This window comes from Cavia porcellus, unplaced genomic scaffold (genome assembly GCF_034190915.1).
Source record: "Cavia porcellus strain 051 isolate PalLab524CR breed Dunkin Hartley unplaced genomic scaffold, mCavPor4.1 scaffold_4, whole genome shotgun sequence".
NCBI lineage: Eukaryota > Metazoa > Chordata > Mammalia > Rodentia > Caviidae > Cavia > Cavia porcellus.
In genome coordinates this window covers 7,330,964-7,475,142 of record NW_026947487.1, presented here as the reverse complement: position 1 = coordinate 7,475,142, position 144,179 = coordinate 7,330,964, and the positions used below count along the sequence as shown (strand labels likewise).

General features: G+C 40.4%; 1 protein-coding gene and 1 pseudogene across 1 annotated transcript in view; one reads left to right on the top strand and one right to left on the bottom strand.

Moving 5' to 3' along the window:
- The window catches only part of LOC106028694 (neuroblastoma breakpoint family member 6-like), a 17,964-nt gene extending 3,591 nt beyond the window's left edge, over positions 1 to 14,373 (bottom strand). The window contains exons 1-9 of the mRNA XM_063246761.1: positions 13,788 to 14,373; positions 11,824 to 11,923; positions 10,880 to 11,094; positions 8,000 to 8,051; positions 7,109 to 7,284; positions 6,052 to 6,103; positions 5,227 to 5,426; positions 4,552 to 4,600; positions 3,580 to 3,737 (exon numbers count right to left, since the gene is read on the bottom strand). Of these exons, the coding sequence (XP_063102831.1) occupies positions 3,580 to 3,737; positions 4,552 to 4,600; positions 5,227 to 5,426; positions 6,052 to 6,103; positions 7,109 to 7,284; positions 8,000 to 8,051; positions 10,880 to 11,094; positions 11,824 to 11,923; positions 13,788 to 13,920 (1,135 nt within the window). The 5' untranslated portion in view covers positions 13,921 to 14,373. The remainder of the gene's footprint in view (positions 1 to 3,579; positions 3,738 to 4,551; positions 4,601 to 5,226; positions 5,427 to 6,051; positions 6,104 to 7,108; positions 7,285 to 7,999; positions 8,052 to 10,879; positions 11,095 to 11,823; positions 11,924 to 13,787) is intronic.
- A 26,111-nt stretch (positions 14,374 to 40,484) lies between these two features.
- LOC134475645 (F-box/LRR-repeat protein 17-like) lies at positions 40,485 to 120,637 on the top strand (annotated as a pseudogene).
- The last annotated feature ends 23,542 nt before the right edge of the window (positions 120,638 to 144,179 follow it).

The window sequence follows — 144,179 nt, the reverse complement described above, 5'->3', positions numbered from 1 at the left end:
CACCACACCATCAAGGACTATAGCACACAGTCTCCAGCCAGGGGACAGTGCATACCACGTCTTCTGTGTGGACTACACAGAACAGTGTTGGGTAACAGACAGTGCCTACACACACAAGGTCACCGTGTGGGGGTGGTCATCACAGCGCACCAGGAGGGTGACTTGGCCAGGTTCACAGATCTTGGTCAGCTGAGCCTGAACACTCTTCCCTCCTGTCATCCAGCCACACTGCAGAGCCAGTGCCTCCCATCTCACCACAGCTCTTGCTTCCACAGTTCTGTCACTAAAGTAAACATGAACAACACCAGACACCTTGCAGTCCTTAATCTTATTCTTCTCACCTTACTTCTCAAACTTCTGTCCTGTAATCTGCTGAGAATGCTACTGTCTGTACCATCCCAGAGCCATGTTCTAGTACATCAAGTCCCAAAACTACGTCTGGGTGTCACATCGTCCCACTGAAAGCACTTAGGGAGATTCCCTACTGGAATAGCACATAACCACACACCAGGCTTCCTGGCTATTTAAAAGGTGAGGAGGCAGAAATCCAAGAAAGCTGGGTATGGTGGCACAGGTCTGTAATCTCACAACTAGGGAGGCTGAGGCAAGAGGGATGACATGATTTCCAGTGCAGCCTGGGATGGAAAGTGACATCAAGGCATAAGGAACACAATGACACCTTGTCTCAAAAAATAACAAAACAATGCATTCCTGATCAATCCATGACCCTGCATCACAGCAAGTCAGCACACTAATCCAGGCTGGGAGGAGTCAGACCTGCCTGTCCTGCTGTGCCTCTGAACTGTCAGATTGCTGGTTGACTCTGCTGCTCATCAGGAGCCCCACTCCACCAGGAAGCAAGGCAAGAGGGGATCATGTGTCTTCCACCCCTCTCCTTATGCTGGCTCCTCCACTGAGGCATCCCCATGTGTGCAGAGTGATGGAAATGCAGATCATAAAGGAAGCACTGAAACAGCGCTTATCTGCTGGGCTCTCCCATCAGCTAGGCCCTTAGGAGAGGTCAGGGACTGACCAGGGCTAGCGGTCAACTCACCAGGGCTGAGCTGGAGGGTGATGCACTCAGCCATTTCACGCCACACAGCACGGACCTGGTGGCTCTGCCCTTCACTGTCTAGGAGAGACTTTAACAAGTCTCTCCTGGGACAACAGGCCCTTGATGTGGCACCGGACAAGGAGGATGATGTCTCTCCACTTGACTAATGTGTTGACTATGTGGGTCCTCATTTGGACCTGCAGCTCCACTGCTGATCTGAAATTCGTAAGGCAGGAGGGAAGGCAACACTCACATGTGGAACTCAGCTCTGGGGATGGCCATGAAAGGTGACACAGCGCTTCCGAAGGGAGACAGGGAATGCACAGAGTACGAGAGGAGTGACAAAATGGGAATCCTGACTGTGCCAGGGTGATCTCTGAGTACATCCCAGGGAGCCCTTGCAATGGGACGCTGCCACATGTTTGGCAATGACATCATAAGCCACGGGATGGGGAAACGTGCATAAGCAAGCATTTTCCTGCACCGCTCCACACCTACCACTGATGGCTGCTGTAATGCATTTCCAGAGGACAGTTTTCTGTTGTGATAAACTGACCATGATATAAGGTGCCCTATGCAGAGGTGAGATCTGCTGCACTGGTTGTATTTCTACTGGGGACATGTGGCCCTGTGGGTGCGCTTTTGTAAAGCTGTGATCATTGGCTATTCTGCTGAACTCAGTGTGGATCACTGAAGAGAATGATAACAGCAATAATGACACAACACAGGCAGCCAAGTAAGCACCATGCTTTGGGCATTTCCTGGGTGGCTGCCTGTGTGGGAGTATAGGGCAGGACTGGAGACTGAGGCAGTGCTGAATGAAAGAGACCATGGGCCTCCAGAGCTGACCTTTCAGTAGTGTGACTGCACACAAGCTTTTTTCTTGTTCAGTTTTGTTTCTAGCTATAGAACTGCAGTCAATCAAACAAGGTGAACCTGACAGAAGGAGGGGGAGGATCTCCCATCACCTCCACAACAGACAGGAGGGCTCCTCCAAGCACAGGGAAACTTCACTTTACTGCACATCAGGGCAGAGTGACGCTGGGGTAGCAAACATGAGAAATAACGCAGCTGGGAAGCAACAGGAGCAGCTGTAAGAACACAGTGTCATCCCCGGCTGGCTCAGGGAAGAGGGAGAAACACATAGCCCTTCCTGCCCTGCCTGCACCTGCACCTTTCCGAGATGATGTCCGAGTCTGCAAACAACACACAAATGTCACAACACCAATGTACCAAACCCCAAGCCCTAACCCTACCCCATGTCAGGCCTGTCCCTGACCACTGAGGCATCAGAACAGTGGACAGAGACTCAGCTTGGATTTGGGCAGACCTCCTGGCCCGGAGATGAGCACACTGGTCGGGGACACCTGGGCATGCATGTGACCCTGCTGGATCTCAGTGTGCTCACCTCTGACATGGAGGCCCCAACCCTGCCTGAGAGGGCTCTGGAGGATGTCATGGCTGAGACTGGAAACAGAGCTATGTGGCAGCAGGTTCAGCACCCACCACAGGCCTGGGCATGTGGAGCTCACTCCTGCTTTGCCAAAGGTTGGGACCTGAGAACACCCTCTGCCCTCAGCAGACAGGGACAGGAACAAGATGCTTGAACTGTGAAAAGGTGCTGGCTCCCCCATGGGCCCATGGAACGTCATGTGTCATGGCAACTCTCACTCTACAGCACGCAGATTCACAGGAGGATACCACAGCTCACCATTTCCCAATAGTTTATGCAATGAGTAAATGCACACAAAATCTCACATTTCCCTCTGACCAAATGATTAAAACACCATGAGTGACAGGAACAGGGACCTGAAATTTATCTCCACATTGGTCAGCACAATGCTGGGCCACGGGGTTCCTGCACAACAACACAGGGCTTTGAGGAGATGGCACACAGGGGCTCTGTTCTCTCCCTCTCAGGTAGGTCGGCCAGATAGGGAATAAAACTCAGAGATGAGACACGTGATGCTAACTAAAGGCTGACAGGAAGGAAACCCTGATGCTGGGAAGAGGATAGAAACTTGGCGGTGGCAGGGAAGGGATGCTGGAAAGCTGTCCTGGAGGAAGGCAGCACAGAGGGCACAGCAACTGGGAGCTGGGAGCCCCGGATCCACAAATTCACCTCCAAAGAACTGAAGAGTCTGCCAGGCATGTGGATGTGCAGAGAAGAGGAGAGGACTGTGCAGGGGAAGCCACACCCAGCCATTAGACCAGAGCACCCCAAAAACCCTTCATGAAGTGGTCTGACCCCACGAACACCAGCTTCAGGGATCCTCGAGGCTTTTCTGATCCCCTCTGCTCCATCTGGCCCAAGTGCTGATCTGAGGTCTGCACTGTGAGACCAGGCTCAGAGTCCTCCCTGGCACAAGAACTCAGCAAAGTTGCAGAGTCCCCAGACCTTTGCCCCACTTTCCAAGCAAAGGGGAGACCTGGTTGAGGTTTGGCTGCCTCTCTGAGCTGAGACCCTGAAATCTGAGAACCCTGAACCCTGGAGCTGCACTTCTAGCTGGATGCTGGGAACTCACTGGTTTCATCAGGCAGAGATCTTGCTTGAGGCTCAATCGCAGGGACAGAGGAATTCAGCTGATCTTCTTCTGGTGATGGTGGAAATGGTTGCTGAGAACCCAGGAAAGACAGCTCCTCCATTGATGCTGACAGGTCATCTTCTTCACAAAGCTCAATGCTGAGACATGCATGGGTGGGAATGGGGTGGAAAAGACAAGGTTAAATGGAACACAACACACAGGTTCCAAGTCAGCCTCTAGCAAAGCTCTAGGGAGAATTCCAACTCCTCAGGCCTTTCACAAAGAGGAAGAGAACTGTGCTCTGACTTGGACACTGCCTGAGTACTATGGGAATGAGAGTGAGAGCCAGAGTAAAAGACAGACACAGAAGAGGACAGACAACAGAAGCACACAGGAAAGAGAGATCAGCCCTGCTCAGGGTGCTTTCCACATCACCAGCTGAGGAGGAGAAAGCATCTTCCCTCTGAGATGCAGCAGGACAGGGAGCTCGCAGTGAGAACCACAGCAGGACCGACCTAGTGCGGGAATAATGGGGAATTTCCCAGGTTCTGCAGACCACAGGTTCTGCAGTGACTGCAGGAGAACTTGGGCCCTCTCAACCCGTTCTCATCAATACTGAGACCTGACATGGCTCTCTGCAGTTGTCCTGCCTGTGCCTCAGCTGTCCACAAACTCTGGCCCTCAGTTCAGAAAGACAATGTGCATGGAGCCCTTTCAGAGGATAAAGTTCTCTTTTATAGTGATAAGTACTTAGATGTCCTGAGCAGACACTTTCTCCAAAACCACCAGAGGAAACACAGCACCTTGCTAAAATGCCATGGTGTCTGTGGTTGGGTGAATGATGCCACAACCATCAGCAGGCACTTCTCAACCTTGAGAGTGAAGTGGGTGGCCACTGATGACCTTGGGCCCTAACTGTAACACGTCCCCATCCCCCACACTTGCTCTTGCTTCCTGACCATGGATTGATACCTGGAGACCAGGGGCTGAGTCTTCTCCTCTTCTCCATCAGAGTGGTGCTCTGCAAGCAAATTCAGAAAAGTCCAGAATATCACTGCATGGGGCCACTGCACCTTTGGCTACCTTAGAATGTGCACATAGATGAACGTACAACATTGTCAGGTGAACATAGAAGCCTGTGTGACCTCTGTGTCAGCCCCACAGAAACAGTGACACACTACTCCCAGGGACACAATGTCTTTATTTGGGGGTGATGATCCTGGCCCACTCTGAGTTGTACTGGGCCAAGTCCACTTGGATCTTGGGCCACAGAGTCCTGGATACCCCTCCCTCCTATCACGCACCTGGACTGCAGGGTCTGTGGATTCACATCACCCCATAGCTCCCATCCCATCTGCTTCCTTTCATCAAGGACAGGAAAAACAAGTCTGCCACAGGTGTCCACACCAGGCCCCTCCCAGCACCCTCCACCTGCCTTCTATCACTAATGTATGAGAGTTCTCTCCCTGGTACCCAAGTCCCATGGCCATTTCATCCCTAGGGTAACTCTGGGAGTGACAAGAGTTCTCTGAAAGGACACTCACAGAGATTCCCTACCCAGTGCCACAACTGCAGTGAAACACTCACGGAGAGCCTCTGAGATGAGTAAAGAGAAATCAAGGCAGGAGCAGCCTGCAGCCCCTTCACCTGGGCTGAGCTGCAGGGCCAGGCTCCTGGCCAGCCTGTGCCACTCTGAGTACTTTTCCTGGTGGCTTTGTGCCTCATATCTCATAGCTCCATCCTCAGTCAACAGTTCTCTAAGACTCTTTCTCATGTAGTACAGGATGGACCTCCATTTCGGGAATATCTCTATTGGCTTGAAACATGCGATATTTTCAGTGATCAACCTGAAGTGCACAAGGGAGAAGGAAATACATAATTAGAGCTCTCCTTTCAGGCACAGTCATAAATGACAACAGCATGTTCCAAGGGCAGAGGGAAATCAGCTCAGGGTGAATGGGGTGCTGCTCAGTGATCAGGACATTGCTGGTGATTTTTGTGTGCACTCAGGGAGCCCTTCCAACGGAAAGTTGCCACATGTTTGAGACCCACATATAAATGACTTGGTGCAGTCCCAGGCAAAGCAAGTGCATTCCTGAGCACAGCTGCACCTAGAACTCGTATCCAACAAAAGTGTTTCCTGTGGTACAAAGTTTTCTGCCAATGAAAACCTGCCAGTGAGCTAAGTCCCCATGTGTAGAGCACAGTTCCACATTCCTGCAGGGACAAAGTAGCCACATGTGCATGAATATCAAAACCCATTGTCATTATAACTCCTCTGCAGACTATGTAGATATTTCAGAAATTAGTAAAAGCCATATCCCACAAAGGAAAGAACACACATGTGGCAGAATACTTTCAACATATACTTTGTGTCTGCTTGCTGGGAGAAGGAAGTGTGTCAGAGATCTGACATTAAAGTCTAAACTCCAGGTCTCTATGTCACCATGGTTCCATCACAGGTACAGTTACCTGGTGCTCTTGGGTTCTAGGGAATCCTCATCTGCTAGGTGATTCTCATTTTCTGAAAGTAAAATCAGATAAGCATGGACAGTTACACCATTCCTGCCTCACCCCTTCAAGCCCACAACTGCCAATGCCCGAGAAAAACAGAATAATCTGAGACAATGCTGAGCACTTTTGTGAGAAGTCAAGGGGCATGCTTTTCTGAGCTTGTGGACAGACAGATGGACTCATCCCTGACAGGTCAGCATCACAGGGTGTCAGTCTCCACACTGGCACACAGCTCAGCGAGCATCTTCCCACAGACATCCCAGGAACTGGCCTCACTGCCTCTGCTGATCTCAGAAACACCAGACTGCAACTCTTTGATCTCAGTGGACTTAAGAGACCCAGGGATGAGGCTGATGTGAAATAACAAATTCCTCAAGGAAGAGAATCCCTGGTGTTCCCGAGGACAGGGTCTTTTAGGTGACAGAAGATGCTGTGGGTGTCAGGTCTTAGCTTTAGGGTATGTGGTTACTGTGCATACTGTTCATTGAGTCTATGTAGACAACTCAACAGAGCCTCAAAAGATCTGGGGGTCACTGAGAGAAGACAGTGCTGGCCTCCAAGGAGGGGAGACTGCTGAGGCTAAGATGCATCTCCATGATACTGGCAGGCACAGTCATGAATGTTTATGTCCTGGCAGGGAACTGACATCATCATGGGAGAGAAAACTAGAAGAAATGGAGATGCTGCCTGGCAGCAGAGGAACCAAAACAACATCTCCAGTGAGCGCATCACCTACAGCAAAATTTGCACAGCAACTAAAGGCCAAAGCACAGCTCTCAGGAGCAGCATTTGGCAAGAATAGTGCAATGGACAGCAGCTGTTCCAGTTTGAAAAAGCAAAATTGTACAGATGAACAGATGCCTGCCAGGAGTGGGTTACAGTGATGGCTGTGAGCTGTTACAGTCTCCTCAACCTGTCCCCTCTGGATGTCCTGTGTCTGTCACCCTGAGTTTGCACTGGATGCACAGAAATGGGGGGTGGATGCATGTGGTTCTCTTAGTAATGCAGGACTCACCCAGGGCCTGTGGAGAAGGGGCCTCAGCCTCATCCACCAGGGCTGCAGTGGCACAGGGAGACTGCTGGGTGTCACCAGCCTCACAGTCACCAGGGAAAGTCTTGTGCTCCTCACCCTGGGAGGCCTGGAGTTCCTCTGCCTGCTCCTCATCTCGCTGGCTGTCTGTGCTCTCACTGCTGGGATGAAGAACAGGGTTAAACCCAGCAAGATGGGACACAGGATTCTGAGGTTACTGAGAGAGGTGTAAGGAGTGGTCACAGAGTCACAGGACACAGAATTCAAAGATGAGTTTTTTCTCACAGGAGGGCAGAGTGCAGCTGCCTAGATGGCAGGGACAGGAGATGCACAGTACAGGCCGGATGACAACCTGATGATGACAGAGCTTCCGCCCCACTTGACAGGACAGCTCCCAGCACACCCAGAGACCCCAGCAGGGCTCTGCTCTCTCTCTCTCTCAACTTGGTGGCCTTTGTATATTGCCCAGTCACTGCCATACAGATAGCAGAGCCTAAGGCCTCGTGCAGTGCAGCATCTTTCCATGGATGGATGGATTGACTCACAGTTTTCTTCTTAGATCTCTTGGTGTGAAATCCATGCTAATGACATAAGACCACCCCTATAGAAGCAGATCCAATCTCAGCCACAATTTCCCCACACAACAGAGGCTGATGAGGTCCACTGGGTACAAATGAGACCCATGGGGACATCACACACTGACAGAAAGGTGCTCCTCTTGGCTTGAGCAAATGGACTCAGAGCACCAGATCACTTTGCCTTTCTGTGTGTGCAGGCTGGGCACTGTGGACCTGCTGACCTGTCCTTTGGGGACCAGCCTCTTACTGGGGCTTACGTGTTGTCCCATGTCAGCCCTGGTCCTGACTACCTAGGTACCTGTGGGCCACAGATGAGTCCTCTTTAACATCCTCCTCCTTTCCTGGAATATCTGCAAGTAAATTAACAAATAGCCAGTCAGGCAGGGAGGAGCTCCCTGTCCCCATCACAGACACCAGGGCCTCTGTGGCACAGAAATGGAAATATCTATGTGAGATTAGGGGTGGGTACGAGGTCTCCTCATCTCCTGATGAAGCACACGAGCTCTCAATTTCTTAAAGATTGTGTACTTGCTGATATTTCTGGGGGCCCAGAGGTAATTCACAGTGCTGTGCACACAGGGCACAGGTGGTGGGGTCAGACAGATGCTGCTGGGAATGTGACAACCTTGGGCTCAGGCTCAGCAGGACCAGAGAGGGCACCCCAGGACTGTGTCCTGCTTCCTCTCCTTCCACACCTACCACCATCAGCAGGGCTCTCAGGTCAGAGCAGAGGAGCAACACTGAGGAAGTACAGGCACAGAATTTCAGCACCACAGTGCTCCAGTGGCTGTGCGTAGTGACCCAAGCCTGTTATCCCAGCACTTGGGAAGCTGAGGAATGAGCAGTGCTGTGATGTCAACACCATCCTGAACTATTCAGTAAAACACTGCATCAAAAGAAATACACACAGATACACACAGAGAGAAACAGAGAGAGAGAAATAGAGTGAGAGAGAGAGAGAGAGAGACTGACAGACAGAGAGAGACAGGAGAACTTTGTCTGTGGCAACAATAGCTATAGCACACAAACCCTAGAATAGAAACACAAAACACCATGAACACTGGATCAACCTATGCTCACATCACCCAGCTCCTCACAACTGGCTTCTGAGGAACAATTTGAAGATGACTGACAGACAGAGGACAGTGTGTGCAGGGAGAGTAGACAGGCAGGCATTTAGAGTTCTCAGCAGTGCAAGTCAAATTCCAGTGTGAAGAACATGCCTGCAGGTCTAACAGGAAGAGGGGAAAGAGCACAAAGAACCAAGCGATACAAACTGAAGACCACAATGGAAGTGGAGAAGGCCTTTGCCTGCATCAAAGTACATGAGATATGACCTGGACAACATTTGTCACCTCAAGAAACATCCACGGAAATCTCCAAATACCACATGCAAAGAAAAAAGGGAACAACACTGTTTAAATAAAAACAAATAATGAGACAAACAAAGGAACCACTGAGTTGGGGAGGGGGGACTCCAAGGTAGAGTATTCTCTAACACCAGAAGAACACAAGTATCTACTTTTAAAAAGCACAATATAGCACCAATAAAAACTTCCTGGGAACTAAAAAATTACATTAAAAATTCAGGCTACATAGAAAATACACAAATTGATTGCACTCTCAGGCATGTCAGGAATGAACACAAGGGGTTTGAAGTAAAAGCCTACCATCACTCACATTGACGAGGAAACACATTTAAGTTCTAATGCACGAACTTAGCAAAACATTTATAAGTAAAAACACAATGACCACCTACATCAATGCACATAATCCCCACATGTGAATCAGGTTCTTCAGGAATCTATTTACCAATTCCCAGCAATGACAATTTAAAAGCAGCAGAGGATGTTTAAAAGGACAAGTAGATTCTCCAGTTTATTTGGAGTCAAAAGACCCTGAGGAACAAAGCAAACACCAGTAGAGATGAAAGCGAAAGCTGTAAAAGAGCAGTGGTCAGGAGGACAGGAACAGGTTGGCTCCTGAGAATGGAGCCCAGAATCAGACCTCACAGACAGAGCTCAAGAAGGGGCCAGGGCCACTCCTGGAGAAAGCACAGTCTCTCATGAGAGGTGCTGGGACAGGTGGACAGGCAAAGCCCTTACAGGTTTGGCAACATTAAATGAGAATGGATTATAAATGTGGAGTGAAAACAAAAACTTTTCCCAAGAGAAAATCCAACACAGAAGCAAATCCATGTGAACAGTGTTGGGGCATCTGTCATCCAGAACAAAGACCAGAGCCCACAAGAGAAAGAACAAGTGAGCTACACTGTGAGAACCTCTGCTCTCTTGAGATCACTCAAATGGGAGGCACACACTGGAAGGAAACCTTTGCAAACCACGGCAGGGATGATACACAGAGACTTGGTTGCTGTGATCTTGTGGAGAGGATAGATGGATTTGGGTAGGGACATGGTGGACTTCAGGCCAGGGAACTATCGTGTCTGACACTGGAACAGGACCTGTGTCAACAGACATCTTCCCAAAACCACAGGATGCACGCCACTGAAAGGGAACCTAATGGATACTATGGTCTTCAGTGATCAGTAACCATCACTGTGGCTCCTCTCTCATACTGAAGGAAATGCAGCAGCCTCTCCTGTGTCATGAGTGGGGAACTGTCTCTAAGTAAGGTGCTGAAGGTTCTCGGGGGTATGGGATGGAGGGCCTACGCCAACCCAATGGGGGAAGGTCCTTATCTTTCCTAAGTGCATCCGTGCCTATTCTCTTCCTGCACAGCACAGTGACAAAGACCATATCATCTACTTTTCTGCACACCAGGAGACAGGAATTCAGGAAGGATGGAGTGGTCAGTCATACACAATTGGTACAGTCAGCCATAAGGGTGGGGTATGGGAACGTTTCATACTTAGAGCAGTATGATTTTAATTCTAACCAGCTGACTCCTAACACATCCTCTTTTCAGCTTTAAAACTAGAAGGATGCAGCCCCTCAAGTCAGGTTCCCTCAGGGACAAAGGACCCTGGGATGCTGTGAGGCCCATGGTGTGGATGAATCCTCTGCATTCTGCTGCAGTAGTCCTAAACCTGCCACAGCTCTACATGGGACACAAGCACCAGAAGAGCTTGTCAAACACATTGCTTTGTGAGTGTAGTGTCCTGTGAGCTGGGAACTTTAAAGCCACTCAGTGTAATCAGGGCCTGAGGCCTCCTCACCTGGGTTGAGGTTGTGGCCCAGTGGCTCAGCCAGCCTGCAGCCCTTGGGCTGACCCTGGTGGTGGCAATGGCCTTGGATGGTCTCAGGGTGATCTCTTCTGAGGAGGACCTCCAGACGGTCCTTAAGGAGCAGGGACACTTTTTTCCTTTCATTCAGCTTTTGAGCTAATTCCAAGAGATCTTGTTTTTGCTTCTGAATGAGGAGCATGGACAACCTAGGGTGGAGGGAAGCAGCGATGTGAGCCTTCAAAGAGGCAGGAGGCATTCAAAGGGCCCAGATAGAGGTTTTATCAGAAGACCTTGGGGGTCCCACAAGCAGAACTCAGGCCCCTATTTGGACAGACCCTGCATGAGAGGAAGGAAGGACAGCTCATTACAGGTGTCTCCTGTATCACTGAGTGCCCCTGTAGGATGCCTGAGCATCACCTTCACCATGTCTTCTGTAATCCAAATGGGCATTTCCCTTCCTCTCCACAGAGACACAGCACCCTGTGCAGAGTGGGGGCATACACCCAGCCCAGACACATATCCACATACAGCTCAGGTCCCTGGAGAAAATGCAACCAGAGCTCCAAGGCTCAGGAAGACTTGCTTTTTCTAAATGAAGGCAGGAAGTGCCATCACCATGCAGGAGGTGACTGGGAGGAAGAGGGACAAGAGGGGACAGCAACACTCCAAAGCTTGCCACCTCAATAATGCACATACACACTCACTGCCTTTGTGTATTTCTATATTATGTGATACCGACCTCAGTGCATTTCTAAGAGGAGAGGCTTCAGAGCACCCTGAGTGCAGGAGCTGACACCTCTTTCTCCCCTGAACATTTTCGGTAACAAGGATCTGGGCCTTGAGGTTTCTGCCCTCCCTGGCCCATGCCAGCTCATGCTTCTCACAGCCCAGCTGCTCCCTGCAGAGACTCACATGCCCTCCCCACATCTCCTTACCTCAGCTGCTCAGCCAGAGGCAACTTGGCAGCCGTGTCCTGCTCCTCTGTGTGAAGCCTCTCCAGGAGCACAGAATCATCATCATGTTTCCTCCCAATGCCTGAGAAGAGACACATGCACCTGCCTCAATGGGCAGCTGGACATGCACTGTGGGCATCGCCTGCAGAGGAGCCCACACCCACAACAAGGACAAGGACAGCTCAGCACCGGGCTATGGGCTTGTGCTTCCACATTTTGATTTTCTAGTTCCTTACACAGGTAATATGGAATAACCCCCATTTTACAGGTGAGGGGAGAGAAGCAAGCAGGCAAGGAAAAAAGACAAATGACTCAGGTGGAGGGATGTACAGTGAGAACTCACATCCCCACACTCTCAGTGAGCATCTGAGACCAAGGCAATGGCCAAGCCTGCAGGTCCCACTGCACACCCTTAGCCGGGCAGGAAGCAGCACCAGCTTTGTTCTTGGAAGAGAGCTCCAAGGGCCCTGGGCTGGGATTGCTGGGAGAAACAAGCTTCTCAAGATGAAAATCTCAGCCGGCCATGTGCAGACAATGGAAGGCAGAACAGCACAAGGAGCTGACATTTACTGTAATGCAGGGGTTTAGGTAGACTAGAAAACCTCAGCTTCAGTGTGGGCCGGTACCAGGCCATGCTGCAAGGGTGTCACTGCAAGGAACTCATGAGCTCACTGCAACCCTGTGCAGGAGGGACTGGTACAGATCACAGCATGGGAGGCATCTGAGGGCCCAGAGCACCAGACCCCTGTGCTGCACTCGGGAACAGCACAGCACCCAGCTCCACACAGTTCCTCCACAGGGCCCGGGGTGGCTTTCTCCTTTCTCACCTTAGTATCCTTCAAAACACAATCAACTCTTATTGTAAAGATGACATTCATGAAGTACACAGTTGGTCTCCACCTGAACCTAAGCTGGTGACTTTCTTCAGATGGTTCACTTTTGATTATTATCTGAGACCCTTTCAACTAGAAAAAAAAAATACTCTACCATTGAATATTTGGAGAGATCACTGTGATTCAATATGGCAACTTCAGGGTCAGAGAAGGTGACATTCCCTCAGGTGACAGTACTGGAGCACAGTTCCCTGACACCCCAGTTACCTCAGCTTCTGCACAGGACAATGGCCCATTGCTCTGGACTGACTGCAGGAGGTGGCACCCTCACTGTGACCTTGGTGTGGACAGCAGCTGGCACTCTCCTCTTCATGCCTTCTCTCACTGTGGTCTCACAGTTCAGAGCTCAGACCCTTGAGGTCAACTTGGACCTGCTGCCCAGTCCCCTTCCCAAGAGCTGTGGGCTCCTGGGGAGACAGATGGTTGCTACAGTCTGTTACCACAGACGCGCCTTCCACTGAAAGCTCTCCTGGGCTCATAAGAGCCTGTGCCCCACCAAGCACGTTGTCCTCCTTGCCACAGAACTCTCTGGTCTCCATGGTGACAATGATGGCTGCCACAACTTCAGTTAGGAGCAGAATCTAAGTTCCTCTGAAACCTGTCGTTAGCACTGTTCCCTGCTTTTCCAGGTAAAACCAAAAACTGGGAATCCACAGAAGCTTCAGTGCAAGGTGGGGCCACTGGTCCCAGAACTGTAGGTCAGTAGGGAGGCTATGTGTCTTGAGGATCTGACAGGGGACATGGAGGGCCCTCATCAAAATGGCCTAAACTGTGCTGAGAAAAGCACATCATTCCATGCCCTCAACAGATCTGGCAACTGGGTTGTTACACTGGTCCGACTCTAGTCCTCACTATAAACCGGGAGAAGCTGGTTCATGCTTGAGTCTCACTATTCAGATAGGACACAAAATCCCACACTTTGTTTCTAGCAATGTGGGAAGGTAAATTTATTTTCATAAAGCAAAGAAAAAACCACTTTTTAAAGACTATTTCAATTGTGCAGGAAAACAGAATCATTTATCATTTTGGTCAATGTGAACCTATAGAACTCACCATGTTTCTGCCCCTCGTTGGTCATGGAGCTGAGAGCTGCTCTGGGTCTCACAAAACCTGACTCACAGAGCTCAACCTGTGCCTCAGGATCTCCCATCCCAGAGCAAGTATCCTTTCTGAAATGGGCCCACATTCACCTCAGCCCCGGGATTGGGGCTGAGCGGTACCACCATTGGCACCGTGGAGAGTGTGGACTTCTGTACAAGGACTGTGGAGAAAACCAAACACAATGTGGGTTAAAATCCAAGACAAAGAAACTGAGCATGGCGGTGCAGGCCTGTAATCCCCACACAGCCATCTGGGAGTTCGAGGCCAGCCTGCGCCACATTTGGTATTCACAGAAAGCCTGAACTACATGCTGAGACCCTGACTGAAAAACTGAACTGAGAAGGAGAAAAAAGTAAAGTGACACAAGGGAAATCAACCAGGTTGGCTCAGGCCAGTGGAAGGACAGGAGAACACCGAGTAACTCACTGTTGAGATAGAGTTGATCAACACACCCCACAAGATTTGTGACTTTTCTTGACCAAACAGGTCCTGAAGTGAAGTTCAGAACTGAACAAGTCCTGTCTGTGGCTCAGACAGACTCGAGGGAGCCAGTTGTGCCTGGCACACCAGGCAACAGTGGCAGTTACAGCAGAGAACTGGAAGGTGGGGGTCACGGAATGTCAGGAGCCCCCGCCTTCCAGCTGCTGATACACAAGGCCTCAGTCTCCTCAGAAAGTCACCACTGATGAGGACCTCCTGTTCACTCACCAGGCCCAAAGGCTGTGTAGCCTTGGGCTGATCCCAACCACCTCTTTCCCCCAAACCCTACACCTGATTCTCAGTGTGCACTCTCTCTCCTGCATGTGTAACAATGTTGAAACACATCATTTTCCACAGTGTACAGTTTCTTCTGCATGCTCTGCAAGTTACCTCTCTGTCCAGATCTCTATCTTTAAAGTAGTTCTAGGGATTTTGCCCAAATCCAAAGAGAAAACTACAGAAAGGAATGCAGACAAAACTATTAGAACATTATTCTCTGAATAATCCCTTATCATCATCATCAGTTTGCTTTTTTTTTTCTGAAACCAGGTTGCATTACACAGTTCAGGCTGTCCTTGAAATTGCTATGTAACTCAAACCAGTCTGAAACTCACAGAGCTCCCCCTGTCTCAGCCTCTGAAGTGCTAGGATTAGAATCACAAGTCACCATTCCCAGTTCCAAAACCACGAAAATTTGTAGAACATAAAGCACCACAAAACACAAAGACAGTACTAAATTAGAAGGGCTTTACTTTTTTGTTTACCTTAGTAATATAATCTTGGCTACTACATCCGCTTTGTGCTGGCTTCTTTCTAGTTGTGAAAGTTGTACACATTTCCTACAGGGAACTTTGATAACACAACCACTTGGCCTCCATAACCAGGTTGGGTTATGTTTGGTGGTTTTCTTTTTTAATGCCAGGACACTGTAATTTCTGGATTTCTTTTTTAAAATTTTGTTTAAAGAAAGTCTAAACAAAACAAAATGGGTAGAAATAATACATACATTCAGAGAAAAAATAAACAGTAAGAAATCACTAGTTAATGTTTACATACTGTCCTTTTACATTTAATAGTTGTTCAAGATACAAAAGTGGAACATATAAAGTGGGAATTCAAACAGTGAGACTGCAAACTGTTCTGTTCAACTATCCAACAAAATTTAGTAACATGGTTGTCAACCCTATACACTTAAACATACATGCAGTTATCCATATCTTCATTTATGTTGACATTAAACAAACTAAAGCAGGCTAAAGTCATTCTGAACAAAGAATAGTATTGCTGGATTTCACATCATGACACTCTGGGATCAGCACTGGGTACTGTAGTGTCTTTTTAAAAAATTTTTATTTAAAGAAAGACTAAACAAAACACAAAATGGGTAGAAATAATACATACTTTTAAAGAAAAAACAAACTAAGAAATCACTACTTGATTATTACAGATTGTCCTCTTACAAATAGTTATTCAAGATACTAAAGTGGAGCATCTAAAGTGGGAATTCAAACAGTGAGACTGCATGCAGTTCTGTTCAACTATCCAAGAAAAACTTAGAAATATGGTTATCAATCCTATACACTTAAACATACATGCAGTTATCCATATCTTCAATTAAGTTGAGATTGAACAAACCCAAGCAGGCTAATATCACTCTGAATAAAGAATAATACTATTGCTGGGTTTCACATTATGACACTTCAGCATCAGCACTGGGTTCTTTAGTATCCCTTTTTCTTCAGAGTATCTGTTCATTTCATCATGTATCATAAGGTCCGTTCTCATAAACTGTTTATAGATTCTACACATACAAGAGTCTCTAAATGTATTTCTATCCTTTCTGTATTAGAGGGAGAAACAAAACAAAGCAAGACAAAACAAAACATTCCTATAATCACATGAAACAAAAAAGACATATAAGACCATGTACAAGGAGTTCTACCATAGTTCCTGTGTTGTCTCTTGTTATCTGCAATAGAATTGGCTATATCATCAGATATAGTATAATTCAATATATCAGTACATAACAGTATTAATAAAAACACAACTTTGTATATATTATAAAACTTCAAAAACAGGCAGTTATCAAGCCAGAATGTGTATCGTAGAGTCTTTTCCTTTTCAGTGTTGGTGCCTATATTCTCACACTTGGTACTATCAATCGTATCAGTTTTGAATAAAATCTGCTGATACCAAACAGCAATCAAACAAACCAGATTTAACTAAGATCAGTCATGATAAAACAGTATAAGTCATACAGGGTTCTACATTAAGATAATAGGAAATTTAAAATGATTACTGTGCTAGATACTGATGTTTTGGCGATAGCTGTCTGTGCCCTCAAATCTACTGCAAGTAGACAAACTGGGACAGAATAAAATCTATCAAAATGAAACAAAACTAAACTAAAAAATGAATAAAATCTATCTAAGCAGAGTGGTGCGTGTAATGTGGGTTTTAAATACTAATATACTATTAACAATGTCTTATGCCTTTTTAAGACTCTCCCTCCCCTTTCACTTCCCCAGGGTACACTGTGCATTTTGGGTCTGACCAAGACCCTTGGTTTTAAATTGGCAGGGGTCAACCTGCTTACCTACCTAAGTGGTTCTGAACCTTCTCTCTCCTGGACTTGATCTCTAATTGTATTCCTTTACCTATTAAATCTTTTCTTTCCAACCTATCCACAAATACTGGTCTAGTTGCCCCTATTACTCACTGGTTCTCTGTCACATAGAGCATTGCTTTCTCATATTTGATTTTCAGTCCATGTATTCTTTTTCATGTTAATTATACTTCCTATAAATAGCATCTTGGTGGACCCTGCCTCCTGATCTTCTCCAGGTGTGGTTCTTTTTTTTTTTTTTAATATAGTGTATCAAGGCCATCTATATTAGAGATTATAACCAACCTTCTCTGCCTCATTTCTGTTATGCTCTTTTTTGTTTACCATCAGTTGTCTGCTTATCTTCTTCATTCTGTTTCTGCTCCATTCATTGAAGCCTGTCTGCCACTGTTCCTGGAAGCCTAGTACATTTCTCTCTCTCTAGAATGCCCTGCAGTATTCTCTGTAGAGTTGGACTGATGGTTGCAAATTTCCCAAGTTCCTTTTTGTCTTGGAAGCATCTTGTTTCTTCATTAATTTCTTTTTTTTTCAGAGATTGAAATTTGATTTTTAAAAAAATTTTATTTAAAGAAACAAAACAAAACAAAACAGTAAAAGGGTACAAGTAATACAGAATTTTAAAAAAATAAACAGTAAGAAATCACTAGTTAATACATTACATATTGTCATCTTAGAAATAGTTGTTCAAATTTCAAAATTAAGCATACAAAGTGGACATTCAAACAGCGAGACTGCAAACAGTTGTTTTCAATGACCCAACAAAAACTTAGTAATATGGTCATCTATCTTACACACCTAAACACACTTGAAGTTATGCCCTTTAGAGCACTTTCTTTTCCTATATTTTTTACAATAACAATTATACCTTTTGGGTTTTATTACTCCCACAGTTCTTATTACTTTTATTTTTTGTGGAAGAGAATAAAACCAAATGTGACAAAACAAAGCAGTCAGTCAAAACAAAGGATGGACATAGTACACAATGTAAAAACAGAATACAGGGTAATCAACAATGGTTAACATACTGCCTCTTGCTACCTTAAAAAAGAATTGCCTATATCATCTGGTATAATAAAATTTAATAAAACAGTACAGAACAAAACCAATAAAATCAAAACATTGGAGACATTACTGAACTTCAAGAGAAGATAATAGTCAAACCAGAATGGCATCATAGTGAATCTTATTGCCTTCAAAGTAGTTGCCTATACGCTTAAAATTGATACTATCACACAGAACAGAATAGAGTAAAATCAGTCAAAACAAGATGGTGAGAGCAATAGAGGGCTTCAAATTGAGTTAATAGGAAATCAAAAAAGTTACTATAATATATCCCACTAATTTTTTAAAAAAATTTCCTTTAATTGAAAAAATAATAATAATAAAAAAATACATTTTTTAAAAAGGGAGAGATTGAGGTAAATAACAACGTAACAATCCAGGTCAGAACAGAACAATTTAAGCAACATAGCATTTCACCACAAAATAACCCAACTTAATAGTAGTTACCAAAGTGTCTCTTTCCTTGAAATATTTGAGTATAACTTCATATACTATAGCATCAAACATATCAAGAAAATGTGAAACCATTCAAGAGGATGAAAGTATTACAGGGTATTTGGAACCAGCTATCAGAAAATGAATGATGGTTTCTATATTATCTCTTTGCCTATAAAAATTTTTGTTTATACTATCACATATAATAAAATCCAATAAGATACCACATGATAAAAGCAATGGAGACAGAAGAATAACAGTTTGATGGGACTTCAAAACAAGATGATAATAAATCAGCACTAGCTATTATGATGTCTTGTTTTCTTCAAACAGCTGTTCATATCATCACAGACAATAATATCAAACAGCCCAGAATAAAACCATTCCAGTTAATGAGTGAAAACTTTATAAGGCTTCAAAGCCATATAATGGGGAATCATTTCTCGGTCTAGCCTGAGACCACAACATAGAATTTAAATACACGTCATTAATGAAAGTGAATTATCATTTTCATTGTCATCCTTAAAAAAACAATCAGCTGCTCCATTCTGTGAAATCTTCACAAAACATTTGTTTCCTTCAATAGCTCTAACTTGATCTTTTTTCTGTCTTTCCAAAATACTTGTCTTACTCCTTTCCTCAGTACTCCCTTTTTCTGCTTCCTCTTTGTTTCCCTCTCATTAACCCATTACCCAGGATTATTATCAAGTGAACGAGCCTTGTTATATTCAGCCTCAAGATTTCTACTAGATTTGCAGAAAAAGAAAACTGGTATTTTTTCATTTTTCTAAGCTATAACTGATTTCCTGTAAGATTTTAGGAATATTTAGATAGAAATTTCAAGGGAGGCAGTACCTTCTTGACACAACCAAAGTGGGTCATCAATTTCTGTCTGAGGAAAATAATTGTGAGATGCTTAAAAATGTGTGTTATGCTTTGATACACAGTACCTCTGATACTTCCTCACAAAAACGGCACAGAGAAGGGAAATTGAGAGCAGGAAATGAATTCTATTGTTTGAACATAGTAAATAATAAGAATAATGATTAGGAAGATTAATACACACTAGCCCCAAAATATGGAAATGTGGCATTTGAGAAAGCAGCAGAAAAATTAAAATCACTCCCAATTTCCCCATATTCTTGTCCACTGAAGCAGGATAGATTTATCTGGCCTTTACCTGATGTCATAAGACCATTATGAAACAAGGACTTATAGGCTGTTTTGTCATCTTAGAAATAGTTGTTCAAATTTCAAGGACTTGCACCTAGGCCTGCAAATGCCCAACAGGTAACTAAAAGCAGGATAAAAACCTTAGTAGTTCTACCTTTATTCTTTCTTGTCCTTTTTCCAAATCATTCTCCACTGCAGTTACCTTGGATTCCAGGAGCAGATATGATAGGACAAACATCTTGTGAGGAGAGTTAAAATTACCCATTAGGCAACACAACTTTCTTATTACTGATGGTCCTGAGACAGTGATTAAGTAGACTACACTTTGACCAAGACTGTTTAATTATGCATACTTCTCCCCCACCCTTTACTCATGTTACCCCCCCCCCCCCCGCCGCCAACGTAAGGACACCTGTCTCCTTGTCTTCCCAGTATGTATAGCTATACTTATTTTAGTTTAGGTTCTTTTTGTGAGGGCGGGGTGGCCAGAACTGATTTTTTTGAATCCTTGAAATCAAGCTTCTAGCCTAGGACTCTGGTAGATATGTAAGCGGTTCCCTCCTCATGTGGAAATAAAATGAAAAATTGCGATGAAGATAACACTAAAAGAGCTCTTCAAAATAGATCACACGGCCATTAGGCAGCAGAGCTTAGGCATGACTTCAGCTGCTGCCCATGAATATTAACTTTGGTTACATTCTTACTACAAACATGTAGAACAGATTATATGATGCCAGAGACTTGAGATGTGTATCAACAGGGTGTCAGACTTGGGGAATTTTTGCTGAGTATATATACATTCTTTTGAAGGCCTTGACTCATAGCAACGATTTTCAATGATTTCCAACAGAAAGCAAAATAATTATTACTGCATTATAATTAATGTGCTGGGAACTGTGGTACAAGCCTATAATTACAGTGCTCTGGGAGACTGGGGTAGAAGAATCACAAGTTCAAGCCCAGCCTAGGCAACTTAGTGACATATAGAGACTGTCAAAAAATATCAGTGGAGCTGGGAATTTAGCTCAACAGGGTAAGTGCCTGCCTGGCCAACATTAGGTCGTGAGTTTTATCCCCATAACAACAACCAAAAAACCATATATATATATATATAATCAGCGGAGATAGGGGTGAGGTAGGGATTGTAGCTCAGTGCAAAGACCAGGAATTCAATCCTTGGTACCACATTAAACAAATGAATGTTATTTGTTCAATATAAGCTTCCATTTTCCCTGCCTTCTTTGGAACAATGATTTAAAGCAATTTGAATTTGTGTTTCCTGAGCTTTAATCCCTAACAGCCTCTAAATAAAGTCCCTTTTACATTTGGAGTTTCTGAGTTTGGACTGAGTAACAGTAGAAAAAGAGAATATCTGCTCTAGGAAGAAGAACACAAGAAAGGGGTCTGAACAAACAGCTCCAATGTTTCTCCTAACTTGTTATCATTAGAACATACCCCTTTGTTCACCTGCCATGTTTCTTCATAACTGCTCATTCTCTATCAAACCTACTATGAGAAACAGATTTACTTGTTCGTTTGGGTGTCCCTTTTTGGTGGGGGGGGTACCAGGATTGAACTCACAACCTTATGTTTGCCAGGCAGGTGCTTATGCCACTGATCTACATGCCCAGCCCTGGGTCTCTATTTCTTGTGTGATTTTGTTTTGTAAATCTATCTTCTCATATATAGGCTTCAGTCATAAATCTAGAATGGATATAGAAATATCTACTTTTCCTCCTCTATAAGATTTAAGACTGTTTAAAACAAAGCTATCCTGATACTTGTGAACATGGTAAGAAAGACTTTGGTCAAGACTATGGTAGTAGGGGCAATGCAGTACTGCAAAGACATCTGAGGATTTATAAGCAAAAGACAGCGTGAGGGGTTATTAGGTGGAAATTTCTAAAAGGAGAGATAAAACATAGAGAAATTCTTGCTAAGCTGACTTAATTGGTAAAGATAGGCCAAAAACTTGTACTACAAAGGTGAGGGATGAGAAATTTGATCAAATGTCAAGAGTGAGAGGGATACTTGCTAAACTGACTTAGCAGAATTCTTCCTAAAACTGGGCGAGGCAGGTCAAGGATAGGACAAGGCCAAGATCCTAGAGTCTACCTTGAGACTAGCACCCAGCTCATAGCAGTGTGGGTCTTGGTCCCTCTCTGGTGTTGTGCTGGCCTTGGTGGACTGTAAGTTCAGGGTGTGACACAGCCTTCAGTATTGGTGACCACAGGCATGGCCCTGGAGCCTGGGGCTAGTCTCTCCATGCTGATTCTGACCTGAGCTGAGCAAAATCCCAGGACTTGACTCTAGGCCAGTAACTGTGTGAGGCATTTGGGCATACCCCAGCCCCAGAGAAAGGCTTGCAGGAAAGCACTACCCTTATTAGGCCCTCCCCTAGTTCATGTGGAAACAACACACTAGTTGCAGACTTGGAACAAACTTTGGGCTAGGATTGCCCCTAGTGCTAAAGGAGTGACAACCTATTAACAATGGATTCAAGGCAAACCTAGATTTAGGGTGCCATCAAGTGCTGAAATAGTGAAAGTTATTACAGGTTCAGAGAACTAAGCAGGAAACTATCTTGTGAAGGTCAAGTGCAAGCTTGCTGCTTTGGGAAGCAAACACCCTTAAATTTTCCTTTCCCATGGTAATCACAGCAATATTGCTGCACTCTTATGGCTAGCCACTACCTTGTGGCTTAGTGTGGTTCCAGTGAATTGGTACTAAAGCAGGCCCACTAAGGAATATATATCTTTATCTATATATCTATATATAGTATAGATTGGGGTCAGAATAATAAATGGAAGTGGAGCTTTCTAGCCCTTTAAGACTGATAAGCAGCAGCTGAAAAGGACCTGGAAGCTAACCAAATGTGACTGCATGCAAAGACTGGGCCATGGAAAGTCCTAGCTTAGGTGATAGACTGCATGGGACCTGCTGTGCTCCTCTAGCTAGAGCAATTGGTTGTCTTGCCCTCTGAGTTGGCTTCTCAAAGGGAACTAGAAGCCCAAACATATAACATAGCTTGGCATCAGCCTGTCCTTTGTTGTTCACTGAACTAATCTGTTCAAAGCAAACTCCTGCCCATAGAATGTCCTGTTCTGTGGAACCTGAATTTGGTGAACAATGAAGCCAAGAGTCTCTCCAGGCAGCTCCAGCCCCAAACACCTCCAGTACAAAAGTGAACAGTACAAAAGGAAGGTGTAAATAACCTTCAGCCTTGCTTTCCTTGAGGCATGCACAGTCTAAGGTGTGAAAAGCAGTAGAGACTGGCAGAGGTAGTGAATATCCACTCTTGTATATGTTTGACCACCTCAGAGGAGATGATTATTTCATTTTCATTAATTTGCTGATTAGTTCACATACATATTAAATTTTCTTTTTATACTTTCATGCCTTTAGTACTTTTACTGTTTTCTTCTAATAGTTAAGTCAACATTCTTTTACTTTCATTGTATTTATTTGTTATTTAAAATTTTTGATTTTTGTTGTTTTTTTTTGGGGGGGGGAGATAGAGATAGAGAGAGAAAGAGAGATTGATTGATTGGTTGATTGACTGATTGATCCTAGGCCACAACTGAGTTAGCAAGCTGATGCTTATTGTTTTATTTTGTTTTGAGGCAGGGTCTCTTAGGATTGTCCATAATGACCTTGAACTCATGGTCTTCTTGCCTTGACCTCCTGGGTGGCCTTCACTTTCCACCATTCTTCTGATTTCTTGTTTAGTTTTTTGAATATTCTTAATTCTAAATTTCATTAGCTGGGTGTGGTAGTGCATTCCTATAGTCCTAGCAGGAGGATTGCCACAAGTTTGAGGCCAGCCTTGGCAATGTAGTGAATTCAAGGCCAGTCTGAAGTACATAACAAGACACTGACTCAACAAAAAATGGCTTTATTTCTTTTTCTTTGCTTTCCTTCTGCCATTTTCTTCTCTTAATTAAAAACAATTTCATCGCTATTTAAAATATATTATTTCTGCCCTTACCATTTATCATGGATTAAGAACTGGTGGTCAACTTAATGCCAGCTGGATTACATCAGCATGGTGCTGAGTGTAGATGTTCTACCTGAGGAAAGTTGCCAGCATAAATAGAGACGTGGAGAAGGAGAAGCTAGGCCTGGAGGTGTGGAGGCATTGTGGGTTCTCCTACATGTTGCTGTTTGAGCTATTGACTTTCCTGGAGAAGCTCTGGTCCTCACATCAAGCACTGCTTCCTGGCTCTGGAGGGGAAGACATGTGCTGCTTGGTGTCCAGGATAAACTTGTCATGCTGGCTTCCTTGCATGTACTCAACTGTGCTTATCGTCCGAGGAGCTCGGAGCCTCCATGTCACTGAGGATGGCTGTGATGCTTTTTAGGTCAGCCCTGATCTTTGTTATGAGTGTGACTTCTCGGGTCCAGAGTAGAACACTTGTCCCACCAGCACAGCTCCTTCACTCCATTGGCATGGACATTCTGGCTTCCACTGCTGACCTTTGGGCCTTCCCAGCATGGATCCGTAAGATACTGGCATGAGTTCTTCTTGTGAGCTCTGGACCTCCAATAGGACTCGTGGAAGGCATTGTCATGATCTTTGGGTCTTCATCTGGACTCATGTGGGACATTGCTGTGGGATTCAGGCTCTTGGCTAAATATTCTTTGTCTTTGGTGTTGTGGATAGATTTCCTGCATTTTCTTGTGTTAATTCCTGGTGACCATTATAAAAAATAATATTATAAACTCCATGTCCTGATTCTTATTGATCTCTGTACAACCCTGACTATAACACCATTCCTATAGATGCTGTTAGGATGTCACAACTGGAACTTGGATTTTTTCCTTGCTGTATCTGGTTCACTGCTATTTGTTGTTGTTACTGCTAATCATTTCACTCTTTCTACATGGTGCTAGAGATCACGCATAACAGTTTTAAGTACTTTGAATAAACATGCTGCTCAGGAGCTACTCTCTAAGCACAGGTCAAAAGCAGCACATCTTGGCTCTATGTGCAACCCAGTCCTATTCAAACTTCAGCAAACACTTAACTCAGAGAATAGAGAAATAAAACCCCCAAACCAATGGCCAGATTCAAAGTGGATATGAAGTTGGGGAGAAGGTGTCTGAAGAGCCGATCATGGACCTCAACACCTATGGTGACAGAGAAAACAAGGTTGTAGAAACAGCACATATGAGAGGAGTCAGCAAATATCAGTCCTACATCCTTTTGGAATGCACATTATTGACAAGATTAGAGTAGTAATTGCAGAGGGCATGGCATATATACTCTAGTAACTATAATTTCCAGGTCCAAGAGAAAGACCTCACTCACACTTATACAGTAGAAAGCAGGATCCTCAGGTTCCAACAAAGTGTGTACTGCATCAAAATATACTTATCACCACCAAAGAAGCAACAAGGGAAACTATTCTATGAAACACACTTGGAAATGCACTCAACAATTCACAATAACTGAATATCTAAGAACACATCATCAAAAACAATCTGTTTCCTAAAAACAGCCTCACATAAAGATAGAAGATATCTCCAAACAACACTATGCTAATTACAACACATAAACACAAGAAAATAAAAAGGCAAATTACGACTCCAAAAGTTCATAATTCCATAGCAAATGACTCCAGAGTATTAAGTCATATGAAATATCAGATAAAGAATTCAGAAGAATGGTTTCTAAAAATACCAATGATAACTGGGGCTGGTGGAACATGCCTATAATTCCAGCAATTGGGAGGCTGAAGCAGGATTGTCATGAGTTCAATCTGATGTACATAGCTCAAGGACAATCTGGATTACATAAGAAGACCCTGCACAAACAAACAAACAAAAATATCAATGAATTCCAAGAGGCTATAGAAAAACAAATCAATAGTTTAAGGAAAACAATACATTATAAATGAGAAATTCCATACAAGGATAGAGGTTTTGAGAAAGAACCAAACAGAAGTTTATTTTATGATGCTACCACTTAGTGCTCAAGTTTGAAAAACAAAGCCAAGGAAGCATATATGGTTTTTTTTATATCTCTCTTCCTAAACTTTTCTGAAAGAAGCTAATATTTTAAGCTTTGCAACAAGGCCAGGACCAAAGTGAAGCACACGAGATACAGTTGTTCCATGCCAAGCCAACTATGAGCCTTAGACTGTAGAGGAGGAAAAATATCTTTCCTTTTACTCTTTCTAAGTTCATGGCTGAGGCCCTATAAAGAATGACAGATTAACAAGAGAAAAACATTAAATTTATTTAATGTATGTTTTTTTGATTAACAAGAGAAAAGCAGTAAATGTATTCACAGGGAAGGCATCATAATAAAGGCTCAAAGACAGTAATTCTTGAGCTGTTTTATGATAACAGGTTTGATGAATAGTGGACATTCATAGAGACAGGGCAGGGCAAAGACGATGACCGACCTCTTGACAATAAATTAGAGGAAGTCTAGCAAAGTGTTTTTGTTCAGATTCTTGGTGTGTGCCTTTCAAGTTGAGGGTGCCTGTTTCTTCTACATACAAAGGCACTTCTTGTACAAAGTCTTATGATCTAATTTTGGGACGAAGGCTCTAGAGAAGATTGGAGTGGCCTGCTGTTTCTGCCTTCTTCTCAAATTCCTTCAGATTAAAATATACAGTATTCCAAGGGGCTACATTTTAGGTTAGCATGTTCTGAGCTCTGTCTCTGTCAAGGAAAATAATCAGTAATACTGATCTTGTCTGTTTAACTGATTTTGTTCTTATCTTCTTATGGTTTTAAAATATACACATGGTCCCGTGTGTGATGATTCACTTACGATTCTTTTCCACTTTATTATGTTGTGAATACAACACACATTTAGTAAAATCTGTGTTTTCAATTTTGATCAATAGGTTATATGAGCCATCTAAGACTTTATTATAAAATAGGCATTGTGTTAAATTATTTTGTCCCATTGTAGGTTGTGCATGTGCTCTACGCATGTTTAAGGAAGACAGATTGGGTAAGCTATGATATTCAGTAGGTTAGGTGTATTAAATGCACTTTTGACTTATAATTTTTTAAATTTATGATAGGTTTATAAGAGTTTCACTCTAGTCGTGGCCTTGTTTTGTAAACCATACTATCTCTGTGACTTTTCCATTGCAGAAAGGAAGCAGCCACAAACTACGTAAATAAATAAATGTGGCAGTGCCTAATAAACATTCAATAAGACTGAAGTGTGAACTTCATATTATTTTCATGTGTTGAAAATTATTCAACTTGGGGCTGGGGATTTAGCTCAGCGGCATAAGCACCTGCCTTGCAAGCAGGCGATCGTGAGTTCAATCCCGGATATCGATAAAAAAAAAAAAAGAAAGAAAATTATTCACCTTTTCATGTTTTTAACTATTAAAATGCAAAGCCTATTCTTAGCTTTGAGGAGATAAAAAAATCAGACTTTGAGTAAACAGGCTGCAATTTGATTCATGCCCTTGCTTCACTAATGTAAATAATCAGAAAGAAAGTTATATAGCTAGCCTTTTTGTGCTTAAAGAAGCACAACCTTTGAAGTTATCATCACAAGGACAGGAAATTAGGAAAAATTATAAAAAACTTTGAGATTACAAAAAAAGTATTGTTTTTCCATGAAATGCTAGGTGTTGTTTAAATCACTGTTCCTTATTATTAGTTCCTTTTGTTGCTTTTGAGCTATTTTACTACTTTATTTAGTTGAAGTAAACATCTAGTAATGCCAATTATTTTTTGCTGGTGAAGACACAATTGATTATTTCCCTATGGAATTCAACCATTTTGCATCTATTAAGTTCATGTCACACTCCTGAGTGACTCTGTTTCTACCTTGTCTTTGGAATTTCCTTGGATTAGCTACCTATCCTTTCTCCTATCAGTAACTGAATAAAAATATTCTTTATACATCTTTTACTTTACAAAATAATTGTATCTTTTTGAAAAGGTTGTGCTTTCATAGTGGGTTAAAACATGCATAAATTATTGTAGAAGTCTATTTCCATACCCAATGAGGATAGCTCTTTAATAATTCACTCAACCTTTACCGAGAACTAGCCATTTGGCAGGGTGTTGGGGATACAACCATGAATAAGATAAGTTCTCTCCTCCCAGAGTACACAATCCAGTGAACTTTCTGTCCCTTTCTATTGATGTATCCATTTACTCAATCTTACTCAATATTTATATTTAACAAATATACTATTAGTACTATAGCTTAGTTACACTTAAGTTGAACAAACTTTTCCAGTTTGGTTTCAGAATTTACAGACTTGTTTAACAGTGTTGCTATGGGAAAACATGTTGTATGTTTCAAGCAAATTCAGAGATTATAGAAAAAAGTTAGTAATATTTCCTCAGATTTTTCAAATAGAAGCAAATTGCTCTCCTATTTCCTAATCACCACCAAGTTTAGTAGCAACTTGCAAATGACTTTTTAATCACTTGGTATATTAATGTTCAGGAACAGATTTGATATAAAACATATGTATGATCATATAAGATATTTAAGAGGTAGGCTTACAGCATCAGAATCAGAAGAATCCTAATGGCTCTGCCAGATCAAAGACCAAAGAATTCACACTGGCTATCTGCAGAGTGGAGAGTCAGAGTGCCAGTAGCAGTCAAGGTCAAATGCCTCAAAACTTGCGGCAGTCACCAGTGCGAGTCTGTTAGAAAACTTGAATCCGTGTTAGAAGCCAGCAGTAACTGGAAACCAGTATCCAAAGGCAGTGGTAAAGAACAACACTTCCCCAAAGAAAATGATTTCCTTCTTTTTCTTTTTATTCTGTTCAGGTTATAAGCTTCAGTTCATGGCCTGCCTGTCAACCACCCACAGACATACCCAGAGCTTTACTAATCCACTAGGAGGTTCTTACTTAAGTCAAGATGACGTATCCCAATTAATAATCACATGCTGTTTCTGTACTGGAAACTGCCTATATGGGTACATGGATTACTCATACTTTTCCAATGATGCCATTTGCCTTGAAATGTAGAAGAAGTTCACTGTTGTGAAAATGTAGTAGGTTTTCATTTACTTAAGGAGGATTTAATTATAAAAAGAGTCAAACGTCTTTTGGAAAGAATTTTAGTTTCATTGTATAGATATGAGACTAAGGCTCCAAAAATAATAGGCTTTTGATGACCTTCTTAACACCTACATTCAGTCTTCTGCCAAAGTAAAGATCATTCAAAAGCCTCGTAGCATTTTGAAGTAATATAAAGTATTACATACAACATACTAAATGAATTTTTCACTGAGAATGAATTTCTCCCGGTTTCTGTTCCTCTGCCTCATTTATCAGTGTAAATTGCTGTTAAGGATATAAAGTATATCAACATCCTATTTTCCAGAGTTTATACATAATTACGTATGTATTACACATTTAAAAACCTAGTAGCATATTTGCCTACAATTTTCTTTCATGCATAACTATTTTCTAGAAGTATCTGTAGTCAGAATGTAAGATTGACTTCTTTTATTTTAAAGGTTGTTCAGTTTTTGTGGTTCATGATTTATTCAATCATTCTCCAACTAATATTCATTTATTGTTTCAATCTATTGCTATAGCAAAAGCAAAACAAGAAAAATGTTTCAGTGGTATCATTGCATTTATATAATTTGTATCTTTTGCTACTATCTCTGGATAGATTCTGGAGAAAAAGATAACATTTTTAACTTTAATAGTTAATTATTAAATATTAATTATTGGGGCTGGGGATTTAGCTTAGTGGCATAAGCACCTGCCTTGCAAGCAAGTGGTCGCGAGTTCAATCCCTGGTACCGATAAAAAAAAAAAAAGAAAAAGTTAAGTAAATATTAATTATTTAATAGGAAATTATTACTTATCAAGGTGTATCAGTTTCCACATGCTCAGGAACATTTAATTATATGAATCTTTTAAATTTGGCAATGTATTGGGTGAAAACAGAATTCCATTATTGTGGTAATGTGCATTTTCCTCAATGCTATTGATTATGGTTTTTCTGTGTTCCCCAGAGATTCATATGCAAAGTAATTAGGTCATGTACCTGCTGTCTTTGAAGGGATTACTGCTCCTCTCACAAAATGAGTTAGCTCTTGGGAGACAAGGCTGTTATCACATCACGTGCCTAGTTTTTTTCTTTGTTCTTTTTTTTAATGTGCTCATTTCTTTTTCTGATTTTCTCCTATGCTGTGAGGAAGCCAAAGGAGACCTTGTTGCAGGCTAAATAATGCACACCACATCATGGTCTTTCAGCTTCCAAACCTGTGAGCTAAAATCTCCTTTATTTTATGTACTTCCTAGTCTCAGATTTGTTTTTTCCTGGTATCAGAAAACCAACTAATATACTCACAAACAGTAAAGGTTAACAACTTTTCATGTTTTTGCTAATGATTTTATGTCTTGCTTTAAATTCATATTTCTATTAGATTTTATTAATTTCTAGAAATCTTTTAAATATGAATGCTATTAACTCATTATATTTATGTCCTCTACTTTTTGTCAGTCTTTAAAATGTGTTCATGTGCCACTAGCTATATGAAAATATACATTTCACTGGGCATAGTGGCACATGCCTGCAATCCCAATACTCGGGAGGCTGAGGTAGGAGGTTTGTTGTGAGTTCAAGGCCAGCCTGGGCTACAAGGTGAGTTCAAGTCCAGCCTGAACCATATAGTGAAACCCCTGCCTCAAAAAAGACAAAATAAATAAATTATGACTTTCCTCAGGAGAGATTTAGTTTACTTGGATTGCTTAGAAGGCTGTTTTTTTGTTTTTCTTTTAACAATGATTAATGTTTGAAAAAGGATAAAAACTCCTCCAGCCTATAAATCAAAATGAGAAATCTTATTTTTAAGTGGAAACTACTTGAAAATACAAACCAATTTAAGTAACAAATACGAATATAAAAACCTAAATAATTAAAAAAGATTGGAGTTTCATATTAAAGTAATACAATACGGTAAGTGCCAATCTCACCATAACATTGTATCCAATTCCCACAGTTGGTTTTCAAAATAAAGAAAACAGAAATATAAGATAAAGATATCTCAAACATCCAAAATCATATTCAATTTAGGAAGCACCAGAGTTATTATTATTGTTGGCTGGGATTGAACCCAGGACCTTGCTAGGCAAGCACTCCACCATTGAGCTATCATCTCAATCCAGAACTACTAACTTTTAAAAATTTCAGGTACGTTCTAATTTTGGTGCTTCATTGCTATTACTTGATATTGTTTTGGTAATTTTATACAAATAAGATACATACATAAAGAAAATTTACTTATATTGGAAAAGAATTAAATTAGATAACCATTTAACTGAAGGCTAGATGATTTGCTGCCTAAGTAAAGTTTCATTCAAACTAAGAGCCAAGCTCAGCATGGTGGTGCATGCCTATCCCAGTACTCCAGAGACTGAGGCAAGAGGCAGGAGGATCGCTGCAAGTTCAAGTCTAGCTACAAAGTAAGTTCAAGGCCAGCCTGAAATGCATAGTGAAACCCTGCCTCAAAAAGACAAAAACAAAACAAAACACTCAAAAAACAAATTCATTAAACTGGCTTGTAATAAAATAATTATACAATAAACATTACATTTCTACATACATACTTGGAATTACTAACTCAAAGACATAATAGAAAAAAGTCAATTACAGTAACAAACACTCAATTAACTAGATATAAAGAATGAAAAATGTCTTGGAAAGTATATTACTAAGGGACATACAAAAGTGAATTTGAATAAATGTAGAAACATATCACATTCCTCAAAGAAATAGTCCTATTCAAATTATGCTTATTTCTACAAATTAATTTATCAATTCAATTTAGCACTAATCCAAGTCCGAATAAGACACTGACAAAATAATTCTAATCATTTTGAGACTTTAATGAACTGAATTCTGAATACTTGAAAAAAGCAAATAATGCAGATAATTACAATTAATAAAATAGTATAGCATTAACATAGAGCAAAATAGACATTTCCATAAATTTGATATATAATAAAGGTTTAATGCTTTGATTTGAAAAAAATATTTTTCCCTCAGTATAACTCTTGCCTTAGAGTTTGGCTTAGGTGTCCAGAGAGCTTTATCAGAACAGTAATAACTACATAAAAATATTTAGGCAATCTATAAAACCGCTAGAAGGTAATACAGGAGTATATTTTCATGATCTGGAAGTCAGGAAGGACTTTTAATCAAGATACAAAATAACACTAATTAAAATATCAACCGACTAATGTAGCATAGTAATCTAATTACAATTAAGAACATTCATTCATCAGAAGACACCATGAAATGAGAGAAAAAGCAATTTCCAAATACGTAGATCATTCAGGTCCTGCTTGGGCCCCATACAGTGACATCCAGATAACTGGGAGCCGCCATGTGTTGAGTACTGTGAACTGAAGGCCTGCTTAGTAAAACACACCAAGTTGTGCATCTTTAGTATTTTTTGCAGAACATGGTGGGGTCCCACCCAGGGACACCAAGAATCCAGGAAGCTTTGGTGTGCCACAAGGCATGAGCTGAATGCCTTCCCAGTGTACTCTTCCCCTGGTGCTGACCCCTGTCCTGCTGACCCTCCACCTGGTACTAACCCCCCCTTTTGCTGACCCCCTTCCTGTTGACCCACCTCCAGGTGACCACCCTCCTGCTTCTCAAATTCATGATGCTGATTCCCCTCTTCCCCAGCCCCGTGCTGAACCACCCCACTCCCCACCTGTTGCTGATTCCCTCATGGTGATGACCACCTCCTGCTTCTCACCTTCACGGGGCTGACTCACCCCCCACCCCCGACTCACCCCCCTCCGCCCCCCACCACCCCGTGCTGACCCCCACCTGGTGCTGACGCCCCCCTGGTGGTGACGCCCCTCCTGCTGACCCCACTGGTGCTGACCCCAACTCTGGTACTGACAATTGGTGATTTAAAATGTTTTTAAAAAGAATCAGGAGTAAGTTCAAGAGATCTTTGGTGCACCATGCTGAGTACAGTGAATGATGGTATATTATATACATGAAAATTGATGTGAGCAGATTTTCAGTGTTCTCGCCTTTAAAGCAATGTGAGAAAACATATTTATTGAAAACAATATTTTTTCCATAATATATTTTTCTTTTTCCTTTTTTGAAATTATTATGCCAAAAGATTATACACATGCACATTTCCTTCCTGTATGTTTGGATTTTTCTTAAATAAATAATGTAATGCTTATTTTTAATCAATTGATTTGTAACATATTATATTAAATGTTTTAGATTACTTATTATTCTATAATTTGTAATATATGCATATTTTGCAATATTTAAATAATCTAAATTGTATTCATTCTAGTAAATGAGCATAATAGTGGGGATTTTCCCATTATTAATCAGAAGCAATTACATAATGAAATCATGTAATAAACCTAGGTATGTCATATATTATTTATCCCATAAATGTGTTCCTTTTCTTATAGTCTTAGTATATTGCAGTGGAGACAATTCATAAGCATGAAGTGGCGCGTGCCGGCCACAGGCGGCTGGCCACAGGAGTGAGTGCCGGCAACAGGAACACGACACAGGCTTGCTCTGCCGACAGACCTGCGGCCTGGCTGCTGTCTCTGCCCGCCCCACCGCCCGAGGCCTGTTGCCTACACGTGCCGGAAGCCTTCGCGACTCGATGCAGCGGCCCGGCGGCCCTCATTCTGTCGGTGCCTCGCTCGGCCGCCCTGCCACTGTCGCCAAGGCAAGCCAGTGAACCAGGAGGCATGCTGTCTGTCGCCAGCACCCACCGGCCGTCTGCGGCCCGTCACCGCACATGCCGTCGGCCTGCGGACTATCGCTGGCACGAGCTGGCATCCAGCCGGGCTGTCGCCAGCGTGCACCCGCAGCATGCGGCCTGTCGCCAGCGCGTGCCGTCAGCCTACTTTGTTGTCGTCGGTGCGCGCCAGCTGCCTGCCGCCTGTCACCAGTGCAGGCTGGAAGACTGCCCCCTGTCGCCCACGTGCGCTGGGGCCCAGCCGCCTGTAGCCAGCACACACCGCGACCTGTAGCCTGTCGCTGGCGTGCGCCTTGGACCTGCCGCCTGATTTTTTTTCAAATCAAAGCATTAAACTAAATTTTAAAAAATTGTCCAGAGAATGTAATGTGTGCTTACAAATTCTTCAACTACTTCAGAAATGATCATGTTTCTTCTGCAAGTTTGTTTTTCTCCTTTTGAGACAAGAGTCTTGCTATGCAGTTCAGCTTTGCCTTGAGCTCACTTTGTAGCCCAGGTTGTAGCCCTTGAACTTGCAAGGATCCTCTGCCTCAATCTCCCTAGAGCTGAGATTACAGGCATGGGCCACCATGGCAGACCTGTAAATTGTTTCAAATATCATTTGAAATTAAGCTCTAAAAATTTTTTTGTTTTAAATACTTCAGTATGTATCTCCTAATAAGATATTGTTCTGCGTAAGCATATCATCCATTTAATGTTCCAAAATTCACCCTAATTATGTAACATTAGTCCATATTCAACCATTTAGTTCACACAGAAATATTCCCAATGGTACAAACACTGTTTTATTAGTTGTTTTCTTGAAGTATTTCAGACCACAGTACATTTCAAGCTCATTCATTTCCTCTGGCTGTGTAATTTCTGCAGTTTCCTTAGATGTAGTTCAGACACCCTACTTTACTTTTCCCATGACATTGAGAGTTTGAAAAGTCTAGGTTAGATAAAAACTATTGTCATATGTTATATATCTTTCAGGTCAGGATTATTAAGGTATAATTTATATAATTCAAAATCCATGAGTTTTTATACATACACTCAATGAAGATAAAAACAAAATGGTTTTTTGGACTGAGGCTTGGTCCTGGAGTCTTCTGCACACTAGGAAAGTATTGTCACTGAGCTAGCTAGCTAGAAATAAAAAAAAAATCTCTTATACACTCAGAAAGTTATATTATGCCGTGTCTTAGTTACTTTTCACTAGTTGTTCGCATAAATTACTTGACAATGTTAAAGAAGGAAGTTTTATTTAGCGCAGTTTGTGGAAATTTCAGCCCATAACTGGCTGGCTCCAAGGTGGGGTGGCTCCACAGAGGAGCAATGCAGAGGAGAACCAGTTCATGGCAAGCAGAAGACATTAACAAGAGACCTTAGCAGTGTATTTCTGCCCTTTTATCTTACCCAGGCTACTTAGGGCAGGTAGCACTGACATCTTAAATCCTAGTGCCATTGAGATAACACTGCACTGTGAATCAATTCCAATGTCACACACTAGATCAAGCCACCTCTGAAAAATCCTCAACTATTACCAAATGCCAGAAATATAAACACAAGAAAAGAGACATTTCAGGGGTGACAGAAGGCTGATTGTCTAAAAAAAAATAGACGAAAAAGGATCGAATAGGCAATACAACTTAAAGCAGCTTTTAGGGTTAATGTCCCTAGAATTCAATTCTTTTAGAAACAACAAATTTTCTTTTGCATTCTTTATGGATCCTTGTTCCTTTTCAATGATTTAAGTACCCCACAAAATTTTTCAGTGGTTCCCAACATACTTTAGTCCCTTAATAACGTCAAAGTAAGTTTTTTTCCCTCTTTTTTTATTTATAAGAACCTGCAGTATAGGTGATAGGAAGAATATTATAGATCTTTTTATAGCTGACATGGGATACAATGATGTTATTTTAGAAATAATGTTCCTTTAGACCCATAGACCATGAAAACAGGAGTTGCCACTATCTACAGTCTTGTTACCAATTAGTAAGCCAACAGTGGACACCTTTGATTTGCAGTGCAGTAAGATGTATTAGAATTCAATAATGGAGGAAGGAAGCTAAGCCCCACTCTGTGAGCCCATTGGAAGAGCAGATCAGGGAGAACAAGGAAGTTAAGCCCCACCTGCAGCTAGCCACTGCAGGGGCTGGGGAGAGAACAGACCCCTCCCTCCTCCTTCCACTATGAGCAACCAGCTGATTTGCAGGAACTGTGTTGTTTGACTTTGCAAGCCTAAAGCTGAGCAACTATTTAGAGAACAATAATAGGTAATATATTAAGTATTATAGATTTCCTGCTGTGTTATCACTGTTTTGATTTGTTTAGCTGCTGTTTTATTCCCTTTAAAATTAAATTTAAAAAATAAAATTCTTTAATGTTAGTCAGGTGTTTACAAGGTGGTTCACTCTTGTAACCTCAGCACTTGGGAGGCTGAGACAGGAGGATCCTTGTCAGTTCAAGGCCAATTTGGGGGTAAGTTCAAGGCCAGCCTGATGAACTGCATGGCAAGATCCTGTCTCAAACAGAAACAAACAAACAAAAAACCAAACCAAAAGAAAAACAACAAAAATTCATTAATGTTAATGCCAATTTTTAAAAGTGTTGGCTCATTGGCACAGTGGCTACCTGCAAACAGAAGGTTGTGAGTTGGATCCCTGGTACCAAAAAAAAAAAAAAAAGGTGGGGGGGGGCACAATCCACTGGGGACCCCTTCTGTCTCTGAGACAGAAGCTTTTTCTCAATAAATGTATTCTGCTTTTTAAAAAATGTTGAAGATGATAGCAGGAAATATATATTGACTAAAGAGAAAATTATTGGCAAAAGAACTGGAAGAAATCCTGATTCCCCATACTCTTCTTTAATACACACACTTCCAAACATGATTGAAATGAAGATATAAGGCAGCTGTGAAAGGAAAAGAAGTTATAAAAAGCCAATATATTAGCCACAACAATGATTTTTACCCTTTCAAAATAAGTTCCCCAGAAGGGAGGAAAAGACCTTCCCATTCCTATCTTTCTCATTCTCAATTTTCAACTGGGGATACAGGACGCAGTTCAGTAACAGATATTGCTGAACAAATTTAAGGGGATGGCATATCCATCTACTTTAACAATTGAATTATCCATAGTTATGCTTTAAAACCCCAGGTCTTAATGTATAACTAGTGAGTAACAATGGATCCCAAGTGAGCTTGATCTATTGTATGTAACATACTGTTAAGGGTGGCTGAGTAACACAGAACAAACTGAATTAAAAATGAGAAACATCCAATGTTAGGGGCCATGAGCCGCTCCCCAAAGATGGCGCCCGCTTCCTGCTTCCTGGTTCTTGTTGGCCCGTGTTGCCGCGTAATTAACCCGCCAAGAGTGATCATCTGCCTAGCAACAGTCAGTTGTGACCAATTGCTATCCGAGTTCCTGCTATGCTGTGATTGGCTGCTTCTCGCCATATAAACTCATGTATCTCCTCCCAGAGGAGGAGGAAGAAGAAGGCTTGAGGGCGGCGGACCTTGTTAGGTCCGGCTGAGCTGTACGCAATAAAACTTTGAGAACCGACCCCATTATTGTCTCGCCTCTATCACTCACGGCTCCGGTCAATCCAATAATGTATCAGTGAAAAGAAGACAGAACAGAACTGAAAACCAAGGCTACTCAACACTGGTGATATCACAATAAAGTGTCTTTCCAGACAGCTAGGGGAATTTATAGTTTACAGAGAACGGATTCTGAGGTCACTTCTTCCATTGCTGTCACACGTGGGTGTGACTCTAGTTTTCTATTTTTGTGAGGAAAAACAACTAAGGAATAAACAGTTCTCTTTTTCCTTTGTATACCTAATGTAACAACCATTCTCTAAGTACTAATAAAGATGAAAGACTCATCACTTGGTAAATGAGGAAAAAGTTCTGTAATCCAGGAGTAACTCCAGCACTATTAACATACAGGATCAGGGCTGAGTCACAGGCAGAGACCAGATGACCTTCACATTACCAACCCTGCCACCCATCTTTTGTTCCCCATTTGCTCCCCGAGTGAGTATACATACACTGTAACTTAAATGGGTTGTTCAGTACTTCCTGGTTAGAATTATTTTCAGACATAGGAATGAATTAGGAAGCAGCGATTTATCATGCATCAGACTTGGGCAGAGTAAGCAAGACAGAGGAGCATAGACATCTCTTAATTATAACCACAAGTTGTCAAAGTGCTTGGCCACTTTGTAATCACTAATAAAAAGTTTTAATATCTGGTCCTGGGTTATTACGTATGTAGCCATTTTAAAATTATGTTAGAAACCCAGAAGTTATTAAACTTAGGAGGAAAAACTATGAAATTGGTTATCCCTATATATAGCAATTTTGCTTTTCTCTAGACACTATTGAAAATGAGAATAAAATTATAAGATATAGCTGGGCATAGAATTGAGGAAATAGAGACTGCAGAACATTTTTATGCTGCATCAATTTCATTTAAAGAAGAAAAACGTAAAGGAAGAAAGTTAAATGAGTCAAGTAATAAACAATACCTCTTTAATTATCCCATTAATTTATATAAACGTGGGGAAACCATCTGTATTAAGTTCTGATTAGCTGTTTCCTTTTCTAAGCTTGAGTTAATCTTTGGAGTTATGGATAACTGTTTGCTCCTATTAGAATTATATCAAATCTTGGTTTTCATAGGGCTGTTTGAATATTTTCTATTCCTGCAAAAATAAATTATAGAAAAATAAAAACCTCTATGTTTATTCTCTCATAGTTCTGTAAGTCTGAAGCCCTATTATGTACTCAGCTAGCTTCTCAATTCAAGTTTCACGAGACTGAAATCATGGCATCCTTTCTGTAGCGCTAGCTTTCTCCTAAGCTCATGGGTTTGTTGGTAGAATTAAGAATTATAGTATGTACAACAGAGGGCCTGTTCTCTTGCTATCAGATCGGGGTTATTCTTGGTTCCTACAGCTACTTGCAGTTTCCTGTCTCCCAGGAGCATAGAAATAGCCATTCAGATTCCTTACTTCCTTTGTACATCACTCTCTTCTCTATCCATTTATAAATAATTCACTAAATCCTGAAAAGCCCACATTCCAAAAATGTTATTTAATCCCATCCCTGCTCATTATCCTCAGTATGCCACAATTTATGCTTCTAAAACCTCTTCATTGCTTCTTTTTTAGTCTTTCTGCTATGAACCTTTTCCTAATCCATTTCATCTTTATGGCTGCCATATTATTTTCCTGAAAACTGAAAAAAGTCCCTATCCTTATGGAGTTCAGTCTAGTACAAACAATCAAACACATACACCATGTAATAATAAACTACAGAGAAAATAAAAACAGTTAAGAGGGATCAGTGAATTCAGGTATGTCCTAAACCTCAAGGAATTTGTAATTTTTCTGAGGAGTGCTAGGGAGATGGTGATAACATATATCAGAATAGTTCAGGAACTGGGAGTAAGAAAAATCACATCAAAAGTGTCAGTCATTTACCTCACTTGACTCTGACAACTAGTTCCAGAGTAATTGCAAGTATGTATAGTTCTGATGAGTCTGCATGGAAAGGCAGCCTGTACAAGAATCATATACAAACCTTGTAAAAATCAAGTAGATTCCAGGATTCCAACTTTAAGGCTAAGGATTCAGCACACATTTCTGAGATTCATTCATGGTATTTTTTTCTTTAAGTAGTATTTCACAGAATGAATACACTAATTTTTTTTAACCTACTTTCCCACTGATGGACACCTAGGATGTGGGCAGCTTTTTGGTGACTATATAAAGTTTCTATGAGCATTTCTGTATAAGTATTTTTGAGGATATATGCTTTTGTTTCTCTTGGATATATACCAGAGGTGGGATTGCTAGGTCACAGTGTAGAGATACATGATTGACTTATGTGAAGCTGAGAAGCACATAATTTTGGCATCAAGTAATAAACTGTTTAGAATTGATCAAAATGGAGCCTAGAAGAGATGACAACAGATCTGTTATAAGGTCTTAAGCAAACTCTGCCACTCACCAATGGAAATCTGGGGCTTTGTAAGAGCTTTTTACACAGTCGGAAGGAGGAAAGTTGTGGAGATACCTGTAAGTAAATGTAGTTTGGCAGCACATTTGATAGTGAATGTGTGTGAAATGCTTCGACAAATTTTTTGCCTCTAAATTTCTTGGAATTCTATTTCATTATGATTAAGCTCAGAAAGGGGGATTTCCTGAATAGGACATACTTAAGATCAGATAAAGGCCAAAAAAAAGGTGGGGGGCTGGGGGTTTAGCTCAGCGGCATAAGCGCCTGCTTGCAAGCAGGCAGTCCTGAGTTCAATCCCTGGTACCGATAAAAACCACAAAAAGACAAAAAAAAAAAAAAATCAGATAAAGGCCATTATAGGAAAGGTTTCTCGGCATCTTTGGGTGAAGGCTGTATGAGGCTGGCTATGGTGACAGGGAAATTGTCTTGCTGATAAAGCAGTCTCTCAGCTGAATCTAACCTTGAATATTTCACAACATCAGCTCTCTCAGGTTATCCTTAGCATTTAAAAACACCTGCCATCCTTCTGCATGTAACTAGACTCCACCTGATGGCAGGTAGAAAATATGAGAAAGGAACAGGAACTCTTTCACTTCCCCACCAGAAACATCCAGATAACTGTCTCCATCCTTTATTCTTTCCTGTTCCCCTCCAGGGACAATGAAGAGTTCCTACCCTATCTCTATAGCTTCATCGAAGCTCAAACCATCAAGACTACCTCTTCCTCTTTTGGGCCATCAAGGCTTGTGTCACACAGGCACTGAGCCAAGTCTGGGGGAAAGGACAGACACAATTCCCAGGTGCAGAAGGTAGTCTTTGAAAGCTTGTAGCCTGTGTCTCACTGGGTTGGGAAACCGTCTCCGTGCCGCATATAGATTTTTTCTTACGTGTTCATCTTCCAATAAAGTTGTGCAAACGCGACAGCACGCAACAAGTGTGGGTACACAGCAGCACCGCACCACCAACTGGCTTCCCGTGACGACGGATGGACAGGCACTGTCACCCAAAGGCAGAGCATCTGCCGCTCCCCTTAGGACACTCGAGGCCCTTCCACAGCAGGGCCGGTTTGCGCTCCGAGTCGGTGCAGAGCTGCGGGGACCGTGAGGGGAAGAGCCCAGCGGCTCCCGGCCAATGGCAGTGGTTGAATTGACACCTCAGGACGTCAGCGCGGCTGTGGAAAGGGATGTCACGCAGCTGGCTGGGAAGGGTTTCCTCCCGCTACAGAAGCTGGGCGCGCGCAGCGGCCGGAGAACCCTCGGGCTACGCGAAGGTTGGGCGCGCGTCGCGCCCCTGAGTGCCGCACCCTCGCGGGTCACCGCCCAGCCAACAGCGCTAGCTGGGGTTCTGCCCCGGGAGCCGCCGCGGCCCGCGTCCACGCCCCGAGCGCGCCGCCGCGGCCGGCTCCGCCCCCTCCGGGACGGGCCGCGCGCTCCTGCGGCTCCGAGCCGTGTCTCGGGCACGCGCGTCGGCGGCGGAGCCGCAGTTAAAATGGTCCGAGCAGGACTCGGCGTAGCCTCCGCCGCGACGCTGACTGAGGCGGCGAGCCGGGTCCGGACTGGTCGCCAAGCCCGCAGACTCACTGGCTTCCTCCCTCGTGTTTCCAAAGCTCGGCCCACCGTTCTCCGGGCTTCCCGGGGTAAAGCATGTAGACCCGGTCGGGCGCCCGCCGCCCACCCCCACCGTCGCGTGTGCCCGCGTGTGCGCAGGGCAGGGCGGGCGACCCCGAGACCCTCCCATCCTCCTCCGCGGGGCCTTCTATAGGGGCCGCCTTCTCTCCAAGTGTTGTACTCTAAGAAAGTAGCTTCATCATTTTGTGTATTATAGCAAACCTGTACCGCGGCTTACTAAATGTTTTCTTTTCTTAACTGATATGTTAAGTGACCCAATTGATATGTTGAGCAATACTCTCCCCTGTAAAGAATTGCAAGAATTTCACTTAATTGAAATGTTAATCACGGAGCGGCCCTCTACAAACAAGAAGAGTGGTGCTAAAACAAGCTAACAAGGGCTGTTAATCACGGGTAGGCGCCTCTAGTCTTCGCTAAAGAACTAAAAAAGACAAGAAGGCCCACTAATTTACACATTGTTTGAAGTAGTGTGTTTATATGCAGGGAGATTTGCCCATGAGTTTAACCTTTTTACCTAACCTTAGTTACTCTTCCCACAAGATAGATACTCGCCGTTTTCCTGTTCTGTAGCGCGCCTTATTGCCTCCCCCCACCCACCTATCTGGGCCATAAAGAATTTGGGTTTCTGGTGACCTCTCCCCGACCTGGTGATGATCTGTCATAAAATGAGCCTGCCCCAATTTTAAGAACTGTTTAGCTTCAAAGAAATTACCGGGAAATACTGTGGCCCAAACCCCGATCGGTGCTTTCCTTTTGTTCTGTATGTACCAATGGGTTAGATATCAGATCTTTGTAAAACTTAAGTTCCAGCATCTCATAACTCGTGACCCCTTCGCACTCACTGGCGAAGACAAGCTGTCCTAGGATAATTAACTCTCCACTTTCTTCCCCAAATATTGCTGCAGATGTGCCACTCTGAGATAATGTCAGTCTACAGGATGGGAGTAATTTGAGCAACACCAGGAACTCCCGGGACTGTCAGAGCTAAGTAGACAGCAATACAGTTTCCAGATGCGGGTCAACAGGTTTAATGGCCTTACAGGTTTCCTCCCCACTTTCCCTTACTTTTAAAAACCCCTTTCCCCAGTCTTGGGCGCGCAGTCTTTGGTTTGATCTAGGAGAGACTGTGCCGCCAGGACTGGCTCAATAAAGCCTTTGCCACTTAAGTTTTGGACTCTTGTTTCCGTGGACTTTATACCGGGGCCCACGTTATAACACCAAGGAGCCGCGTAACCGCTCGAGCCAGAAGGGGCCTCGCTGTCGCCGCCAGCGCCCTCTCCTCAGGCTGCCCCGCCGGATGCCCGCCAAGGCGCCTCGCCCCGGAGCCGTGACTGCTTCTTCCGCGGGCCTTGCATGCTCTGCTTTATCATGCACAGCCCCGACGCGCCCGCCCCCGCCGGCCCAGAGCAGGAGCCGCCGCTTTCGCTGCCGCCGCCTCTCAGGACCTGGTCAGATGCTACGCGGCCCTGGCCTTCGAGGACTGCGCCGCCGCCGCCGCCCGCCGCTGCCCGCCGCTTTCTGCTGTCCTCGGCCGCCGCTGCCGCCGCGGCTCCGCTTCGTCGCCTGCTTCCTGCTGCAGAGAGCTGGGGCTGGCCGCGGCTGCCGCCTGGGATCAGCAGGGCTGGAGCCTCTCCCTGGCCAACGTGGGGTCCTTGCGCTTCCTGGGGCCGCCCGCCGCCTTGCAGCTCTTCCGGGGGCCGCCCGCCGAGCCCCCTGCGGGCCCTGAGATAAGTGTGCAAGCGGAAGGGGGCCGGGGTCCCCGCCTGCACCTCTTGCAAGCAGCCCCGCTGTGGCGGAGGGGGCTGCGGCGGCCGGGGCGGCGGCGGGGCGGGCCTGCGGGGGGAGGTGCCTCTCCGCCGCGGCCCCCCGGCGCCGGCTGCTGCCAGGCCCCGGAGCAGCTAGCGCCACAGCCGCTTTGCTCCCCGCCCTCGTCCCTCCTTTCCAAAAGCGCATCCATCGAGGCCGGCGGGGACGCTGTCTGAGCCGGGCCACTGCCCCCTCTTCCGCTCAGCGGCAGCTGGAATACGGTGAGGCGAACGGTCAGGAGCCCCCGAAAATCCCTGGGACTGTCACAGGGAGCCGCCCCCCGAAATCCCAGACATCAACCAGCTGCCGCCGTCCATCCTGCTTAAGGTGGGTCTGAGCGAGAGGTGCAGGGAGGCTCCCTATTCCCTAAACCCAGGCCCCCGCCTCTGAGGTTTTATCTCCCCTCCCCTTCTGCGCAGGGGAGGGGTCCCTGACAGCTGGGGGAGGTCCGAAGGGAAGACCAAGGGAAGCCATGAGTGCTTGTGGTCGGGACCAGGTTAGAAGTACAAAAATTTGGAGTCTAGGTAATTTAGCTTTTTCATAGCCTTAATCTATGCACAATTCAGGGTTCATGTGTTATTAGATTCCCACTGCATTGGTTTATAAACTATTTGTAGGTTTTATATACCTACATGTGTGAAGTATAGATAACATACATTATGTAGGGAGGGAAGGGGTAATTTGTGCATTGGCTATTTCGTGGGTAAAGGCTTACTCAGTATTTGAAAGTCTTTGAACAGTACTTTTAGGTTGCATAGCTGTTGGTTGATAGCAGTTAACTTTCACTGAGTGTTTACAATCATCAGTCACTCTGCCAGGGTTTTATATACATGTATTATTTATTCCTCAAGTTCGTGCTTCGAGACAAATAGTGTTTTTTGTTTTATAGGAGGAAAAAACTAACTTTTCAGTGTGTTTTGGGACAAAACTTTTAGTAGTGTGTCAGGCAGAAATGGGTTTTGCTCCTGTGGAATTAACAGTCTAGAGGTGCTTGAAGTTGTTGAATGATTTGTACAAGGTCATGCACATTAAGGGCAAATCTGGGTTTTAAACTAGGGCATTTAAACCAGCTTCCCTTAGCAAACCTCATTTGTTGATGTTATTTTGTATTGCCTTCGTATGTTTTTATCCTTACGTAAAAGCATGCAGATTACCAGGACAGCTGTGTTTCTTGTGGAGAGAGGTGATGAAGAAGAGTGTCCTACATGTAGGGCCTTTGTCACTTTAAAGAGGTTACTAATTTTACAGTTTTGTCAATGCTAGTGACAATTTTAGGTATGTGGTAGTTGTATTTTTTTTCAATATTGTTTGATGGTCTTTATGTGACCACGCTCATCTCTTTCTTTCTGGAGTTTAATATATAAACCTCTTTACATTGATATTTAAGATTAGTCAGAAATAAACATAAGAATTTAGCTACTTTTGTTAAAGTAACTGCCATGAATTACAATTGTCTTTGACACCAGTATACATTTTTTAATTAGATTTTTTGCACTTTTATAAGTGTGTGTGTTTGAATCTATTTTATTGTGATATTAATGCTCTTCTGAATAATACAGTGCAGGAGTGGAAAGGCTTCTATTTCAGTTATCAAAATATAATGCTTTAAGCATTATTGAGGTACGTCTGTCAAAAGAATAATTTACTCTGTGGGTAAAGTGCATTTTAGGGCAGAGGAAACTTAAGTTCTCTAAACCCCTGGATGACATGGGCAAATAAAATATCAGCAGATACTTGCTATAGAGTTTTCACTGGCAAGTAAGACTTTTTAAAAACAAACCAAAACAAAAAACCAGGTACTTCTTTCAACCTCAGCCACTAAAATGTTTTTGAAGAGATGATTTGAAGTAAAGCAGCTATTTGCTTAATTTTTTCCCAGGTATAACAGAAAAGAAAAACTGAATTCTATTGACTTTGGTAGGCTAATTTTGAGTCATTATCAGGTTTTTTCCTTTTCTTTTTATATAAATAATAAAATTTCTTACTTTGAAATATCCAAATAATGAAGGTAAAGCAAAAATTTGTCTTGCTTCCACCCCCTACTCTCCCAGTGATTTCTATTCCAGAGGTAACCACTATTAACAATTTAGATTATTTTTCTAGACCTGTGCTGTCTGGTATATTAGCTACTATATATTTATATATACTAGCTACATGTATTTAAATTTAAAGTAAAACTTAAAATTCAGTTTTTCAGTTTTAGTGCATTTCAGAAATCTATAGTCACATGTAGTTCATGGCTACTGTCCTGGACTGTACAGATATAGAACATTTCTGTCACTGAAGAAAGTGCTATATAAAGTCTTCATATTTTTTTCATAAATAGCATTAGAATGTGCGTGTGTTACAGTTTGTTTGTTTACAATATTGTTTGATGGTCTGTATATGAGCATACAGTTTTTTTCATTCTTTGTAACTGCTATTTAGTAACCTATAGTATTATACCATACTACTTTCTACTACTGTTTCTTGCTTTTTGTTATTAAGAACAATGAGCATTATTCTTAATAAGCACTGTTCTTGATATATATATATAAAGGGTATATTCAAGGGTATATATATATATATATATATATATATATATATATATATAAACAGTGCTTATGCATTGTTTTAAACAGTCTCTTATGCACATGTGGTTATATTTTTCTAGAGTATATTTCAGGAAGTGGAACTTAAGTGTCAAAGAGCGTGCATGTTTGGAACTTTAGAAAATTTTCCTAATACTTAGAGCTGTCTAAAAATGAAGTGAGTTCTTAAAATATAAAGTAGGACTTACTAAAAATAATTATATTAATTTCAGAACAGGAAGAGATTTTTTTAGACCTTTTGGTCATTATTTCTCTTTTTTTAATGCATACACAGATATGAATGGTTAAGTAAATTTGCTTACCCTGAGGCATTATAGTGAATGGCACCCTTTGGCTGGATCCCAGCTCACTGATTCCAAATTTAGAGATCTTTTCAAAGTATTGTTTAAGAAGCCCTGTATACTCGCTTAGGGATTTTATGAAAGGGATTCCTGAATTGTGTGGGCTTATGTCACATAACTTCTAAACCACTGATATGCAATTAATTTTATAATTGGACCAATAGGGTTGAGTGTGGCCTTTAAATACAGAAATCTGAGAAGTAAAGAATGGCTCTTCAAAGGTCAGCTGTGGGAGTAGCATTTTTCTTCAGTGTTTATACCTGTTAGTCTTTGGTTACTAGATTATTTTGCATCAAATTAAGTAGGTTTTGCCTTTGCTACTTGTTGCTTATGTAACTTGAGCAACTATACCTACTGAAATTACAAGTAGATTTTCATATGGCAGAACTACAATGCAACAAGTTTTTTTTTTTTTTTTTTTAACCTAGTTCCTATGTCAGTATTTTGGTATGTTGAGGCCTACATTTAAATATTAGAGATTTTTTTTGATGCTTTTATGTTTAAGTTATCCCGCTCTGTCAGCAGACTTGTTTCTTTCTAAAGTAGGCTTAGAGAGCGGGGAGATCTAAAATCTATCACTATTCTTAGAAAACTATTTCACAAACATTTGCCCCTGATATTTTCAGTAGATATTGAATTCTTATTTTTATAGGTTCATAACCAACAGTTGATTCGGTGGTCAAGGCAGTTTTATGAGAGAATTGTGCTTTAAAGGAAAATTTAAGTACCTGATCTATTTTTTTTTTCTGGATATGAAAATAGGAACAAATGTATGGGAAATGAAAGTCAAAGGAAAAACATAATCCCACTTTTTGAAGTGTAGATTTCTAGTGTAAGTGGGAGGAAGAATTAGGTTAATATGTACTCTTTCATGAATGCTTGATTTAAGGTTCTGTTTACCAGATTACCCTTGAAGGGATGAATAACGGTTTAAAGTTAATACTGAAATGAACTTTTGGAAGTCAGATTTATAGTTCTTTTTTTTTCCAGAGGATACAAAGTGGTCTTGATTAGTCTATGAAAAAGAGAGTTTCGTTAGCTTCTCATTTTTTTCACTTTTTTATTGGTGACATAGATTGATGGATTTTGTTTTAGTAGATTTGTAGGTGCACATACTTGGATTATTTTCATCTCCCACTCCATTTGCCCTGACTTCCCCCCCTAGTTTTGTGTTTTTGGGGGGAGTTTCTGTGCCTATCTTTAGTTCACATTGATCCTGCTTATTACCTACGCTTACACCCCCCTCCCTTTCTTTTGTCCAGTAGCCCCCTTCTACTTTTTGTCATATGTTTTAATTTCTATGCTTTAGAGAGAACATGCAATATTTGTGTGAGTCTGGCTTGGTTCACTCAACGTGATGGTTTTCAGACTCATTCATTTTCCTACAAATGACAAAATTTTGTTGTTATGGGTGAATAGTACTCTATTGTGTGTGTGTGTGTGTGTGTGTGTGCGCACATGCACGCACGTGTGTGTGTGTGTGTATTCTTTGTCCATTTATGTGTTGATCTGATCTCATCTGTTTACTTCACATCTATGAATTCTGTCATTTTTGGTGCTTTGTCCTGAGTAGCTGTTGCCTTTCTTTGTCAACTTGGTTGACAACCAGGTTGTATTCTTGATAGGGAAAGAGAGAAAGCGTAAGTGAGGGTTTTTCATATTAGCATAGCAGGTTCTAAAATAGAGGCTTAATCTTTGATCATATATTTTATTTTATGCTTATCATCCACTTGCTGAATTCCTTTTCTCTTGAATGAAATTGTTCTAGATCTATGTGAATTTAGCAAATGATGTATGTATTGTGATGCTCTTCTTTTACAAAAGAGAAAACGTTTACAGAAGACACTCAAAGAAAGGACTAGCCAAACAAGGTGCTGCTCACACACAAGGACCATGCTTTGCATACTATTTATTAATGGATAAATTTATCTTTGAAGGCTTGTCTTTTAAACAAATAATCTAGTCTCCCAAAGGCTTTATTTTCTCATATAAAATGAGAATGAGCAGGATTTAGAGCTATGAAGAATTTAGTTTATCCTTACCACAGAAGGCAAGTATAAAGTGGCACAATTGCCTGAAAGTATTAAGTTCTGGAAGTTAACCAAAGGTAGACAAAAAATTGGAACGCACTTATTGTTAGGACACTTTCAGAGCTTCAGGTAAGAATATTGTAGTGAAAGTCCATTACATTTTTGCATGGGGCCTTTACTGTGACCTCTTATATCAGCCCTTGTGGCAAGAATTGTAGTTGAAAAGCCAGCAGCTTTGCTGCCAGAGGACCAACTCATATTATGACAATGAATAAAAAATCTGTACATGTCTGCTAAAAGTGGTGAAGAATGTAGGAAACACACAAATTCAAACCACGTATTTGTTAGTCTGAGAGTGTGCTGATAGTGGAAGACTAGCTATAAATCAACTAGGCAGACTGGAAGTGAGAGAACCATAAGGGACAATCTCCCCACACATTCTGGTTTATTGTAAAACTTATGTGTCTGTATATGTGAGAGTGGGTGATAGTTGGAGGTGCTGAGAATGTTTAACAGAAAGCAAGTGTCATTGTCAAGGCAGATTTAAAAATTGGATAGATCAGCAAGCTCCGTCCCCCAATTTGATAATCCTAGTTGGGAGGCTGAGGGAGTAGGATCACAGATCCAGGCAGGCCTGATTGTGTAGTTTACCAAGACCCAAAAAGATTTTTTGAAAAAATCAAAAGGCCTGGGAATGTAGCACAGTGCAGTACTGAGTTCAATCCCTACAACGTTATAGAAAAAAATTGTCTAATTAGTCAGATGTAGTGGTGCATGCCAGTATACATAGACCATCATTAGTTTACTTATTTAAGATTTCTGCTAGTTCTAATCTTGTGCTGAATCCCTATAATGAATTTAGTTATTGTATGATTCTGTTTCAGAATGTTTTTTTCTCACAAGTTTTACTTCTCTGTTTGATTCTCTGTTTTTCTCTTATTCCTTGTGGTATAGTGTAGGGAGCCGCGCGACAGCCCCATTGCTGCCTCCCTGCCTCTCTGTCTCCTATGGGCACTGGGTCTGCCTACATTAACCATGATCCTCTCCTGCTTATGCCACATACCCGGACATGACGATGACCCTGTTGTATTCACCCCCGTAGCCTCTTCCTGTCCTATCTCCCGCCCTTGGCCTATAAAAGATGTAATCACTTCCGGAATAAAATGAGACTTGATTGGAACCTCTCAACTTGTCTCCATCACTTTTACCTCTTGCCCAGCCCCCCATCCTGGTCCTCTCTCCAGGAGAGGCCCATAGATTGATCCACGGGCCGGATCAGTATAGAGGATTGAACCAATGCATGCTAGGCAAGCACTTTACCACTGAGCTTCATGCCCAGTCTTCCTTTAATGTTTTTGTACATGGTTGCCTTTACCTCTTTGAGTATGTCTTAATTATTGCTTTATTGTCTTTGTCAAAATAAGTTCAATAACTGAATTTCTTCCTAAGGAGTTTTTATTAAGTTCTTCTTGTGACCAGGTCATACTTCCTTGTTCTTTGCATAACTCTCATATAAGTGCACCTATCTATCTATCTAAGCAGATAGATATAGAGAGATAGATAATTCGATTTAATTTTGTTACATATATTTAATTGTATGTCATATATATGTTTTAAAGTAGACACTAAATATTTTAGTAAAACAATTCTGGGAATCAAGGTCTTTCCCCTCTCTAGGATTTATTATTGCTGCTTTTGGTTTCTGCTGTTTCCTAGTGTCTTTTCTGGACTAATTTCATGACATCTGGTTCTTGTATGTAGTCTCTGAAGTCTTTGTTTAGTTTACTAATTCGCTAGTGATTTGACAGAGATACCCTTATTGAAACTCAGTTGCCTTTTCTTGATTAAATACTTTCCTGGTTTCTATAAATCTTTTATCCATTCTAAAGCTTTAATGTAGTTGATGACAGGTTTTGTCCATTTATGCTGTTTTTGTTAAAGAATAGACTTGAAATTCTTTCTTCTGTAATTTTTGCTGATGTCATGTAACACTTGTGAATAAACTTTATCAAAGAAGACATTACAAGAAAAGTTAGAAGATATTTCAAACTGAGCAGTACATATCAAAATTTATGAGATGTAGCTAAAGTGTCAGAAGGAATGTATAACTTGTAGTGCATGTATTGTAAGACACAGGCCTCAGACTGTAGACCTGGACAAGCCAAATATGCTGCCAGTTTTTGTAAATAAAGTTTTATCAACACACAGCCATGCATAAAAGGGTTGTGCAGGCTGTATGCCAGTAAAGCTTTATTTATTTATTTTATTTTTGGGGGCTAGAAGGATGGGATTTCTGTCATTGATCCATAGGCACCTTGGCTGCTATGTAAGTTTCTGTGACTGGGGCTGCTTTCTTGATGAAGGAATTGGAAAAAAGTAATGAGGAGTCCTTGCACCCTCTTTGGACCACAGAGTTCTATTTTCTTTTCTTTTAGCCAGAAGGTTCCTACACAGCTGCCACATTGTATTTCTACTGAGGTAGCATTTAGGATATGAGACCTAGAAGAAAAAAGAGAGAGGAAAGAAAACAATAGAAGATTCTACTCACATTGTGTCTTTTTCGTGGTCCTTTGGTGCAGAAAGGTAGCCTCTCTCTCTCTTTTTTTGGTATCAGGGTTTCGAACTCACAACTGTGTGCCTGCAAGGCAGGTGCTTATGCCGCTGAGCTAAATCGAGGGTGAAGTGGTCTTTCTATATAGAATTTTTGCCTGTTGTGTCTGCACAGCAGTTGTGCCTGCACAACAGTTTTGCAAAGGACTACCCTCATTTCCCACGAGGAGAGAAAAGGAAAAACAGACAAATGAACAAACTTTCAGACAAACCACAAACACTCATTCCTGTTTTTCTGTCATTTTTCAGATTTTTGCTCTGCTCTGTAGCCCACCCATTATTAACTTTTTTAGTCTTGAGGTACTTGTTTTTAGTATATTGTCCAGCGGTTTCAGTTATAAGAACTGTGAGTAAAAGGCTGTAATAGGCTTACTACATGTTTGCTGCTATCAGAGCTGCATTCATTAGGGGATTCTTATGCATATTCTTTTCTTCTCAGTGGATCCTTTGTTTAGGAAGTTCAGGCAGTTGTTTTCCTAAGACTCAAGATTTGAACATACTAGATATTCTAGAGTAGATGTCTACATTTTCTGATTGTACAGAGGTAAGTCATTTCAGCGCATAGTTATAGTAGCAGTTGTTTATGCTCTGCCTACTCCTTCTCAGTTTCAGAACTGTTCACAAACTATCCACTCTCAGATTTGCACCGTGGCCCTGCTAGGTAAGGTGCAAGGATAATAGCTAGTGTCTGTTAGTATCAAAAGCTTCATGGTTGAACTTGCCACTACCCGAACAGAGAAGTTTGAAAAAAGAATCTGCTCTGACTTTGCTCTATAGTCCAGCTGAAAATTTGACTTAAAAAAACCTGTAAAGGCTGAGATTGAGTCGCATGGCACTTCTCACCAAGGACACAAAGGGGTAACACTTTAGTGCAAAGTGCCACTCCTGCCCAGACAACATATGGTGCTTGTGTTTGTGCATTGAAACATTCCTCATTGGGCTTCTTTGATGTGTATGTGTGTATTTGTGTAAAATACCATAGCCATGGTGCTGAGAAAAGTTGGTGATACTAGCGATAAGCTTAGAGGAAAACTTTCGAGAACCATGTAGAGTTAAAGCAAGAGTTAAAGAAAGAAATTATCACAAAACTTGTTAATGTTCTGGAAAAATGAATTTATAAATGTAACTTTTGGATCTCAGAACTAGTGGTTTTCCATTTTTCTTATGGGAAAAATATGTTTAGTTCTCAAACCTCTTGGTTTTTCAACAAAAATTTGGAGTAAATTGAGTTGGATAACTGAGGTATCCCTGTATTCTGTACGCAGTTTGCTTTGCAAAATTTTATTACCTTTCATTGCTGTGGTACATTTGCTGGCACTGTGAACATTGTTGTATTATGTTGCGTGAACTCCACCTTTATTTAGGTTTTACCTGTTTCCTTTAATGTCCTTTTCTGTCTGAGGATCTGATTCAGGATTGCATTACTTATCATTTTGCATTAATCTTTCTGGACTGTGGTAGTTTCTCAGTTTTTTCTTGTTTCTCAAGACTGAATATTTTGAGGAGTTTTGACGAGGTGTTTTGTAGAATGGCCCACATTAGGTGTGTATGTTTTTCCCAGTAAGAGATTGGAATTATGGATTTGTAGAAAAAGATATTGTAGAGGTAGTGTGCTTTTCTTATGATTTGTTCTTTTTTGTATTAAATTGCATATAAAATGTTTAGATAATTCCAAGGTCAAATTAGAGATCTTTAATCTCACTTTCATTCCTCTTCCTAGTCTTTTTTTCTCTTTCCCTAAAGATAAGCAGTCTTTATTGGTTTTTGGCTTATCCTTCTAATCTTTTTAAAATACAAACAAATACACAGACTCATGCATACATACATGCTGGCATCCCTTCGTTCTCTCCCCCTTCAGCCCCTGTTCTTAGCTCCTGTATAGAGTAACACTTAACAATGACTTTCCTATGGCTACTTGTATTCAAGATGATTTCCTTATTTTAAGTAATTAATTTTCTAACTAATTAAAGCCTTTTCCTATGCCTGGGCAATGTTTACTACATATATGTTTTCTTTTAATTACAGATATTTTCCAATTTGTTCCTGGATGAACGTTGCATTTCTGCATCATTGGTTTGCAAGTATTGGCGTGACCTTTGTTTAGATTTCCAGTTTTGGAAGCAATTGGATCTTAGTAGTTGTCAACAGGTATGGAAATTTGACCTACTGAGTTTAAAAAAAAAAAAATACTCCTTCCTCTTAAAAAAATCTCTTCTATGTTGTTGTTCAAGGTAGTTCAAATGGCTACAGTATACAATTTTGTGCTTTCTTAGTGTATTTTGGAAAAATTCAAGTTGAAGCTAGGTTATCATAGTGAACAAGATAGTTTTAAGCATACATAGGTTATTTAGGTTCTTTTAAAATATTTATCATATTTCGTTATGTCTTTCCTCTTTTTCCTTTGACTTTTTTTTTTTTTTTTTCTTTGTACTGGGAATTGAACTCAGGACCTGGTGCTTGCCAGGCAGGCACTGTGCCACTGAGCTATATCCCCAGCCTTGACTTTTTAAAATTAGTAAACAGTTCCTTTTTGTGGAGAGGTTGCAATAGTTTAACAGTAGAAACTGATGGCAAACTTTTTGTGCATCTCTGCCTTTGTGCTGCGTACTGTTCTGAGGGCTTTATGCATAGTAACACATTTGATCCTCGGAGCAATGCTATGAAGAGGTACTATTTCAGTGTTTCATGGCTGAAGAAATGAAAGTAACATATGCTCTTATTTAAAAACTTTCCTTTTGACAAATTTTCTAATTCTCCTATTACACAGTTGTTGTTGTTGTTGTTGTTGTGTGTGTGTGTATTTATATATATATATGTATATATATAAATTCATCTTGATAATTTATAATTCCTTTGCCTCCCTTTGTATGCCCCTCCCCAACCCCTTTTACTTCTCAAAATACCTGCCATAAAAGCTGGCATGGTGGCACACACCTATAATTCCATCAGTTGGGAGGCTGAGGCAGGAGAATTGTTTGCAAGTTCGAGAACAACATGGGTTACAAAGTGAGACCAAGGTCAGACTGAACTGCATAGTGAGACTGTCTCAAAAAGACAAAAACAAATCAAAGCAATACAAAAAAACCCAACTCCCCCCCCAAAAACACCTCACACACACAAAGAAATGCTGTCTTTCTGTTTTATACTGGCTCGCTTTAATTTTTAAAATTTATTTATATTTTGTTTTTAATAAGAAACTATGAAATTTAACTTTGTGTCTCACTTATTTTAGTTAACATGGTTTCAGATGTCATCCTTTTTTTTTGCAAATAACATGTTTTCATTCTTTATGATCAAATAATAATCCATTTTATATTTATACCACATTTTTTTTATTCATGTTGATGGAATCCTGGAACTTATAGTGCTTATTGCAGTTTGTTGAAACATTTTAAATTCATACTTAAAACTTGATAGTATTTAGCATTGGAAATACATAAAAATACCCACTGAGAATAGGATTTTTTTGACTAATAAATCTGTTCTAAATGCCTCCTTGGAATATTACTCCCTTACTGAGGTGTGGTTAGATATTTAACAACAAGCTTCCAAAAAAATGTTCTGATTTTTGCTACTTGCCTACTTCTATGATATAAATCATTTTACCGTGGCTAATTTCAAGCTATGTATGTGATGCCAGTGAATTTAGATTTGGAAAGAAGCTCTCAGTTTATGTGGTTGAGTGAGTATAAGTCAGTTCTACACCACTGGTAGTTTATGTATGATGGTCGCATTTTGAACAGACGTGTTCCTGAGCATTTATATTAAATTAATTCAGTTTTTCTTTTCTGCTTATTGGTAAGAGTTTAAAATGATTGCAGAATTAGTTATTGCTTAAGTTCATGAAATTTGTGTATAGAGAGAATGATGTCAGTTGTGTCTAATAGAATAAAAAAATTGTGAAATAATCCATTTACCCTTTACTTCATTACTCTTCGATGTCAAAACTGTTTACAGCAGAATTACACCAAGAATGACTTTCTTCTGCTGATAGTAAGATTTGGAGATGAAAAAATAAAAGGAGGGGCTGGGGATTTAGCTCAGGGCACAAGCACCTGCCTTGCAAGAATGAGGTCATGAGTTCGATTCTCGGTACAAAAAAAAAAAAAAGAAAAAAGAAAGAAAGAAAAGGAGAAGTATATCACACTTTTAATCTTTCAGGGAGCAGTTTCCACTGATGCTGTTTTCAGAAAGCATAAACAAACAGTTTTATTTTTGGCTCTTACTCCTCCCGTTTTTCAGCTGTCTATTTTGTTTTTCTTTTTCCATTTTAAATTTCATGTGAATTTTCCTTCTCTGTTATTTTTACCCCAAGGACTTAAATAACATTAACTTTGTTTCCTTTTCATGTGTGATGATTGGTCAGGGAACATGTAGAGATTGACTTTTTAAAAAATTCTGATATCTGTGTGTATATTTTGTCTGATAAATTGTAAGATTATTATGTTCTGAATACATTTTTTGACATGGACATTTCTATAGAATTTTTGGTATTTTGAAATACAATATATATTTTCTATGCTATGAATTAATTACATATGTGTTAGTATCCTGATAGTAGTAAAACAATTGAAATTAAACCTATAGTATTATGTGATATCATGTATAAAAAAATCAGCGTTCAGGGCTGGGGATTTAGCTCAGCGGCCTAAGTACCTGCCTTGGAAGCAGGCAGTCGTGGGTTCGATCCCTGGTACCGATAAAAAAAGGAAAAAGACAAAAAAAAAAAATCAGCGTTCATATAGCATGACTGATGTACATTATTTGTTGATTTAAAAGTGGAAAACACCACATTTAAAATCCCAATGCAGTTTTGTTCGTGGTAAATTTTTGGTAAGCTTTAAGTTTAAACTAAAGTGAGTTTTTCCCCAAAAAGGATGAATTTTTTGGCTTTCATTGAAAATGAATACACACATTTTTCCTTGGTATTTTCTCACATTGCTTCTGATACCCAAGGCATAGTTTCTTTTACATTAATAACCAATATTACATCACCTGAGCATCCAATTCAGTTCATTTCTGACATTATCTGCCAAGGTTAGCATATTCCTCACAAGTTAAGGGTCTTAACAGAGTGCCTCCACTTCAGATGTCAGTTGCAAATCTCTGGAGCCTCCTATAGCTCTGATTGAAGAGCTATAAATTTCGAGAGTTCCTCCAGTGAGACCTCAGGTTTTATAAGGAGCTAAACATATTGAACTCAGGAAAACTTACATTTACTGATTTATTATAGTGAATGTAACTCAGGAACAACCAAACAGAAATGTGTCATAAGGCAAGGTATGTCACCCTCCTGGCACATGGATGTGTTTCTCAATTTAGAGGCTCTTTGAATATCCTTTTGAGGAGTTCTTATTACCTAGATATAGCCCCTCCTGAAAAACAACACCCTTTGTTCACCTGGTTAGTCTTTATGGTAGCCAACCCCATACTGAAGCACTGTCTAGTGGCAGACTCTGAGGCAGCTAGTTCTGACACTGGTGTGGTCCAAGGATTTGTTATAAATAACAAAAGACATGAGCAATCAGGAAATTCTGAGAGTTTTAGAAGCTCTGTCAGAAAGTGGAGGATAGAGAGCAAACATGAATATTTTTATCATACCACAGTTCTTGTTATGCTTTAATTTTAAGGCTTTTCTTTTTGTTATATAGTTATTCTGTGATCTAATGAATATTATGGGAGAAATTTAAAATGTAACTTTCTGCTTTTAGGAACAATTTAAATTTATTGCTTTCTTTCTCTCCCAGGTCACTGATGAATTATTGGAAAAAATTGCATCAAGAAGTCAGAATATAATAGAAATCAACATTTCTGATTGTCGCAGTATGTCTGACACTGGCGTATGTGTTCTAGCATTTAAGTGTCCTGGACTACTTAGGTATACAGCGTACAGGTGTAAACAGCTTTCTGACACCTCTATTATTGCGGTTGCCTCTCACTGTCCTTTACTTCAAAAAGTACATGTAGGCAACCAGGACAAACTTACTGATGAAGGACTCAAACAGGTAAATTTGAACACTTATGCAATGATTTTATTGAGCAATTCAAACTGTTCTTTTGAAGCAATACTTTAAGAGTTTTCATATTAAAATTAATGCTTACAGCCTAAAGTGAGTCATTTTACACACCATGAATATTTACTTAGGTTTGTGAACTAGAGTGTTTTGTAGTAAGTGCATCAGCTTCTGTGGCGAGCCACAGACTCATACTAATTTATGAGTTTTTTGAAAAAGATTTAGTGTGACGTTTTACATTAAGTAACAGTATGTAGTTTGGGTCAGTAGTTTGGGTAGAGCTAAAATTTAAGTTTCAGTTTTTCCTTTTGGTTACTAGATGACTTGCTTATATGCTTTAAAATACTGAGTATTTTAAGACGTAAAGTGGAGGTCCAATTCGAAGTGTATAAAATCAGTAAAAACATAGTATTTACCTATGTGTGGCCTAATAATTTTATTGAAAGTAGATTTATATGTACTTTCTTTTTGAGATACTTTCCTTTAGAAATGGGATTTAAAGCTTTTTCACTGAACCAGTGAAAATCCTTAAGTTTAAACCTAATGAATTCATTGAAAACTCAGTATTTAGAAGAACCTCAGATTACTGTCCTAATTCTGTCCTACTGACTACTAAGTTTGTCAGTTCAATTTGTGTATTAAGAATGTTCCTGGGCTGGGGATTTAGCTCAGCGGCATAAGCACCTACCTTGCAAGCAGGCAGTCGTGAGTTCGATCCCTGGTACCGATAAAAAGGAAAAAGACCAAAAAAAAAAAGTATGTTATCAATTTATGAAGGAGGCTCTTTCATTATAAAGGCAAATTGTCCAGTTATAGTCATTTATTTTAATACTTTTCCTGGTCTGTTTCTGCTTTCTATAGAACAATTTATGAGTGAAATGCTTTATGAAGTTTTAAAATATATTAAAACAATCACTTATGAGGAAATACACGTTTTATGAATGTAGCATGATTTTTGCTTATTTTGATAGAAATTTTCAGCAAGTTAGTTTTACAGTGAAACACTTTCTATAAAGGTTTATGCAGCAAGAACTGGATTAAGTGTGTTACATATTTAAATCTTTGTACACCACTAGGTACCAGTGTAGCAAACTTCTGAGAATGTTCCTTATAATATTTGTGAAATGGACTATAAGCATAGTTGTGGTTGAAGTAAGGAGAAATTAGAATGTCCTTTAAAGATCAATACTTAGTGTGTCAATTAAGCATTGTAAATTGTACTAGTTTGAAATTGAGTTTCAACAAACATATGATGCATTATAATTTGTTAAGTTGTTTAGATGTTTACTTCAGATTTTCAAGATTTCTAAATTATGGATAAGCTATATGAGGTAGTATTCTCATAGAAATAGTAAAACAATACCCCTTTAATATTTTTCTTCAGTAATTTCACAGAAATCTCATTGAAGTGTACATAGTAATATTTTCCTGTGCTTAAGGCTGTGCTGTAGGAAGATATATCCTATTTTAGATACTTCTTTTGATGGAATGGTGTTATGGGAATAGTAAGACTATCATATTTATCTTTATGTGCAAGTATATTGATATCTGTTTTATTCTTTGATACTATGTTAAATTTGGGCCTTGATCCCCACTCTCCTCTAGATTAGCTTTATGACCCATTGGTATTTGATAAACTCTTCTGTAGAGTTTATTACTCAGTAAGCTGACAACTTTGATGTATAATAAAGTTGCAAAAGCCAGGAATAGAATTACTCATAATGACTACATTTCCTTAAGATTATTATTTTTTCCTAACTCAGTAACTTGGTAGTTGACTGAGTTGTTGATTTTATTGATAATTTTTTACTGTCAGTAAAGCTGGCAAATGTTTTAGAATGGTATATGTTTTATTGATAATGACTTTAAAATATAGTAGGGTTTTAAATGCTGTGATTTTGATTGACTTTAGCAAATACTGATCTGTTTGCTTTTGAATTCTATTAGTTTGCAAAACAAAGCATTTCATTTTGAGTGCTAATGGATCTACAGTTTAAGATTTTAAATAAAGTTTTGGATTTTGCTTAACAATGTATAAGGGCTGGGGATATAGCTCAGTAGCATAAGTGTCTGTTTGATTCCTCTACCAAAAAGAAAAGAAAAAGAAAAAAATTAAATAGTGTTTTACAAACCTGTGAAGCACCTCCAAATTAGATTGTCTTTTTTGCAAAATACCACCTTGAAATTTTAGTACTTTTATTTCCATAGAAGTCATATCAAATAATTTGACTAGTGGAACAATTAGTGCATTGTATATCTATCATAAACATCCTATAAAAATATAATTATATACCTGGAATGTGTGTGTGTGTGTGTGTGTGTGTGTGTGTGTGTGTGTATAAAGAGTATTTACCTAAGAATAAGTTGTTTAGTTTTTCTGATATTTCCTAACTATCTAGCATTTGTCAGAAATCAAATAATAGCAATAGTAAAAGTACAATATTAAAATAAATTCAAGAAATTACATCTATTAAGTTACTATTGTATATGACTCACTGTCACACGTCAGTTTAATTTGTGGATCTCAGTAAAAATTTCTAGAACTGTGTTACTGTGGGTATTTTTCCAGATTAAAATGGTTCAAAAGAATAAATTTTGTCTTAGTAAATTTAAACTTAACTATACAATGAATTTTCAGCTTTTTAAAAATAAAGATTTAGAGTGGTATCAGCAAAGTGTTGTATTTATTAGGTAGCTTTAAAATTATGTCTCTCTACAAAAACATTGAAAAACAAGCCAGAACTATTAGAATAACGTTGTCAGAACTCTGGAAAACAAGTCAGAGGTTTATAGTAACCAAGGAAAAGTTGAACCAAGAAAAGGGTAACTAAAAAATGCCAGGAATGCATTGTGACTTTTTTGCTTGTCTTTGCTGCACCCTTTTCCCAACTTGGCAGTTGATGTGAAGAGAGCAACTTATATTCCTAGTGTGTGACCTAGGTCTCTGGTGCCAAGCTAAACCGTATTTGCAAATTATTGTATTTGTCTTTCTAACACATTTGGAAGCTACCCGAAGAGCTGTGACTAGTACTTATGTATCTGTGTCACCTAATTTAGAACTTTGTCAGGGATAAAAAGCAAATGGGCATTGATTAGAAACATAAGGCAGATGAAAAATCTTGCAGCTGATTTGTGTAAAAATTACAGTGAGACATACAGTAGACTTCCTGAGGCCTGGGAAAAAGCCCGAGTCCTGGATAAATGTTTTTTTGGAGGGTGGGGGGGGACACTTTGGTAGTTAAGGCATTTAGAGCACTAGTATGTACAAGAAAATTTAGAAAGCCACATGCATGCCCAAGGTAGGACACATGCTTAGAAAAACATGAGACAGTCCGGGGAAGTAGCTCAGTAGCATAAGCGTGTGCCTAGCAAGTGCAAGGTTGTCATGAGTTCAATTTTGGTTAAAAAAAATAAAAAAAGAAAAACACTAAAAGACTATAAACGTTCATCATTGGGTGTTAAATTCAGTATCAACAGGATCTAAAGACCAAGGCGAAAGCAGAATCAGAATCAGCATTTGACCAAGATACATACCCAGATACTCATCTTTCTTGTGCACAATAACTAACCGCTGAGGCCATAGATGACTTAGACCCACCACAAAACTAGCTAGAAAGAGTAGGCAAAAGGTTTTGTTTTGTCATAGTTTGTTTTTAAGCTTTTGAATTTAATAGAGATCTCTTTCGAAATACTGACTCTTTAACAAATTGTTCTGAGAAAAATGAGTATCTGTATGTAGAAGATTGAAACTACATCCCTGTTTCTTTCCCTGAATAAAATCAACAAAAAAATTGATCAAAGACCTTAATGGAAAACCCGAAACTTTGAAATTACCAGGTTAAAATATAGGGTAACCATTTCAAGATACAGGTGTAGGAAGTGACTTCCTAAATAGGACTTCAGGAGTTCAACAAAAATAGCAAAAATTGGCAAATGGAATTGCATCAAATTAAAAAAACTTCTGTACAACAAAGAAAATAACAGTGAAAAGACAGCCTACATAATAGTAGAAAAGTTTGGTCAGCTACTTTTGTGACAGAGGCTTAATACCCAGAATACTACGAAGAACTCAACAAACTGAACACCAAATGAACAAGCAATCCAGTCAGTAGATGGCAAATGAACAGAACTTCTTAAAAGAGTTACAAGTGGCTAAGAATTATATGAAAAAATTGTTTAACGTCTTTAGCCATCATGGAAATACCAATCATAACGACATTGAAATTTGGTCTCACTTCAGTCAGAATGGCTATCAAAAGTATAAAAAATAATAAAATGCTGGTGAGGATGAAGGAAAACTGTGTCCCTAAATTAGTATGACCACTATGGAAGTCAGGATAGAAATTCTCCAGATCAAAAGTAGAATGACCACATGATCCAACTATACTGTCCCAGTGTTTTTTCTGAAGTAATCAGAATTAGCATTTGACCGAGATGCTTGGATGCCCATCTTAATTGTGCCACTATTTACAGTAGCTCATCAGTGGATAATTAAAGAAAATGTGATATTATATACATAATGGAAGTATGATTTAACAATAAAGAGCAATGTAATGTTGTTTTTAGGGAAATGGATGAAAGTAGAGATTACGTTACGTGAAGTAAGCCAGCCTTAGACAAATATTCTACCTTTACCCCCATGTGTGGAATCAAGAAAATGAAGGAAAAAAATAAATTTGTTGAAAAGATTAAAAAAAAAAACTGTGTCAAACTTTTAACTAGACTGACGTATGGGGTTGGGAGAAGACAAATTGCTCAAATTACTAAATCATAAATGAGAGTGGATGTTACTCTTGACTTTGCAGAAATAAAAAGGATTGTATTAAAAAACTATAACTATACATCAACAAATTGGATAGCCTAAAGTGGACGAATTTCTAGAAATACAAAAACTATAAAAAATGATTCAACAAGCCTGCTGTGGTGATTCATACCTGTAATCCATGCAGTTGGGAGGCTAAGACAAAAAGATTGCTGTGAGTTTGAAGCCAGCCTGGGCTACAAAGTGAGTTTAAGGCCAGGTTGAACTATGTAGAGAGATACTGTCTCTCTCTCTCTCTCTCTCTCTCTCTCTCTCTGTTTATCAATACCAGGGATTGAACTCATGACCATGTGCTTGCAAAGCAGGCGCTTATGCCGCTGAGCTAAATCCCCAGCCTGAGAGATGCTGGCTGTCTCAAAAAACAAAGATTTAAAAATTGATTCAAGAGTTAGAAAACCTGAAAAAAATCTGAATAGAGTTACAGAGTTATAAAAAGTCAGGACATACAATTAGTTCACTTAAAAAATCCTCACAGGTAAGAAAAGCCAAGCATCAAGTATCTTTATTGATTAGTTTTACCAAACATTTAAAGAGGAATTAACTCTAATCCTTCTCAGATTATTGCAAAAAGTTAAGGCAGCTCTTCCTACTTTCATGAGACCTTTGTTACCTTGATTCTGAAATCGTATGAAGACACTACCAAAAATAAACGAAGGCAACTGTAGACCAATATCTTTAATGATTGTGTAGAACTTGCTTGTAAAGTGCTAACAAAATGAATCTGGCAGCATATTGAAAAGATTACACATCATGATCAAATGCAGCTTATCCCATATATAGAAGCATGATTCAGTACACAAAACCAGTCACTGTAATATGCCTCAATAACAGATTTCAGGAGAAAAACCAACATAAACATCTTAATTGGTAGAGAAGAATTATTTGGAAAAACCAACACCATTTTATGATAAAAGTACCTACCAAACAAGAAATAAAGTGATACTTCCTTAACAGTATTAAAAGCCCCATGTGACAAAACCAGAGTTGATACACTGGTTGAAAATGGCAAACTTTCCCCTTAAGATCAGGAATAAGACAGGAACACTTGCTTTTTTATTTTTATTTTTATTTTTTTCTTAAATAAATTTTTATTTTAAGATTAAATGAAAACAAAGCAATGGAAACAATATAGAATTTTAAAACAAGCTGATAGGAAATTAACAATGATTACTATATTACATATTGTTACTTTCAAAATAGTTGCTCAGATTACATATGGACATACAAAACAGATCAAACAATATAAGCAATCATAGTTTCTTTCCCTGAACTAACAGGACCAATAGCACAGTTATCTTAGCTATCACATATATATTGTTTTCCTTTCCTTCTTTTCTCTTTTTCCCCATCCCAGTTATTTTTTTTCCTTTTGAGCAGTTTTATTCCGTTTCACAATACTGTGGTATGTTTTGGATCTAACTAAATCTTTCAGTATCTTACATGATGGAGACAATATGATGTCTACACATGAGAGTTTGATAAGAGAAAATATGGTCTCTACTTGCATTCATTTACCTATAAATGTCTCTAGTTTATCTTTCTAGCTGAATAGTACTCCATTGTATAAAAATATCACATCTTTTTTATTCATTTCTCAATTGATGGGCATTTGGGTTATTTCCAAGATTTAGCCATTACAAATTAACACTTGCTTTTTTAGTGCTTCTGTTTTACATGGTGCTAGGAACTCAAACCAGAGTAATCTGACAAGAGGTGTAAAATACTTTAAAAAAGTAAAATAATTTCTATTTCTAGATATCATGCTTTTATGTGTAGAAAACCATAATTCGTAAACTTTTTGAAATAATCTTTTCAGTAGAGTGCCAGACTACAAAAAATTAGTTGTATTTCTACATACTACATACTTGAATGTAACTCAAACAATTCCATTTATTGTAATACCCCTAATTATAAATTCCCCTTTGAATGCTACTTTTGCTTCATTCTGTACATTCTGACATATTGTACTTTCATTTTAGTTTAGTTAAAAATACTTTTAGAATTTCTCTTTAAGGAGGGTGGTGGTACATGCCTGTGATCCTAGCATTTGAGAGGCTGAGGCAAGAGGATCATTACAATTTGAAACCAGCATGGGCTACAAAGTGAGCTCAAGGTTGGCCTGAATGCCTGAACTGCATAATGAGACTTTCAAAAGACAAAAAGACAAAAAGACAAAAAAAAAAAAAAAAAAGGTTGCTTTTGAGATTTCTTTGACACATTTAGGAGTATGTTGTTTAATCTCTTAAGTATTTTGGGACTTTCTGGTGATCTGTTACTGATTTCCAGTTTAATTCCACTACTGTCTGAAAGCAGATGCGGCAATTTCTGTTTTTTTAAATTTGTTAAGTGTGTTTTATGTCCTAAGATATAGTCTGAGTGTTCCATGTGAGCTTGAGAAAGATGTATATTCTGATGTTGTTGAATGAAGTAATCTGTAGATGTTCATTATGGCTAGTTCATTGTTAGTGGTGTTGGAATTGAATTACATTTTTATTCTTTTTTGCCTTCTGAATCTGTTCATTTCTAATAAGATGTCAGAGTTTCCAACAATAATAATAGATTTATCTATTTTTCTCCTACAGTTTAGTCAGTTTTGCTTCACATATGTTTCACATACTTTGTTTTTAGGTGCATACATGTTAAGAGTTACTATGTCTTCTTGAACTGTGGTCCTTATTTGTATGTTTACCCTTGATAACTTTTCTTTCCTATCTGAAATTATAATTTTTTAAAGTTAGCAATTATAATTTTTACATTTTTGGAGATTGCTTTTAAGAATTTTTTTCTTAATTTATAGTATTACTGGGAAATTTTTATGCCTGATTAATCATTTTGGAAGTAATTTTAATTTAAAAATTCTATTTGCTGCCTAATTTTAAAAGACATAGTCCTAATTTTTAAAGATAGTTTAAAAAAAACCTTACTTTACAGCAGTTTTAAATTCATAGGGAAATTGAGAGAGGCACAGATTCCAATGTACTCCCCGTTCCCACACGTACATGGTTTCCCTCATCAGCATCTCCCATCAGTGTAACTTATTTATTGTAGCTCATATACTTGCATCAAACAGCATTATTCCCTAAGTCCATAGTTTATTTGTGGATTCTGTATGTCTTGTGGGTTTCAACCAATATACAATTACATGTATGTACCATTATAGTATCATGCAGAGTATATTTACTGCCTTAAAGTCCTTGGTTCTATGCCTATTCTTTTGTACTCCTCTCTAACCTCTGGCAATCACTTATCTTTAAATTTGTTTTGTAGTTTTAACTTTTCCAGAATAACTCTGATTCTAATTGGAATCATAGAATATGTAGTCTTTTCAGATTGGATTCTTTCACTTAGTAATATACATTTATAATTGTTGTAATACGCATTTATGATTGCTGGATCATATAGTGAGAGGTCTTACCTTTTATGGTGGATTCATCTAACTATCCTGTGGTTCCTCTGTGTCTTTTCATAGTGTATATATATATATACACACACACATATATATATGTATATGTATATATATGGCACTGGATAATATCCCATTATATGTGTGTACCATAGTTTAGTTATCCTTTCAATTTCTGAAGGACATTTTGGTTGCTTCCAAGTTTTGGCAATTATGAATAAAGTTGCTATAAGCTTCTGTACATGGGATTTTGTGTGGATATAAGTTTTCAGCTTTACAGAAATACCAAGGAATATGATTGCTGGATCATATAGTGAGAGTTCTTACCTTTTATGGTGAATTCATCTAACTATTCTGTGGTTCTTTAATTTTTGCCTCACATACTCTGAATCTTGTTTATTTTCTGAGACAAGGTTCTGACATGTTGTGTAGACTGGGCTTTAACTTGCTGTGTAGCCCAGGCTGGCTTTGAATTTGTAGTCATAGTGATCCTTTGCCTCAACTTCCCAAATGCGGGAATTATAGGCATGAACCATTGCATCTGGCATGTATTTTGATTATTTAGTGTACATACACTAAAAATTGCCATGTCTTTTTGGAGTGTAATGTAATGTTCTTTTTTTTTTTTTTTTATCTTTGCAGACTTTCTGAAATTACTGTAGCTTCTCTTGGTATTTTAGGTAGTGTAAGGGATTGAACCCAGGGTCTTATATGTTAGGTAAGTGCTGTCATTGAGCTACATCCCTAATAGCCACCTCGCCTATCCAGGGTTGGGTCGGGTCGAGTGGGTCTTGTCATTTCATTTTCTTTCCTTTTTTTTCTTTTCTTTCTTTGAGACAGAGTATTGCTAAGTAGTAAAATTGCCCAGGGTGTGCTCCATATTTCAGTCCTCCTGCCTCAGCCTACCAGAGCTCTGGGATTACAGGTGTGTGCCCTGTGCGCAGTGCAGGGATATTTTTCACAGGGGTTGTTTGCAGCCATCTGAATATTTTTCAGAGGGTTGTAAACAAGTGAGAGATTTGAAAGGTATCAGCAAAATTGAGAATACATTGAGTATAATTATTGACTTTATGTGCCTGCATAATCTGGAGTTTAGATTATGTAGACGATAATGTAATGTATTTTTTCCAGTGATATCTAAAATGAAACAATTAGTTTCTGTAGTGATATTAAATGACATTTATATTCAGTAGTAGTGAGTAATAATTACTTGTCTTCTGAGGCATCTTCATTATTAGCTTTACCATGTTATACTGATCATTTCTGCAACTGTCATGCACGTGGTCCTATTTATATATGATCAGCAATGTGTTTTGCCTCTGAAAAGTAATTTCCTTATCGATAAAGCCAACAAAACTAAATATCAATGTCAGCATATCTTGTAATTAGTTTATCTTTTTTTTGTCTATAACAGTGTGATTTATAGGTCTTAACGTGAGGTTCTACCAAGTTGTGCACACAGTGATGTCTGAGACTCAGCCGAAAAGCTTAGTTACATCTTATATGTTAATTCTGTTTTATTTCTCAGTGTTTATTCCTGAAATACTGGGTGCTGAGTTCTCGAGATCTGTGTTTTTCTGCCCAAGATGTGGTAAAATTGATAAATGAGAGAAATAGTGATAGAGAAAAAAACACAAACCTTATTATTCAGAAACTCTAAGATGGAGAATGTTGCTTACGAAATGGAGCTGAATGAGGTTGTTAACTTGACTCTGAAATTTGACCACATGACTTAGTCATTGACTAGACCAGACCAGCAGGATGGCCCCTATTAAAGAAGTGAGGATTACTTATTTGGTCTGGGCAACTTGTTCCTAAAGAGAGGTGTGGAGATGAATGAACATGTTTCCTTTATTAAATAAAAATTAGTGTTAAGACTAGGAATTAGATTAACAGGACTTCTTCCAGATGGAGAAAGTAGTTTTGTCATGTTTATTTGTATTTTTATAAATAGTCTACTTTGGCTACATAGATGATATCTAGCTATGGAAGAATTTAGTGAATTTATCCTTCTCTGTCTCTTTATCCTCTAATTCCGTCATAATTTTAATTTTGTTAAGTAAGTATTTTGTATTCACATTTCAAAATCATTTGCCCATTATTTTTTCAATCTACAAAATTCTGTTTTATTTGAATGAATAATTTTTTTCTTCTTTAGCTGGCTTGTATTCCCTTAACACGGATTTCTAAGATTTCCTAGTCTGGGCTTCCTTTTTTTTTTTTTTTTTTTTTTTTTTGAGACAGGATCTCATTAAGCAGTTCATACTGTCGTTGAGCTCACTTTGCAGCCCAGGCTTGGTCTTGAATTTACAACAATCCTCCTGTCTTAGCCTCCTGAGTGCTGGGATTACAGGCATATGCCACCACGCCTGGCACTAGTCTGGACTTCTTGCATGTAAATGTTGTTGCATTTCATAAGTCATCTTAATATTTTACCTCCAACATTAACCTGAGTTGTTCTTTATTTTGATGTTAAGGTAGATCTCATTACCCAGAGGTCTTGTCCTCTTTCTTTTGGTATATTCTTACGTTTTGTAGAGCGCAGTTTCTAATTACATCTTAATAAATGTGTATGGGAAATAAATATTCTGAGAACTTCTGTACCTGTAAATATCTTGAATTATACCAGCACAGTTAATTCATGGTCTAAATCAAGTGCCTATCTTTATATTAGAAATAGTTTTCTTTTTGAATTTGATGGCATTGCTTTGTTGCTTTTACTGTTGGTAAGATGTTTGGAGCATTTTAAAGTCGAAATCCTTTTCATGAAATCTGTCATTCTCTGGAAGTTCATGGAATCTTGTTGATAGCTAGGATAACAGAGTCTTATGATAATTTGCATTGCCATAAGTCTATCATTTGTGATAGACATTTGGATGACTCTTTCAGTTTGGAAGTTCATATCCTTTTGTCCTTGAAAATTGAATACAATTATTTATTTGGACTACTCTATTTTCACTATTATAGACTTTCATGCAATCCCCACATTTTCACCAATATGCTTCTGTTCCCAGCTATGTGTGATGTACACCAGTCCGAAATTCCCCAGGAGCTCCAGTCTTTGACCGTTATGTGATGTGTGCAAGGTCAGGCTTTGCAGTAATGGGGAGGTAATTGGAGGGTTTAACCGCTACTTAAGCTGATTTTCAAGAGTTGTAGTGGTTTTATTCCCAGGGTCAACCTTGTAGCCAGACATATGTGAACCTGTTGTCTGTAGCATACTTACTGTTCTGATTTTGCCAATATTGGTTTTGGATTCAGCTTTTTGAGATCTAAGTCATGTACATTAGTTCTGGAAATATATGTACCACTTGTAATGAATTAAGATCGGGTAGATGGTTTAATGAGTGTGATGAATACTAATAAGGAAAAATGATATTGCTGGATATTTTCAGACAGTAAAATATGAAATTATATTTGCTTTGTTTAGGGTCATAAATGTAGCTAACCTACTGTGATGTTTTGTTCATATTATGTGAAAGGCTAAAGTTGGTAGGAGAGAATGTGAAGATAAATTCAAATTCTTTATCAACTCTCCTGGGAACTTGAGCGCTGTCCATGGACCCAGGTTAGATCTATGAATTGAGTAGGACATAGCGGTATGTGAAACCACAATCATAGTTTTCTATGTTTACTCATTTTAAAAAAGCTGTCAGGACTGGGGATGTATTCAGTGGTGCAGTTTTGCTTAGTGTACACAAGGCTTTGGGTGATTCAAGTCCCAGCACTGAAGGAAAAATCGTCAAGAGAACTCTTTATACGCATGACCCTGCTTAGCATTTTCACCCATTCAACAAATATTTATTAAATATTAGATAAGTGTAAGATACCACAGATATATTATTTAATAAAACAGAAAAATTCCTGTCTTCATGGAATTTATATTTCTAAAGGAATATTTATTGATTATAGTATAGCCTGCATTAGAATAGCCTACTTTGTATTTATTATTCTCACTATAAAAGTAAATGAGTTTACATATCCTACTATCATCACTTTATTTGAAATAGAACTTGAAACATTTTCATTATAAAATTATTTGTTTAAAAAATTAGAGATTGATAGAAAGGCAAAAATAGCCTGCATATTCACTCATCACTTGGTTGGTAAACCTGGCAGTCTCTTTTCTCATATGTGAATGTAAATTTAAATATACATTTCTTTATAAAATTGGATTACAATTTAAAAATTTAATTACTTTTTTATTTTTCTCAATTTTTATTTGGATTTTAGTGTAGTATAATGTTGAATTTTTTGAATACCCTATAATTTACACCTTTAGTTTGTTCCTACCATTGTCTTTCTCCACTATTAAGACTCTAAGAGAAATAAAATGTGAATTTGAATGATAAGGAATCTTAAGTACTTGATGGACATCCTATGAAGTTATTGAAACATGTAAGTTAAAAGATGAATACTGTACTGTTTTCAGTTATAGATCATTTATTCTATCTCCTTTTAAAAGTAATTTATAAGTAAGTATCTCTAGTATGATTTTCAAATAATGCTTAAAATCCTTGTATGGTATATGTTTTTGTTACTTTCTGAGCTTTCAGCCAAATCCCTTTGTTTACAGCTGGGATCAAAATGCAGAGAACTCAAAGATACTCATTTTGACCAGTGTTACAAGATCTCAGATGAAGGCATGATCGTCATAGCTAAGGGCTGTCTGAAACTACAAAGAATATACATGCAAGAAAACAAATTAGTAAGTACCTGTTTTCATCTTCGTGCTGTTCATTTAATTTCTGACCTTTGAATTCTTTAAACTTCAGTTGTACATTTTCTAATGCATTTTGTTTTGGTAGTTGAGAGACAAATACTACTTACTGAAAACACGAATATCCTCTCAAAACAATGATTTAATAAATTAATTCTAAATACATGCTTGTATGTGGTACTTGATTTTAAAGTCCTTAAACATATGCTAACGTGTCTTTTGTAAATTATGAATTATTTAGGCAAGTTGGAAAATACAAAATTGGCTTGCCAAATACATCTGTAGTTACAATTTTTTTCTGATTCCTCTCAGAATTACAATTATTTTAGTTAAGATTTAATATAAAGTTAGGAGTATACATTTGTGAAATAGAGCTTTTTACTTAGTATGATAGAAATGGGATTCAATAAGTTGGGACAGATAGTCTTGATAATTACCTAGATTTTATTGTTAAGCAAATACACTTGTAATTCAGATACTTGTGTTTAATATTCTTAAAAATATTCTGTTTTCTTTTATTGAGATATAAGACTCACATAAGGCTCACCTTTTAAAGTATATGACTCATTAAGTTGTACAGTTGTCACCAGTAACTAATTCTGGGACATTTTCATTATCCTAGAAAAAAATTTGTCTAGTAATCATCATTCCGCTTTCTCCTTCTTCCTAGTACCTGGCAGCTGCTCCTTTCTGTTTCTGTGAATTAGCCTCTTCCAGACATTTCCTAAAAATGGAATGATTTAATATGTGGTACTTGATGTCAGTTTCTTTCTTTACATGATATTTTTGAGGTTTATTGAGATCATAACCTGTATCAGTTTCATTCCTTTTGTGGCTAAATAATATTCAGAGTCACTTGATTTTCATTAGAAAGTATATCATAGAAATTATCAGGAAAAACTGTCATAAGGGTGGCTTGAGTAGGAATTCTCAATATTGAAAAATAGTGTAATTAAAATGTTGCCAGGCTGGTCCTAAGTGTGTAGCATATTTATAAAGAAAATTTAAATGCATCTCAAAAATATAGAGATATTTTTGTTGCCCTTTTGAATTACTATATATCACTTGATAGTATTTAATAAATGTATTGAATATATAAATTTAAGTTGGGAAAGGTTCTTTGATGTACCAGTACTTCTAGTGAGATAATACCTATTTAAAAAAGGATTTTAGAAAAATTAAAACATTATGATTAAAAGTAAATGATTTTTTAAAACTAGAATTTTTTAAAACCAGAAGTAGAATGCTTTTACCCTGAACATTGGTAATGAAGTTACTTCATACACATTTTTACATTTAATCTATATGTACTCACTTGAGGTTGTATGATTGTGTTAGGTCTTTTGGGTCAGAGATGCTGAATTTTTGACTCCTGGTATCTACTCACTGTATTGTAATCCTAGAAAAATTGCTTAACATCTTTAAACCACATCCATAAATGGAGAGGTTATTGACATTTATCTTTTTGTTCAAATCACATAGTATAAATTCTGTTTTTTTAGCACTACTAAAAACCTAATAGTTTTTATGATATTACAACTAAATTTGTTAAACTGTTGGTTTCTACTTTGCACAAAAGGTAAATTAAAGGATAGTAACCCTCAACTTAACTTTTTCTATTCCTTTAAAATATTTCATTTTGTCTAGTCTTTGTTTTCTTGTATAAACATGGAGAAATATTTCTTTATTGGTAAACAGTTTTTTAAGTGGTGATTCCTAAAGGAAGCAACTGTTTGAAGGTTTTCTGTCACTTTCACTTTAGTTTTTATCTAATATAATACATTAAAAAGATGTTACTTGCTTAAGTATTAAAGGGATTGGTTCAGAATTTAGTGTAATTCTTTCAACATTTTAATTTCCTTGTGAATTTGAGGCAATTTTTAAAAAATCTTAAATATCAATTCAAAAAATTTTTAAAATTTTATTTAAAAGGAAAAAGAGAAAAAACAAAACAAAACAAATTGGTGTAAGGGTACAAGTAATACAGAACTACAAAAAACACAGTAAGAAATCACCAATTAATAGATTACATATTATCATCTTAGAGATAGTTGCTCAAGTCACAGTATCAAAGTGACCGGCGCAGCCCCCCAATGAGACAGAGGACGCTCTTGTTGGTAACAGGAACTGCCGCTTTATTGACACGGGCTCTGGCTTATATATTCAGCCGTGACCAATCACAGGCTGCCACGAGGAGGCAGGGTTGGGATGGGACATGGTGCATTGCGGAAGCTGACGTGGTCCTTTGTTCCGGGTGGGGTATGGTATGTTGTGCGCCTGCGCCCAACATCAAAGCATACAAAGTGTACATTCAAACAGTGAGACTGCAAACAGTTGTGTTCAATGATCCAACCTAAAAGATTAATATGGTCAGCTATTTAACACTCCTAAACACACTTGCTGTTGTATCTTTTAGAGCACTTTTTTTCCTTCTCTTTTATACAACAAAATTTACACATTTTGGTTTTATTACTCGTTAGTTCTTATTACTTTTTTGGAGGGGAGAGAATAAAGTCAAATATGGCAAAACAAAGCTGTCAGTCAAAACCAAGGATAGACATAGCACGTGATGTAAAAACAGAGTACAAGGTTATCAACAGTGATTATCATAATGTCTCTTGTTTCCTTAAAAAGAATTCTCTATCTCATTAGATATTATAAAGTTGAACAAAACAGTAGAGAACAAGACCAATAAAACTTAAGCATTGTAAACATTACAGGACTTCCAAAGGAGACAATAGTCAAACCAGAATGGGCATCTTAGTGAATCTTATTGCCTTCAAAGTAGTTGCCTGTACCCTCAAACTTGATATTATCATACAGAATGGAACAGAGTCTAATCAGTCAAAACAAGATAGTGGGAGTATTATAGGACTTCAAAACAAGTTAATAGGAAATCAAAAAAAGTTACTATTATATATCCTGCTAATTTTTAAAAATTTTCCCCTTAATTAAAAAAACCATAAAAAATAACTAAATAATTTTTTTAATGAATAAGGGAGAGATTGAGATAGAAGAGGACATAACAATATAACAATACAGGTGAAAGCATGACTGTTTCAGCAACCTAGTGCTTCAGCACCAAATAACCCGACTTACTAGTAGTTACCATAGTGTCTGTCTTTTTCCTTGAAATATTTGAATAAAACTTCATATACTATGGCTTCAAATATGTCCATATCAAGAAGCCCAGAATAAAGCCTTTGCAATTGATAAGTGAAAACTTTATAAGGCTTCAAGGCCACATAATGGGGAATCATGATTGCCACATATTTTTATATATTTGAATCATTACTTATATTAGGGAAACTATTTGGTATTGCGAGATTGATTTATTTCACTTATGAGTATGGTCTCAAGCTGCGCCCATTTATTGATAAATATCTCAATGTGATCCTTCTTTATAGCTGAGTAATACTCCATTGTACAGAAATACCACATCTTTTTTATCCATTCCTCAGTTGATGGACACATGGGTTGTTTCCAAGATCTGGCGATTACAAATTGTGCTGCTATAAACATAGGTGCACATATATCACTGTGGTGTGATGCTTTCACTTCTTCTGGGAATATGCCTAGAAGTGGAACAGCTAGAATAAATGGGACTTCCAATCCCAGCTTTTTGAGAAATCTCCAGACTGACCTCCACAAAGGCTGCACCAGTCTACACTCCCACCAACAGTATAGGAGAGTTCCTTTTTCCCCACAGCCTCTCCAGCATTTGTTGTTGTTGGTTTTCTTGATCCTGGCCATTCTTTCAGGAGTGAGATGGTATCTCAGTGTGGTTTTAATTTGCATTTCTCTAATGACCAATGATGATGAACATTTTTTCATGTGTTTATTTGCCATTTGTATTTCTTCATCTGAGAAGTGCGTATTCTTCTCAGATGCTCATTTTTGGATTGGATCTTTCAATTTTGAGGGTCTGAGTTTTTTAAAATTCTTTATCTGTTTTAGACAAGAGTCCCTTGTCTGCGAGAGAGTTCACTAAAATCTTTCCCAGTTTGTGGTTTTGTTGTGACTACGCTGGAGATTTGTTTCGACATGCAGAAACTTTTTAATAAGAAGTGGTCCCAGTTACTGATTCTGGGAAGTATTTCCCATGTGGTTTGAGCCCTGTTCATGAATTCTCTACCTACTCCTATGTCTTCAAGGTTTCTACCCAATTTGTCTTCCAATAGATTCAGTGTTTGTTTTAATATTCAGATCTTTGACCCATTTAGATTTTAATTTGGTACATGGTGATAGACATAGGTCTAGCTTTAGTTTTCGGCAAATGGAGAGCCAGTTTTTCCAGCACCATTTATTAAAGAGACTCATTCTTCCAGTGAACCTGCTTGGCTCCTTTATCAAAGATAAGGTGGTTGGGTGTGTTTGTAGTTGTGGTTGTATCTTCTAATCTGTTCCATTGATCTTCAGCTCTGTTTTGATTCCAATACCATGTTGCTTTGTAGTATAACTAAGTCAGGGATTGTAATGCCTCCTGCCTTGCCTTTGCTGCTTAGAATTGCGTTTGCTATTTTAGGTCTCTTCTGGTTCCAGATGAATTTTAGGAGTGATTTCTCTAGATCTATAAGATATGTTGATGATATTTTTATTGGGATTGCATTGAATCTGTATAACAGTTTTGGGAGAATGGCCATTTTCACAATGTTTGTTCTTCCTGTCCATGAGCAAGGGATGTTTTTCCATTTTCTGAGATCATCTTCTATTTCTTTTTTCTTCTTTCGTAAGAGTAATTCCTAAATATTTCATTTTTTTTGCTTGCTAATGTGAAGAGTGTGGTTTTTCTTATTTCCCTCTATGTGATTTTCTTGTTAGTGTATAGGAATGCTATTGATTTCTGAGTATTGATTTTGTATCCAGCTACATTACTAAATTTATTTATTTTCTGTAAGAGTCTTTCACTGGAGTTTAGGGGTCTTCTATGTAGAGTATCATGTCATCTGCAAACAATGATAACGTAACTTCTTCTTTTCCTATCTTTACCCCTTTTATTTCTCTCTCTTGCTTAATTGCCCTGGCTAGTACTTCTAGTACTATATTAAAAAGGAGTGGTGATAAAGGACATCCTTGTCTTGCGCCTGATTTTAAAGTAAAGGCTTTCAATTTTTGGCCATTTAGTATGATGCTGGCTGTTGGTTTGTCATAAATGGCCTTTATGATATTGAGATCATCTATTCCACTTTTCTGTAAAGTTCTTATCATGAATAAATGTTGGACCTTATCGAAGGCTTTTTCTGCATCTATAGAAATGACCATGTGATTCTTACTTTTGGCTTTATTGATATGGTGGATTACATTTATTGATTTATGTATGTTGAACCATCCTTGCATTCCTGGGATGAATCCCACTTGTTCATGATGTACAATCTTCTTGATGATTTGCTGCATCCTATTTGCCAATATTTTATTGAGGATTTTTGCATCTGTGTTCATTAGGGAGATCGGTCTATAGTTCTCTTTTTTAGTTGGGTCTTTCTCAGGTTTGGTACTAGAGTAATATTTGCTTCCAGGAATGACTTAGGAAGGATTGCTTCCCTTTCAATTTCATTGACTAGTTTGAGGAGTGTTGGCATTAGGTCTTCTTTGTATTTCTTGTAGAATTCTGCAGTGAATCCATCTGGGCCTGGGCTCTTCTTTGTAGGTAAGGACTTAATTACATTTTCAATTTCATTAACAGAGATTGGGTTATTCAACTGTTTTACATCCTCTTGATCTAGCTTTGGTACTTCATATGTTTCTAAGAATCTGTCTATTTCTTCTGTGTTATCAAACGTTTGAGAGTAGAGTTTTTCGAAATAGGTGTTGATGATCTTCTGTATTTCTATTGGGTCTGTAGTGATTTCACCTTTTTCATTTCTTATTGCATGAATTTGAGCTTTTCTTCCCTTTTTAAAATAAGGTTGGCTAGGGGCTTATCGATTTTATTTATTCTTTCAAAGAACCAACTCTTTGATTCATTGATTCTTTGGATTGTTTTCTTAGTCTCAATTGCATTGATTTCTGCTCTGAATTTTATAATTTCCTCCCTTCTTTTGGCTTTGGTCTTGACTTGCTCTTCTTTTTCTAGCAGTTTGAGGTGTAGCATCAAGTTATTTATTTGTATTCGTTCTGATTTCCTGATGTGGGAACTCAGTGCAGTAAATTTTCCTCTGAGGACGGCTTTCATTGCATCCCACAAATTCCCGTAAGTTGTATCTGCATTTTGATTTTCTTTTAGGTATTGTTTAATTTCCTCTTTAATTTCTTCTGTGACCCACTGATTACTCAAGAGTGTGTTATTCAGTTTCCATGTGTTTGCGGGATTTTTGCAGTATCTTTTATCATTAATTTCTAATTTCAGAGCGCTATGATCCGATAACATGCAAGGGATGATTTCAACTCTTTTCCATTTGTTTAAATATGTTTATGAGCTAATATATGGTCTGTTTTAGAGAAGGATCCATGTACTGCTGAGAGGAATGTGTATTCTGATGTTGTTGGGTGGAACATTCTGTATGTGTCTATAAAATCCATTTGTTTGCAGGTGTGATTCAGTTCTGTTATTTCTTTGCTCATTTTCTGTCTGGTTGATCTGTCCCTTGGTGTCAATGGCGTATTAAGGTCTCCTGTTACAATTGTGTTACTGATAATTTGAGTTTTCATTTCTGTTAATGGTTGTTTTATATAACTGGGTGCTCTGGAGTTTGGTGCATATATATTTAAGATAGTTATGTCTTCCTGTTGGAGTTTTCCCCTTACGAGTATGTAGTGACCTCCTTTGTCCTTTATGGTCATTGTTGGTTTAAAGTTCACGTTGTCTGCAAACAGAATGGCTACTCCTGCCTTTTTTTGGATTCCTGCTCCATGAAGTAATGTTTTCCATCCTTTGACTTTCAGTCTGTGAGTATCCTTCTGGGTTAGATGGGTTTCCTATAAACAGCATATGGTTGGATTTTGTTTCTTGATCCATTTTGCTAGTCTGTTTCTTTTGATTGGTGCATCGAGACCATTTACATTAATGGTTATTACTGTTAAATGCTGGTTTATTGTTGACATGTTATCTCTCTGCTGTTGCATCTTTATCTTTCTCTTCTGTTTAATTATCTGCTTTGCTTAGTGGTTTTTTCCTTTGTGTATCTAAACTGTGTTTCAATATTTTTTGCAGGGTTGGTTTGGTGTTCATGAAGTTCTTCAGCTGTTCTTTGTCATGGAAGTATCGTATTTCACCATCAATTTTTAATGATAGTTTTGCAGGATACATCAGTCTAGGTTGGAAATCATTTTGCTTTAGGATCTGGAATACTTCACTCCATGCTCTTCTTGACTTTATTTTTTGTGCTGAGAAGTCTGCTGTGATTCTGATAGGTTTTCCTTTATAAGTGATCTGTCTTTTCTCTCTGACAGCTTTTAATAATGTATTCTTGTGTTGGATTTCTGGGATGGTGATTAGTATATGTCTGGGTGTAGTTTGGTTTTGGTTATGAGTATTTGCAGTTCTGTATGCTTCACTGATCCTGATGTCGGTTTCTGTTCTCATGCTTGGGATATTTTCAGCTTTTACTTCTCTAAATATCCTCTTGACATCCTTTATGTTGTCTCTTTCTTTTTCATCAATCCCTATCATTCTTATGTTATTTTTCTTTGCATCATCTTGCAGTTGTTGAATTGTTGTTTCCTGATTCCTTGTTATTTTTAAAAGATCTTTCCTTTCCTGTTCACTAGCTGCAATCCTGTCTTCAAGGTCTGAAATTCTATCTTCACTTTCATTAAGGCGGTTTTTACAACTTTCAGTGGAGTTTTTTATTTCCTGTATATCTCTGTGCATCTGCATTATGTATTCTGTTTGTTTCTTATATTCCTCGTCTAGGGATTCTATCTTTTTGTTTAGTTCCTCCCATTTTTTATCTGTGTTTTCTTTAGATATATTCAGAATCTCTTTCATTTCTTTTATCATTTCTTCTTTTACCTGGGAGATTATTCCGAGTTTGAATTTCTTTAAAGCTTCCTGGAGTTGCTTGTTAATTTCAGTAGCTATTGTGTCTGATATTTGAGGTGAATGGCATATATTTTCTTCTATATACATTGCTCCTAGGGTTTCTTGAGATGGGCTGGAAGTTTGAGTTTGTAATTTGGTCTTTTGTTTTGTCATTTTCCTCTATTTCTGTGTTTCAAGTGTTATTGGAAAGCTTCCTCAAAGTCTGTTGGAAATCCCCTTCTATTTTCACAGCTCCTGAGACTCTGGCACCCCGTTACTCCAAGCCACTGGGCCTGTAGAGCCAATGGCCCTCTTCTGCCTGTTTAGAACTCCATAGTTCCAGATAAACTGGGATTCAGGGGCACTCTGCGCCCCCCTGCTTGTTGGAAGCTCCACAGTGCTCCAAGCGCAGCTGGGATGGGGAGGCGGATGTACATGTCTTAAACCCACTTATCCACTTCACTGTACCCAAAAGCCTGGAAGGTCCCGAACAATCTGGGCTTTGGGCAGAGTGCACTGAGCACTTACCACAGGCCTCGGGCCCCTGCAACCTGCGATGCTCCACTGCTTGCTGAGATATCCTCAGCCCTCCAGACACATGGGGAGGTGGATGTAGGTCCACCCAGCCCCTCTTCTGCACACAGATGGTGAGGTGCAGGAGTCCAGATAGGCTGGGCTCCGGGGATAGCATGTGCCCACCTACTTGTTGGAAGCTCCACAGTTCTCCAAGTGCAGCCGGAATGGGGAGGCAGATGTAGATGCCTCAAACCACTTATCCACTTCACTGCACCCGGAAGCCTGTCCAAACAATCTGGGCTTTGGGCAGAGTGCACTGAGCACTTACCACAGGCCGTGGGGCCTCTGGAACCTGCGATGCTCCCCTGCTTGCTGAGATATCCTCAGTCCTCCAGACACATGGGGAAGCGGATGTAGGTGCCCCAGATCCGCCCAGCCCCTCCTGTGCACACCGATGGTGAGGTGCAGGAATCTCAAATAGGCTGGGCTCCGTGGATAGCGTGCACCCGGCTACTTGTTGGAAGCTCCACAGTTCTCCAAGTGCAGCTGGGATGGTGAGGCGGATGTAGATGCCTCAAACCACTTTTAAATGTCAATTCAATAAGATTCTAAATTGGATTCTAGATTGGGTAACTAAATTATTGATAACTAAGGTCCCATAGGAAATTTACATTTTATTTTTAAAATTTGCAAAATAAGGAGAAATATTTAAGTTACTTGCTAAACTGCAATTTTTAGCGTTTTAGCTATTTTCATTTTCAGAAGTACTGTTCATCATTTAAAGACAGTTATTTTATATTAGCAACTAAGGGAGGTTGTTAGAAGTGTACCTGAAAGAATACCAAAAGAATTCTACTTTTGCTAGTCAAACTGTTTTGAGTTCTCTGGCTTCATTGAACAGTTTTTAGAAAATCATAACATGGCATTTTTCATGTTTTTAAATATAAACTTTGTTGAATTGAAATAGCAAATTGCTTGGTTTTTGTACTTTGGCAGTATTTGATTTAGCAAACATCTTTTCATATTATATTTTGGCCTTTAGATGGCAGCATTGTCTTTGTGTATCTTTGTGATAAAGCTTCTGTCCTTGATGTAACTGTAGAGATATAATGCTTATACAGTTTCTGCTGATGTTACACTTCCTTTTAAAGTTTTGTCCTTTAGCTGGTCAAAAGGGAAAAATCCTTTCTCAAGTCATTTGAAATATCTAATTGTATCTAGTCTATCAACAGGATGAACTTAACCATTTTACATGAAGTAGCAAGATATTTGAACATTCTTAATTCTGAATTAAGTAGGATAAATTTTAAAATAGGTGTGGGATTCTTGTGTTTATCAGAGGAAGAAATTTTCTTATGTGACAGATGAGGGCAATGATTTTAGCATTTTAAAACTCAAATGAGTTATGGTGAAACAAATAATTAAAGCCCAACACATCTACTCTTCTCAAAAGAAACTGAGCTTTTTCTCAGTCATTTTTTGACTAAGACAAATAACCATGCACCTATGTAGATGAATTTTACATTTGCTGTAAAACTTGTGTAGACTCTAGAAAAAAATTTGAGGAATTCAAACGTAGTGAAAAATATAGCATATTGTATGCATCTGTCTTCTAGCAATAGCTTTTATGTCATTTCTGTGTAGTATTTGCCAGAAAGCTATTTTAAAGTCATGCTTAGTTAGAAACTTATTTTGGTTCATTTTCTGTTGCTTTGATAGAATACGTGACATTGGATAATTTATAAAAAATAGAGATTTATAGTTCTGTAGGCAACAAATCCGCGAGTCTGATAGCAGCTGGTGAGAGCTTTAGTTCCATATAATCCTATGTCAAAAAGGTACAAAGGCAAGGGAGAGAAATAAAGAGAGAGAAAGGTGAGGTTATGGAGCAAGAAAGCATGAAAAAACTAGCAAGGCAAAGTGAAAGTACTTTTTATAACAATTTGTCTCTTGTGGTAGGTAGTGGAACCTTGTCATAGCAACATTAATCTGTAGAGGACAAGTTCTAATGATCTTTTAGCCCCGCCTCCTGACAATATTGTATTGGAGATTAAGTTTTCAGCGTAAGAACTTTGGGCTCCACATTCAAACCATTGCAGTTATATAGTTACTGGTGACTTGGAAACCTTTCTGCTTTTTTAATCACCCATATCAGATTATGCTTTTCTACTTTTTGGATACAAAAGCTCTTAGAATGGCTTTTTATTTGGTTATAAAATGAAGAGGTCAGATATTATTTTTCATTTGCTACACAGGTTGATGTTTTAAAGTATTCAAATTTCATGATTTTTTAAAATACAGTTTCTGTGATAACTCTTAAGGTTAGCATATTTGTTACATGTTATGTGTGTCTTTGGTCTGCTATCTTTTTAAAATACCTTTTACTCTGGGCTGGGAACTCATATAGATTTCTTAATCATCAAGAAAATACTAATGTATTATGAATAGACTTTAGAAAGTTTCAGGGAAATGATAGGGGTATTCTAGTTAATACTTGATTCCTGAAAGTTAATTTTGATGTTATATTTTTCAGTCTCCTGGCTGATTGGTAGTTGACTAGTTTTATAATTTTGTGATATTTATTAGAAGCCTTTGGCTGCTACTATAATAATATTGTTCTAAATTTTATTATCTTTTGGAGGCTTACATGGATGATGGATGAGGTAGAACTAAATTTACATCTCTATGATTTCTTCTACCATACTGAAGGCCTTTTAGGAAAAGATTGAGAAAATGCCAATTTCAGTCACACTGAACCCAGTCGAAACCTTGATCCTGCATTTTGTGCTTTACTTTTTTTTTTCACAGGAGGAATATAGTAGTACTTGAAACATGTTCTTATCAGTGTCAGACTGCATGAGATTGAAGAGGTTAAACAACAAATATATTTCATGGCCCCAACACAGGAAGGCTTTAGTCAAGGGTTTCTTCCTCTCCCTTTCAAACTTTGCTTTTTGCAGCCTGGAATTGAATTGTATCAGGGCTTCCTGTCACCTGTTATGGTCTGATTTCACTCATTTAGCTCCTGATAGTTTGTGTTTCTGCTTTGCTGTGATATGAGGGTGTTGCAGCAGTTAGGTAACTAGACTAGTGGCTATGTTGATCATTAACTAGGATAGTATGTAAGGTAAACATTTGTGCCAAAGCTTAAATGGCAGTAGCTAGCTCAGCATTATGTGAAACTACATTTGTGGATTGTTACTCTCCCATGAGAGCTAATCTATTCAGATTGGTTGCCTTCTTTCTTCCATTCTTCCACCATACTTGTGATAACATTTCTAAACATTTCTTTTTTTTTTTTTTTTTTGTCTTTTTCGTTTTTTTATTGGTACCAGGGATCGAACTCACGACTGCCTGCTTGCAAGGCAGGCGCTTATGCCGCTGAGCTAAATCCCCAGCCCCCTAAACATTTCTTATAAAGTAAATTTACCTGCAATCCCAGACATAAATATTTTGTACTGTGAAGAATTCTGTTTTTAAAATATGCCATTTAGCTTCTAAAATCACCTAGAGTAGATATGTGCCTCCTATAATAGTCTTTTGTTACCTTAATCGATGACCATTTTGTTACACCTGAAGAATGGTAGTTTACTGTGAACGGTGATACATGATTGTCTAAACAAGGTAAACTAGCAATACTAGCATTTCGTTATTGTGCACTACTGTCTTTTTTTGGGCTGGCACACCAAAATAATGTAAACCAGACAGCTAATAAAAGGCATAAACTTATTTCTTGTAGTTTTGGGAACTGGAAAACCTAAGATAAAAGTATTGGTGAGGGCCTAATTTCTGATATGTAGATGATTTGTTTCTATGCCTTCAGGTGATATATAAAGATACTAATCCCATTGATTAAGGCTCCAGCCTAATGATCTAATCACTTGAACAGGCTCCCCACCTCCTAATTCCATCAGAATGAAGGTTAGGATTTCAACATCTGAATTTTGGGGGACACAAACATTTAGACTATAGTACGAACAGCATTTTTTAAAATTTGAAAGCAAAGAAACAATAAAAATGATACAGAATTTCAATGGTAAATATATTGCATATTGTTATCTGCAAAATAGTTTAAAGGATTTTGCTGTCATTTGTTGATGCTATGAACTATTTAATGACATTGGCTGTATGCGCCTTTACATAATTAATCCCCATAAACACCAGCTGATATAACTGTTCTTGCCTCATTTTACAGGTGAGAAATTTGAGACCTTCAGAGTTAAGTAACAATAAGTGTTAAAGTCATGATTTTAACCCATATGAGTTAAGATTCCTGTACCATGTTTTCCATCCCTTTTGGTTGCATGAACACTTCACAGGTGGTACCACCAACTCATGTAGGTTTGAACTGAACAGTAATTTCCCACAGACATTGCTTGTCCTTAACACACTAAGAGACAGGTTCTGTGAGACATCCAAGGAAGAAATAATTATAAGCATTAGTCAAGATCTTTTTGCTAAAATGATCATTTATTTCAGAGGAACCTTTAAGTACCAATAGAAATATATTGAAATTTTTTTCTGGGAATATTGACCAAAATATCAAAGAGGCTATCTTTGATATTGTTGTCTTTGAAATATAGTTTAGAATTTAATCTTTCTTTCTTTCTTTTTTTTTTTTTTTTTTTTGGTACTAGAAGTTGAACCACTAGGGAGGTATTCTATCATGGAACTATCTGACCAGCCCTTTGTGTTTCACTTTGACAAATTTTTGAAACAGGGTCTTGCTCAGTTGTCTAGGATAGTCATGAATTTGTGGTCATTTTGAGTCAGCCTGTGAAATAACTAGGATTACAGGCATGCATCACTACATTCAGCTAATGTTGCTCTTCATTCTGTGTCATTTTAATGATACAACTGCAATCTTATACAAAATTTTTCTCCTTTGAAAGCCTAGTATTTTATATTTTTGTGACATTTGGATTTAGATTCTAGTACCATTTTATTTTTGTCTGACAGGTTTACTAGAAATTTAAATGGTTTAATGGGTTATCTGTTCCTTAATACCTATTTCGTCACGTGCTGTGTGCCAGGCAATGTAAAGTGTGGAGAAATCAAAGTTGTACTGACAAAGAGAGAAGCTTCTGGCAAAAGGGAAGAGAGGAATCAGATAATCCTATAAATTGTGTATGAAATTTGAACTAGTCTTGAATGGTATATATTGATATGATTATGCCCATTTTGGGGGAGGCTATGATTGCTATTATGGAAAACAGGATTAACAAAGATAAGACATTAGAAAATATGTGGAGTATTTAATAAGGGGTGCATGTTGCAACGGTATTATGTAGACAGACTGAATGGTGAGAGAAATGTTTATATTGTGGTCTGGAAAACAAAGCAGGGACCAGGTTTTTTAATTTCTTAGAATGTAATAAGGAATTTTGAAATCTCTAGATAATGAGGATTATAATAAGAGGTTTCAGAAAATGTGAACTCTGATAACATTTTTGGGTGTTGTAGATTTTTAATATTCAGAAAGTAAGAAAAATATAGAATACTAGACAAGTAATGAATCATTCAGAAGTGAACATTTTGTTAATTTTGATGCTTCTTGGATTGATAAAGCAAATGAACTTTTAAATCCCTATTTTGCATTGCTGTCATCTGTTTCTTTCCAAAGGCAACTATGATGATCTAAAATTCTCTCTCTCCCTCTCTTTTTTTTTTGATGCCAGGGATCAAACTCATCAGGCAAGCGCTTGAGCTACAAAATTAAATCCCTGGCCCAATGATCTAAAATTCTTTAAAAAATATTTTACATACATGTGAATAACTCTGGACATTATAGGGTGTTAATTGTGGTTACATATAATTTGTATGTGGTATCATATGGTTTATACTTGGTTTTGCAAGTATTAACATTTGGATTGCAAATTATCAGTCTGCACTTTGTGAAGAGCATGTAATGAATATGTAATTCATTATTTTTAACTGTTAGTGTTCTGTTACAAGTATGTATCTCCTGTCGAAGGATACATATTAAATCTAATGTTTTACTTAATATGAAGTTTTGCCAAAAAACTCCATGTAAGTCTCCTATACTTATCTGTAAGTGTTCCTCTAAATATGTATCTAAAAGTATAGCTATAGGGTACTAAGATGTATACATTTTCAAATTTTTTCTACACGTGACCATATTGTTCTCTATGAATATTTGAAATCATGGTTGAAGGTATTTGTTGCTGAAGGACTTTCAGCTCTTTTGAGGGAGAAGAGTATTTAACAATCATTCTTTCATGTATTGATACAAAATATACATTCTGCAGATGTAGGCTCAGTGACCTACAAAAAAAGAAACTTAGATCAAGTTCTCTATTACTAGTTTTGGGTTAAAAACTTAACTGATAGCTTTTGTATATTGTGTAGTTTTCAGTCCTATTTTTCATATGTAATTTTCATTTACTCTTGTTGTGGATTATGTATTTTTAAAAATCCGAAATAGATTTGAGTAAATGAAATTATTTCTAAATTCTTCAGTATGAAAGTGCTATTTTGCGCTTTATGCTCAAGTGTTGGTAATAGTGGATTGAGATACAGAATTGAATCATTAGACTTAGCAAATAGAAATTTTATAAGATGGGATGCCAGTGGGAGACTTGGGAGAATGTCAAGCCTGTCATTATGAGTACACATTCCTACCCTTTAGGCTGTTAATCAACAAGTATGGTATACCCTTTAGATCTTGAGAGTTTTTGCTGATGCTTTTCTTTATCTGTAGGTAATGAACTGCTAGGGTTTTAGGTTATCTAGGACTTATCCATTTATTATTTTAATGATTAGGTTTAAGGGACGAATTGGAGAATTAATTTTTACTTTTTCTCTTTTTCAAGATTGACCTTTTGAATACAGTTTACAAACTATAGTTGTATCTAGCTTACAGATGACAGGATTCATTGCTTTATTGTTATTGTAAAAAAAGATGTATTATTGTGAAAGTTCTGTTCACTTAGGTTTTAACCAGAAGACCCTTTTTTGAGGCAAAAGCTACTATGTTCTTATCTAAAGCTTTATGGTATGAACTGTTTCTATTATTGCTGCAGATTTTGCTTATTTATGATAGTTACATTGGCTTCTTTTGGTGTCTTGAAATTATTATTAAAGGTCTGAATGTGAAGTTATCTTATGGTCAGCAGAAGGATCAATAATCATGAAATGTTGGTGTGATTTCTTTTTTCTTATTTTTGATGGTGCGTTCTGGATTTTAGGAGCTGAGATGTTTCAAAACTAGGTGAAGTCTAGCAGTTTGATATTTCCTTTTAGTTTTAAAGTTTTTTTGACACCCCATCCTCTCACATCTTATTTTATGTTGCCTTGTAGATTGCAGAAAAGATGTTTGCAGTATTTTTTTTAGTGGCTACCATACTTTGTTACTTTTGGTTTCTGAGGTATGACAATAGTAGGAGTTAGGTTACTGTAGGAGACTTTAGGATTGGAAAATTTACAGTATCCGTTACCAGATTTTCTTAGGATGATTTTGAGCATAAAATCTAAGTGTTTACTGTACACTTTAGGATGTACAAGTGAATATGTAATCCAAAGGAAGGCAGTTATGAATCATAGTCCTCTTAATTGATGTACAAGTGAATATATAATCCAGAGGAAGGCAGTTATAAATCATAGTCCTCTTAATTGAACCAAAGTTGGGTGTTTATTATCTTTTATTTTCTTATTAAATATCTTTGAGAATATAGACAAAACATATTCATTGGTGTTTGAAGGTGTGTGTGAATGCCTAGTGATTATAAAATTATTTGCATCACATTTTGCTAGCTTTTCATTTTGATTTCTCTGAGATCATTAAGCCATGACTTGCAGATTCTCTGAGTGAGGAATCAAAATATGTTGCCTTGTCTTTTTACTTGATTAATACTTATGTTAATAAGTTGAAGATAATTTTGTAGTGTGATGTTTCATAAATTTTAAATGGTTTAGGGTCCAATTTTATACACATACTTATATGCATACTTATCCCACTCTTCCATATATATGCTAAGGAGTATGTTTTATCATAGATAATTGTAGGCAATTCCATTATATAATCTGATATGCATTCTATGAATTACAGTTAAGCTTATTAGCGTATAACTTCATGGAAAAGCGTATGAAGGGTAAAGGTATATTATGCTCAATTCATTCATGATCTAAGATATTTTCAAAGGTTGACTTTTATTTTTTATATTTAGAAGCCAGGAATATCTTTGCTAAAATATGTATTATCATCATTTCAGAAATGTGTGGTGGGTCACTTTAAAGAATTCTTTAGTCACAATGTTCATGTTGTTATTTTTACTATTTGTCTGTTTGTCCTACATTTTCTCTGACCGTTTTGATTTTTCTCAGTACGTACACATTACCTTTAAGCTCAACTGATTGTAGTTTTTTTCTCAATATTCTTTGAGAAGTCCACCACATTTATTACTTTTCCAAATTATCAGCTTCCTGTAGCCTGACTGATTCACTGGTAATTTGTTGTGGGTTTGAGGGTTTCAGTTTAGTCATATTTTCCAGATTACCCCCTTAAATCTATGCAGTAGGTGTATATGTGTGTATTCTTCAGTATTTTGACTAAATGGAAAGTTATTGGAGCTTCTTAAAAATGAAGTTTTGCCTGTACAAAATTTGTAAGTTTTCTAAAAAATCTTTTAGTAAAGATGAAATGTTATATATTTAAGTCAAACTTTTGTTTTAGTTCTGGGAAAATACTTTTCCATAGGAGGAATGCTCGTGTCTTTCAAGAGCTGTCTTTCCTATTTTAACTGAGGCTCATATCATTAATCGTGAATGTGATTATATTTTTTTAATACATACACTATATCTTCAGCTATAAGAAATTCATCTTTATGAGCCCCTGAATTGATGAAGAATGTTTCCTACTATGGTGAGGTGTCAAGTGATTGGTCATTAGTGTTCATATCAAAAGAATGGCAATGATAATTTAAGGATACATAACCCCAAGTAACTGTATCTTTTTCAACAATTAAGTAAAGTTAGCATTTATATTGAATCCAGTGATTTCTTAAAATTGAAAATTGAAACTCCGGTTTTAAAATTTTAAATTGTAAACTACCTATGTATATTTTCATTTCTTGGCTTACTTCCTATTGAGGATGTTTGGTTTTTAGTATTCCAGTGAGTGTGTTTTTTTCTCAGAAAAAACTAACAAAAATTTCTACAGCTTGCTAAGTTATACTTTTGCTACCTGGTTCTTAAAAAGATACAATTAATTGTTTCTTAGATTGTGTTTAGAGGAGCTTTAGTATATGATTACAGTTAGAAAGAAGTAAATCATTGCTTAATTCCAGCAAAATGCAGCAAGAGATTGGCCTTAAAATCAATTTTAATATTGTGCATTTTGAGAATAATATACCTTGCAGAAACTATAAACAAGTGCTTTAAAACATTTTGCATGAATTTCTTAGTCTGACATTTTATTTTTACTTTGTGTTCTAATAGTTTTATAGAATCAAAGGAAAAGAATGCCCCCTTCTGTAAACGCATAAATAGTTGTCTTGGCAGAATAGTGCAGTTTGATTCTTCATTTTTTTCAGGAAAGGGGTTAAGTGACATTTTGTCAAGGAGAGTGAGGAGGGAGAGAAAGGAACAGAAGGAGTGAGGAGGAATGATGAAGGGGAAATATACCTTGGGCATGCGTTGGTTCTGTCAGCTGCACTGAATTAAGTTGCATTTTTTCCCCTGTTTTGAAGTGATATCTTTTTTTACTATTCTCATACGGCTTTTTTTAAGAGTACAGTTAGTCCAAGAATATAGGAATCATCTTTTTTATATATCCAAATCTATTTAAAATTATTTTTTTTCTATACTTTATGTTATAATGCTTTAATTTATAAGTTCAGCTATTAAAAAGGATATAATTATAAAAATGGTTGGGTAATATAAGAATAGGAAGTATTTTGCTGCTAGTTTTCATATTGGTAAATCACTTTAAGTTTGTTGTATGCAGTTGCCTGGTTTCATAGGTTAGTATTTTGTATGCAAGTACCTTTTCCTGTTCTTTCTGTGTAGGGACATCTTTCTCCAGTATTGTAAAAATCAGTTTCCTCTCGTTATTAGAACCAACATTTAACTACTCGCTTGTCTTTTACCTTTGAGCTTTGATATTTGTATATGTTTAAGGTTAATTATTTATTTTTGTGCACTATTCTCCATTTACATTAAATTGGATTATTTATTTTACTGATCATATACTTCTAATCTTTTACAAAGTTTGCTTCTAAACCTTTACCAAGTTAAGAAATTCACTCTTTTCTTTAAAAAAGAATACTTTTGTAATTTTCAAAGTAATTTTAGAAGCTCTTTAAATCTGCTTCTTATAAATCCTTTTATCCTGTAGTTGGTAATAAATCTCTTTTATTGTTTGTTGTGTGTATGTGGAATGGAGTGTGGCGGGGGAGATGGTTTTTGTATTCAAGAACTCATAAAATATTTAGTGGTAGTTGAAAAATTATGAATAAAATTTTACCAAAGTGGTATGGTGGTATCTATTATGGCTTATGTCTGGTTGTCCCCCAAAGCCTCACAGGATCAAGGGTGAGGCTTCTTCAGAGGTAAATGTGTGGCATTGAGATTGACCCCTGGTACAATGCTAGGCGGAAGGGTTCTAGGATGAAGGATATGCATGCTACCTGCCCTACAGAGCCTGAGTAAGATAAAGAGTAGAAAGATGCTCTAAGGTCCCTTGTTGCTTTGCTACCTCCTATCCACCATGCACTGTTCCTCCCCCATGATGCTAAAACATATGGGCCTCTTCCTCACTCTCCACCACTTGTGCATCTTGGGTCTCTCATGAAGTCAGGGCTTACCTGAAGCTGCCCGTGGCCTCTCCCTGTGTGGGTCTCTCTCCATTCTTTACAATGACCACATGTCAGTCTCACCATTTGTTAGTCTCATGACACATGGTAGTTCTCCTACAGTCTAGAGGTCAGATTTCTGATTAGGTTCTCAGACCAGTCCCTTATTTCTCCTCTTTCAGCAGCTTGAGGAGCCCATACCTCCATTGGCTGGTGGCCCTTCCCTGCATGCCCTAAGCCATCAGCACAGGATTTTCTTCCTTTTTGAACACCTGCCCTTATGATGACACTTTAACAATGAGGATCATCACCACCTCAATGGTGGCCTAGCCACTCCTGCTGTGTCCCTCTGACCCTCTAAGGTCATAGTCATAGGGTTCTCTGGGTACCAGGACATAGACATCCTCAGTGTTCTCCTCCTCCCTTGCCCTGCTCTGCTTCCCATCTGTAATTCTGCAGTGGCCAGGACTTCTCACAAGCCTCCTGCTCCTCCCTGCCCCATTGGCCAGCCTGCACAGCCCCTGAAGTATTTCGACTAAAACCTAGGTCCCTCTCTACTAGCTGCCACTAGGAGACAGCAACCAGTTTCACAGGGCTGCAGGAGGTCACCCAGCCCCATTGATTGCTTCTTCTCCTGGCCTCTGAGTCTAATTGCTGAGTAGTCACTCAGCAGAGCTGTGTGCCCAGGCCAGGCAGTGTCCCTGCCAGGACACACATGGCTCCTTGGACAACTAAGCTCTGCCGATTGTCAGGAACATGATGTGACATGATGCACTGTGCTGAGTAGCTCTGCAGGACCTTCTCCATTGGGGCCTGGTGACAAAGTTCATCTAACCCAGATCTACCAAACCCAAGTTTGGCCTTGGCTCCCACTCATTGGCAGAGAACACATTCACTGGTGCAGGGCTTTGCTTAGCTGAACTTTGTAATTTCACTGGAAAAGCGTCATGGGCTTGATAGGAAGACACAGCCTGTTGCTTCCTGGGAGGCAGCAGCTGGGGCCAGGGAATGCCATGCTTTTCAAGGTGCCATGTCCAAGGTGAGAAGCCAAACCAAGTCCTGGCACCTACACCATCTTTGCTCCAGTGAACCAAAAATGTCTTAGAGCTCTAAGTGTAGTGAACATAGAATTATCCTTGGAGAACATGGATGACAGGATTTTGCCCAGCCTAAAAAGAGGCACAAATAGTCAGCTACACAGAATATCGGTGTTGGGATAGTTTATTCATAGTTTATTCTTTACCAGAGACCCCAACAAAGTGCCAAATCAGAGCTCAGCAGTGGGTATCAGGAGATGGGGAGTGGCCTCTGCTGCCTGGGAGATTCCCATTATTGTGTGGGCCTAGAGCAGCAATGCTTTCCAGGCTCCTATATTCCCAATCAATGACTTGGGACAATCAACAGATGTGAAAGATTACTGTTTATTTTAGGGCACAAGTCAAAAGAGAAGAAGCTCTAAAGAAGCACTCAGAAAGAAAGTGTCTTTCAAAAAGGAGAGAAAGTTATGCCGAACACTTAGCACAAGTGGCCTTGAGAACCAGAGGCTGATGACTCCGAAGCCCTTGCTTCCATCGTCCTTGCTGATCCAGGCAATCCCATTTGCCAGATTCAGCATATTGTCATGTCAGAAGATTGGTACCGGCTGCAGGGCACAGCCTGACAGTAGATCTCTCAGTTGACTTTCCTGCTGTCCTTTGCTCCTGACCTTGTTCTTCAGACCCTTACAAAAGGTAGCATGGTGACCATATCACACTGCCCAAGTCTGAGGCCAGCATAGGAGATACCAAATGCAGACTTGCCATCTGGTTCCCTCACAGCCTTGCAGCAAAGCACATAGAGTGATTGCTGATCCATAGATCACTAGTTGTTTCTTATGGATGACAGGTTTTGCCTTTGGTTTTTTTGTCTTTTCTTTTTTCTTTTCTTTTTTTTTTTTTTTTTTGCTTTTGTTTTGGTAAGAAATTTTACACTTGCGAAGCAGGGTCTGTGCAGCAGAGCTACATCCCTGTGCTGGCTTTGCCTTTGAAGTTGTGGCGTCCTATTGACTGGGAAAAATCCTGCTAGAACTGTGGTGACTCAGAGGAGCATGCAACTTGGGTGGGCACAACCAGGGACAGATTGAGAGCAGAGGTGTTTGTCCCAGTAAGTGCAGGAGGTGCTCCTCGTGGAGAGTTTGCAAGGTCAGTGGGCCATGACAGGATGGTGGGGTTCTGAGCTGTGTTCTGCACTCCTGCTGGGTTTTGCTATGCACTGTGGATGTGCTAATGCACCACAGAAGCACTTTGCTGGTGAGTGGGGAGGACCTCCTTGTTTTGCTTGTGATGACACAGCCCCTTTCTTGCCCACGCAGCCCCTTGTATATGTCCGTGTGAGGCCTCCACAGCTGCAAGGCTAAGTCCTCCCAGTATCTCCTCTGCTCCAGCTAACTGGGCACTCTCCACCATTTGCATTTCCAATTACATTTTAAAATCAGCTTGCTAGTGCTTGTGTGTGCACACTCATCTACAGTCTCAGAGAAATAGAATATCCTAGAATTTTGTTCAAATTGGCCTGAAATGCACAGGTAAAATGGGAGACGACCTTACCCTTTTCATGTAGAACCTTCACTCACCTGTTCAGATCTAGCCCACCAGTCACATAGGTCGTCTTCAACCACTCTCAGCAATCCTTTGCATTTTCTCAGGGTTTATATTATGCTTTCACTTCTTCTAGAGGCAGAATCTTGATACATAGTTCAAGCAGGCCTTCAACACATGATATAATCCTGGCTGGCCTTGAACTTGGAACGATCTGCCTTTTTCAGACTGCCAAGTGTTGAAATGACAGGATTGCTCCACCATGTCTGGATAAATCATGCATTTGATGAAAAATAAACTGAGAAGCATGCAGTTCGGTTTGTTTCTATCCTTCATGTGGTCTGCGTGGTCCTCTATCAGTATTGTGATCTCTGACTGTGTCATGAACGAGTTGTCCCTGGGTGGGTGTAGTAAGTCTAGCATGTGAAAAGTGGCAAGAAGAAGATGGTAGTGGGCTGGAGGCTCCAGCAGGGTGGAAGATTAGGGAGTCCACTGGTGGAAGGAGTGTCTGGGCAAAGTGTCTTAGCATTCTCCAGGGGCTCTGGTTACTCAGTGGCTGAAAACAAGACAAAGAAGTGTGTCTTTTGCAGGAGCCAAGCTGAGGGCACACCCTGAGAAAGCCAGAAGTGAAGGACCAGATGGAAGAAATTTGAAACAAGTGGAGCAGGAAACTTGCCCGGAATGGAAACAGTAAAGGTAGATTAGATGGAAACCAAAAATGAAGAGGAAAAGTTGAATGAGAAACTTGAGGAGAAACTGAGAATGCTTCATGTCCTATAGTCTTCCAGGCACAGCCTGAACCAAGCAGTGTAGTCAGGAGAAAAAAGGATTCCACAGTGGATTTGTGCACCTGGTCCAGGAGCTCACCTATGTGTCCCCTGGAAGCACAACTCCAAGAGAGGGAAGGGCAACCATAGATCCCCAATCTTGTTTCCATGGATTAGAATTTGGAGCCGCCCTCTCTGGAGAAACCTAGCAGGTGAGTTCCCGCATAGAGGGGATCACTTGGTGGCAGAAGGTGGAAACTACACCTTCAGCAGCTCTTCCATTAACATAGGGAGGTGCAGGGTAGGTGACTCCTGTTTCTGAACCAGTGAGACTCCTCCTGTCCTCCACTTGCAGCAGGTGAATGTTTGTACGCAGCATCTCTCATGTACTTCCTAATTGCTCCGTTTTTCTTACCTTGTGTTAAATCGTGGGAGCTTAGATGTTACATTGAGTTCCTAACACGCCAAAGCCATGAGAGCGAGAACAGCAGCAGTTTCAACACTGCATGGTCCCTGCACTGAGAATGGGTGGCAGCATGAAACCTGGCGAACAGGACACATGCTGTGCTTCATGCCAAGGAGACCCAGCAAATGAGGCCCTGAGCACAGTCCTGCTTTCAGCAGAGGTCACAGGTGGACATCACCAGCTAGGGGTGTGCTGCTCACACAGGGGGTGATGGTTTTCTCCAGGAGAAAGAAACTGCCAGTGACAGGACAAGTGGGCAGAAATATCCTTGCGATGAGGGAGGATTGCAGCCACGTTGGTGCTTTCAGTGAGTGAGTGCTGTTCTTGTCCTAGGTACTTAGGCCTCAGCTGGGAACTGTGCATCCAGAGGCACAGAAGCTGTCAACCTATCATCCCCAGAGCTGTGAGACAGGGAAAACAGCAAGAGATGAGAAGCACTGGGACAAGCAAGCCACTGTTGGGTGGGATGCATCTCCATTTGTGTTGATTTTTCATCTTGTTTCCCAGCAGCTGCATCACCTGTCTGAAGGTAGGAATTGTGACCTCTTGGACTATCAGCAGCTTCTGGGCTCTAGGTTGGCTAACAGCTGTTCCCTCTGCACAGGTCAGAGGATGGAGATGGCAAATCAGTGTACCCTGACTGGTCCCTTCAGCTGGAGGGATGAAGAGGCAAGGTCAGTCAGTGAGACCAACAGCTTCATCCTTGCCATGTAATCCTGATGTTCCTGGCGCCGTCTGAGAATTAGAGCTTTTCAGCTTCACTAATCTCTTCTCATATGAAAGCCAGTTATATACTCTTTTCCTAAAACTGTAATTCTTGTTTTATCCTCAAATTTGAAATAAAATTGGGAGGAAAATGTAAGCCCTACATGACAGGACCATAATTTATGTGTGTCCCTGCTGTGTGACACTGGGAATGGGCATGACTCTCCCATGCGTGTCAGTACCTCTTCTTCCCTGGTAATAAAGCTAATGCGTGGGAACATCATGCATGTATCACTGCTGGTTTACACCAGTGGGATCCTGTTAAAGCAGTGTTTATATTTTCAGTAACAATGTTATTTCATGCAGACGTGAACTACACAGCCTCAATAATTCGAGCCTGGATCTTTAATCTCTGTCAGGGTCAAGATGCCACAGAGAAAGTGAAGCAGGCAGGATGCAGTGGAAGAGAGGGAACTGTGTTGATGTACAGAGAGCACTTTGGTGGCCTTCAGCAGTGCTGGTGACCCTTGAAGAAAGCATCATATCCCGATGTCCACCATTATGACCACATATACCAGAAGACTAATAGGACCAGTCGCTTCTGTTTACCTTACAGAAAGGTGAGTCTTGAACTGTTCAGCCTGCCTGGAAACATGGCTGTAATCCAGGGGAAAAAAAACAGATTGCAGTATGAGTGACAGAGGAAAAACCGTAACTGTGTATATAATCAGCACATGATGATAGAGAAGGGCTTTGTAAGGGGAAAGGACCCGGCTTGAGGCACCATTGTGTGGAACCTTGGAACAAGGTAAAATTATGAACCCACCACACCCTAAATTTTAGCATAGAGTCTGCATCTCGTGGTATAATTGGAGGACATGTGAGGTGAAGGAGGCCCTGTCTCAGTGTTGGTCCAGTCCTCCTTCCTTCACCTGCACAAGGATGCTCTGTGGTTCTTCATCACTCCCTGATTCTGGAAATCTGACAGCTGATATGGAAGGTGCTGCCCACATGAGCATCTCTGCTGAGAGGCCAGGCTGGCAAACCTTAAGATGGAGTTGTAAAAGTAACAGCATGGTTGGGCATCATCCCCTCTTGCTCTTTTCCCCTCCTCAGTCTCTGCTTCAGTGTCACGAGGACCCAAGGCACATGTGCACTGTGGCTCATGGTGCCCCCAGGATCCTGGCCATGCCCTTACCACACTATACTCACAGGATTCAGCCATAGTTGGCAACTCCAAGTTAGTTGCATACATTCATCAGCAGTGTCCAGTAATAACATCTGATATGCCATGCTTTGCTCCCTACCCAAATGGACTGAATCCAGGCATAGAAATACCATCCTGTGTGCACGTGTTCTACAAAATGGAAACTCTAAATGCCCAAGGATTGGTGCATGAAATATTTTACTCATGTCCGTAGGTGGAAAAAGTTGTGGAGCTAAGGTGAAGTTCAGAAATGACAATTTAGGAGCATCAAAAAAGAAAATGACAAGAAATCCAACTTAGAAGGGGAGGCTAAGTGGTAGTGATGTCAAAGTTCACTGTAGGAAAAGAGAAGAGCTTTCCCAAGGACAAAGAAGGTGGCAACCTAGAAAATGCGTGTAATAGCCAGGATCATATTGGTGAAAAATATAAAGAAGAAAATGCTTGCTAATTCCTAATGTGTTAGTGTTATATCATGCCTTATGTTCTACACATTTTTGTGATATAGAAAGGCTGGGTTAGGTTGGGAATACAGGTGTGCACCTATAATCCCAGCACTGGGGTAGCTGAGCTGGTAGGATCTCTGAGAGTTTGAGGCCATCCTGGGTTACATAGTGATTTCCAAGACAGCCTTAGCTATGTAACGAGACCTGGCCTCCAAAAAACAGAGAAGAAAAAAGGGAGAGTATTCAATGTAAAGTCTTGATATTTTTACATGTTTACCTTTTTTAACTTTACTATTGGGATTTCATAAAAATCTCTAAAACTGTTTTAATAACAGAGATAGCGAGGAAACTCCCCACCCCCGCCAAAAGAAAGTGTAAACTGTGGGAGATGATTTCTGTTTGCATGGTGTTACACATTCAGAAGAGTGAAGAATGAGAAACATACCTGAGGTTTTGGGGAAGGAGGTGGTTGGGATCAGCCCAAGGTTATACAACCTTTGGGACTGATGTGTGAGTGGGAGGTGCTCATCAGTGGTGACTTTCTGAGGAGACTGGGGACCTTGTACATCAGCACAGTGGGCTTTTGGAAGGCAGGGGCCCCTGACATTCCATGACATCAGCACCTTCCAGTTCTCTGCTGTGACTGTGGACCTTTGCCTGGTGCCCTGGGCACAATTAGCTCCTAGGGGTGTGAGTTTGAGCTGCAGGCAAGACTTTCATCTCTGAACTTAGATTATTTGTCAGTGAAATTAACAAGTATTGGGTGTTGATTAGCTTGTTTTCAACAGTGAGTTCATCATTGTACTTACTGTCCTTCTTCAGTCCTGAGCCAACCTGTTTTTCTTTTGTCTCACATTATTTTGTTTTGTGTGTAAGTTCCGATTTGAGTCAGGGTCTCACTATGTATCTCAGGTTTTGCGTGAAGTGTCAGTGATGGTCCTGCCTTACACTTCTGAGTTCAGGAATCACAGGCCTGCAAAACTATGCTCAGTTTCTTTCCGTTGGATGTTAGGCCGGGTTGTGTTTGGCTTTGTCCACAGTCCTTAGACGGAGGTCCACACTCACCGCTGTCCCTATGGCGGTACCGCGCAGTCCCGATCCCGGGACTGAGACGGATATGGTATCATTCACAGAGGAAATGTGCTCTGGGATGAAAGAGCATGAAGGGCAGGTTGCCCCCTGCAGCTCCAGTTCAGCGAGACCCATAGCAGCTCTTGGCTCCCTGGACAAGTTGCCGGAAGGTGGTGAGTTTTGCAGCTTCGCGGTGAACAAAATGATAAATGATTCTGTTTTCCCTGTACAAATGAAGTGGTCTGCAGACGTGATTCTTCTCTTTCCTTTACCAAAATCAAGTGACCTTCCCACATTCCCAGAAACAGAAGTGTGGTATTTTGTCCTTAACTTGAGTTAACTACTGAGATTTAAATCACATACCAGTTTCTCCAAGTTTATACTAAGGAATAGAATGGGACCAGTGTAAAAACCCCAGTTACCAGTTCCTGTTGAGAGCATAGAATGATCCTGTTTTTTTTTTAGAACAGGTCAGGCCATTTTGATGAGGTTCCTGAAATCAGATTCCCTACTCAGATCCTCCAGACTGGTAGCCTCACTAGTCACCTAAAGTTCTGGCACCAATGATCTCACCTTACACTGAAGTTCCGGTGGAATTGGGCAGAGCACCCTGCTGTTTATTCCAGGGAAAGGAGGGGATGGTGCTTACAGTAGGTTTCAGAGGAGCTCAGGAAGAGTGTGCTCCTAACTGAACTTTTGGCAGCCATCATTGTCACCATGGAGATCAGGAAGTAAAATGGCAGGGAAGATAACCTGCTTGGTGGGGCACAGGCTCTTCTTAGGAGTCCAGGAGAGCCACTCTGACACATTCAGTGGAATGTGTGTCTTGGGTAACAGACTGTAGCAACCATTGTCTCCCCTGGAGCAACTGGCTCTGAAGAAGGGGGCTGGCAGCAGGTCCAGGTGGACACTGAGGGTCTGAGCTCTGAGACACAAGGGTGCAGTGAGAGAGGACATGAGGAAGAGAGTACCAGCTGTTGTCCACACCAAGGCTAGAGCAGTACGCTGCTGACCTGTGCAGAGGCTGAGGTAACTGGGAAATCAGGGAACTGTCCCAGCACTGTCAACAGAAGAAATGTCACCTTTGACCCTGAAGTTCCCATATTGAGCTACAGCAATCTCTGCAAAAGTTCATTGGTAGGATATTTTTTGTTTTGTTTTGTTTCGTTTTCAGTTGAAAGCATTTCAGAAAATCAGAAGGGAACCTTGTGAAGAAACTCGCCAGATTAGGTTTGGGAGGAGACCAGCTGTGTATCTCATCAATGGCACCCTTACAATCAGAGTTAATTGTAGCTTGAAAGCTATTGATGGATAACAAGGGAGAAAGCCACCCAGTGCCATAGCTGGCTCTATTCCAGAAATCTGACACTCTGGGCTCTCAGATACTACCATTTTGCCAGTCCCTCCTACACAGGGTTACAGTGAGCTCATGAGTTACCTGCAGGGACACCGTTGCAGCCGGGCTTGGCACTGGCCCACACTCATGGTGGGGTTTTCTAGTCTACCTGAACCCCTGCATTACAGTGTGGGTGTTTAATGTCAGCTCCTCATGCTGCTCTGCCTTCCATTGTATGCACATGGCCAGGTGAGAGTTTTCATCTTGAGAAGCTTGTTTCTCCCAGGAACCCCAGCCCAGGGCCCTTGGAGCTCCCATCCAAGAACAAAGCTGGTGCTGCTTCCTGCCCGGCTAAGGGTGTGCATTGGCAGGCTGCAGGCTTGGTTATTGCCGTGGTCCCTGATGCCCATGGAGACCACTGGGATGTGAATTCTGACTGGGTGTCCTGCTGGCTGAGCCCTTTGTCTTTCTTCTTGCCTGCCAGCTTCTCTCATTATCTCTAAAATGGGATGAACACGTATTTCCTGTGTAAGAGACTAGGAAATCACCATATGATGCAGAACTATCCTTGTCCTTGTTGTGGGTGTGGGCTTCTTTGCAGGCAGTGCCCACAGTGCATGTCCAGCCGCCCACTGAGGCAGGCACATGTGTCTTTTCTCTGGGGCTGTGGAATATAGACATCTTCACTCTCTGCTCCGGGAGAGGCTGCCCACTGAGGAGCAGGACATGTCTGCCAAGTTGTCTCTGACCCAGCAGCTGAGGTAAGGGGGTGTATGCAGTGCAGGTAGGGGAAGGTGTGACTCCCTGCAGGGGGCAGCTGGGCTGTGAGAACCAAGAGCTGGCATGGGTCAGGGAGGGCAAGCACATCATAGGCACAGGCTGCAGTTATTCATGAAGAAAGAGGTGGTAACTGTTGGACTGAAATGCTCTGAAGCCCCTACTCTGCACCTTTTAGAGGTGCACTGAGGTCAGCATCACATCATGCAAAACTAAGCAAGACAGTGAGTGTGTGTGCGGATTATTGAGGTGGCAGGCTTTGGTGTGCTTCCAGCCCTGTCTTGTCCCTCTTCCTCCCTTCACCTCCTACACGGTGATGGTGTGTCCTGCCTTCATTCACAGGAACCATGTCTTCCTGAAGCTGCAGAGCTCGGGCTCTGCATGTGACTGAGTTCTGCTTGGAGGAATCCAGGTTCTTCTCCAAAAGCCTCTTATCAATGCCCTAGGAGTGCCCCGCACCCCTCCGCAGGCTCCCATTGCTGCTTCCTTCCCTCCTAGACACTCCATGCTCCTTATTTGGATGCATGATCTGGAACTCTCTGAATTAAGTGACAGCCTGATTCAAGGGAGAGGACTGTCACTATTAATAAAGAAAAATCTGGAGGTCCTCCTGAGCAGAGGATACCCTGACACCACCGAGGGCCAGGCTACAGACAGCGTTTGCTTGAGGGCTACAGGCTGGTGGAGCAGCTCATCCACAGCCTGGATCCAGGTGAGGAAGCCCAGGCCTTGAATAAAGTTCCCAGCTGGAGAGATTCTACTCACACAGCAGCCTATTTGACAACTCTTTTGGTGCCCTTGTCACTCCTTAGAGATGTTGAAAATTCAGGAGTGCTCCCAGAGGAACTCAAGGGAAGAATGCACAACTAGGATCTCACAGCATCCCAGGGTCCTTTGGAGTTGGAGCAGAACTCAGTGGAGCACAGATGAGAAAGACACCCACATCGTGGAAGGTGTGAGTCCTCAGCTGCTGGCATGGAGCTCAGGGTCAGCTCCTGGGCGACCAGGGCACCAGTGACCCTGAACCCACTCCCCAGGGTGACCTCAGAGATGTGTGTCCAGCACCATGGTTTCCACCTATATCAGGTATTTATTTTTGCTTCTCTGTTGCACAGGGACCGGAGCTGTCACTCTGGTGTGCTGTCTGGACCTGCAGACCCCAGCAAAGGCATCTGGGCTCTTACACACACACAGCCCTTTGCTTCGTGCTGCTGAGCTGCTTGCCCAGCTGTCTCCAGTTCCCTGCAGCACCAGCTCTGCAAAAGGATCTCTTCAAGCCTCTCTGGGCGGGGAGAGGGGCAGGGAGCTCACAGCCATCAGCAGCTCCTGCTTGGCAGGGAGCAGAAAAGGTAGAGGCTGAGTGCCTGCCGCTGGCCCAGCATCTCTAACAGCTGCAGGGGAACTGTTGGGGGGATGGGTCCACAGCACAGCAGGGGCAAGAAGCCTTCCTGGTGTGAGACCCTTGCCAGCTCAGCTTTCAGTGGCCAGGGCCTGGGCAGGCCCAGAGCATAAGCAGTGGGGGCGCAAAGCGCTGTGAGCCCTGGGAGGCTCAGCCTGGAGAGAGGGCGGGGCTCCCTGGTGGGCACCGTGTGGGGGTTGGGGGCTGAGAGCGGGCCCTGCCTTTTAGAGACAGCGTTTGTTCCCATTAAAAGTGACAAGCTCAGTAGAATCAAGTTTACCTTATTATGTTCATTAAAAATGTGGACGTTTTTATAAAAAGAAAAAAAAATTGGCCAACAGGGCAAACCCATGTTTTCCATATCAGGAAAAATTATCCTTGCTAAGTGGAGCGAGGAGGCAGCCTCTTGCTGCAGAGCTAAGGGGTGGGGTGTTTATGCTAGCAATGCTTTCAATAGGCTCAGGACAAAGTCCTGCCTGAGTCCTGCCCCCCTCACAGCTCAGGGCAGAGCCCCAAGGAGATGCGAGCTCCAGCTCCCCAGAGCAGCTCTTCCCTAGACTCAGCTCCAGTGCTCACTCTGGGCTTGTCTCAGAGACTCCAAGGGTGAGCACCTAGAATGTGCGCCCCGAAACTGTCACATACTGAGTTGTCACAGTGCCAAGGGGACTTTACTTTCGTGTTGTCTGGTTTCCTCTTTTTTCACTGTAAGGGTTTTTTCAAAGTTGCTGTACACGAAGCGCAAAGGTCATCTGCAGCCGGCTCCCGTTTCCGGCCCTCCTCGCTGGCCCGTGCTGTGGAGGACACCAGACAAGTACCCGGGAGACCCCTTGCCCAGAAGTAACACGGGGGTGGGGGGGGAGGTGCTTGTGGGCTCACAGGTGGCTGAAGGACAGTGTGTCCTCTGGGGTGAGTGGGGTGAGCGGCCATGGAGAGAGGACAGCAGTGAGCCTTTGTGATTATTAGAGGTGAAAGACAGGGATGCAGGAAACTGAGTATGTCATTTCATTCACCTGCATTGGGTGTAGAAAATAGGAAACACAGTCCAGTTATCACCTTCCTGCTGGAGCCCAGGATTGGCTGACAGATAATCAAGATTTTTAGGCTAAACTGGGACTCCACTGAAACCACTGTGGCAGGCAAGGCTGAAGCAAGCAGTGACAACTTTATTGAGCCGCAAATGTGGTCAGGCCAGGGGCGCAAAGAACATTGGCCCTGAGAGGTGAGGGCATGTTGTATAGGGGTGATAAGATACAGGTGGGAGGCATTGTTGAGGGGGGTACACAGTTCTGGGTCTCTGATTAGGGGGTGTAAGGTCCATTATGATAGGGCTGTGCTGGGTACAGGGGGTGCTGGAAGGCACTACCTGTCTCTTGTGGTTTTGAGGAGAATCAGCTCTCTGTAGGGGAGGCTGCCAGCTGGTGGAGCTGCAGGAGGAAGCTGCTGGCTTCCTGATTCTCACTGCACTCTCAAACTTGAAGAACCAGTTTGTGGGGGGGTGGGGGGGGTTCCTGACTCCTAGGTGGATGGGATCTAGTTCAGAGACTCAATCTCCCTGTCTGCTGGGCTATAGAGAGAGCTAGGGATGTAGTTTCTCAAGGCTTCTTCAGTGTGACTGAAGGCTGTGTGGGCAACACACAGGAAAATGGCTGGGCGCTCTGCTGGACTGGAGGCTGTTGGCTGCTGTGGTGGGCAGGATCTTGGCCTGGATCAGCATGGATTTCCTGTGGGACAGCAGTGGAGTGGGTCATTGGGAGGAGTTGTGTGTCTGCCGTGGGTCAGCCTTGTCCTTGGATGAAGTCTGTTATAAATCTCTTTGGCAAGGCCCAGCAAATAACAGTGCAGTTACTGAGATTGATAGAACTGTGGAGGAGAGGAAGAGGAGGAGGACCGGCGGCAGCTGAAAAGATAAGAAGTATGAAAAATAAATAAACCTTTATTTTGGGAATGCTGGGAGAGACATCCCCGACCCCCTGGGGCGTGGCATCTCCACCCCAGGGCCGGGGATCTCTCCGTGGAACACGTGGAGTGAGGCACATAAGTAGCCTTGGCCTGGGGTGGAACCTAAGGGAGCATTAGAGATGCACAATTATTTCATTGGCACACGTTTGGTGCCAGGGGCAGGTTCTGAAAGGTGGGGTATATAGGGTTATAGGTAAATGTCTAGGGACGGGGGAGGCAGGAGCTCCCTAATTTTGGCTGAGGCTTTTTCTGGCTACAGTGTCTGGTCTGGGTCAGCAACCCTTTCATGTCCCGTCTTACGATTATTAGGAAAAGGGGTGAAGATTTTTCTCTTTAACTACTTCCTGCTGGCTGAGGGTGCTGTACTGGGGTCTAGGGGAGTTGACAGGATGACGGTTGATGTCTAGGTAGAAGCTGGTGCCAGGAGTTTTAGCCAGGACAACTTCACTGGTGAATGCACGTATGTTAGACTGAAAAAACAAAGAGACAAGATGTTATGAGGAGACATGGCACTGTCATATTTAAGGACCCAAGTGAGGGTTATTCTATCAGGATGTTATTCTATCAGGATGACGTTGAGGTAGGAACATTTTTATGGCAAGGCAGAATTCTGAAAAACTAAACATGGGATTAGGAGGAGTGAAGTTATGAGAGGTGCTTATTCCCCAATATGAAAGCATAAAAGTTAAAAGGTAGGTAGGTAAGGCTTGTCTCTGGTATAGATGACATTGGAGTCTGTAGGCAATCCTGTTAAAGAGTCCTGCTGTAAAAATGATCATTAATAGAATGTAAGAAATTAAGAACCAAAGTGGATAACAAAACATGAAAACCTGTGAGTCGTAAGGCAGAGATCAGTACCAAAAGGATGGTTAGATCTAGGGCCTGAGTGATGTGAAACCAGGATGGCAGTCTAGCAACTTTGATTGCTGTTGAGGTTACCAAGAATATCAGGTATGGGTCCCTGTGACCTAGTTGTAGTCCTCGTAATGGTTTTGTTGTAACAGAACTTTAGCAAGTATATCAGCAGTTTCCCTGGTTGTGAGAAAGGCTTTTATGTATCCTGAAAAAGTATAAACAAAGTGAGAACACAAAATGTATCTGTCAGCCTGTATAAAAGGGAATAAAAGCATTTTAAGATTTAGGACTGGGACCTGCACAAAAATAGGCCCTGTTTGTAACTGGCATAGGTTGACCTTTAATACTCCGTGAGACATTGAGGATTTATTAGCCTGAAAACTCAGTATGAACTCTGTATATGTGGCCTCTTATGTCCACAAATATAGAGAATGTCTTACCTTGAGAGTTTTAATGTGACTTGGACTCTGAGACAGACACCCACAAAGGTGGTTGTCGTTGGCCCTTAGCCCCTGTCCGTCTCAGGCAGCAATTTTTGTCAGTGACGAATCTGGCAGTGACCTGTGAGGGCTAGAAGTTAGGATGGCCCAGCCACTCTCTGGTGGCCAGGATAGCCCAACAGCCCTGGAGTAAGGTCTCAAAGAATGCCAGGATGGGGCATTTTGTTGTCTAATGTCTTCTGCTGCATTTGAGCGTGGCCCATGGCGGGGTGGAAGGTAGCTTTACCTTGTGTAGATTTGTCTGTCTCAGAACTGCAAGTGTTATTTAAAATATGAAAAACCATATCAAGGTCTCTGTGGAGCTTGAAGGTCAAGTTTTGCCTTGTTTGAGATCTGGACTATAGTAAAAGCTATCTGTAGAATTAAGTAAGTATGTAGGAGCGTAATATTGGCATTTAAGATTATAAAGCATGCTTTATCTGGATGTTATATCAGTTTTATAGGGTGCCACGTGGAATTAACAAAAAAGGCTTTAATGGAAACATTTTGTAATAAAGGTTTATCTTATAAATAATCTTATAAATAAATTTATATAACCCAGTTGTTAAACAGGAGATGGGTGACAACACAGTACCGTAGGAGCAATGAATTTAACAGAGAACATTACTGGTGGTGGACAACATTAGAATTTTTTAACAAAACGCTTGTCTTGGAACAGAGCTAGTGGTTTCCAGCAAAAAGGAATTGATAAATATCTCTTAATTTTAGTGGTCAAAACAGGAGATTAGTGTAAACTTTGATTGATAAACAAGGCTGTTAAAATTATCAGGTGGCCAGTAACCTTGAATAACTGGTAGAAAAATTGTAAGAAAAAAATAGCCTCTCTTGAGTGGAACTGAATTGTAAAAAAAAAAATGTTTGAGCAGAGCTGCGAGACGTTGGAAACATGCAGTGGTTAAGGCAGCTTGAAACTCTGAGATAGACAGATCGCGCCTCTAGGGAGAGAGCATAGTTGTGCTTGGGGCGGGGTGAGTGTCGCCACACATGGAGCATGCAAAGTGGGCGGGGTGAGGGCTGGGATATAGCGCAGGGGCGGGCAGAGATCCCACCTAGAAGCTGCTATGATGGCGCTAGGACGGCACAGGGAAATAAGTATTTTAGCTGTGATGGTGCATGGGGGGGGTAGGGCTTGGAGGCCTGCAGTGGTGGCGAGAGGTGGCGGCTGCTGCCCGGCACCACTGAGGGTGCCGGCAGCGCGTGTCTGGCGCTGCGGAGGGACACCGGCAGCGTGCCTGGCGCAAAGGGCTGCAGGGGCAGGGGCAGGAACGGCGGCAGTGGTGGGGCTGGGAGGCATGATGTGACATAGCCTGTGGCCAAGTGTGGCTCCGCTCTCAGAGGTGCACGACCAGCAGCCGGCGAACGGCAACCTGTAGGAGCCGCGCGCTCGCAAGGGAAGCGTGGTCCAGGACGCAGCGCCAAAAGCTGAACCCATGGTGTGGACAGTCTCACGCATATCTCTCAGCGGCGGAATGGGCCAGCACCAGCACGAATGAGCCGGCGCGGTGTGGAATGGGTTGGATGTGGAACTGAAACTGTGGGACCCACAGAATTGGAATGCGATGTGAGAGCGAAAAGAAAAAAAGCTGTTTAAAATCTAAAGCAGTTTTATGTGAATCTCTTATCGTCTGGTCTCATTTTAATCTCAGCGGCGGGGGATGGGTTGGCGCGCATGGGAAACAAAAGGAAGCTGGCAGCGCAGTGGGGGGGAGAGAAAGCGCGCACTGAGAAACAGAGATGCTGGCAGTGCGGATGGGGGGAGGATTAGCGGGAGAAAAGGAGGCACTGAGAAAAACTCCGAAAGGCTGTAAGGGAAGAGGCTGTTATCTCTTTAAGTGCGGGGAGAGGGAGAGATCCTGGAGGAGACAAAGGGTCAGGGAAGCTGGCGGGAAAGGGGCACATTCCCAAAACAAAGATAAGAGAGTTTTGCAAGCTTGTCCGCAGTGTGATAAGCCATAAGTAGGTATGGTTTCTGAGGGGGGACAGGAAGAAGTCCCTGAGATAAAATCTGGTGTGGGGTCCAGCCCATGGAGCTTACAATCAGATGAGGCAACGGACCATGGTCGCTCAGGATTTAGAGTCGTCACACTGTACCCCAGACCGACGGATTGGCTATATGGCTCCAAACTCTTAATAATCGGCCATCACCAATATTAAGAGTGGACTTTGTGTGGGCTGAGTAACCACTCTGCTGTGAGAAGTTAAAAGGCTCAAAAGTGAGTGTCTTCTCAGTGTGGGCTATCCAGAGTGGACATCGGTTTACCCAGAAAGCCCCAAAAACTCTGGAAAAATGTGAGGGCCTAGGTTTGGGCTGTCTAAAAGACGTGAACGGGTCACAAACCCATGCAAAGAGGGGAGAAAATCCACATGAGCCTGGCTCAGTGGCTATCCCCGGGGAGCTGCTCACCTGTGGTAAATTGGTGGGTGTTGTTTGAGAACCAGCAGCCAAGTTTACAATTCCTGAGTGTAGAAGTGAGGAATTATAGGATGTAGTCCGGTGGGTCCTGAACAGAAGGGGACTCAAAACTGGGAACCAGCCTCAGGAGTCTCTCGCCTGCTGTTCCCGGTCATGGCACCATCTGATAGAACTGTGGAGGAGAGGAAGAGGAGGAGGACCAGCGGCGGCTGAAAAGAAGTATGAAATATAAATAACCTTTATTTTGGGAATGCAGGGAGAGACACCCCCGACCCCCTGGGGTGTGGCATCTCTACCTCGGGGCCGGGGATCTCTCCGTGGAACATGTGGAGTGAGGCACATAAGTAGCCTTGGCCTTGGGTGGAACCTAAGGGAGCATTAGAGATGCACAGGTATTTCATTGGCACACATTTGGCGCCAGGGGCAGGTTCTGAAGGGTGGGGTGTATAGGGTTATAGGTAAATGTCTAGGGGCGGGGGAGGCAGGAGCTCCCTAATTTTGGCTGAGGCTTTTTCTGGCTACAGTGTCCGGTCTGGGTCAGCAACCCTTTCAGAGATCAGAGGCCCAGGAAAGGTGAGCAATCAGGACTTACCCCCATTTGGAAGATGTCTCCTCCCCATCCTGAGAAAGGTGTTTATGAGACTAGGAGATACCTAATTTTTAAATTTTTGGCGTGTTTGTGAAGCTGATTTGCTAGTCTTGGGCAGGTGTGAATCCTTATGGCTGGTGAGTGGGGTAAGGAGCAGGATGGAGGGATCCCTGGATGGGGGACCCAGTGGCAGATTGAACAGTATGTGGTGATCTGTCTGATAGCTGTCCTCCAGGAGGGAGCTGAAATGAGGGGTTTGTAGCCTCTATGAAAGCTGTGCTAGAAAGAAGAAACACCTTGGTGAGTTTGGGAGGTGGAGAGGAGATAGCTCCCTTGGTCAAGAAACCATCCCTCTGAAGTGGACTGTGGCTGTACTGCTAGCTGTTCTTCTGTGGTATAATGGGTGTGAAGCCTACAGAGGAGCAGTATTGGCCCTGAGAGGCAGTGGAGACTTTGTAGGAGGCAGTGGTCCTCTTTGCTGTCTAATCTGCAAAGGAGTTTCCTGGCCTTACATGCGATGTGAGTGTTTGATATCCCGTGTAGTGAGTGATCCCTGCCTGAGTGGGCAGAAGCGCTGCCCCTAGGAGTGTCTTTATCAGGTTGGAATTGACCACAGAGAGTCCCCAGTGTGAAAAATCCCCTTTCTGTCCTGATTGCTGCATGGTTGTGGAGGATGTTGAGAGCATACTCTGAGTCTGTGTAAATGTTTATTGCTGTTCCCTTTCCAGGGTGAGAGCTCTGGTCAGGGCTGAGTTCATCCTGCTGTGAGGTGGTCCTGGGGGGAGAGCTTGAGCTCTGATTACTGGGTTGGTTGTGACTATTGTGTCTTCTGTTTTCATTGTCCATGTAGTTGAGGCCTTGCTGGAGTTGCAGTCTCTGAGCCATATGTGCTGTGGCTTAGGTATAGGAAGGCCTGAAATGTGGGAAAGCTTGGTGTGTAACTGCAGGAGGGAGGGGCAGTCATGTTACCAGGAGAGTTGGAGTTTCTATCTGTTGTTTGCAGTGAAATTAGGGCATCTGCTGGGATGGAGAGTAGGCCTGGGGCTAAGGTAATGGTGAGGGTCTCACATATGAAAGGATGGAGTTGTGTGAGTCATGGGGCAGGCAGTATGTGGGGGACATGTGAGGAGCTGAAGAGAACTCACATATCAAGAAGGGAGTACAAGGTCATCAGATCAAGGGGGAGGGTGATTTTTAGAGCTTCTAGAGCGTAAGTACAGTGGCCAGGAGGGCCATCATTTGATGGTGGGCAGCATCATATCAGTTATTATAGACCTTGAACGCCTGGGAGATTACTTCCTCTTTGGAGAATTTAAGGGTCAGTGTCGATTATTTGGAGATTTTTTTCCCAAATGTCAGGGCCTGATTTGGTGATCAAATGTATTTTGAGAATTAATTGTCCCTCTGGGCTTTCTGAATTGAGAGTAGTATACTTTGTCAGGGTGTTGTCAGCTGGCACATAAATGTAGCTGGATTTTTATCTTTTACTGGGGGAAGGGTACCGGGAATCAAACTCATAACTTTGCACTAGCTAGGCAGGTGCTTGTGGCACTGAGCTAAATCCTGGGCGCTGGATTGTTAGTTTTATTCTAGGTGTTATGATTTGTGTCTGGTTGTCCCCCTCAAGCCTCCTGCAGTCACAGAGGTGCCTGAATCCAGCATTTATAATTGTTTCATTGTCTAGCCCTGCCATTGGTGATATGAGGGCTGCACCTGCCCAGGGACAGGTGGTCAGTGCACAGTATCAGGGAGGGAAGGAGGTGTGTTCTTCCCTTTTGCTCTTTTGTTCTCGTCCCTTGTGACTACCATAAATGGTTACCTCTCATCCACGCTACCCTGCCTTAGAGTCAGCTGAGTATAGACTGAGACCTCCACAAACAGTAAGCTAAGTAAACCTTTCCTTCCTTAATTTTGGGCATCAGGTATTTTGTCTCAGCAGGACAGAAAAGTAACCAAGACACTGAGCAGTTTTAAGTCAGTCATCATCAACTGATTTCCGGGCTGGTGTTTTGAGTCCCTCAGCGAGGCGAACAGTCACGTATTTGTGTATCCTTTCTGAGGCACAAGGAGGAAGCAGTGGTGGTAGGGAAATAAGTCCTCACCCCTGCTAGGGTGAGGACTGTGGACGGGGAGACCAAAACAGACATATCTGAGATTGGGTGACCATCAAGGATCCTGGCTCCTGGCTGGGGGTGAGTATGACTAGCCCTTGGTTTTCTGCAGCATGACTCTGGCTGATCTCGAGAGTCAGTAAGGGTGGAGAAGGGAAACAAGACACCATCGAGGGGAGGGAGTAGTGTCACTTACCCAACCTGAGGGAGGATCATGACCGGCAGCAAGTGGAGGCGAGGGGACACCTAGAGATCCAATGCTGATGCTGGGCTCAGGTTTGCAGGAGGGGAGGTTGGACCCTTGGGGCAGGAAACCTCCCTGCCCTCCTCACACGAGGCAACAGATGGCAGGCTGAACCAGGGCATGACCTAGGCCACTGACACAGGCAACTTCAAAGCAAACAGCAATGACTATTACAGACTGGGTGTGGTTAGGCCTACTGAGAAAAGACCATTGGCCTCAAGCCATGGGTGAGGGCATGTTTTGTCGAGATGATAAGACACAGGTGGGAGGCTTTGCTGAGGTGGGTACACAATTCTGGGTCTCCTGAGTAGAGGGTCTAAGCCTAGGTGATAGACAGGACAGTGTTGGGTACAGGGGGTGCTGGCAGGCACCACATGTCTCTTGTGGTTTTAGGGGAATCACCTCTCTGCAGGTTGAGCTGTAGGGGAGGCTGCAAGCTGGTGGAGCTGCATGGGGAAGCTACTGGCTTCCTGCTTTCCTTTGCACTCCTCCAGGTGTCAATAACAGATCTGCTAGGGGCGTTTTTCCCTCCTAGTTAGGTGGGGGTCTAGATCAGAGCCCTGACAGTTCCATTCATGCAGTGATGAAGAGAGCCATTTCTGTGCCCCAGTCCCTTTTCTGTGAAGCCCACACTTGTTTGAATGATTCTGCAGAAGGTGCTGCTCTCCTTCTGGGCTTCTGCAGGGGAAAAGAGGGAAATGGTGTCTATGGATCAATGTAACTTGATTGACTAGGGACCTAGAGGACCCCTGCTATCTTCACAACTAAAATAAATGACTCATATTTGTAAATATCACATTGTCTCTCTAGTGTAAAAGTAATAAAAACTGAAGGAGTAATAAAATACAAAATGTATAATAGATACTGTAAAAAGGAAAGGGAAGGAAACTGCTCTAAAGGGTATAACTGTACATACATTTAAGTGTGTTAGATATGACCATATTACTGAGTGTTTGTTGGATCATTGAACAGAATGGTCTGCACTGTCATTGTTTGATTGTCCACTTTGTATACTTTGATTTTGTAACTTGAACAACTATTTCTAAGATGACAAAATGTAATTTATCAACTACTGATTTCTAAGTGTTAAGCGTTATTTGAAATTCTATTATTCTACCCTTTTTTCTGTTTTGCTTTTTTCTTTAAATAAAAAAATTGAGCATATAGCACAAATATGATTCACTGTATTTAGCTGTGTTTATCCTGAAAATCAAGAATAAGAAAGCTCATTTTTCTAGAGAGAAAATGCCTCCAAAGTGAGCAGAGGAGAGGTGGATTAGAAACCAGCCATTTTGGATTGGGACAACAGGAATCAATGCTTGAGAACATCACAAGAACAAGGAAGGATCCACCCTATGCCAGCTCAAACTTACAAAGGTGAAAGAATTTTCTTGAGAAGAGAGACCCAGAGCACCCCTTTGGAGAAGGAGAATGGCTGGTGAATTCCCAGGTATTTGGTAAACCTGCTGGGCCTATAGGACTGAGAGCCCAATACATCTGAATTGCATGAAGATGTGGCTGCTGCTGGAGATGATAGCAGACCCTGGCATTACCAAAATGTGTGGGTTTCACAGGCAGACATCATGCAAGAGCTACTGCCTCAGAGAGGCTTCCTCCAGGCTTCAGAAGAAGGTTTTGGAGTCCAGGCAGGCTGCCCCGATAGTGCAGGCATGAAACTGCACAAAGTGGGAGAAGCCAGGAACACGAAACATCTGAGGAAAACTGCAATTGAACAAAACAGGCCCAGGAGAGATGCAGTGAGATCTGCAGTCACCAGCAATGTCCCAGGGCTGGGGCTCCCACATACCCTTTGGAGTTTACATCACAATATGACAACTTGCCTCAGTGCTGGGAATGGACCTACAGGGTTTATCTGCCTGGCTGGGTTTTGCTCTTCCTGTGGTTCCATTGCTTTCTCTATTCCTGTTTCACCCTCTTGAAATGAGAATGTTTATTCTGTGCCATTGTACAGGAATATTATCTTTTTTTAAATTTAAAAGGAAAAAAAACCCCAAAATCATGATACAAAATTTCAAAATAATTGAAATAGATTATAAACAATATAACAGGGATTAATATTAGTTAGTATATTGCATACAGTTATCTTCAGATTGGTTGCTCAGGTTAGGAGATTTAGTCATCAAAAAATGGCCAAACACTAAAAGCACAAGCCATTTTTTTTCAACAAACAGAGACTAGTAGTGAAATTATCTATCATATATATGAAAGAAATATATATGATATATATATTATATATATATATATATCATATATATATACTTTCTTTTTTCTCTCATCTCAAGTGTTTGTCCCTTTTGAGCAGTTTCTTTCACTTTCACAGTATCTATTGTACATTTTGGATTCTGTTTAACTTTCTTTGTGATATTTATAAAGGCTCACAGGTGAGTTTGTTTTGGCCTCAGACTCTTCAGCGTTGCTGGAAATGTTCAGATTTTTCAGACTCTTAGAAATGAAATTAATGTATTTGTGTATCATCACAATCAGAAGTGTTTTGCATTTCATTACATGCAGGAATCTTCTGGTAACAGTGGTGGAGTATGGTGAACAGTGGTGGAGTATGGTGTTTATATCTAGACATTCCCCAAAAGCTCATGCATTTACAGGTGGAGATTATACTGACTTCTTGTAAGGAGACGGGGTCTTGTGAGGAATGAATTACCTTGTTGAGACCTCAAAAATTAGGACTCTAGAGGCAGTGAAAACAAGGATTTACTCCATATTCTTGCAAGAATGGTGTCTGCACACAGACAGGTGCATCCAGGTGAGAAGCTGTGAACTTTCACTCCTGACTCTCAGGCATCCTCCCTGATTTCCAAGGCCTGGGATCCAGGTTGCTGTGCATCCTGAGCATGTGTCTTGGCCCATGTCTGTTGTTTCCTCTCCCATTTCCCATTTTCCTATTCCTTTGTCTGCATTCCTTTCTGGGGTTATTTATGGGGTTTGAGTTCTCCAGACTATAATTCTGGAAAGCTTGCTGAGGAATTATCTCTATACTAGGACCTTATCTCTGGTGTGACTCTTTAACAACCTGTGTGTCTCTGTCTGCTATTTGACCAACCTAGTTTTGTGCATAAGAGCTTCTTGGAGCAGCTAATCAAATATGAACAAGTTCAAGTATTTTTATTTCTTGCATTCTGCTACAGGTTGTCCCTAGGACGTGGAGTGGAAGGATGTTTCTCTTCCATCTCCTCCTGTCACTTGCAGTTGCTTTGTGCTTCCTGGATGTCCTGCCCTGAGCAGCTCTCCTCTGCTGTGCATCTTTTTTTTTTTCTTTTCTTTTTTAAAAATTTTATTTAAAAGGAAAAAGAGAAAAACACAAAACAAAACAAAGCGGTGTAAGGGTACAAGTAATACAGAACTACAAAAACAAAAACAAACAAAAAAACCAGTAAGAAATCACCAGTTAATAGATTACATATTATCATCTTAGAGATAGTTGCTCAAATAACAGTATCAAAGCATACAAAGTGGACATTCAAACAGTGAGACTGCAAACAGTTGTGTTCAATGATCCAACCAAAAACATTAATATGGTCAGCTATTTAACACTCCTAAACACACTTGCTGTTGTATCCTCTAGAGCTCTTTTTTTCCCTTCTATTTTTTACAACAAAATCCACACATTTTGGGTTTTATTACTCCTTAGTTCTTACTAACTTTTTTTGGGGGGGGGAGAATAAAGTCAAATATGGCAAACAAAGCTGTCAGTCAAAACCAAGGATAGACATAGCACATGATGTAAAACAATACAAGGTTATCAACAATGACATAGCACATGATGTAAAACAGAATACAAGGTTATCAACAATGGTTATCAACAATGTCTCTTGTTTCCTTAAAAAGATTGTCTATCTCATTAGATATTATAAAGTTGAACAAAACAGTAGAGAACAAGACCAATAAAACTTAAGCATTGTAAACATTACAGGACTTCCAAAGGAGACAATAGTCAAACCAGAATGGGCATCTTAGTGAATCTTATTGCCTTCAAAGTAGTTGCCTGTACCCTCAAACTTGATACTATCATACAGAATGGAACAGAGTCTAATCAGTCAAAACAAGATAGTGGGAGTATTATAGGACTTCAAAACAAGTTAATAGGAAATCAAAAAAAGTTACTATTATATATCCTGCTAATTTTTAAAAATTTTCCCCTTAATTAAAAAAACCATAAAAAATAACTAAATAATTTTTTTAATGAATAAGGGAGAGATTGAGATAGAAGAGGACATAACAATATAACAATACAGGTGAAAGCATGACTGTTTCAGCAACCTAGTGCTTCACCACCAAATAACCCGACTTACTAGTAGTTACCATAGTGTCTGTCTTTTTCCTTGAAATATTTGAATAAAACTTCATATACTATAGCTACAAATATGTCCATATCAAGAAGCCCAGAATAAAGCCTTTGCAATTGATAAGTGAAAACTTTATAAGGCTTCAAGGCCACATGATGGTGAATCATGATTACCACATATTTTTATATATTTGAATCATTACTTACATTAGGGAAACTATTCGGTATTGCGAGATTGATTTATTTCACTTATGAGTATGGTCTCAAGCTGCGCCCATTTATTGATAAATATCTCAATGTGATCCTTCTTTATAGCTGAGTAATACTCCATTGTACAGAAATACCACATCTTTTTTATCCATTCCTCAGTTGATGGACACATGGGTTGTTTCCAAGATCTGGCGATTACAAATTGTGCTGCTATAAACATAGGTGCACATATATCACTGTGGTGTGATGCTTTCACTTCTTCTGGGAATATGCCTAGAAGTGGAACAGCTAGAATAAATGGGACTTCCAGTCCCAGCTTTTTGAGAAATCTCCAGACTGACCTCCACAAAGGCTGCACCAGTCTACACTCCCACCAACAGTATAGGAGAGTTCCTTTTTCCCCACAGCCTCTCCAGCATTTGTTGTTGTTGGTTTTCTTGATCCTGGCCATTCTTTCAGGAGTGAGATGGTATCTCAGTGTGGTTTTAATTTGCATTTCTCTAATGACCAATGATGATGAACATTTTTTCATGTGTTTATTTGCCATTTGTATTTCTTCATCTGAGAATTGCGTATTCTTCTCAGATGCCCATTTTTGGATTGGATCTTTCAATTTTGAGGGTCTGAGTTTTTTAAAATTCTTTATCTGTTTTAGACAAGAGTCCCTTGTCTGCGAGAGAGTTCACCAAAATCTTTCCCAGTTTGTGGTTTTGTTTTGACTACGCTGGAGATTTGTTTCGACATGCAGAAACTTTTTAATAAGAAGTGGTCCCAGTTACTGATTCTGGGAAGTATTTCCCATGTGGTTTGAGCCCTGTTCATGAATTCTCTACCTACTCCTATGTCTTCAAGGTTTCTACCCAATTTGTCTTCCAATAGATTCAGTGTTTTTTTTAATATTCAGATCTTTGACCCATTTAGATTTTAATTTGGTACATGGTGATAGACATAGGTCTAGCTTTAGTTTTCGGCAAATGGAGAGCCAGTTTTTCCAGCACCATTTATTAAAGAGACTCATTCTTCCAGTGAACCTGCTTGGCTCCTTTATCAAAGATAAGGTGGTTGGGTGTGTTTGTAGTTGTGGTTGTATCTTCTAATCTGTTCCATTGATCTTCAGCTCTGTTTTGATTCCAATTCCATGTTGCTTTGTAGTATAACTAAGTCAGGGATTGTAATGCCTCCTGCCTTGCCTTTGCTGCTTAGAATTGCGTTTGCTATTTTAGGTCTCTTCTGGTTCCAGATGAATTTTAGGAGTGATTTCTCTAGATCTATAAGATATGTTGATGATATTTTTATTGGGATTGCATTGAATCTGTATAACAGTTTTGGGAGAATGGCCATTTTCACAATGTTTGTTCTTCCTGTCCATGAGCAAGGGATGTTTTTCCATTTTCTGAGATCATCTTCAATTTCTTTTTTCTTCTTTTGTAAGAGTAATTCCTAAATATTTCATTTTTTTTTGCTTGCTAATGTGAAGAGTGTGGTTTTTCTTATTTCCCTCTATGTGATTTTCTTGTTAGTGTATAGGAATGCTATTGATTTCTGAGTATTGATTTTGTATCCAGCTACATTACTAAATTTATTTATTTTCTGTAAGAGTCTTTCACTGGAGTTTAGGGGTCTTCTATGTAGAGTATCATGTCATCTGCAAACAATGATAACGTAACTTCTTCTTTTCCTATCTTTACCCCTTTTATTTCTCTCTCTTGCTTAATTGCCCTGGCTAGTACTTCTAGTACTATATTAAAAAGGAGTGGTGATAAAGGACATCCTTGTCTTGCGCCTGATTTTAAAGTAAAGGCTTTCAATTTTTGGCCATTTAGTATGATGCTGGCTGTTGGTTTGTCATAAATGGCCTTTATGATATTGAGATCATCTATTCCACTTTTCCGTAAAGTTCTTATCATGAATAAATGTTGGACCTTATCGAAGGCTTTTTCTGCATCTATAGAAATGACCATGTGATTCTTACTTTTGGCTTTATTGATATGGTGGATTACATTTATTGATTTATGTATGTTGAACCATCCTTGCATTCCTGGGATGAATCCCACTTGTGCATGATGTACAATCTTCTTGATGATTTGCTGCATCCTATTTGCCAATATTTTATTGAGGATTTTTGCATCTGTGTTCATTAGGGAGATCGGTCTATAATTCTCTTTTTTAGTTGGGTCTTTCTCAGGTTTTGGTACTAGAGTAATATTTGCTTCCAAGAATGACTTAGGAAGGATTGCTTCCCTTTCAATTTCATTGACTAGTTTGAGGAGTGTTGGCATTAGGTCTTCTTTGTATTTCTTGTAGAATTCTGCAGTGAATCCATCTGGGCCTGGGCTCTTCTTTGTAGGTAAGGACTTAATTACATTTTCAGTTTCATTAACAGAGATTGGGTTATTCAACAGTTTTACATCCTCTTGATCTAGCTTTGGTACTTCATATGTTTCTAAGAATCTGTCTATTTCTTCTGTGTTATCAAACGTTTGAGAGTAGAGTTTTTCGAAATAGGTGTTGATGATCTTCTGTATTTCTATTGGGTCTGTAGTGATTTCACCTTTTTCATGTCTTATTGCATGAATTTGAGCTTTTTCTTCCCTTTTAAAAATAAGGTTGGCTAGGGGCTTATTGATTTTATTTATTCTTTTAAAGAACCAACTCTTTGATTCATTGATTCTTTGGATTGTTTTCTTAGTCTCAATTGCATTGATTTCTGCTCTGAATTTTATAATTTCCTCCCTTCTTTTGGCTTTGGTCTTGACTTGCTCTTCTTTTTCTAGCTGTTTGAGGTGTAGCATCAAGTTATTTATTTGTATTCGTTCTGATTTCCTGATGTGGGAACTCAGTGCAGTAAATTTTCCTCTGAGGACGGCTTTCATTGCATCCCACAAATTCCCGTAAGTTGTATCTGCATTTTCATTTTCTTTTAGGTATTGTTTAATTTCTTCTTTAGTTTCTTCTGTGACCCACTGATTACTCAAGAGTGTGTTATTCAGCTTCCATGTGTTTGCGGGATTTTTGCAGTATCTTTTATCATTAATTTCTAATTTCAGAGCGCTATGATCCGATAACATGCAAGGGATGATTTCAACTCTTTTCCATTTGTTTAAATATGTTTATGAGCTAATATATGGTCTGTTTTAGAGAAGGATCCATGCACTGCTGAGAGGAATGTGTATTCTGATGTTGTTGGGTGGAACATTCTGTATATGTCTATCAATTCCATTTGTTCGCATGTGTGATTCAGTTCTGTTATTTCTTTGCTCATTTTCTGTCTGGTTGATCTGTCCCTTGGTGTCAGTGGTGTATTAAGGTCTCCTGTTACAATTGTGTTACTGATAATTTGAGTTTTCATTTCTGTTAATAGTTGTTTTATATAACTGGGTGCTCTGGAGTTTGGTGCATATATATTTAATATAGTTATGTCTTCCTCTTGGAGTTTTCTCCTTACGAGTATGTAGTGACCTCCTTTGTCCTTTATGGTCATTGTTGGTTTAAAGTTTATGTTGTCTGCAAACAGAATGGCTACTCCTGCCTTTTTTTTTGATTCCTGCTGCATGAAGTTTTGTTTTCCATCCTTTGACTTTCAGTCTGAGAGTATCCTTCAGGGTTAGATGGGTTTCCTGTAAACAGCATATGGTTGGATTTTGTTTCTTGATCCATTCTGCTAGTTTGTTCCTTTTGATTGGTGCATTGAGACCATTTACATTAATGATTATTACTGTTAAATGCTGGTTTATTGTTGGAATGTTATCTCTCTGCTGTTGCATCTTTATCTTTCTGTTCTATTTAATTATCTGCTTTGCTTACTGGTTTTGTCCTTTGTGTATCTAAACTGTGTTTCAATATTTTTTGCAGGGTTGGTTTGGTGTTCTTGAAGTTCTTCAGCTGTTCTTTGTCATGGAAGTATTGTATTTCACCATCAATTTTGAATGATAGTTTTGCAGGATACATCAGTCTAGATTGGAAATCATTTTGCTTTAGGATCTGGAATACTTCACTCCATGCTCTTCTTGACTTTATTTTTTGTGCTGAGAAGTCTCCTGTGATTCTGATAGGTTTTCCTTTATAAGTGATCTGTCTTTTCTCTCTGACAGCTTTTAATAATGTTTTCTTGTGTTGGATTTCTGGGATGGTGATTAGTATATGTCTGGGTGTAGTTTGGTTTTGGTTATGACTGTTTGGAGTTCTGTATGCTTCACTTATCCTGATGTCGGTTTCTGTTCTCATGCTTGGGATATTTACAGCTATTACTTCTCTAAATATCCTCTTGACATCCTTTATGTTGTCTCTTTCTTTTTCGTTAATCCCTATCATTCTTATTTTATTTTTCTTTGCATCATCTTGCAGTTGTTGAATTGTTGTTTCCTGATTCCTTGTTATTTTTAAAAGATCTTTCCTTTCCTGTTCACTAGCTGCAATCCTGTCTTCAAGGTCTGAAATTCTATCTTCACTTTCATTAAGGCGGTTTTTACAACTTTCAGTGGAGTTTTTTATTTCCTGTATATCTCTGTGCATCTGCATTATGTATTCTGTTTGTTTCTTATATTGCTCGTCTTGGGATTCTATCTTTTTGTTTAGTTCCTCCCATTTTTTATCTGTGTTTTCTTTAGATATATTCAGAATCTCTTTCATTTCTTTTATCATTTCTTCTTTTAACTGGGAGATTATTTCGAGTTTGAATTTCTTTAAAGCTTCCTGGAGTTGTTTGTTAATTTCAGGAGCTATTGTGTCCGATATTTGAGGTGAATGGCATATATTTTCTTCTATATACATTGCTCCTAGGGTTTCGTGAGATGGGCTGGAAGTTTGAGTTTGTAATTTGGTCTTTTGTTTTGTCATTTTCCTCTATTTCTGTGTTTCAAGTGTTATTGGAAAGCTTCCTCAAAGTCTGTTGAAAATCCCCTTCTGTGTTTGCAGGTACTGAGACTCTGGCACCACGTTACCCCAAGCCACTGGACCTGTAGAACCAGTGGCCCTCCTCTGCCTGTTCAGAACTCTGCAGTTCCAGATAAGCTGGGCCTGAGGGACACTGTGCGCTCACCTGCCTGTTGGAAGCTCCACAGCTCTCCAATCGCCTCCGGGAGGTGGAGTTGGATGTAGAAGCCTCACACCCACCTCTCTACTTCAATGCACCAGCAAGCCTGGAGGGACCCAAACAGTCTGGGCTTTGGGCAGAGTGCGCTGAGCACTCACCACAGGCTGCAGGGCGTCTGGAACCTGTGATGCTCCACTGCCTGCTGAGACCTCCACAGTCCTCTAGACACAGGAGAAGGCTGATGCACGTGCCCCAGATCCGCCCAGCCCCTTCTCTGCACACCTATGGCTATGTGCGGGAGTCCCAAACAGGCTGGGCTCCGGTGATAGCATGGGCCTGCCTAACGGTTGGAAGCTCTGCAGTTCTCCAAGTGCAGCCAGGATGGGGAGGCTGATGTAGAGGCCTCAGACCCACTTCTCCACTTCACTGCACCCGGAAGCCTGGAGGGTCCGAACAGTCTGGGATTTGGGCAGAGTGTGCTGAGCGTGCACCACGGGCCGCGGTGCCTCTGGAACCTGCGATCCTTCCCTGCTTGCTGAGATATCCACAGTCCTCCAGACACATGGGGAGGCTGATGCAGGTGCTTCAAAGCTGCCCAGCTCCTCTGCACACCTATGGATAGGTGCAGGAATCCCAAACAGGCTGGGCTCTGGGGATAGCGTGGGTCCGCCTACCTGTTGGAAGCTCCGCAGTTCTCCAAGTGCAGCCGGGATGGGGAGGCGGATGTAGAGGCCTCAAACCCACTTGTCTACTTCACTGCACCCGGAAGCCTCTCTGCTGTGCATCTTGCTTGAAGCCAGCAGACTATAAACTGAGTCATGTAAAAGTAGGAGTTTTGTCATAGCAACAAGGAAAGTGACTAAAACAGGAAGAATCTATCCAATGAGTAGAGATGGGCATGAAACATGAATTCTTCACAGAACAGATAATTAGAAACAAGCACACAGGTGTGTGGCATCAGAAGATAACTCACTAGTATCTAAATTAAGTCTTCAGAGTGTTCAACATTCTGTCTGTGGAAAATGAACCTAGGCCTAGGGTATTGTTCAGGGTTAAGTATGGTGCGTGAAGTTAGATGCCTTTCCTTAATACTGAAAACAGAAAGTTGGTGAGACAGGTCAGAATTTGGAAAAGAAAGTGGTAATTTCACAGTAAATGAATACAAATTAGTCTCTAGATTAAGAGCAAATTTATTGAGCTTTGATTTTTTTCTTACTAAAGATAAATACAATACACATCTAGTACTAGTCAAGGGTTAGCGTACTTATGAGGAGATTAGGTCACAGGGACCCCTTCCCTGTGGGTGAGAGTAAGGCCCTGGTGAAGCAGCTCCTCACAGCATGTGGCTTTCTCTTCTCCTCTACCACCACCATGTGCAGACACTGCACAGAGGCCCACAGAAGAGATCAAGGGTGGGAGCTTGATTTTGGACTTGTTAGTGTTCCTGACTGTAGTCAAGTAAATTCTTTTTGTTAATATAGACATTATTCACTTTCAGCAACTGTTTAAAATGGATTTAAACAGAAATTGGTACCAGGGAAGACAGTGCTATCACAGCTACTCACACATGGGATGGCAGCTCTGAAGAGGGCAACCCGCTTCATGCTGCACTGAGTGCTGCAGAATGCAGGCACATCTGAAGGAAGAGTGGAGGAGGCTCTGCTGCGGGCTCAGGAGGAGCAGAGGTGAGGAGGAAAAGCCTAAAGTTTCTTAGGGCTGATCTAACTGGTCACAAAGGGAAGGTTGACAGAAATCACATGCAAGTACGATGTATAGATAGAACTAAGAAATATCTTACTGGAAAGTATTTAATGTCACCATTCTGGCAAGGAGTAAAGAACTCACCTCCATTATGCCCTCACAGGAGGGCATAATGCAATTCACAAGAGAATTTGAGTAATGAAGCCAGAGAACTTTAGAAATAAATTTCTAAGCAGTAATGTGTTTAGGGAGCTGTGTGACTTTTCTTTACTGCTTATATGCAAGAAAGGAGTTCAAATGTAATTTGGCATTTGGAAGCAAGTAGAGGAAAAGCACATGGAAGACACAGCCTTGCCTGTGAAATACTTCAAAAGGCCTGGGACTGTGAGGAGCTCCCATCCTCACCATCACCTGAGATGTCTGATTTTCAGCTTCCAGCACATTGAGTTGCACCCAGGAGATGTCAGTGCCTGCTGAAACCCCATGCCAGATCAGGAGGACCTGGAACTGCCTGCCCTGCTCCCAATCAATGCCAATGACTGCAAGGCAACCACATGGGAGTCATGAGGACCCTGGCATTGTACTCTCCACCTTTGGTCTCTGGGTTCTCTCCATAGCACAGGGCAGCAGAGTTGACAAACAAACAACCTGCCTGATCAAAGATAGCACCTCAGAGCAGAGCTTTGCTTCAGGACTGAAATGATCATTTCCCAAAAGAGTGCAAATCATCGTAGTACAGGGACACATGCAAAACCATTTTGATAGCAATACAATGTGCAAAATATAGGTGTAGAAAATAGCATATATGTTCAGCAGGAAATAGATAAGGAAAATGCAGTGTTTAAACACAATGGAATATAGCAATGCTGTAAAAAGCATGATAGTAAACCACTGTCCTAACCTGAGTAGGAAATGTTGAGGTGATTGAGTTAGTTAGGGCTGTGTCTGGGTGCACTTACTGAAGACAGAAGACTCACCCCGAGTGATACTGGCACCACCAATAGGCTTGTAGCCTAAAGGAGTAAGCAGGAAATGAAGCAGGAAGTCTTCCTTCTCTTTGTTCAGTGGAGCTTCCGTCTGCACTTTCTCTCCTGACGTTCATCTCCTGGCTTCCAGCACAGATTCTTCAGTCTTGCACTGCACACCTTTTGGCTTCCTGATATGAACTTGGACAGGACTCAGCAGTGAGCTCCAGAACTGTGACTTTTGATTGAGTCATTCAGATCTGTGTCATGGAGAGAATTCTTGAAATTTTTCATACTTGATTTTGCTTTTGGCCATTGCAATCCCACTTGTAAATCTGTATATTTTAATTATATTAAATCTGGCTCTCTAGGGAGCACTAACTGATGTCTTAGGTAAGTGTAAAAACATAATATTAAGCGGAATCAGTTAGACACACAAGAAGAAATACCCCATATTTTTGTGCATAAGAGAAATATATGTATCATGAGCAGCTCGGGGGTCGTAGTGGCCCTGTCCCTCACAGACCTCTGTGTACAGATCCTGAGGACAGGAAAATTTCTCTGGGGAGGCCCAGGCACCTTGCAGATCTGTGCTCTGATTGCCCTGGGATGTTACAAGGACACTATACACCTGTCTACACAGTGATTCTGACTACCCCAGTAACACCACTAGTACAATGCACCCCACTGTAGCACAGGCCATCACTCCAGAAGGTACACTGAGTACAAGTCATAACATAATCATCATCAAACAACAGGTGCCCAGAGTTCAAAACTGTGGAGGCACTGCTAGGTATGCCTTGGTTTAAAACAACTGTCTGATTTAGCCTTTGACCTGAGGCTAAACCCTGCCAAGGGGCAGAGGTACTATAGTGATTCCCTCCTAGAGGAGCTTTCAGAAATGTGTGCCTGGGCCACCAAGTAAAACCAAACAAAGTCTGTCCTTGAAATGTCAAACCAGTACAGGCACCCATATGCAAAGCCTTGCATCCTGTCTCAGCCCATGAGAGTTGTTCCCAGTCAATCCCTGGGTGGTAGGAGCCCAAGCACAGCCCCAGGCTGTCTGGAAGGCTGGATATGGACTTAGAGTGCATTAAACTCAGGACTAAATGCTCTGTGGCATTTTCCTTCTTGGAATCAAACTTGCTTGGCGCATGTTGCCCTGTCACCCATTTTAATATCAATCCTTTAGGAATGATGATGTCTGTCTTATGAAAGATTCTTGCCGTAATTTACTATACAATTATGGTGGTGGTCTAACATGGCAGAAGGCCAAAGCAGGAATACTTACCACTTCTTCCTTCTTCAGCCCTGATTGCAACTCCCTTTCATGTTTGTAAGCACAGAGAATTCCAATCAATTCCTCACACATCATCAATGCTCATTTCATGTGTCACTTCCATTGGAGGTCATATAACTCTCTGCCTCTCTCAATCAGGTCGAAGGAGACAGCCCAGCCACCATGGGTTGTTTGCTCCTTTCCACATCCTCAATAAACTTGCTCTTTCCTTTTTTGTACTTTTCGCTTCTGTATTGTGCCAGAAAACTCTAACATCCTGTGCTTGTCACTGCATTGTATTTGTAAGCTAAATGTTGATTTCACAGGCTCTGGGCTGGAAGGAATATGCCTCAGGATGAATCCTGCATGGATCTCGCCCTTGCACTATGTAGTTGAGACTGTGGATCACAGATGTTTGAGCTGCTGCTGAAGTTATCTCAGATATGCTGAATGGGAATGAAGGCAATGTTCGCACGATTCAGAAGAACACAGGTTTGGGGGCCATGCATACAGAGCTAGGGTTGAAAATGTCCCCTCCAACAATGACATTTCACTAGTGTGATGATATTCAGAGATGTAGTGAGGTAAGAACCATCATGCAGGGCTCAATTTCCTTGTTCCCTTCTCACTTCTGTTATTTTGGGGTACTGAATAAAAAGCCTTACCAGAGAGCATCACCTGGAACCTTGATCTTGAGCTTTTCTGCTGTGAGAACTGTGGAAAATAAATTTCTGTTTTGAATAAATCATCCAGACTCAGGTATTCTGGTATAGTACACAAACAGATTTAGACATAAGGCACTGTAATAATGTCCACATGTCACAGCACTGTGACTATGAAAGTCCTGAGAAGCCACAGGAACATCATGCTTCTTATTCTTCTCCTCTGTAAGTTTATTTGACTTGTAAAATATGCTGTATGTCTTTAAATATTTACTGCTAGTTTTCTAACATTAATGTCAAAATTCCTCTCACATGAGAAGACTGCCTGAATACTGCATACTCAGTAATACAGCTGATTTATTCATTGTTGAAAATATACATTTCAAAGCTTGTCATTGTGTAGGAAAATGTGATGGATGGATTGCTGTAACCTATATAAAACCCTCTCAAAAGTCTCCCTGGAGGCAAGAGAAAAATCAAAGGTAACTCTTAAGAGCAGAACAGGATGTCTTCCAATAAAAACTTGCTTGTTTGCAGGATAACTTGCTTGTTTGCAGGGTGTGCCTTCCCCAGAGGATGTTTGCCTAATCTAAACTTGCTTGTTAGCCCAACCCTTACCTGAACCTTGCTCTTCCTGAGAAATGTAACTGCCCTGTTCCTGTTCTGTAGTGCACCACAAAAACACCCCCTGCATTGTGAGACCAGCAGATGTTTGCAGTTTTACAGGATTAAAAACACTGTCCTCTAGATGTTAGGCATGCAGTCTTCCATATTGGCTACTGGAGGCTGCGTCGCCAGGCCTGTGCTTTAATAAATAATTTTTTTCCTTCCAAATTATTTTCTCTGCCTCCTTCATACCTCAGGAAGTGGACCATCACATGGATGTTTGGGAAAATTTTAAATTTTCAGTCATTCTGTAACCATTTCTAAAGAAGAATTCTTTAGCTAACATGAAAGTATATTTCTTAAATATTTTTTCTGTAAACATTTGACCAATTTATGCACTGAAATTCATCATTGTTATTGATATAGGGGAATGCAATTTCTGACCTACTCAATGTTCAGTATAAGTACATGTTCTCTAAAATCAAAGCATGAATTTTAGGAACTGTTATAACTCGGGCCCCGGTATAAAATCCAAGGAAGCAAGAGACCGAAAATTTAGGTAGCAAAGGCTTTATTTCCAGGCCTGGCAATGAGTCTCCGGGAGCCAATTTGGAGACTGTGTCCCAGAGACTGAAGGGAGGACTTTAAAAAGAGGCTGGAGGAAAAGGTGGGGAGAAACAAAGAAACCTGCAGAGCCATCAAACTTGTTAACCCAAGTCTGGAAACTGTATTGATGTCCACTTAGCTCTGACAATCTTGGGAGTTCCTGGTGTTTCTCAAATTACTCCCATCCTACAGACTGACATTATCTCAGAGTGGCACATCTGCAGCAATATTTGGAGAAGTAAGTGGACAGTTAATTATCCCAGGACAGCTCATTTTCGCTAGTGGGTGTGAAGGGGTCAAGAGTTACAAGAAGCTGAAACTTAAGTTTTACAAAGATCTGATATCTAACTCATTTGATGCATACAAAACAAAAGGAAAGCACCGATTGGGGTTTGGGCCATAGTATTTCCTGGTAATTTCTTTGAAGCTAAACAGTTCTTAAAATTGGGGCAGGCTCCTTTTATGACAGATCATCACCGGGTTGGGAAGAGGTCACCAGAAACCCAAATTCCTTATGGCCTAGATAGATAGGTGAGGGGAGAGGGAGGCAATAAGGTGCCATACAGAACAGAAAATGGCGGTTATCTGTCAAGGTCAGGTAAAGGGTTAAACTCATATGCAAATCTCTCTGCACACAAGCAAGTTAATTCAAACAAGTGTAAATTAGTGGGCCATTCTAGTTTTCTTTAGCTCTTTAGCGGAGAATAGAAGCACCTAACAGTGATTAACAACCCTTATTAGCTTGTTTTAGCACAACTTCTGTAGTTTATAGAGGGCAACAATGGTTAACATATCAATTAGGTGAGATTCTTGCAATGCTTTACAGAGGAGAGTATTGCTCAACATATCAATTAGGTCGCTTAACATATCAGTTAGGGAAAAAGGATAAAAAACCACATTTGTAAGCCACATTGCAAGTTTGCTATAATACACAAAATAATGAAGGTATTTTCTTAGAGTACAACAGGAACAACAAAGGCTAAGAGCAGAATATATTTGTTGAGAGAAAGAAAGCTCCTGTCTGGCAGAGAGACAGAAGGGGTCTCAGGTGGGTTGCCAAAGATTCTGTCTTTTCTGGGGATTTTATAGAACAAAACTAAAAAGTGAACAAAACAGTAGAGAACAAGACCCATAAAACTTAGGCATTGTAAACATTACAGGACGTCCAAAGGAGACAATAGTCAAACCAGCATGGGCATCTTAGTGAATCTTATTGCCTTAAAAGTAGTTGCCTATACCCTCAAACTTGATACTATCAAACAGAATGGAACAGAGTCTAATCAGTCAAAACCAGATCATGGGAGTATTACAGGACTTCAAAACAAGTTAATAGGAAATCAAAAAAAGATACTATTATAACTCCTGCTAATTTTTAAAATTTTTCCCCTTAATTAAAACTAACATAAGATATAACTAAATAATTTTTTTTAAAGAATAAGGGAGAGATTGAGATAAAACAGGACATAACAATATAACAATACGGGTCAAAGCAACCTGTTTCAGCAACCTAGTGCTTCAGCACCAAATAACCCGACTTAATAGTAGTTACCATAGTGTCTGTCTTTTTCCTTGAAATATTTGAATAAAACTTCATATACTATAGCTTCAAATATTTCCAAATCAAAAAGCCCAGAATAAAGACTTTCCAATTAATAAGTGAAAACTTTATAAGGCTTCAAGGCCACATAATGGGGAATCATGATCACCACATATTTTTATATATTTGAATCATTACTTACATTAGGGAAACTATTCGGTATTCACACATGCGAGATTGATTTATTTCACTTGTGAGTATGGTCTCAAGCTGTGCCCATTTATTGATAAATATCTGAATGTGATCCTTCTTTATAGCTGAATAATACTCCATTGTATAGAAATACCACAACTTTTTTTATCCATTCCTCAGTTGATGGACACTTGGGTTGTTTCCAAGATCTGGCGATTACAAATTGTGCTGCTATAAACATAGGTGCACATATATAACTGTGGTATAATGCTTTCAGTTCTTCTGGGAATACGCCTAGAAGTGGAATACCTTGAATAAACGGGATTTCCAATCCCAACCTTTTGAGAAATCTCCAGACAGACCTCCACAAAGGCTGTACCAGTCTACACTCCCACCAACAGTGCAGGAGAGTTACTTTTTCCCCACATTCTCTCCAGCATTTGTTGTTGTTGGTTTTCTTGATCCTGGCCATTCTTTCAGGAGTGAGATGGTATCTCAGTGTGGTTTTAATTTGCATTTCTCTAATGACCAAAGATGATGAACATTTTTTCATGTATTTATTTGCCATTTGCATTTCTTCATCTGAGAATTGCGTATTCATCTCAGATGCCCATTTTTGGATTGGATCTTTGAATTTTGGGGGTCTAAGTTTTTTTTAAATCTTTATATGTTTTAGACAAGAGTCCCTTGTCTGAGAGAGAGTTCACTAAAATCTTTTCCCAGTTTGTGGGTTTTCTTTTCACTCTGCTGGAGATTTTTTTTGACATGCAGAAACTTTTTAATAAGAAGTGGTCCCAGTTATTGATTCTGCGAAGTATTTCCCGTGAGGTTTGTGTCCTGTTCATGAATTCTCTACCTACTCATATGTCTCCAAGGTTTCTACCCAATTTGTCTTCCAATAGATTTAGTGTTTCTGTTTTAATATTCAGATCTTTGACCCATTTAGATTTAAATTTAGTACATGGTGATAGACCTGGGTCTAGCTTTAGTTTTCAGCAAATGGAGAGCCAGTTTTTCCAGCACCATTTATTAAAGAGACTCATTCTTCCAGTGAACCTGCTTGGCTCCTTTATCAAAGATAAGGTGGTTGAGTGTGTTTGTAGTTGTGGTTGTATCTTCTAATCCATTCCATTGATCTTCGGCTCTGTTTTGATTCCAAAACCATGTTGATTTTACTACTGTTGCTTTGTAGTATAACTTCAAGTCAGGTATTGTGATGCCTCCTGCTTTGTCTTTGCTGCTTAGAATAGCCTTTGCAATTCTAGGTCTCTTCTGGTTCCAGATGAAGTTTAGGAGTGATTTCTCTAGATCTATAAGGTATGTTGACGGTATTTCTATTGGGATTGCATTGAATCTGTACAACAGTTTTGGGAGAATGGCCATCTTCACAATGTTTGTTCTTCCTATCCATGAGCAAGGGATGTCTTTCCATTTTCTGAGATCATCCTCAATTTCCTTTTTCAGTGTATTATAATTTTCACTGTATAAGTCTTTCACATCTTTCGTAAGAGTAATTCCTAAATATTTCATTTTTTTGCTTGCTAATGTGAATAGTTCACTTTCTCTTATTTCCCTCTCTGTGATTTTGTTGTTCATGTATAGGAATGCTATTGATTTCTGAGTATTGATTTTGTATCCAGCCACATTACTGAATTTATTTATTGTATCTAAGAGTCTTTCAATGGAGTTTAGGGGGTCTTCTATGTAGAGTATCATGTCATCTGCAAACAATGACAACTTAACTTCTTCTTTTCCTATCTTTACCCCTTTTATTTCTCTTTCTTGCCTAATTGCTCTGGCTAGTACTTCCAGTACTATATTAAATAGGAGTGCTGATAAAGGACATCCTTGTCTTGTGCCTGATTTTAAAGTAAAGGCTTTCAATTTTTGGCCATTTAGTATGATGCTGGCTGTTGGTTTGTCATACATGGCCTTTATTATATTGAGGTAAAGACCATCTATTCCAATTTTCTGTAGAGTTTTTATCATGAGTAAATGTTGGACCTTATCGAAGGCTTTTTCTGCATCTATAGAAATGATCATGTGATTCTTATTTTTGGCTTTATTGATATGGTGGATTACATTTATTGATTTGCATATGTTGAACCATCCTTGCATTCCTGGGATGAATCCCACTTGGTCATGGTGTATAATCTTCTTGATGATTTGCTGGATCCTATTTGCCAATATTTTATTGAGGATTTTTGCATCTGTGTTCATTAGGGAGATCGGTCTATAGTTCTCTTTTTTAGTTGGGTCTTTCTCAGGTTTTGGTACTAGAGTAATATTTGCTTCCAGGAATGATTTAGGAAGGATTGCTTCCCTTTCAATTTCATTGACTAGTTTGAGGAGTGTCGGCATTAGGTCTTCTTTGTATTTCTTGTAGAATTCTGCAGTGAATCCATCTGGGCCTGGGCTCTTCTTGGTGGGTAAGGACTTAATTACATTTTCAATTTCATTAACAGAGATTGGGTTATTCAACAGTTTTACATCCTCTTGATCTAGCTTTGGTACTGCATATGTTTCTAAGAATCTGTCTATTTCTTCTTTGTTATCAAACTTTTGAGAGTAGAGTTTTTCGAAATAGGTGTTGGTGATCTTCTGTATTTCTATTGGGTCAGTAGTGATTTCTCCTTTTTCATTTCTTATTGCATGAATTTGAGCTTTTCCTTCCCTTTTTTTAATAAGGTTGGCTAGGGGCTTATCGATTTTATTTATTCTTTCAAAGAACCAACTCTTTGATTCATTGATTCTTTGGATTGTTTTCTTAGTCTCTATTGCATTGATTTCTGCTCTGATTTTTATAATTTCCTCTCTTCTTTTGGCTTTGGGCTTGACTTGCTCTTCTTTTTCTAGCTGTTTGAGGTGTAGCATCAAGTTATTTATTTGTATTCGTTCTGTTTTCCTGATGTGGGAACTCAGGGCAATAAATTTTCCTCTCAGGACAGCTTTCATTGCATCCCACAGATTCCGTTAAGTTGTATCTGCATTTTCATTTTCTTTTAGGTATTGTTTAATTTCTTCTTTAATTTCTTCTGTTACCCACTGATTACTCAAGAGTGTGTTATTCAGTTTCCATGTGTTTGCGGGATTTTTGCAGTATCTTTTATCATTAATTTCTAATTTCAGAGCGCTATGATCCGATAACATGCAAGGGATGATTTCAACTCTTTTGCACTTGTTTAAATATGTTCTGTGAGCTAATATATGGTCTATTTTAGAAAATGATCCATGTACTGCTGAGAAGAATGTGTATTCTGATTTTGTTGGGTGGAACATTCTGTATATGTCTATCAAATCCATTTGTTCACAGGTATGATTCAGTTCGGTTATTTCTTTGCTCATTTTCTTTCTGGTTGATCTGTCCCTTGGTGTCAATGGCGTATTAAGGTCTCGTGTTACAATTGTGTTACTGATAATTTGACCTTTCATTTCTGTTAATAGTTGTTTTATATAACTGGGTGCTCTGGAGTTTGGTGCATATATATTTAAGATAGTTATCTCTTCCTCTTGGAGTTTTCCCCTCATGAGTATGTAGTGACCTTCTTTGTCCTTTATGGTCATTGTTGATTTAAAGTTCACGTTGTCTGAAAACAGAATGGCTACTCCTGCCTTTTTTTGATTCCTGCTGCATGAAGTATTGTTTTCCATCCTTTGTCTTTCAGTGTGTGAATATCCTTCTGGGTTAGATGGGTTTCCTGTAAACAGCATATGGTTGGATTTTGTTTTTTGATCCATTCTGCTAGTCTGTTTCTTTTGATTGGTGCATTGAGACCATTTACATTAATGGTTATTACTGTTAAATGCTGGTTTATTGTTGGAATGTTATCTCTCTGCTGTTGCATCTTTATCTTTCTGTTTTGTTTAATTATTTGCTTTGTTTGGTGGTTTTTTCCTTTGTGTATCTAAACTGTGTTTCAATATTTTTTGCAGGGTTGGTTTGGTGTTCATGAAGTTCTTCAGCTGTTCTTTGTCATGGAAGTATCGTATTTCACCATCAATTTTGAATGATAGTTTTGCAGGATACGTCAGTCTAGGTTGGAAATCATTTTGCTTTAGGATCTGGAATACTTCACTCCATGCTCTTCTTGCCTTTATTGTTTGTGGTGAGAAGTCCGCTGTGATTCCGATAGGTTTTCCTTTATAAGTGATCTGTCTTTTCTCTCTGACAGCTTTTAATAATCTATCCTTGTGGTGGATTTCTGGGATGGTGATTATTATATGTCTGAGTGTAGTTTTATTTTGGTTACGACTATTTGGAGTTCTATATGCTTCACTGATCCTGATGTCAGTTTCTGATCTCATGCTTGGGAAATGTTCAGCTATTACTTCTCTAAATGTCCTCTTGATATCCTTTATGTTGTCTCCTTCTTTTTCATTAATCCCTATCATTCTTATGTTATTCTTCTTTGCATCGTCTTGCAGTTGTTGAATTGTTGTTTCCTGATTCCTTGTTATTTTTAAAAGATCTTTCCTTTCCTGTTCACTAGCTGCAATCCTGTCTTCAAGGTCTGAAATTCTATCTTCACTTTCATTAAGGCGGGTTTTACAACTTTCAGTGGAGTTTTTTTATTTCCTGTATATCTCTGTGCATCTGCATTATGTATTCTGTTTGTTTCTTATATTGCTCATCTAGGGATTCTATCTTTTTGTTTAGTTCCTCCTATTTTTATCTGTGTTTTCTTTAGATATATTCAGAATCTCTTTCATTTCTTTTATCATTTCTTATTTTATCTGGGAGATTATTTCGAGTTTGAATTTCTTTAAAGCTTCCTGGTGTTGCTTGTCAATTTCAGTAGCTATTGTGTCCTATATTTGATGTGAATGGCATATATTTTTTTCTATATACATTGCTCTTAGAGTTTCTTGAGATGGGCTGGAGGTTTGAGGTTGTAATTTGATCTTTCTTTTTGTCATTTTCCTATATTTCTGTGTTTCAAGTGTTATTTGAAAGCTTCCTCAGGATCTGTTGCAAATCCCCTTCTATGTTTGCAGCTACTGAGACTCTGGCACCATGCTACCCCAAGCCACTGTCCTGGAGAACCAATGGCCCTCCTCTGCCTGCTCAGAACTCCACAGTTCCAGACAAGCTGGGCCTCAGGGACACTGTGCGCCCACCTGCCCCTTGGAAGCTCCACAGCTTTCCAATTGCAGCCGCGATGTGCAGGCGGATGTAGATGCCTCAAGCCTACCTCTCCACTTCACTGCACCTGGAAGCCTGGAGGGACCCAGATAGTCCGGGCCGCGATATGCACAGTCCTCCAGACACACAGGGAGGCTGATGCAGGCACCAGAGATCCGCCCTGCCCCTCCTCTGCACACCGATGGCTATGCGCGGCAGTTTGGAACAGGCTAGGCTCTGGAGATGTTGTGGGCCCGCCCACCTGTCGGAAGCTCAGCAGTTCTCCACGTGCAACTGAGATGGGGAGGCGGATATAGAGGCCTCAAACCCACCTCTCCACTTCACTGCACCTGGAAGCCTGGAGGGACCCAAACAGTCTGGGCCGAGCTATCCACAGTCCTCCAGACACAGAGGGAGGCCGATGCAGGCACCTCAGATCCGCTCTGCCCCTCCTCTGCACACCGATGGCTAGGCATGGCCTCGTGTAAGGTTTAGAGGTTGTGTTAGCTTTAGGATAATGGTTATGTTTAGTTTTAGTGTTAAGGTTGGTATTAGAATTAAGTGTTAGTGTTAGGGTTAGTGTTAGGGTTAGGGTTAGGCTTAGGGTTAGGGATCGGTTTAGGGATAGGTTTAGGATTAGAGTTAGGGTTAACTTTAGGACTTAGAGTGAGGGTTAAGATAAGGGTTAGGGTTAGGGTTAGAGCTAAACAGGGTTAGGGTTTGGGTTAGAGTTAAGGTTAGGGTTATCTTAGGGTTAGGGTTAGGGTTTGGGTTAGGGTTAGAGTTTGTGGTCAGGGTTAGGGTTAAAGTTAGTGTTAGGGATAGGTTTATTGTTAGGGTTAGAGGTTAGGGTTAGGGTTATGGTTATGGTTAGGGTTTGGTTTAGCGATTAGGATTAGTGTTAGGGTTAGGGTTAGGTTTAGGCTTAGGGTTAGGATTAGGGATCGGGTTAGGGTTAGGGTTTGTGTTACCATTAGGCATCAGGGTTTAGGGTTTGGATTAGGGTAAGTGTTAGGGTTAGGTTTAGGGTTAGTGGTTAGTGTTAACGTTAGGGTTAGGGTTATGGTTATGGTTATGGTTAGAGTTAGTGTTAGGGTTAGTGTTAGTGTTAGAAGTTAGGTTTAGGGTTAGTGTTAGTGTTAGGGTTAGAAGTTATGGTGAAGGTTAAGTTAAGGCTTGGTTTAGTGTTATGGGTAGATTTTGCATTAAGGTTTGGGTTAGGGTTAGGTTTAGGGTTAATGTTAGAGTTAGACAGGGTTAGAGTTAGGGTTAGTGTTAATGTAAGGGTTATCGCAGTGTTAGGGTTAGCGTTAGGGTTTGGGTTAGGGTTAGAGGTTAAGGTCAGATTTAGGGTTAGAGTTAGTGTTAGGTTTAAGGTTATTGTTAGGGTAAGAGTTTAGGGTTAGTGTTAGGATTACGGTTAGAGTTAGAGGTTAGGGATAGGTTTAGGATTAGGGTTAGGCTTTGGGTTAGGGTTCGGATTAGGGTTACGTTTATGGTTAGGGCTTAGGGTTAGGGGTTATTGTTAGGGTTTAATTTAGAGTTGAGTCTTAGTGTTAGTGTTAGAAGTTAGGGTTAGCTTTAATGTTAGCGTTATGGTTAGTGTTGGTGTTAGGCTTAGGGTTAGAATTGAGTGTTAGGGATAGGGTTAGGGTGAAGGTTAGGGTTAGGGTTAGATTTAGAGTTAGGGTTAGGGTTGGGGTTAGCGTTAGGGTTAGGGTTATGGTTACGGTTATGATTAGTGTTATGTTTAGGGTTAGTGTTAGGGTTAGGGATTAGGGTTAGGGTTAGGGTTAGGTTTAGGGTTAAGGTTAGCTTTAGTATTAGGGTTAAGTTTGGGGTTACGGTTAGGGGTTAGGGTTAGTGTTTGGCTTAGTGTTAGCGTTAGGGTTAGAGTGTTAAGCTTAATGTTAGGGTTAGGGTTAGCTTTAGGGTTAGGGTTAGGGTTACTGTTAAGGTTTGGATTAGGGTTAGGGTTAGGATTAGAGGTTAGGGTTAGGGTTAGATTTAGGGTTATGGTTATGGTTAGGGTTAGGGTTAGGGTTAGGGCTAGGGTTACGGTTCGGGTTAAGGATTAGGCTTAATGTTCGGGTTAGTGTTTTGGTTAGTGTTAGGGTTGGGTTTAGGGTTATGTTTAGGGATTAAGGTTAGGTTTAAGGATAGGGTTAGGTTTAGGCTTAGGCTTAGGGTTAGGGTTAGGGATCGGGTTAGGGTTAGGTTAAGGTTAGGGTTACCTTTAGGTGTTAGGGTTAGGATTAGGGTTAGGGTTTGGTTTAGGTTTAGGGCTTGGGTTCGGGGTTAGCATTAGGGGTGGTGTTCGGGTTAGGGTTAGGATTATGGTTATGGTTATGTTTATGGTTAGGTTTAGCATTAGGGTTAGTTTTAGGGTTATAGGGTTAGGGTTAGGGTTAGAGTTAGAGGTTAGGGTTATGGTTTGGCTTAGCATTAGGGTTATGGTTATGGTTATGGTTAGGGTTAGGGTTAGGGCTAGAGTTAGGGTTCAGGATAGGGATTAGGCTTAATGTTTGGGTTAGTGTTTTGGTTAGTGTTAGGGTTGGTGTTAGGGTTAATTTAGGGATAAAGGTTAGGGTTAAGGTTAGGGTTAGTGTTAGGGCTAGGGTTAGGCTTAGGGTTAGGTTTAGGGATCGGGTTAGGGTTAGGTTTAGTGTTAGGGTTACCTTTAGGAGTTACGGTTAAGGTTAGGATTAGGGTTAGGTTTAGGTTTACGGTTAGGAATAGGGTTCAGCGTTAGCATTAGGGTTAGTTTTAGGGTTAGGGTTAGGGTTAGGTGTAGGGTTCGGTTAGGGTTAGTGTTAGGGGTTAGGGGTTAGATTTAGGGCTAGGGTTAGGGTTAAGGAAAGTGTTAGGGTTACTGTTAGGGTTAGGCTTAGGGGTTTGAGTTAGGGTTAGGGTTAGGCTTAGGTTTAGGTTTAGGGACAGGGTTAGGTTTAGGATTAGGGTTAGGGTTAGGTAAGGGTTACGATTAGGGTTAGGGTTAGGTTCAAGGTTTACGGTTAAGGTTAGGTTTCGGTTTAGGGTTACGTTTCCGTTTAGGTTTACGGTAAGGGTTATAATTAGTGTTAGTGTTAGGGTTAGGGTTAGGTTTAGGGATTAGGTTTAATGTTAGGGTTAGGGTTGAGTTAGGGTTAGGGGTTAGGGTTAGGGTTAGGGCTATAGTTAGTGTTAGGGTAGGCTTAGATTTAGGTTGGAGTTAGGGATAGAGTTAGGTTTAGGGTTAGGTTTAGGGTTAAGTTTAGGGTTAGGTGTAGGGTTATGGATAGGCTTAGGGTTAAGGTCAGGGTTAGGGTTAGTGTTAGGGTTATGGTTAGGTGTTAGATTTCAGTTTAGGGTTAGCATTATGGTTAGGGTTTATTTTTCGGGTTAGGGTTATAGGGTTAGGTTTAGGGTTAGCGTTAGATGTTAGTGTTAGAGTTAGGGTTAGGTTTAGGGTTAGCGTTAGGGTTAGGGTTAGGGTTACGGTTATGGTTAGGTTTAGCGTTAGGTTTAGCGTTAGGGTTAGTTTTATGGTTATAGGTTAGTGTTAGAGTTAGTGTTATGGTTAGGATTAGGGTTAGAGTTAGAGGGTAGGGTGAGTGTTAAGTTAGGGTTCAGTTTAGGGTTACAGTTATGTTTAGGGTTACGATTAGGGTTAGGATTAGGGTTAAGTATAGGGTTAGGTTTAGGGTTAGGACTAAACAGTGTTAGTGTTAGTGTTAGGGTTAGAATTTGAGGTTAGGGTTAGGGGTAGGATTAGGGTTAGGGTTTTGGTTAGGGTTCAGATTAGGGTTAGGGTTACGGTTAGGGTTATGTTTATGGTAAGCATTAGGGTTAGGATTAGGGTTAGGTTTAGGTTTTAGTGTTAGGGTTAGGTTTAGGGTTAGGGTTAGAGTTAGACAGCATTAGAGTTAGGGTTAGGGTTAAGGTTAGGGTTATCATAGGGTTAGGGTTAGTGTTAGGGTTAGAGGTTAAGGCCAGTGTTAGGGTTAGAGTTAGTGTTAGGTTTAAGGTTATTGTTAGCGTAAGAGCTTAGGGTTAGTGTTAGGGTTAGGGTTACAGGTTAAGGTTAGGGTTAGGGTTAGGGTTTGGGTTAGAGTTTGGATTAGGGTTAGGTTTAGGGTTAGGGATTATGGTTTGGGGTTGTGGTTATGGTTAGGTTTAGGGTTAGGTTTAGAGTTGAGTGTTAGGGTTAGAGGTTAGGTTTAGCTTTAGGGTTAGGGTAATGGTTAGTGTTAGGGTTAGGGTTAGAGTTGAGTGTTAGGGTTAGGGTTAGGATGAGGGTTACAGTTAGGGTTAGAGTTAGAGTTTAGTGTAAGCGTTAGGGTTGGTGTTAGCGTTAGAGGTCAGGCTTAGCATTAGTTTTAGGGTTAGGGTTATGGTTACAGTTAGGATTAGGGATTAGCGTTAGGGTTAAGGTTATGCTTAGTGTTAGGTTTAGGCTTAGGGTTAGGGTTAGGGTTTACCGTTAGGGTTAGGTTTATGGTTAGGGTTAGGGTTAGGATTAGGGTTAGGTGTTAGGGATTAGGGTTACAGTTTTAGGGTTAGGGTTATGGATTAGGGTTAGGGTTAGGGATAGCATTAGGGTTAGGTTTAGGGTTATGGTTAGGATTAGGGTTTAGTGTTAGGGTTAGGATTAGGGTTAGAGTTAGGGTTAGGCTTAGGTTTAGGTTTAGGGATAGGGTTAGCATTAGGATTAGGGTTAGGTTTAGGGTCAAGAGTACGGTTATGGTTAGGTTTAGGTTTAGGGTTCCTATTAGGGTTAGGGTTAGGGTTAGGGTTAGGGTTAGGGTTAGCGATTAGGATTAGGGTTAGGGTTAGGGTTAGGGGTTAGCTTTAGTGTTAGGTTTAGGGTTAGGGTTAGGGATTAGGGTTAGGGTTAGGGTTAGGGTTAGGGTAAATGCTAGGGTTAACTTTAGGGTTCGGGTTTAGTGTTAGGTTTAGGTTTAGTGTTATGGTTATGGTTAGTGTTAAGGTTAGGGGTTAGGATCAGGTATAGGGTTAGTGTAAGGGTTATGATTAGAGAGTTAGGGTCAGAGTTAGGTTTAGGATTAGGGTTAGCATTAGGTTTTAGTGTTAGGGTTAGGGTTATGGTTATGGTTAGATTTAGGGTTAGGGGTTTAGGGTGAGGGTTACACTAAGGTTAGGGTTAAGGTTAGGATTAGGTTTAGGGTAGGGTTAAGGATAGGGTTAGTGTTAGGGTTACATGTTAGTGTTAGTGGTTAGGGGTTAGGATTCGAGTTGGTGTTAGAGCTAGACAGGTTTAGGGTTATGTTTAGGGTTAAGATTAGGGTTATTGTAGGGTTAGGATTAGGGTTAGAGTTAGTGTTAGGGTTAGGGTTATTGTTAGCATTAGAGGTTAGGGTTAGGGTTAGAGGTTAGGGTTCGGTTTAGGGTTACTGTTAGGTTTAGGTTTAGGTTTAGGGTTAGGGTTAGGTTCAGCGTTAGGGTTAGGGTTATGGTTAGAGAGTTAGGGTTAGAATTATGGTTAGAGGTTAGGGTTATGGTTAGGGTTAGTGTTAGGGTTTGCATAGGGGTTAGAGTTAGGGTTAGGGTTAGGGTTAGGTTTACTGTTAGTGTTAAGGTTAGGGTTAGAGTTTAGTGTTAGGGTTAGTGTTAGGTTTAGGGTTCTTGTTTGGATTAGAGTTATGATTAGTGTTAGGCTTAGGTTTACGGCTGTGGTTGGGTTTTAGGGTTAGGGATTACGGGTTAGGATTACGGTTATGTTTTGAGTGAGACAGGGTTAAAGTTAGGGTTAGTGTTAGTGTTAGGTTTAGGTTTGTGTTGGGGTTTGGGTAAGCTTAAGGATTATGGATTAGGTTTAGGTTTAGTATCAGTGTTAGGGTTAGGGTTTGGGTTAGTGTTAGTGTTAGGGTTATGGTTGGGGTTAGGGTTAGTGTTAGGGGTTAGGTGTAGGGTAAGGGTTAGGGGTAGGGTTAAGGTTAGGCTTATTGTGAAGGTTAGGCATCGAGTTAGGGTCAGGTTTACGGTTAGGTGTAGGGTTACCGTTAGGGGTTAGGGTTAGGTTTAAAATTAGGGTTAGTGGTAGGTTTAGGGTTAGATTTAGGGTTAGGGGTTAGTTTTAGGTTTAGGGTTAGGGTTAGGTTTAGTGTTAGGGTTATGTTTATAGTTAGGGTTAGGTTTAGCGTTAGGATTAGTGTTAGGGTTAGTGGTTAGGTTTAGGGCTAGTGTTAGGGTAAGGCTTAGGGTTAGGTTAGGGTTAGAGTTAGAATTTAGGTTAAGTGTTAGTAGTAGCATTATGGTTAGAGGCCAGGGTTAAAGTTAGTGTTAGTGTTAAGGTTAGTGTTAGAGTTAGTGATTAGGGTTAGGGTTAGGGTAAAGTTTAGGGTAAAGTTAGGGTTAGGGTTAGGGTTAGGGTTTAGGTTTGGGGTTAGTTTTAGGGTTAGGGTTATGCTTAGGCTTAAGTTAGGGGTTAGGCTTAGGGGTTAGGGTTAAGGATTAGGGTTATGTTTAGGGTTAGTGTTAGGGTTAGGGTTAGGGTTAGGGATTAGGGTGAGGGTTACATTAGGGTTAGGGTTAGGGTTAGGATTAGGGTTAGGGTTAAGTTTAGGGTTAAGTTTAGGGATAATTTTAGGGTTATATGTTAGAGTTAGGTGTTAAGGGTTAGGATTAGAGTTAGGGTTAGAACTAGACAGGCTTATGGTTAGAGTTAGGGTTGAGTTTAGGTTTATTGTACGGTTAGTGTTAGGGTTAGGGTTAGAGGTTAGGGTCAGGTTTAGGGTTAGAGTTAGGGTTTGGGTTAGGGTTAGGGTTAGGGTTAGGGTTATGGTTAGGGTTAGGATTAGGGTTAGAGGATTAGGGTTAGTGTTAGGGTTAAGGATAGGTTTAGAGTTTAGGCTTAAGTTTAGTGATAGGATTAGGGTTAGGGTTAGGGATCGGGTTAGGGTTAGTGTCAAGGTTACGGTTAGGTGTTAGGGTTAGGTTTAGAATTAGGTTTTGGGTTAGGGTTATGGTTATGGTTAGGGTTAGGGTTAGACTTAGGGTTAGGGTTAGGGTTACTTAGGTTTACTGGTTAGTGTGAGGGTTTCGTAGGGTTAGGGTTAGGTTTAGGTTTAGGGTCAGGGTTAGGGTTAGACTTTAGTGTAAGTGTTAGGGTTAGGGTTAGGGTTAGAGGTCAGGTTTAGTGTTACTGTTAGGGTTAAGTTTAGGGTTAGGGTTTGGGTTAGGTTTAGGGTTACAGTTAGGTTTAGGTGTTAGAGTTAGTGTTAGGGTTAGAGTTATGCTTAGGTTTAGGTTGAGGGATAGAGTTAGGGTTAGGGTTAGGTTTAGTGTTAGTGTCAGGGTTACGGTTAGGCTAGGGTTAGGATTAGGATTAGGTTTCGGGTTAGGGTTATGGTTAGTGGTTAGGGTTAGGGTTAGACTTAGGGTTAGGGTTAGGGTTAGTTAGGGTTAGGCGTTAGTGTGAGGGTTACGTAGGGTTAGGGTTAGGGTCAGGGTCAGGGTCAGGGTTAGAGTTAGGGTTAGGGTTAGGGTTAGGTTTAGAGGTCAGGTTTGGGTTACTGTTAGGGTTAGGGTTAGGGTTAGGGTTAGCGATTAGGGTTAGGGTTAGGTTTAGGGTTAGGGGTTACCTTTAGTGTTAGGGTTGGGGTTAGGGTTAGGGTTAGGGTTAGGGATTAGGGTTAGGGTTAGGGTTATGGTTAGGGTAAATGTTAGTGTTAATTTTAGGGTAAGGGTTTAGTGTTATATTTAGGTTTAGGGTTGTGGTTATGGGTAGCATTATGGTTAGGGGTTAGGATCAGCTATAGGGTTAGTTTTAAGGTTATGGTTAGAGAGTTAGGGTCAGGGTCAGGGTTAGGATTAGGGTTAGCATTAGGGTTTAGGTTTAGGGTTAGGGTTAGGATTAGGGTTAGGGTTATGGTTATGGTTAGGTTTAAGGTTAGGGGTTTAAGGTGAGGGTTACTCTAATGTTAGGGTTAGTGTTATTATTAGGGTTAGGCTAGGGTTAAGGTTAGGGTTAATGTTAGGGTTACGGGTTATAGGTTAGGATTAGAGTTAGGGTTATTGCTAGACAGGTTTAGGGTTTTGTTTAGGGTTAAGGTTAGGGTTATTGTAGGGTCAGGGTAAGGGTTAGAGTTAGTGTTAGGGTTAGGGTTATTGTTAGCGTTAGAGGTTAGGGTTAGGGTTAGCGTTAGTGTTAGGGTTAGAGGTTATTGTTAGGTTTAGGGTTACTGTTAGATTTAGGTTTAGGGTTAGGGTTAGGTTCAGGGTTAGGGTTAGGGTTACGCTTAGAGGGTTAGGGTTAGAATTAGGGTTAGATGTTAGGGTTATAGTTAGGGTTAGTGTTAGGGTTTGCGTTAGGGGTTAGAGTTAGGGTTAGGGTTAGGGTTAGGGTTAGGTTTACTGTTAGTGTTAGGGTTAGGGTTAGAGTTTAGTGTTAGGGTTAGTGTTAGGTTTAGGGTTCGTGTTAGGATTAGAGGTATGGTTATGGTTAGGGTTAGGGTTAGGGTGAAGGTTAGGGTTAGGGTTAGGGTTAGTGTTAGGGTTAGGGTTATGTTTTGGGTTAGGGTTGGTGTTAGCGGTTAGGGGTAGGCCAAGTGTTAGGTGTAGGGTTAAGGTTAGGCTTAGTGTGAGGGTTAAGCAATGCGTTAGGGTCAGGTTTAGGGTTAGTTGTAGTGTTACCGTTAGGGGTTAGTGTTAGGTTTAAAATTAGGGTTAGCAGTAGGTTTAGGGTTAGGTTTAGGGTTAGGGGTTAGGGTTAGGGTTAGGTTTAGTGTTAGGGTTATGTATATAGTTAGGGTTAGGTTTAGCGTTATTCTTAGTGTTAGTGTTAGAGGTTAGGGTTAGGGCTAGTGTTAGGGTTAGGGTTAGGGTTAGGGTTAGGGTTAGGGTTAGAGTTAGAATTTAGGGTAAGTGTTAGGGTTAGCGTTATGGTTAGAGGCCAGGGTTAAAGTTAGTGTTAGTGTTAGGGTTAGTGTTAGAGTTAATGATTAGGGTTAGGGTTAGGGTAAAGTTTAGGGTAAATGTAGGTTTAGTGTTAGGGTTATGGTTAGGTTTAGGGTTAGAGTTAGAGGATTAGGGTTAGTGTTAGGCTTAAGGATAGGTTTAGAGTTTAGGCTTAGGGTCTGTGATAGGATTAGGGTTAGGGTTAGGGATCGGGTTAGGGTTAGTGTTAGGGTTAGGTTTAGGGGTATGGTTAGGGTTATTCTTAGGGTTAGGTTTAGGTTTAGGGTTAGGGTTAGGGTTAGGGTTATGGTTATGATAAGCGTTAGGGTTAGGATTAGGGTTTAGGTTCAGGTTTTAGTGTTAGGGTTAGGTTTAGGGTTAGGGTTAGTGTTAGGTATTAGGGTTAGGGTTTCGGTTATGGTTAGGGTATGGGATAGGGTTAGGAATTAGTGTTAGGGTTAGCGTTAGTGTTAGGGTTATGGTTAGGGTTTGGGTTAGGGGGTAGAGTTAGGGTTAGGGTTACGGTTAGGGTTAGGGTTAGGTTTAGAGTTAGAGTTTAGAGTTAGGGTTAGTGTTAGGGTTAGGGTTAGGGGTTACTGTGAGGGTTAATTTAGGGTTCGGTATAGGGTTACGTTTAGGGTTAGTGTTGCGGTTAGGGTTGGGTTAGGGTTAATGTTAGGGTTACAAGTTAGTGTTAGGGTTTAGGGGTTAGGGTTAGGGTTAGTTTTAGAGCTAGACAGGTTTAAGTTTAGGGTCATGGTTATGGTTATGGTTAGAGTTAGGGTTAGGGTTAGTGTTAGGGTTAAGGATAGGTTTAGAGGTTAGGCTTAGGTTTAGTGATAGGATTAGTGTTAAGGTTAGGGATTGGGTTAGGGTTAGTGTTAGTGTTAGTGTTAGGGTTAGGGTTAGGCTTAGGCTTAGGTTTAGGTTTGGGGTTAGGGTTAGGGTTAGGGTTATACTTATGGTAAGGGTTAGGGTTAGGATTAGGATTTAGTGGTAGGGTTAGGATTAGGGTTAGAGTTAGGGTTAGGCTTAGGTTCAGGTTTAGGGATATGGTTAGGTTTAGGATTAGGGTTAGGGTTAGGGTCAAAAGTACCGTTAGGGTTAGGTTTAGGTTTAGGGTTCCTATTAGGCTTAGGGTTAGGGTTTAGGATTAGGGTTAGGGTTTCATTTAGAGTAACGTTTCAGGTTAGGTTTACAGTTAGTGGGTTAGGGTTAGAGTTAGGGTTAGGTTTAGGTTTAGGGATAGGGTTAGTGTTAGGATTAGGGTTAGTGTCAGGGTTAGGGTTAGGGTTAGGTTTAGTGATTAGGGTTAAAGTTAGGGTTAGGGTTAGCCTTAGGGTTAGGGGTTAGGGTTAGGTTTAGAGTTAGAGTTAGTGTTAGGGTAGCCTTAGATTTAGGGTTAGCGTTAGGGATAGGGTTAGGGTTAGGTTTAGAGTTAGAGTTAGTGTTAGGGTAGCCTTAGATTTAGGGTTAGCGTTAGGGATAGGGTTAGGTTTAGGTTTAGGTTTAGGGTTAGGGTTAGGCTTAGGATTACAGTTAGGTTTAGGGGTTAGAGTTAGTGTTAGGGTTAGGGTTAGTCTTAGGTTTAGTTTGAGGGATAGGGTTAGGGTTAGGGTTAGGTTTAGCGTTAGTGTCAGGGTTATGGTTAGGTTTAGGGTTAGGGTTAGGATTAGGTTTTGGGTTAGGGTTATGGTTAGGGGTTAGGGTTAGGGTTAGAGTTAGGGTTAGGGTTAGGTTTAGTTAGGTTTAGGGGTTAGTGTGAGGGTTACGTAGGGTTAGGTTTAGGGTTAGGTTTCGGGTTAGGTTCAGGGTTAGAGTTAGGGTTAGGGTTAGGGTTAGGGTTAGGGTTAGGGTTAGAGTTTAGCGTAAGTGTTAGGGTTAGGGTTAGGGTTAGGGTTAGAGGTCAGGGTTAGGGTTACTGTTAGGATTAGGGTTAGGGTTAGCGATTAGGGTTAGGGTTAGGTTTAGGGTTAGGGGTTACCTTTAGTGTTAGGGTTAGGGTTAGGGTTAGGGATTAGGGTTAGGGTTAGGGTTATGGTTAGGGTAAATGTTAAGGTTAAGTTTAAGTTTAGAGTTTAGTGTTAGGTTTAGGTTTAGGGTTATGGTTATGGTTAGCGTTTGGGTTAGGGGTTAGGATCAGGTATAGGGTTAGTGTTAGGGTTATGGTTAGAGTGTTAGGGTTAGGGTTAGGGATTAGTGTTAGGGTTAGGGTTATGGTTAGGGTAAATGTTAAGGTAAGTTTAAGTTTAGAGTTTAGTTTTAGGTTTAGGTTTAGGGTTATGGTTATGGTTAGCGTTAGGGTTAGGGGTTAGGATCAGGTATAGGGTTAGTGTTTGGGTTATGGTTAGAGAGTTATGGTCAGGGTTAGGTTTAGGATTAGGGTTAGCGTTAGGGTTTAGGCTTTGGGTTAGGGTTAGGTTTAGGGTAGGGTTAAGGTTAGGGTTAATGTTAGGGTTAGGGGTTCGGGGTTAGGATTAGAGTTAGAGTTAGAGCTAGACAGGTTTAGGGTTTTGTTTAGGGTTAAGGTTAGGGTTATTGTAGGGTCAGGGTTAGGGTTAGAGTTAGTGTTAGGGTTAGGGTTATTGTTTGCGTTAGAGGTTAGGGTTACAGTTAGTGTTAGGGTTAGGGTTAGAGGTTAGGGTTAGATTTAGGGTTACTGTTAGGTTTAGGTTTAGGGTTAGGGTTAGGTTCAGGGTTAGGGTTAGAATTAGGGTTGGATGTTAGGATTATGGTTAGGGTTAGTGTTAGGGTTTTCGTTAGGGTTTAGAGTTAAGGTTAGGGTTAGGGTTAGGGTTAGGGTTAGTGTTAGTGTTAGGGTTCGGGTTAGGGTTTTTTGTGAGGGTTAGCGTTAGTGTTAGGGTTAGTGTTAGTGTTAGTGTTAGTGTCAGTATTAGGGTTAGGGTTAGAGTTTAGTGTTAGGGTTAGGCCTAGAGTTAGGGTTAGTGTTAGGTTTAGGGTTAGGGTTAGGGTTAGGTTCAGGGTTAGGGTTAGAATTAGGGTTGGATGTTAGGATTATGGTTAGGGTTAGTGTTAGGGTTTTCGTTAGGGTTTAGAGTTAAGGTTAGGGTTAGGGTTAGGGTTAGGGTTAGTGTTAGTGTTAGGGTTCGGGTTAGGGTTTTTTGTGAGGGTTAGCGTTAGTGTTAGGGTTAGTGTTAGTGTTAGTGTTAGTGTTAGTGTCAGTATTAGGGTTAGGGTTAGAGTTTAGTGTTAGGGTTAGGCCTAGAGTTAGGGTTAGTGTTAGGTTTAGGGTTAGGGTTAGGGTTAGGTTCAGGGTTAGGGTTAGAATTAGGGTTGGATGTTAGGATTATGGTTAGGGTTAGTGTTAGGGTTTTCGTTAGGGTTTAGAGTTAAGGTTAGGGTTAGGGTTAGGGTTAGTGTTAGTGTTAGGGTTCGGGTTAGGGTTTTTTGTGAGGGTTAGTGTTAGAGTTAGGGTTAGTGTTAGTGTTAGTGTTAGTGTTAGTGTTAGTGTTAGTGTCAGTATTAGGGTTAGGGTTAGAGTTTAGTGTTAGGGTTAGGCCTAGAGTTAGGGTTAGTGTTAGGTTTAGGGTTAGGGTTAGTTTTAGAATTAGGGTTAGGTGTTAGGGGTTAGCGTTAGAGTTTTAGGGTTAGGGTTATGGATTAGGATTAGGGTTAGGGATAGCATTAGGGTTAGGTTTAGAGTTAGGGTTTAGGCTTGTGGTTAGTTTAGGGTTAGGGTTAGGGTTAGGGTTAGTGTTAGGGTTAAGGTTAGGGTTAGGTGTTTTGGTGAGGGTTACATTAGGTTTAGGGTTAGGGTTAGGATTAGGGTTAGGGTTAGGGTTAGGGTTAAGGTTAGGGTTAATGCTAGGGTTACATGTTAGGGTTAGGTGTTAAGGGTTAGGATTAGAGTTAGGGTTAGAACTAGACAGGGTTATGGTTAGTGTTAGGGTTAAGTTTAGCATTATTGTACGGTGAGGGTTAGGGTTAGGGTTAGAGTTTAGGGTAAGGGTTAGGGTTAGAGTTAGGGTTTGGGTTAGGACTAGGGATAGGCTTCTGGTTAGGGTTAGAGGGTTAGGGTTAGTGTTAGGCTTAAGGATTGGTTTAGAGTTTTGGCTTAGGTTTAGTGATAGGATTAGGATTAGGGTTAGGGATTGGGTTAGTGTTAGTGTTAGGGTTAGGGTTAGAGTTAAGGTTAGGGTTAGGGTTAGGGTAAGGGTTAGAGATTAGGGTTAGATTTAGTTTTAGGCTTAGGAATTAGGTTTTGGTTAGGGTTAGCATTAAAGTTATTGTTAGGCTAGATTTAGTTTTAGGGTTGGGTTTAGGGTTAGGGTTAGATATTATGGTTAGGTTTAGGGTTAGTGTTAGGGTTAGGCTCAGGGTTAAGTTTAGGGATTGGATTAGGGTTAGGGTTAGCGTTATGGTTAGGGTTAGTGTTAAGGTTAGGGTTACCGTTAGGCATTATGGTTAGGGTTAGGATCAAGGTTAGGGTTAGGGTTAGGGTTGAGGTTAGGTTTAGTGTTAGGGATTAGGGTTAGTGTTAGGGTTAGGGTTAGGAGTAGGGTTAGGGTTAGGTGTCGGGTTTTGGTTAGGGTTAGGGTTAGCTTTAGTGTTTGGTTTAGGGTTTAGTGTTAGGGTTAGGTTTAGGGTTAGTGTTAGGGTCTGCTTTAGGGTCCGAGGTTATGGTTAGGTTTAGGATTATGGTTATGGTTTGTTTAGGGTTATGGTTTGAGGGTTAGGGTGAAATATAATGGTAGGGTTAGCGTTAGGGTTAGGGTTATGGTTAGGTTTGGGGTTAGGGTTAGGCTTAGTGATTATGGTTAGGGTTGGGGTTAGGGTTAGGCTTAGGTTTAGTGTTAGGGTTAGGGATCGGGTTAGGTTTTGGATTAGGGTTAGGTTAGAGTTAAAGTTAGTGTTACTGTTATGTGTTATATTTAGGGTTAGGATTGGGTTAGGGTTAGGGTTTGGGTGACGTTTAGTGTTAGAGTTAGGGTTAGGGGTTAGTGTTTGGTTAGGGTTAGGGTTGGGGTTAGGTTTAGGTTTAGCTTTTATGGTTAGGGTTATGGT